The 127,499-nt window shown below is 43.9% G+C and overlaps 1 protein-coding gene and 1 long non-coding RNA gene across 3 annotated transcripts; one reads left to right on the top strand and one right to left on the bottom strand.

Annotated features, from left to right (window-relative positions):
* Nucleotides 1-9,808: 9,808 nt before the first annotated feature.
* On the bottom strand, nucleotides 9,809-78,519 carry LOC114017739 (uncharacterized). Of its 2 annotated transcripts, none has more exons than XR_003562978.2 (4): nucleotides 78,254-78,519; nucleotides 62,029-62,085; nucleotides 51,936-52,267; nucleotides 9,809-12,395 (listed from the first exon to the last, which is right to left on the bottom strand). It is a non-coding gene; the product is annotated as an uncharacterized LOC114017739 (long non-coding RNA). The 2 variants fall into 2 exon arrangements; XR_003562985.2 differs by lacking the exon at nucleotides 9,809-12,395 and adding an exon at nucleotides 48,660-49,037 and having other exon boundaries at nucleotides 78,254-78,518.
* A 24,662-nt stretch (nucleotides 78,520-103,181) lies between these two features.
* Nucleotides 103,182-115,961, top strand: ATP6AP2 (ATPase H+ transporting accessory protein 2). Its single transcript, XM_055702316.1, has 9 exons — nucleotides 103,182-103,407; nucleotides 106,053-106,183; nucleotides 108,479-108,607; nucleotides 110,425-110,520; nucleotides 110,715-110,852; nucleotides 111,178-111,231; nucleotides 112,620-112,769; nucleotides 113,844-113,960; nucleotides 114,838-115,961. The coding sequence occupies exons 1-9, from the start codon at nucleotides 103,338-103,340 to the stop codon at nucleotides 115,030-115,032; spliced, it is 1,080 nt and encodes a 359-aa protein (XP_055558291.1). The 5' UTR covers nucleotides 103,182-103,337; the 3' UTR covers nucleotides 115,033-115,961.
* The last annotated feature ends 11,538 nt before the right edge of the window (nucleotides 115,962-127,499 follow it).

Below are 127,499 nucleotides of genomic sequence, written 5' to 3'. Positions count from 1 at the left end.
CCTCGAGGTTACGAGCGTTTGCTGCCGGAGAATGTCACCAGACTGTTTGGTCCCGCCGCCCCGGCTCACCGGGACGCGCCGCGGGAGCCGGGGAGCGTTGCTGAGGGCGAGGGGGGGATGTGCTTTGGGGCGCCGAAGGGAAAAGACCTCTTTTCAGCCAGAGAACCGCGGTACTTCACGCCCACTTCGTGGTTTATTACTACAGGAGGAATCTGTTTGTAGTCAAACCGTATTACATTGGGCCGTATCGATTTTCCAGCAGTACTCCCCACCGATTTAATTGTTTTTAGGAATGTCAATTGCAGCTCTCACGTTCCCTGAATTCATCAGCGCTCAAATGATAAACCTCATCATCTCATACGGCAATCTCCTCGTTCCTTTCTGCCTGCCCCTCTCGCCCCCCCCCCCCCCCCCAGCCCCACACACTGACCGCGCCGTGTGTGTCTCAGGGTATATTAAACTTCATGCAGCGCCCCAGCAGCGTGCTCCCACCTCTCTCCGATTCATAGCCCCTCCACTCCATCTTTGAAGTTTTAATGTCTTGAAATTAATGCACTGAAGAAATACACCCCTAAATTAGCCACGGTTCCTGGTTTCGGGTTCTACGGCTCAAAATCCCCATTGCAGCGCTGAGCAGAAAATACAGAAAAAAACCCCAACCAACCACCAAAAAGAAAAAAAAAAACAACCAACCAAACAAAAAAACCCCAACCCACACAGAGAAGTCATCGAGTCTTTAAAAAATAATTAGGAAGAAAAACAAGCTGAAACTGCGGACAAGGCGCTGGAAACTCCACGCTGCTGCTGCTCGTGGTTGCGCTAATCCCTGCAGGCGGGAGCAAGCCAGTGCCTCGCCCGCCGCTCCGGCCTCCGACTCCGCGCTCGGCCGCCCCCCCGCGACGGTGGGGACACGCGTGGGCAGCCGCGGGGAATCCTGCCAGCTCCTGGCCAAGGTCACCAGGCTCCCAGAGGTGTTGCCGGAGGGTGTGTGTGGGGCTACGCGGTGCGACCCTCCCGCGGCGGGGACGGACTCCCGAGGGCCAGTGTGGGGACCGTCCCGGGACGGCGAGCGCAGCCCGCAGTGCCCGTAGGAGGACAGCGTCGCGGCCGGTCCCCGCGGGAGGGGACGGCTGTCGCCGAGAGCCGCTTAGCACAGTTTTTCCGGCAGCTTTTCCTGTTGCTGCTGCTGCGGCTGCCCGGGAACCACTTCTCCCCCCTCACAATGCGCTCCGCGGGCAGGCTCAGTCCCCGCGGCGGATTCCCGCCGTGGCAGCCGTTAAGCGGGATCCTTCCCAGGCGCACTCGGCGCGTTAGTCCCCAGAAATACAGTAAAGAGCCTTGATGGGGAGCAGTTTCGTTTGTGCTACAAAGTTAGCTGCTATCGCTTGGGGTGGCTGCGGGGGGTGGGGGTGTCACTGCATGGGTGGGAGATCAAAGGCTTGATGCGAGCTTCCCCCCGGCGCCCCTATTTAGAGGGATCGGGACTTAGCGGGCGACCCGCAGGCAGGAGCTTCTCCCCGTGGTGAGTTTGGGATCCTCTAGAACGTTTAAGGCGACGGCAGCGACCGCCCTGAAAGCAAGAATTACCTTGCAGACTCAGGTAGGACCACCCTCCCCCCCAGACTAATAAGATGTGCGGGCAGCGCTGCCCGTTACCCCCTCCCCCCCGAAATTTCCGCTCAGCGAGGGGACCCAAGCACCCTAAAACATCACTCGCACGTAGCGCCGGGGGGGGGGAAGCCCAGGCTCTGACCCTTCGCTCCGTTCAGGAACCCCGGGACTTGACTTGATCCCGCTTTTGCTTTCTGCCATCTCCTTCGCACGGCATCCTCCTGCTCCTCCTCAGGGGGAAGGGCAGGGAAAACCTTGCTGCTGGCTCCGTTACCGGGAGGGCTGCGAAGCCGTGCGGAGCGAGGAGCAAGTTGCGCGCCCGCGGTGTGCCAGGCGCGGGGAAGCGGGGTACCGGGGTGCGCGCGGGGGCATTTCGCACCCCGCTCCCCCCGCCGGGGGCCGGAGGGTGGTGACGGGGGAAAGTGGCGACGGGCGGCACCACCGGGCATCCATCACCTTGCGCTGCTGTCTCCCGCGGGCAGCCCTCGGCTGCTGTTTATTTTGTTATCAAATCAATTAAGCTGCCGCTGTCGTATAAAACGGGGGCGGGAGGGGAGGGAGGAGGGGGTTTGGAGTAGGGCTGTGGCCACGCCTTTGATACCGTCTCACCAAAGCAAAGAGCTCCTCCTGTTGGAGAAATGTTTTCCAGCTGGATGGGAAACCCAGCACGCAAGCGATTTATTATTTTATTTTGTGTTATGTGGGTTTATGTTATTATTTTCTTTTACCTTCTTTCAGTTTTACTTTATTTCATTTTTACTTTATTTCACTTCATCTGTCGGTGGTCCCTGCACCAGCAATCACGCCAGGCACCTGGTTCATATGCTGTCGTGTAATCTACTTCTCTATCGCCGTCATGGCTGGCCACTGACGCAGGTGGGAGGCCTGGTCAAACACTGACCCCCAAACGCTGGACCCTTCCTGTGCCGTGCACAGGGACCCAGCCCCGGAAACACCAACAGTGCCCCAACAATACCTGGCACTTTGTAAGTAATGTGTAACAGATGTGGGATTTCTAGGTATGGCCCGAAGTCTCCCATAATCTGCAGTAATCAGTGGTCACTGGAAAGATTTATGCTGGCTCCTGGGGCTATCAAATCAGCTCTTATGCAGGGTAATAACTGACCTGTGCACTACTAAGTTCATGTCCAGGATTACCTTGAAGTTCTTTTAACCTTATGGTTTCTGTGGAATGAACTAAGCTGAACTGGGTAGCCATTATAATCACAACCGTTATCTTTTGGGGAAACATCAGAAAAAGCCAGGTATTTGAGGAGCAAGGAGATTCTCTCAGAGCCTTGGGATTTGCTGGGAAGAGCTTCTCTTGAAGGTGGCATCTGGCTGGAAGCCTTGGTCTGGCTGCCTGAGGAGAGCACCTGGCCAGCCTGCCTGCGAAGAGCAGGGCTGCCAGATTTCAAGCAGGGACTTTTGCTCCCTCTGTTTAGATGAGCTCTGCTCTTTACCTCTCTAGTTGCTGCCAATGATTTAAGACTGTACCCTACTAAATAGTGGCATGTTCTTATCTGATTCTTTTATAGTAGTGCAAAGAGGATCATGATCTCTTCAGTGACAGAATGCTATGGTGGAAGAGGTACTTACCCATTGCATTCTCTCCTGGCTGATGTGATCTAACCAGGGGGCCTGAACCCTGTAACTGGGCTACTTTAATCCCAAGGTATAATGCAAGATGGACCCTGGCTTCTCTTCCTACCCTGCCTTTCCCCAAGGTACAGGACTACTTACTCCATCAACCTCCTCTTCTTCTTTCACTCATTTGCTTCCTGGGAGCCACAGACGCCGAGTCTTTTGGAGATCCCTTGCACTTTGGCATGCCACTGGGGGAAGGAAGAGTTGTTCGGAGGGTGCAGAGCTCCTGCAGCTCCCTGCTACTCAGATGTGGACAGCATCCTGCAGCTGCGAGGAAAAGAGTGCGATAGTGGTGGTGGGAGTTCAGGGAAGGTGGAGGAGAGGTGGAGTTACAGCAAGGCTGGGCATTGCAGAGCAAGGCGAGGCGATGGGGCACCTCCAGGCAAGTGTCAGACAGGTATTGGTCATACCTGTATCGCACCAACTGGCATCTGGTCAGCAGAGGTCATGGACATTTTGAACTGTGATACTACTGGGATAGCAATGCTCATTACAGATACTGTCATCAGGACAAAAATGGTGCTTATGCTCCCTCCCCATGTTGTAAGTACTCTGAAGGCAGAGTCCAGTGTGCTGGGTAGGTATCCCATGGGAGATGCTTTCAAAAATAGCCACTGAGTATGAAGGCCTTAACTTCTGGGCATTCAGCTACACCCCATATGCAAAAGCAGGTGCACTTGGAATCGGCAGCTATTACAAAAAAATATCCTAGCTTAATTCTGGTTGGCCAAAAATGGATAAAAATGCTAAGACATGTAGTAGTGTTGGAGGACGGTGGAAACTGGCAGCAGAGGTGCACTTTAAGATATTTTCTACTGCTTTTGCACTATGAGTTTACCCATTTTAGAATCATTTGTTTTGTCACCTTTGCTAAGTACAGTTTATTTCTGTTGTTTAACCAACAGCTGCACTCTCCCAGGCCACCTGCTCCTCCTACCCCACCCTGCAGCAGCCCCGAGCTTTGTGAGGTACTAGGGCCATGTCCTAGCCAGTGCACAGCGTAATGGCAAAAAGGCAGTCTTATGTATTCACACCAACATGGGGAGAGAAGTGGGAGGGGGAAAACTTAGTGAAGTCAACAGTTGTGACCTTAAGGTGTCAACAAAACAATCTGGAAAGAATGACAACAAAGTATTGTTTTGTTATGTTTTGTGGTTACTCCTTACTGCCACTCTTGTCTTCTCTCAAAATTTACTGAAAAGAGAGAAAAAAAAAGTGTCTCACCTATACCAGGCACTACCAGAGGCATAGAAATAATGAAGTTGCCAGTGAAGTCCTCAGCCAGCTCTCGCAATCTGCAAGCGTCATTTCACCTTCTCCACATTACGTCAGCCACATCCACCACCCACAACCCACACACCTCCTCCCTCTCTCCCCACACAAGGTGCCTAACCATTAAGCTCAAACTGTGTGGCGTGGTTTGCAAAAGGAGCAATTGTGTGGATCGGCGGTGTCCTGTGAAGCAGCTGGGGTTCAGGGTATGTGGTCTTAGCAGCTGGTGGAAGGGTGCTATGTGAGAGGATTGTGGTTGATGCAAATCTTTTGTTGCTTGTAAACGGGAATTGATTGTAGGAGGGTTCATGATTTTGAGAAGTTCTGACCTGCTCCCTGTGATAGTGTGTGAGTTAGGTGGTGCACTGAGGAAGTATGGTGCTGCATTTTGTTTTCTTGACAGGCGAGTCTTGCATGTGGGCTTCAGGTTAAAGGTTTTGAGTGGGAAGGGAAGGAGGAAGCCTGTGCGTTCTAGAAGTCGGTGGGGTGACATGCCGAAGGTGAAACTGTGGTTAAGGGCTTCAAAACCTGAGTGAAGGCTTGGCTAGGAACTTCATGGCTTTCTAATGTTTTTGTTGGTGGGATGTGCCATGAGCAACTCTTAACGGATTTTTAACAATATTTTTGGTTTGGTGGGATTTCTGTGCAAACATTGACAGATGGCATGGGTAGCTCATGTATTTTCATCTCTGTTCCTCCTGTAGTGTCTTGCAAAGCCCTAAATATTCACGTATCACCTCACTTTCTGACTGACCTCTTTACTTGACTCCTCTTCTCTGTCTCCTTTTCCAGATCATGTCCTGTATTCATTCTATATTCTGTTGTTCCTAGAGCCCAGGCTAACCCTTTTCTCCTGTCTTCTGACTCTTCAGTCAGCTCTTTCACTGCTCTTTTTTTACAGAATCACTGGAGATAGCCATATAAGTTGATATATTACGGGCACTGAGAAAAAAAAAAGGTGGCAAAGGAGGGAGAAAGGGGATGGAATAGTATGGAATAGTAAGGAGGGCAGCAGGAGGAGGGGTGGTGAAGGTACTGAAGTATAGGTGGGGGCGGGCTTGTCTGTAATGTGCTCTGTGGGTTTTCAGGACTGACAAGCTCCAAGGGGGAGGGAGATGTGAGAAAACGGGTCTGTAGCCAAGCTGGACCTGAGCAGAAAGAAACAGAGGAACTGCATGCTGACAAAGCCTAGGCAGCCCCTCTACCCTGAGCATCTCTGATGTAAGCTCTCCCTCCCCTTCCATGCTGCCCCCCACAACCTTACTGCTGCAGCTGTGCTGCATCTCCTCTGCCCCTGCCAGCTGAGCTGACCGTGGCACAGCTAACCAATATGCTGGGGGAAGAGACTGAGGGAACAGAAACAGGGTTGGGTTCCCGGGGGATTAAAAGCCCAGGAGCCTGTACCCCTGCGGGGGTAGCCCTCAGAGGGAGCCCCTCACTCTTGCCTCAGCTTTGTGGTGCAGTCAGGGCTGGTATGCACTGGCACAGAGGTGCAGCTCCTTTGGCACAAACTGAGTGCAGAAGAGTGGAAGGTGACATGGGCGAGACATCTGCAAGGAGCGCTGCTCAAATACTACTGATCTGATGTGGTACCACAGGGCCTGGGGCCAGGCTTAGTCCTTTGCCCCTCTACTGCAGAGATGCTGGAGCATTTGGGGCTTAGCAGGGCTTAATCACTTACACACATCCAATGCTCAGCCGCTTGCTGATCCCATCATGTGCGCACGCATGCATGCATATCCCACTCATCTCACTCCCCTGTTACCTTGAAAACCCACCTCTGTAATTTCTATTATCAGGTGAGCAGTGCAAGAGAAAGAAGGCTTTTAAATTCACACTGCTGGCAAACCTGACCTAGTCCTGTTGGCTAAACTCAGTATAACTTGGATCTGCCACCTGAGGTGGGAAGAATGATTTGTGGTGCCTGAAATTTCCCAGGTACAAAGCAACAGAATCCTTGAGGTGACGTCAGATCTTCCATCTGTAATATCTGACATTTACAATTATTTAGAAATAAATGTGAAAGAAAATGAGCATCATTTAGAAGTGAGTAGATACGTCAGAAAACAATGTGTTAACCCCTCTCTGCCTTATGGAAGAGCTAGCCTCTAAAATCTGGAGATTGAACTCAATCAGGAAAGTTTGATACAGAGGGATTTGATTCCTGTTTTGGCTGCAAATTCCAAGCCAGCTTTAATGATGGCCCCAATACTGATATCCTCCCTCTTATTTAATTGAGCACAGTTTACTTTAGCTAATATGCACACCAGAGTCCCCTAATATGAATCCCTACCATAAGAAATCACTGACACGCCTTCAAAATGCCACGGGAAGTGTTCAGTCATCACTTGAGAAAAGAGAAGATATTCCAAATGACTGAAAATGGGGTGTATAAAAGGAAGGAGTTAATATTTAAACAGGCTCTGAATTCCCCCCATTAGAGAAGCACCAGGAGTGAATTTGTCCCTTGCCTTTGCACTCATACACACCTCTGCAACAGTCACCTTGCCTTTTTTTGTGGTGCAAGCCAGACGAGGAACTGATCCGAGCTTTCGAGCAACAGGCTGTAGGTTATCAGCATCACAGGGTGGCTGGTTTGTTTATACAGCTCCTAAAGGAGGTGATGGATTAGCCACTCTTTTTGCACCCTACTGAAACTAAAAATGTTTCTGGCCTCACCTTAAAGGAAGAAACTGGGTATTTGCCTCTATGTTCAGTGTTTTGAACCAGATGGCCAGAGCCAGACAAAAGACAGGTGTGAGCCAAATTACAAGAATATAAACATTTGTGACAAATCACTCCAGTAACCTTTCTTCCTCTTTCTTGACAGCTTAATGCTGCTATAGATGTTAGCTTGTGTGGGACAGGTAAGAAGGCTGGCAGGGCTTAGTTAAACATAGTTTTAAATGCTAGATTAGAAAAACCATGAAATTTTACTAGGTTGTGGAAGATTGGGCTCTCCTTTGTTAGCGATTCTTACCGAAGACAAACTTTACTGGTATTCGTGTCTAAAAATACTTTAAAAACTGCTTCTTGGGGAAGAATATAGACTCCAGGTGCCTGACCACAACAGTAAATTGCTGTCAGTGACACAGCCTATGCATATTTAGGGGACCTAGCTTTGCCCTCTCCTTGACAGGATAGTGGGTTGCCTTGGGGTTCATCTGCTCATATCACTTTCATCTGTCATGACATATTCATATGCAACCCAGCTGCTGAAGCTTACACTAAGAAAGGAAACTTAAAAGTAATTGGTTGATGTTTATGTTGTTCCTTAGGCTACACCTGCATAGTCCTTTTCAAGGCTTGCTATTTGAAGAATCATTGACCTTACATATATATACTGTCCTATATCTTAAGTAATACACCTTTCTACTGTTAACCTTTAAATAATGCAAGTGCAGAAAAAGCCTTGTCACTGCTGAGCATCACCCAGTAAAATCTGACTGCAGTTTAATGCCAATACTAAATACATCATAACATTTTAGTAAACTCATTTCTGAGGTGAGACTGATTCTCTTAGATTTACTGGGAGATTAGACACCTTTTCAACTTGAGAGTTTTAGAAATGCTCATTGTTGGAGCCAGCAATCTGAAGATGATGAAAGCTTTTGTGCTGGGGCTGAGCTTGGTTTGCTGCAAACTACCCAAGACAAAATTGTGTCCCACCACAGGCATCTGCCTCAGACTCAGTCCCTGCAACAGAGACATTTGGGGTCTCCTGGCAAAGCAGCCATTGTCACAGCGGGCCCTGCCTCCTCCAGTGCTGGGTGAGGAGATGACACCCTGGTCCTGCCCTAGCTCTCCATGAAATGGCAGTCTATGGGCTCAGATCTCAACAAGGAGCAGTGAGTATGTTGGTACTGTGCTGTGTATAGGAGTTATCCTGGTGAAGAGGGGAGCACAGACTAGGTGAAGAATATGGCAGTGGCCACTTCTCTCTGAAGTGATTCCGAAAGGGATTCAGGCTGAATGATGCTGAATCGTCACAGTAATAAAGTGATAATCATTGATTTGAGTATCCCCAGCACAGCATTGAGTCTTAAATTTTATCATTAACCTGGCTGATACAGTTATAGGGAAAATGAAGTGTGTAGCCACCATCTTTCATTTAAAAGACCAGTTAAGCTGAAATAGGTAGCTATGGAAATAGGTAGAAGAGGATGTCTGTAGGTATGATAGGTAGGAGAAGCCATATGGACAGCTTCCGGAAAGTCAGCCAGCAAGCAGTAAGCATAGCATCACTTGTAGCATGACTGAGAAAATGCTCAGAGAAAGGGCTCTGGGGTTAAAGTGCTTCCAGAAAAAAGCTGAATCTATAAGCCAAGAAATTGTCTCCTTTTGCTTAATTCCTCCTGCATTCTAGGAATCAAGCATTTGCAAATAAACAGGGCTGCACTAAAGAAATAACTCACTGTTCCCAATTTCTAATAGAAGTGAATGCTAAACTTTAGCCATGCTGCCCACCAAAAAGAGCAACTATGCATTGAAGAAGATGCAAAAATATAAATTCATTTTCAAGAAATTAAAATTGTCCATGTTTCTTTCTGGTAACTCCCAAGCTGTGTTTTCTATGATACCTTGCCTCTGGTTCTGCATGGAAAAAGCAGTAAAAAAACTTGCAGGTTAACAATACGGCAAAATGCCCTTATTTATGGTCTTTGAGGCTTGCAAATGCTGAGCCCTTGTCTATTCTAGAGAAATGGCCGTAGAGTACTGTGACCGCCAGGTCACTCTGAGCCAGCATAAGCTCCCGTGCACGCAGGGCTATGGCTGCTGCTGGCTGTGCGTAGCACTGCCTTGGCTCCCTTTGCTCCCAGTGGAGTTAGCACTGTCAGCAGTGTTGGCACAGCCTCAGCTTGGGTTGTGTGCTTAGGCGATATGCTCTGTATATAGCAATATGCTATATATATATGTGTATGGTATTTCCTTAGGCAGTACGTTACTAGTATTGGGAAAGGTTTAAGGGGGGTGAGGGAAAAAGCACCTTAACATAGAGACTCACACAGTAAAGGCTCTGTGAAGGAAAGCCCCATATCCCCAAAACACAATTTCAGATCTATTGTTAGAGAATAAAAAGACAGTAATTACAATTGGAGACCAATTGCGTGCTATTGCCAGGGAAGATAATTCTCACCACAGATACACAGCTAGCTCTATTTTTATTCTATAATTTCTTTTTTCAGCATGCTGAAAAACTCAGAGAAGAACAAGTGACAAACAGAATTCAGAGGTATCCAAGTAAAGTTACTTTTGAGCAAAACATAATCTATCAGGATAACATTTACAGTGTCTATTTTAATAAAAGTCCTCAAACTACAGTTCTTTGGAATTAAAATAAATATTGTTATAATGCATAATATAGGCAGCTGGTTTCTGGATTGTGCTGTGCTATCATCTATCACTGTAAGTAGTTTTTAATGTAAAAATGAAATATACATTCTGCTGCAGCTACTTGTGTTTTGTGCTGGGTTGGTTGTTTGGTTTTAACCATATTGTCTTAGATGGGGAACATGAATTGACTATCAAAGGGTGATGTTGAATATATGTCTTTTACAGCCGCTAGCCTGAGTGATTCCTTGGGTGAAATTATATTAGATCAGACTGTATTGTGCTTGGTGCATGTTATCAGTGCCTACAAAACCAAGGCAGGCCATGGCTGGGCACCAGGACTTGCTGAAGTGCAGTGCCACAGCCCACAGGGGGGACATAGCCATTTGGGTGTCCTGACATATTTATTGCTGCACATTGACCCGGCAGCTCCAATCCAGCGCCTGCTTGCCTGCCACACGGATTCAGTCACAGGCTTAAGTTTTGTTGCACTCATTACTCCAGCTCATGCATTAGCAGGCTCTTTGGACTTGCCTCAGCATACCTAGATGTGCTATCCTTGAAACAAAATGCAGAATAGGGTCACCCTAAACACACTCAAACATTAATTTTGGCCTGAATGAAAATGCTTAGTGTACAAAAAAAAAAAAAGCATCATAATGCAGAAGAGCTCAGGAAAAGTGATGAACTAGAAATATACTTGTTAGGTGAGCTGAAACTTGTGTTTGTGTCATCTGAGCTATCATTTGTTTTAGAATACAATAGCCCATGATCCCAGACCTGAAATAAAGAACATCAAAGTTTATGCACTCCACAAGTCTGTTTCTGTATATCTTGGCTGCTAACTGTAGGATCGTGCAGTGAAGCAGAGAAGACAAAAAGTCTGTTCAGAGGGAGCCCTGGTTTCCTCCAGCGTCAGCATCTGGAAGGTACAGTGAGAGCAAGCCACATCAGGAACAGCATTGGTGAGGCTCAATGACATCTTCAGAGAGATGGGGGAGCAGCTTCAGAGAGCTGCACTATCAGCAGGACACCTACAGAAAACTTTCCAAAACTGCAGATGAGAGACACTGGAGGCATGTTTAGGTGGCTGGAGATACCCAAGAACTGACAAGCATCTTGAAGGAGTCATCTGTGCCACCCTTCACATTTGGGAAACAAGCTTTCTTCAGTGTTTAGGACAATAACTGCAAGGGCACCTTCACAAACCTTCACAGACCCCTGAAGACTGCTTTGCTTCTCTAAGTCAGAGAAATAATATCCCTTTTGTTTCACTGGACTTTTTTTTTTTTTTTTTTTTTTTTGGAGAGAGAAGTGGAACATGTTTCTTCCTTTCCTGACAGGTACAGAAAGATCGTTTTCTCTTCTCAGCACCATTCAACAAAAAAATGGAATAGCAGACAACCTATGTTTTTCCACTGTGATGTTCTTTGCTTCCTTTTATACCTTTCTCTCTGAAAAGTATCCACATCCCCCTGCCCCCTATTTCCCAAGGTTTTCCTGGTGATTGTGTGTTATTGTGGGGATTAATGCAGGGGAAACTTGAAAGCAGCAAGAGAAGCCTGCAGGCTCTGTCGAGTGTGAGAGATGGGCTGTTATCCCTCATACCTCCTTGTTGCGAATCCCACGTGGTAGTGTGCTAGTGAAAAGAAAACCTGCTCTGTGCAAGTGTTTGAATCAGTCAGGGCAAAAAGCACCTGTGTCCGGGTTGGTTTTAGCAATAGAAGGGACTGACTTTGCTCCCACACTGGGCAGCCCCCTCCTCCAGCTGGTGAGAGCCTTCCTGAGAGCACTTGCAGCTTTGTCCTGCTCTGGGCTTGGCTTACCTATCCACAGCGTCTTCCGTGCCAGGGACAGGGCCTGGGCTGGGCACCCTGCTCCCACCCCTCAGTCCCACTGCCTGGGGAGGCTGGAGCTCTGGGAGCCAAGGTTCCAACTGAGGCAGCTGGACCTGGGTTGAAAACTGGAGTGCTGGAGAGGAGGAAATGGGCAGCTGTCCTCTACAGTGGAAAATCTGCCTGTTGGGTCCCATCCTGCCTCTGCCAACTTCAGCAGGAGCTTTGCCTCTGGATAAGCCTACTATTTTCTGAGCTCTTCCTATTAAGTTCATACTAGCTAGTAATAGTCTGATCCACTGTAATAGTCTGTCCCTGTTCACAGACTGCAGGAGCAGGTTTCCCTTTGTGATTTACAACTCTTCAAGGCGACTTAATACCAATGCTCTTTAGCAAATTAATTTTTTTCCACAAGCCAGTCGCTAAGGGCATTTGCTACTTGCTATTCATGCTGTATGGTTGGGTGCTGTATCCCAAGGTATTGTCCCTGTTCCAGGACTGGTCTCACCTCAGCACTATAATCTGGAACCGCCTCTCTGCTTGCAGATTGTTCACAAATATACTGAATTGTTCCTTGGATCTACTGTGCTCACCAGGAAAAAAAAAAAAAGGGATATTTCCAAGACAGCTGCAGAGGTGCTTCTGATACACACGCTCTCATTGGGCATAGGGTCGTGCATTTTATTTCTTCCAAGCACTCTAGGGAAAAAAACACAGATATATCTGGGCATTGGTGAGTAATATATATAAACCACTAATAAACAGAAATTTTTTTTAAAAAAAGATGGCAAATAGCAGCAAAACTAATGAGGAGTCTGATTCCTGGGACTGAAGTGAAAGCTTTTCAGTAGCATTCACCTTGCTGACATAGATAGGACCGGAGAGTAACGCCAGAAACCAAACCTCCTTCCCAGCCAGTACAAATGGTTTAATAGTACGTTACGTAGACTTCCTGAAATAGCTGCCCCCTGATTCCTCAGCTGTGCTTGGGGAGGAGGTGGGAGGGAGTATATATGAATGCTAAATGCCACTGCAGGCTCCCCTACGCAGGCACCCCCATCGATGCCAATTTTTGATCCAGCAGCACAGGGCGGATTAGCAGCGGAAGATTAATTCCTTCCTGTCATCTCCCCGGGGAGGTTAAATGATCTCAGGAGCAATTTCTCTTGCTAGGAACACTGTAATCCCGAAGCAGACTGCTAACTGCTACAGTTTATGTGGGGCTCTAATGATGGCAAGGAGGTTCCAAGTTTGGAGAAGGGTCATCGGCCAAAGAGATGTTTATTTAATTAAATGGTGATTTCTTGCAACCCTTCTCTCGTGTGAAACCTGTAGCTTGGAGGAACCGTTTGGGTAATTTTTAAATGTCTGAAGGAGAAAAACCTTAATTAATTAAAAAAGGGGTCCTGCTGAGTATAAGCAGTTGAACATGACCCATGGACTTGACCTTAGCCATGCATGCTCCGCATCTGCGTCCTCGCCCCACTTACCCAGCACAGCTACTTGAAAATGAAACTCTGGTTTAAACTTTTTGGCTCGGTTGTGCAGTCTCTGCACCCACAGCTTCCTGTCAGTATGCTCCTCTGTAGCCTGCCACACCAAACTGCTCTGAGCCTGGTCCCCAACCTATGCTAGAAGGTGGCCCCATAGATCAGCAGAGACACAGGCAGCTGTGTGACACCCCTGCTCCTGTTCTCCTCTCCTCCCTGAGGAGGCTGTCTCACCAGTGGGAAGAAGACATGGGAGTATTCCTGACTGCAGAATCAGGGATAATAAAAACTTGTCACGGTGCTGTCCTGCCTGTCTTCAGATGACAAGGTTCCCTTTTCTCCAGGCCACTTCTGTGTGGTGAGGAGTGTGCTGTCACATCACTTCTGCAATGCAGTGAGCACATATGGGGCTTCCCTGCCCCACAGCATGCACTCGCAGGCAAAAATAAAATGTGGACCAAGAAGCGAATAGTAAGGAAGAGCTGAAGGGAGATGAGATGAGAGGAAGGCTTCTGGTAATCATGGGTTTGAAAGGGAGTCTCAAATAGAGATGGTTCTTGGCAGCAGGAAACAGAAGACGGCTCTAAGTGGGGAGAGCCGCGTGAGTGACATACAAATGGGAGCGTGGGAGCAGCCAGCCCCTGCGGCTGGAGCAGCAGTGGGAAGGGGAGGGGGGCCGCAGGAAGGGTGAGCAGAGCCATCCGTGGACTTCAGATATGCCTGGCACTGGATGAAAGGAAGAAGGTGAACGGGGGTCTGTGGGCGCTTTTATCACAAGATGTACTGGCGGGTGGATCTACAGGACATCAGCCAGTCTAATACAATGCCTGCATGCCTGCTGTCACCCTGGAGATGTGAGAAGCAGGGCTGGCAGACGCAGGGGGTGCATCGTAGTCACTGCAGGTACCACTGGCTAAGGGCATTTGCAACCAGCAAATTATCCTGATGCAGCTGACACGTGGTAACTCATTACTCTCCTCAGCAACCTGTTCCTCTGTCAGGGTTCTTACTCAAGGGTCCAGCTTCGATTTAAACCTGGCTTGTAGGGGTTTAATGTGTACCTGCAGATTCCTGGCTATTTCAGACTTGTCTCTACACAGAATTTAAAGTAATTAATTTAATTTAAATAATTTAAATGGAATTAAAAAAAAACAAAACAGTGGAGACCTCTCTGTAGGTACAGCGTTCAATTAGATCCCAGCGGTTTATTTTTCCCTGTATGTTTTCAGGTGTAGTGTAAACTTGTATGCATACTTCAATCTGTATATGCCTGTTTGTGGAAATGGAGCGTTTGAGCTGAACCGCTTCGCCATCCTGCCTTTGGAGAAATCATGGCAGGGAACATCAGAACAATAAAGATAGAGGAGGGGGAGGCAGGTGAGGAAATTTTGAAGTGAAAAGCAGAGTGAGAGATGGGATGGGGGTTACAAAGATGAAAAGCAGACCATTAAAACCGGGGGTCTGATCCTGTCCCCTGCTAGGAATTAGTAACAGTAGTTCTGTGTGTCTTATGTGAGGGCACAGAACTGCAGCTGCATTGCAAAAGATGAATCTGGGGAAGATTACCAGCAGCAAAGGCAATAGCTTGGAGGGCTTCTTTGCTGACCATGTCTTCAGTTCCAGTCACTTTATGCACTAATCCAGTCAAATATATGCTTAGCTGTAAGCATGTGGGCAGTTTCACTGATTACAAAGGCACTACTCAGTTGCTGTGAAGGGAAGCATGAGCTTGAGAGCTTTGCTTGCTTCATCAGGCTTTCTAAGGTACACAGCCTGTAAATCAGCACCTTAAACGATACCCTGACACTGAAATACAGTCACTGAGAATTAGAATAGAGGGAAATCAGAGACATGCAGGCTGGATGCTTTTTAAATAAATTGAAGAGGTTGAGGGTGAACTTCTTGTGTATTAATAGTTTATTGCAATGGTTTACATGTGAATTGCTCCCCTGAAGTTGCAAGATTGCTGCTATTCTGTTATCCTAACAAATCACTAGTGGCACCCAGTGGCTAGAAAGGTTAATCAAAAATTTACCTTTGTCCCTTATGATTCCCCTTGCACAAAAGTTAGCGTTTAAATGCAAATACCACTGTCTTGGTATTACGCGTATTAAATTCAGACATAGCTATTCTTGGGTGAGGTTTCAGCTGGAAAGTATCTCCTGAGTAACGATTGCAATTTCTGTTCACGGAGGCATTTAGCCTACAAGGTAAAATGCTTAGCCTTCTAGCACAACACACGGCAGGCTACAAACCCACTGCATTTTGGCGCAGTTGTGGGATAGTTAATGCTTATTTATTCTGTGAGAGCACTAAACCTGCACAAATGAAAATTATGCCTGTTGTAAGAGTTCCAGGACTTTCCTCCAGAGAACACTTTCCAAAATTTGCTGACTTTCAGTACTTACGGAATTTCAAGAGCCAAGTGATCCATAGGAAAGTTAAAGCCCAGCTAGTAAATGAAATGAGCAATTAACCAAACTGATGAGAGGGAACGCCAAAACTCCATAGCCGTAGTTTCTGGATCTTTAGCCTCTACTTGGTGCATATATAATGAAAAAATGTGTCTTCTAAAAGACAAGTAAAAATTACCTAATTTGTTACTGAATGATACATTAAATGGGCTTAAAGTACGTGCCTGATACTGCAGGCTGCGGAAGTGATTTCAGTAGGATCAGCCACATGACACGGGTTTGTAGGGGTTTATGTGTTACAATGTTGGGGTGCAGGCAGAGGCAGAGGTTTGTTATCCCCATTTGCTCTGCGGGCTGTGCTGAGCTAAAGCCCCTTTGCACTGTGTTGTGCTCCTCTGCCACCCCCTCCTCCAGCCAGTGGCTCGCAGCAGGTCACAGCCACCTTGTCCCCACCCGACGCTTCTGCTATCAGGCTGATGACAATTTCTATCAAAACTTACAGCTCTACCTGCACACCATTTTCTGCTCCCCCATCTCCCTGTTTGTCAAAAGCTGGCATAGCAAGGGAGGGAGAAGATGCTAATCTCATCCCTGCTCCATTTTAGAGACAGGAATCCTGTGTGTGGTAGGAGGATAACGCCAGGGGCCTCGGTTATTGGTTTGCTGTGGCTCCCTGCAGCGCTGCAGGAGCAGAGAGCAGCAGTGAAGCCTTTTCACCAGGCAGGTGACAACGGAGCGGCTGTGCAGGAATCACATGCTTATACTCTCCCAAGCCCCCTGTGGCGTCCCAACAAGGGCCATGGCAGGGAATAACGGCCACGGCCAGGACATTGCTGCAGCCTTGTTGTTCCCAGCTGCCAGAGCAGCCTTTTGGGGCTGAGGGACGGTTGCACCCAAGCTCAAGCAGTCCTGTAGCAACTACCAAACATGAGGTGGAGAGCAATGCTCCCTTTTTTCTGACACTGGCCCAGGCCAGGAACAGCTGGTTTTGCCTGTGGTGTGTTGTGTGGGCTGCTATAGCTTTGGGGAAGCACGGATTTAATTCCCCATGCTCTCCATGCAGGACACCTCTGGAAAGCTTTACTTGCAGTACTCAGACCTCACTGGACCAGGCACTATGCTGGTAGCAGTCTTCATTTCTGTTTCAGCCATTTTGTACATTCCTTGCCACCACAAGGACCCAGACCACCAGTCATGCCCTTTCCAGCTTCTTTTTATGGAATATAACACTTACGGCTGCAGATCATTTACTACAGTTTGTAATGGGTTGCAGGGAGCTGCTGGTGAACCTGGTGTGTGGGGTGGATGTTTTGCAGATCCTTTGTTGGTCTATTCTTGTCTTTTCCAACACTGCAATAATAAGTAGAAATGTAAGTCTTAGGGCAAGAGCCTCCTGACCATCAAGGTCAAATCTCTGCAATTACAGGTGTTATCTATCTTTCTCTAATGTAAGTTAATTTCTCCTTGCAAAAACTGGATAACCTCTCTGTGCCTCAGTGTCCCTGTAAAATGGGCACATCATCAGACAGGAGTTTGGTAATGGCAGGGCAGCGCTGCAGGTTTACATCGCTTGCCAAGCACTTCACGATCCTCCACTGGGATGTACCGGGAAAGTGCAAGTTTACTTTTAAAACTTACATACCCCTCCAAATGGTTTCCTTGAAGAGTTTTTACGTTACTGTCATTGCTCTTGTCTCCCAGCACATTCCTTAACTGAGGTGTGTGTCATTGCCTTCATTCATCCCCTCATCCCCCCCGCCTTTCCCTGCCTTCTCCCAAGGCAGGTGTGAAGTGTGTGTGCAGCAGAGTGCTCTGCCATGGTTCATTGATTTCTCTTGTTTGTTGCTTTCTTTTCTTTCCTTGCTTTCTTTTCTTTCTCCCCAAAGAAAGCAGTGAGTGGAAATGCAATAGGTGATGTAAAATTTGCAAGCCAAATAGAGCATACATTTATTCCCATGTGCACAGCTTAACAGGAGGCTGAAAACTGTTCACTGACTCTTCTTGTCCGTGCAAGAAGAGCTTCTTGCCTGACTGGTGAGTATAGACTTTAACCCATGTGGACATACTGGTATAACAGGGTTCAAATGTCCATTCTGGCATGTCAGCATGTTCTACCTCATTCTCAATTATATACTTTGCAGCTTTTCATTAAGAAGTCATAGTTCTGTGTGACGTCTCATGTTTGGAGGTGGCTACAAAAACCTGTTGGGTCCTGGCTTCTTTCTTAATACAGTAATCAAATGCAGAAGTGCTAAACCATTAATTCTAGAGAGTTTGGGGTTTTGTTTGTTTGTTTGTTTTTGTTTGTTTGTTTGTTTGTTTTAAATCCCAAGAGTATGAAATCCGAAGAAGACTTAATACAAGTATTCCTAGGGGATGGTGATCATAAGTGTTGTGACCATCTGGGTATACAGCTGGCTAAACATAGCGTCTACTTCATCTCCTCCAGGAGGGATCCTTAGAAGGGGCAGAAAAGGGCTAAACCAGTACAAAAGCCGACCTTTTTTTCAGTAAGAGCATCCTCCCTGTTTTGGAAGTGTTAATCGTTTGGCCTCCCTCAGCCACGGAGGCTGCTTTATTGTGTATTTATTACTGAGATGAAGGCTGGAGCCAGAGTTCCTTGGCCCATTTATAAAGCAATTTAAATGAGACGGCTGCTCTGGGCGGCAGTGCTTGGGACCAGGCTGAGCCGCCGCAGCAGGCGTGCCAGCGGGAACTGCCCTCAGCCTTAGGAGCGGGGATTTACGGTTCACATGCAGTTCAAGCGCGGCTCTTGCCTTGGGATTATGTACGTGGCCAGCACCAAGGCATGCAAGACGGGCTGCTGGGCAGTCCTGAATCCTGCAGCCAGGGAGGGGGGCTGCTGGTACCAGGCTCCTGCATGCTCAGGGACCTTGCTGCCTGTGCAGCAGGGAGCCCCAGAACCGGGAGGTGCTGCTTTGTCTCCCCAGCTCCTGCCTCTCCCTGCTCCATCCCTGGTGGCTGTTGCCCCTCGGGAGCTGCTGCTGCGTGGTGCCTGGGCTGGCAGGGCTGGCAGGGCTGACCACCCCCCCGCAGCCCCGGCGGGGAGGGAGTGCCGTTTCAGAAGAGGGCTGTGGTTCAGTAGCCAAGTGGCGTGAAGAGACTTGCACTCTCCTCGATGCCGCTGCTGTTGTGGCAGAGACAACCAGGTGATGCCAGCTTTTGGGGCAGCTGCCTCTAACCCTGGAGTGTCATGGCTACAGCACGCAGCATCACAGGTGGGACCAGTTCTGGCCCTCCTTCCCACTATCCCAGCCCATTCCAGCCCCAGGACCAGACTCCATCCCATCCACCCATGCTAAACTGTGTGATCATCACACCTCGGCTATGGTGTTTCGGCACAGGGCCTTCAGCCTCTGGCTGTGGCTGCCTGAGAAATGGCTGTATTCCAGCAAATCCCACAGCCTGCCAGGCCTCATCGGGAGCTCTGGGGGAAAATATAACTCAAGCCATAAACAAGTTAGTAAGGAACAAAAGGATATGTGAATGGACCATCAGTGGGTCTAAATCATCAGCTGAGACTAATTTACACCTCAGAAAGATGGACATATACCTTACCCAGGAAAGTCCAATTATAAAAAAAAATTGAAAAAATATCCAAGCTGTTCCTGCTTACAGGAACACCTTTCTTATCAGGACAATCCTTCAAAATCTAGCAATCGCCAGCAAAGCCTGAATTCACTACCAATCCACCTTCACCTCTCACATAGCTTCTGCACCAATATCACACTGCCTTCAAAGCCCCCAGACCTCTTCTTCCCCACCCTTGCTCCCAGCACCTGCAGCCTGGCATGAAGTCCAGCCTCCTGGTCACTGATCTCCACCAACACAGCCATGCAGGCAGCTTCCTGGCACATGGGGCTGCAGTGGTACGTACCATCGCTGTGTTTTTCCCAGGTAAGCGTTTAGGAAATTTCACAGCTTTCAAATGGAATTAAAAAACAATGGGCAGGCACCTTCTGTGCCATAATATGCCTAAACAGAGAGTGACTTAGAAGAAAACAAGACCCATTGTGTCAGGACAGATCAAAGATCCATCTGAATTGGTCAGGCATTAAATGATCATTGTAGGTCCATTCCAACTGAAATATTCCAGTCTAGTCTAGTCTATTCTGCCATGCCGTCTTGTCTCCACCAGCAGCTGGCCACAGCTGCAGAGGGAGGAGTACAAGTGCAAGACATGCATGCAGTGATCCCACTCAGAAATATCTGCTCAGCCTCAGCGAACTTCGGCTCAACAGCTCCTGCCTTACAGGTATTGCCTTGGCTTATCTGGCTTTTGGCTACAGGAGAGGGGTGTTGTGGCAAATGGAGGATGAGGGTCAGGGTCTGTTACAGAACAAAAAAAGTCAGATTTGTCTTCAACAAAAGAGCCCCATGGTAGCTAACCTCACCTCCACTGCAGAGGCCACTGCTAAGGGTGCCAGCCCCGTGCTGCTGCCAGAGCACAGTGGGCTGTGGTTACACATCAGAGTTCTGCTTTCCTGGGTGTGCTGCCACCCACAGGGTTTTGGGGTGTTTAGGCCAAGACTGGTTTCAGAAGCACTCCATACCTTGGCTCCATGTGCAGGTGGCTTTCATATCCTTTTGTAATAAAGCCTATTTACTCTTACCATTCATTGAGCCCTCTTTCCTGCTTCCTTTACTTTTCTTCATTTTCCTTTCCTTCCCTTCTCTTCCTTGCCCTGCCCTGCCAAACACTATGATAATAGGGTTGTTAGGTCCATGCTATTAACTTGCAAGCTTTAAGCCAGAAAGCGCAAGAGTTAAGGCTCTAGGACAACGTTATCTTGGCCATGGGCACACCTGTAGTGCTTTCAGGTGTGTTCATTTACACCTTTTGTATCTGAAGCTCTTCAGCCAGACTGCCTGAGCATCCCTCTGAGCTCCTGCACAAGGTAGGGCAGAGAGCAGCACCCCACAGGTGCTGTATGCCTTTAAAAGCTTCCCTACCTCCACACATTTCATTGATAACAGAAGCAAAATACAATGCAATAGTGTTTCTTTCATTTTATATATAGCCTAACTTTTTAAAACTATGTGACCTCAAATTTTGAGTTTAGGGCCTTTATTTTGTTGCTTGTTTGTGCCAGAGGGAGAGAATGGGGTCAAAAATCCTGTTTATTTCTTGAGGAGAGTTATTGAGGGAGCAGCTGAATGCTGTTGTGTGGGTCATGCCTTGGGTAAGTGTCATCATACCCTCACAGCTCTCCTGTTTGTCTGGAAATGCTGCTCTGCAGTGCTGGATTAGCAGAGCAATGGCATCCTTGTCTGCAATGAAGCAGCTCACTTCTTATAAAGGAACAAGACAAAACCCCTCCCCACATTTTTTCTTATTAAGAAGAAAGAAGGAAAAAGCTTCAGTCATGGCAAATATTCACAAATAATGCTGAGAGACCCACATATAAAGGTAGGGTTTTTTTCTTCTGCATACTTTCCCCCTTCCCCCACCTTCCCTGGGAAGGAGATAATTCTTATTTGCTTTTTTTCCCCCTTCCCTTCCCCTGAGGCAGTGAGGACCAAGGAGAGTTACCGAAGTTTCTTGCTTTGTTTTGCTGAGAGAATTGCAATGCCTCCCAGGTAAATTGTCTCATCATCAGTCAGGCTGAGTAGAGGAGTTTGTTATTAACACAAAAATGTGGGGAAAGTAATTTTTCATTTTTACTGAACCTAAAAGTGGTTGAACAAGATCTCTTCATATTTTTCCTTTCAAACTTTGCTGAAACACAATGTTTAAATGCCAGAATAAAAGTGCCACACTGAAGAAAGGCACGCTGGAAAAGAATAGCTATAATGGCAGCCTTAACAGTCGTGACAAGTAGGATAAATCTTCCAGTCTGTGGATGATTTGTTAAGTGTTTTGCAAATATATATACATATTGCAGATATATGTTATGTGTGTGTGTGTGTGTGCAATCAATACAGTGTGTGTACAACAGATGGATGGATTAGATAGATAATTATGTGATTGCGAGTCTCCCGTTATATTTATGTTCACCCATTAAAGCCACTTGTGAGTTATCCCTCCTCTCCTCTCCTGGAGATAAAGGTCATTAATGCCATCAGCCCTCAGGTATGCTTCACACCCTGCGCAGCCACAGAGGCAGAAAGCCAGAGATCCTGATGCCTGCTTTGGCAGCATGGTGCAGCTCAGCCTCCTTCATTTTTGAGGAAAATGTAAGCTGGAAAAAAAGTTAAAAAGTTCAGGTGTTTTTTTTTTTTTTTACTGCCAGATGCAGCAGCTGAGGTGGGATAGTTGTTAGTTTTGCTACTTGAGGAAGCAGAAAGGTGTCTGCATCAACCGGAGGGTGACCTTGTGTAGAGGGGCAGGATGCATGCCTGCTCAGGGTGGGCTGAGGGCACGCTGGGCTGTGAGCGTGTCCCCAGGTGAGGCCAGCAGCTGCTCTGCTTCTGCCGATGGCCCCAGCCCAGCAGATGCTGGGGTGTCCTGGCTGGACTCGGCTGGAAAGCCCGACCTCTGCATGCTGTGGGGTGACAGAGCGAGCAGGGACGGAGCAGGCACAAGAGACACCCCACGATGTGTCAGTCGGCTGCCCGGCTGCCTTACCCTGTCACGGCTGCACGCCAGCCTCCTTGGAGCCTGGCCGACTACTGGGAAGAGGATTTCAGTCCACACCCATTTAGTCACCGGCGTCTGACTTGGAAATATCTGACTAATTAGGGGTTGTATGTAATGTAACCTAGGCAGGTTGCGTTCCTGCTACCCCAGCCTTCCCTGCACAAATACCTCGAGTCCATGCAGCGGGCTGCAGGTCCAGCAGCGATGGGGACAACCCACTGATGGGTCTAGGCCAGGTTTGCAGACAATATCCTGGCCCCTACCTACACCAGCCAGCCACGTTGCTCCTGCTGGCTTCTCCTACAGGGCTCACGTGGAACAGTGGGGATGTAGGGGAAGCCTTCTCTGTCCCTAGCGCCAGTGTCCCCAGCAGGGAGCTGCCCCTGGCAGCGCAGGCTTTTCTGGACAGGCACAGGGCAGCAAGGAAGAGTGGAGATGGTCCAGCAGGCTTCAGCACTGATTCTTTAGGGTCACTCTTAAGGACATGGACCTGTTGGAGCAAGTCCAGAGGAGGGCCAGGAAGGTGATCAGAGGGCTGCAGCAACTCTCCTATGAAGACAGGCTGAGAGAGGTGGGGTTGTTCAGCCTGGAGAAGAGAGGGCTCCGGGGACACCTCACAGCAGCCTCCCAGTGCCTGAAGGGGCTACAGGAAAGCTGGGGAGGGACTTTGTACAAGGGCATGTAGTGACAGGACAAGGGGAGGTGGCTTTAAACTGGAAGAGGGTAGATTTAGATTAGGTATAGGGAAAATATTCTTCACTGTGAGGGTGGTGAGACACTGGCACAGGCTGCCCAGAGCAGCTGTGGGTGCCCCATCCCTGGCAGCGCTCAAGGCCAGGCTGGATGGGGCTGTCAGCAACCTGTTCTGGTGGAAGGTGTCCCTGCCCCTGGCAGCGGGGTGGAACTAGATGGTTTTTAAGGTCACTTCCAACCCAAACCGTTCTATGATAAACAGCCCTAACTAACACTTCATTTTGATCCTTTTAAGCCATTTCTAGATCTAGCTTAGTCTCTGCTTGACCTCAGGGAAGCAGAAATGGGGCACAGAGCAATGTTTTCTGAATTCTAGAGAGGATCTTCTGGAGGGAAAAAAAACCCTAAGAAAAATCAAAGACTGCCTTGTTTCCTGTTTTGCTAACAGAGAGAGGAGGATAACTCCAGTACTCAGCACTGTGGTAAATAAACTGGTGAGGTGGGTCCTGCCCCCCACCTCCAACCCAAAATCTCCAGTGAATTTGCTTTGCTGGAATGGAATTCTACATTTTAGATGTAGACTAGACTTTCGATTTCAAATTACTGGGTTTTGAGTTAAAATACTGAAAAAAAAAAAAGTGACCTTGGGCTCACATCCTGATACACCACCAGTGGGAAGAGGAGTATTTGTGAACCGGCAGTTGCTTTTCTAGCTGTGGTCTTATGAATCCATGTGCAACAGATGAAACAACATCAGCCAAAGTCATTTTACCTCCTGCCTCTCTGCGAACTGCAGCTCAGCTAGGTCCATGGGTATACGCGGCTGCATCCTGCCCACCAAAGAAAATACAAAGACTAGTGATCTCTGTGCTCCTCGTCTATTGATGGACACAAATGACCAGTTTAGCGCTTTCATTTCCACACCGGGAATAGAGGGATTAAAATGCCACTATCTCCTGATTGTAATGCTTTTTATGCAGGCCCTAGGTAAACATTACAAGAGTCAACAAACCACTGTTAATAAAAATTGCTAATTAAATGAGGGCCAGTGGCTTGCTTTATTGACATAAGTATTTATAGGCTTTTTCTGCTCTCTTGTATTTTCCAAGGCTCTGTATGTTTTGCGTTTACTTGTGCTCTCTGTTCCTGCTTGTCCTTCTAATTATTGCTTTATAGGGGTTTTTTGTTGTTGTTTTAACCACCCTGAGTCAGACATAAGGATTTGTCTTATGTCAAGTCCATTCTTTTCTTGGAAGAACTTCTCTAACACAACACAATATTTTGGAGTTTGTAAATAATACCATACATTTCCTAAATCTGTCTTTTGCAGTGTGATACTAGCCAAGATAGCTTATACTTTGGGATAAGACTTGGATTTTTGGTACACATTTGTCTAGCTCCTCAAGAAATGGGGCTTTAAACCCTGTGTGAAAGGAATTATAATTCAGCTGAGCTTATCTGTGTTAATTCAGGATATGCAGTTGACTATCAGAAAAGCATCCAAACTGCAGCTCAATAAGAGACTCCAATGTGTTCAGTCATCCTTCTGCAGAACATGCAGACCATCATCATTTAACTATTAGCATGTACTATTAATTCTGTGGAAACCCACACTGGACACAGCACACAGGACTGAAATGGCACACAAAACAGAAGGGTGACAATGTCAACTGGAGTGCCACACTGCTTTAACTCTCAGAAGACTCCTGTGTGATAGTAAGGTCTGAGCATCACATCAGCAGAAGATTCCTTGGGATAATATACCCCAAGGATGTGACACTGCTGCTGGTTGCTGTGGAAGCTAGACTTGCACTAAATCAACATCTCCAGGTTTCCCATATGCCGTGTGCTATCCAGCCTGACTTTCTGTTCAGATATGGTGAGGCTGGCATGTCCTGTGGCTTCTGCTTGTGCAAGGTTTTATTCTAGAAGACATCAAAGCCGGTTACCACCTTCTCATCATGGCCCTTTGTGGGATACAAATGGGAAACCCAACTTGTCATCAGATGTGCTTTGGAGACTGATCTTGAGTAAGCACTGGACAGGAATCAGGGATATTGTCGAGCCAACACTGTTGAGAATGTAAACAAAATTGAATGGAAGTGAGTATGATGTAGAGCTTGTGTCCTTGAAAGCTAATTTAGGCTCTCTTGGTTCTGGTTTAGTTTTAAACATTTCTGGTGGGATGAGGGAGACAAGCATCTGCAATATAAAAGATAAGGGCTGGAGCCTGACTAATATTAGTGTTTTGAAGGAAGAATTTTCACAGCCCATCTGAAAGTGATTTATCCCTACTTGGAGATACTCCCAAGCACAGACCTGTTCCAGAAATGAGCAGCCCCAAAAACAATAGGCCTCAAACTGGAGTGAAGAGTGGGACAAGTGCTAAGGATATTCTGAAATAATCACTCCAATCAGCAGGTGAATAACAAAAATTGCCAGTTAATAAAAGGCATCAGGAACTGCAATTCTGACCATACTCTTAAAAATAAATAACAATAAAAGGGAGTTAAAAAGAGGTAAACAGCATTTGAGTGCTAGGCAGAAGGCCTGGCACACTCCAAAACATTGTAAAGCACCTTTCAGTCCCAAGGGAGATTGCAGGTTTGAACACATGAAGAACTTAACTGCTCGGTAAGAAATTATCAGGTGCCTGCTGATCCATGGCAACTGTCCCTGCTAATTTACATGGTGGCATATGTGGGATAATTTGAGATCTCTGCAGCCTCTGTGGAAGACAAGAGAGAGGTCTACACCAACATGAATGACCTCACGTTTGTTGCAGCCTAAGAGTGGTTGTGAAGACAATTGTCTTCTGCAAGTTGACTGGTGGCAACTGGTTCTCCTGTGGTTTCTTCTTGCTGTGGCTGAGCATGGATGAGTGTGTCGTTGCCTGTATGTTGGCCATATAGGCTTTTCTTACTGTGATGTAATTCTTTCCTCCCTCCTCAGGTAACCAAGTTAGGGAGCCCAGTGTTGCTCCCCAATAACAGGACTGTTTCTGTACAGACGGTGAAGGGATAAGCAGATTGTCCTGTGGTGAAAAGTGATTTGGGGACCTTCTAATAAATAACCACCATGGTTTTGACACTACTATGGCATCCTTCTAAAATGTAGGTCTCATGTGGCCACATTTATCTTCTAAGGCCCTGTACCCTAAGGTCTGTAGGCCCTGAACACATTTTTTTATTGAAAATAAGGCAGTGAAGAACATTTGTTATAAAAATGCGATCTGCACAAAACTAACATGAATTTAGATTTCATTACAAACATGGAACCTGGCAAAGGTTAATTGAAACATTTGCTGAGGGCCAATCTAAAGTTTGATGAAATCAAAGGGGGACTTTAAACTGACTTTAATGGTCTTGAGGTCAGGTTGTAAGGCAAATTGGACAAGTTTCAAGGTCCCTAGGTCAATGGATTTATTTTTTTTTTTTAAATCAAAACCATGCCATGCTATTAGTTTAGAAAGACATTTCAGCCATCAGCCATAGAAATCATTTGGTACCAGTTCAACAGGAACCAGATCAGGTCATGCTGTCCACAACGCCTGGCTCCTTGGGTGTTAAATCACCCTGGTGGAAAATGCCTGCCTCGCTGGCAAGGGGTAAGGGAGAAGCCAGGCATCAGGCACTGCTGGGTCTGAGAGTCCCAGGCCTTACCTGGGGTGACCCATGGCATGGCACTCTTAGGACACAGTCCTCACCAATGGACCTCTCCTCAGCAGAAGGCAGCAGCCTGAAGACCTACAGGGCACAATGCAAAGCCAGTCATCTCTTCCCCTGCGTATTTGCTTGCGGGAATGGGTGGGTGGGTTGTTTATCTTGTGGGGAGGAGACTTTTCCTTTTGACCCTTGGGAAAAAAGGAATTGCACTGTGTATGTTTACTGAAAGTCCGCTGTGTTCCCTGAGACATGGAGATAGGGCACATCCTTATAAATCAGGATGGAGAAAAAATAGAAACAGAAAAGAAATGGGCTGGGAGAGCTGCATGACAGTGTGCATGCATGTGTGCACCCAGCCAGCAAGGGGAATGACACTGACACTGTTTCAAAGGAAGGTCATCGTGTAGACCATAAATCTCCAACAGTTAGAATTTGCTTCAATCGTCATCATTAACTCTTTTTTACAAGAAGTTCAGCAACTATCAGAAAAATTTGAAATTATTATTGATTTATGTGGCCCTGCAGCTGTTCACAGCTAGTGATTTAAAGTTTGATGCGGCTAAACACAGCACGACCAGCCTGAGCCTGCCTGTGGGCGTCCTGTCCTTAGGAGGGTTGCCAGTGCCTGCAGCGATCGCGTGAGTAAGGGCCGGGGTGCGCAGGAGAATGGTACAGGCACATGCAATATGGGTGCCCAGGGGCAGCACCGCTGTGAGTGTTCTCACAGCCAGGCACCAGCAGCAGGCAGAGGAGGAGGAGGAGGACAGCCTTCTGGGACGGAGCAGACCTTTGCCATGGACTTGCACCCTGGCCTTTACTTTTGGGTGCTCTGGGGGAAACAGACTGCTGCTTTGAGGTGGTGGAGCCATTCTTACATCTGCAGCTGGTCTAGTTTTGCTACTTGGTTTCTTCCAGTTAGCTTCGGGCCCATGAGGTTTCGCTGAGCACCAGGCACGGTTCATGAGTCAAGTTCTCCAAGACTCTTTCGCTCAGAGAAGAGGGGGAGGGGAAAGTTTTCTCTAATTGATCACAACTAATGTAATTAGTACTTTGCAGGTTTTCTATCCATGTACTTTTGAGACCTTCATTAGTCTTAACACCCATTGTCATTCTAATTACTTTCAGTGAGCCTACAGCAAAGAACAGATGTCATTCTCTTCTGTGACTGCTGCATGAAAATATTAGAAAGACACAAACTGACCAGATGAATGTTTAGTTAAATTCCAGTTCTGCCATTAACTTGCATGGCGGCCATGGCAAGTCATTTCATTTTGCTCTGGGCTGTTTTTTTATTCATATAGAAAATGGAAATAGCAAACTGATCCATATTAAAGGTCTACTCCAGCCCCAACTAAGATAATAGAAACTTGGCTTTGCTTAGCTTTGCTTGGCTTGGTAAATCTTTTTGGAAACGTAAGCCTTACTGTTTTGAAAAAAACCCCACCATTAATCACTGGGAAAATCTATTGTGTTGTTTAAATAAGCAAAATCAACTGAGGAAAATAACTGCAGCCTTCTCAACAATTGAGAAGCAAATTCTGTAGGCCCATGTTTATAACACGCGGAGCATCCTGATCTCAACACGCTTTCCACCACTGCCTCTGTTTCCACTGGAGCACTAGGCTGCTTCCTTTAGAAAGTCCAAGTCCACCAGAGGTCAGAGAGGACCTTTATTTATAAGGAGTTTAGTTTGCGGTCCAAGAGCTCCTTCCCAAGCAGTTGGACACTTTTTATCAGCCCTTGCTTGCTAACTAGAAGGATTAACGACCACTTTCCAATTCCATCTTCTGCTACCAACGACCAGCTGTCATGCTTGACTGCCTCCGTTTCCAAGACCAAGGGGCTAGGGACATCTAATGGCAACTGCATGCATAGCAGATCATCATCTCCCCCTGGAGCCGGCTGTCCTGTAAGGTAGGGCTTCCAATATTTAACTCTTACAGTACCTCAGAAGCGTATCTGTGCAAGACCAGCGAAATGACAACGGCCGTGTTGGCATATGACATCCCGGCATCCTACTAGAAGAAAAAATAAGTGACGTAGATGACTCTGAGGCAGAAAATGGACAGTGGTCAGTGTATGCATTCAAAATTTGTTCAGGTGCCTGAATGTTGCTGAGCCATCTTGGCTCTGTTCTCTTCTTCCTTGATGAGTGGAAGAAGGATTTAGGACAGGAGAGTTGCATGAATGAGTTACTACAGTATTCTTGACAGCATCCTCACACTGGAAAAACATCACGCTGAAAAAACCATATGATCTTCCATGGAAGAGGAGGGGAATAAAAGAACAAATCCCTGGAGATTAAGGAAGGGAAAATAGACTGGATCGAATGGACAAATGCCCTTTGTTCTGCCTCCAGGGTGCCCTGTGCCCTAAGCAAAATGGGGCCATGACATGAAAACTGCAAACTCCTGAGTGTATGCTCAGAATATGTAGTATTTCCTAACTGTCTCTGCTGAATGGAGAGAAATAGGTGCTGTTGAGCAATTCATGTGAAATGCACAATAACAAATATACCTTCAAGAAGGTGCTCAGCAGCTGGGTGGTTTACTGCCTTGCCTGGGAAGATCCCTCAGGGGTGACACAGCTGATGACTCAGGCAGCATGAGAGATTCAGCACGGGATTTAGGGGAGAGTCTTTGCTTAGCAAAGCCAGTGACTTATATACTGGCATAATCTATATGTCCAGAAACCTCCTTTTTGTGCAGCCCCCACCCCCCCTTCAAAACAGGCTAGATAAATAAGCAGAGATCAGACAGGGACACAATTCTGCAGTGCTGAAGGCCCCTACCTTTTACAAAGGAGTCCCTGTTATTTCTATAGACCTAAGTCCTGACGTGCAGTGGGCATGTAAAACGCCTGGGGATTCCAGGCATGCTCCAAGTGCTCATGTCTTCTCTGGAGATGGCCCCTTGCTAGCAGAGGTGGGACAGGAGCTGGAACAAGGCACTGCAGAGTCTGGGCCTGATCGTGATACCGGTCCCTTTTGCTGCAACATTCTTTTCCGTTAAGACCAGAACAGCAATGCTCCATGTATTCTCCAAGGGTGGTGTGAGACTCACTGTTGACAGGCGAGTCATGGGGTACCTCAGTCAGCACTAGAAATTATCCCCATCTGTCCCTTCCCCTCCCACGGTCATTCATCTCAGACTTCAATGTGGACAGAGACAACTCAACTCCTTCCATGAAACAGCCAAAGACTTAAACTGACTGCCACAGTGGAAAGCTGTGGGCAGTTACTTCATAACTGCTGTAGCAGGAGTCACTGAGGATGGCCTGTCAGCCTCCCAAGGGATTAGTGTCCTGTATGATATGCAACTGAAAGGTGGAGAAGCAAAGTGCAGGAGCAGCTGCAGAGTACACTACAATTAAAAAACCCCAAAGCAATGAAAAAAACACCCCAAATCCTGAAGCTTCTTAACTACAACTAAGGCCTCCATAATCCCTGTCTGGCAGAAGCATCCAGCCACGCCTTCCACCAAGGGTGGCTAAGGGGGTGCCCAGGGAGCAGAGCAGGAGGGCAGTCTCTCTGCTTGGTGGAAGGTTGCCCTCAGCCCTTCCTTACCAGCTGTGCTCCTCTGACTGTTGTGAGGTACTGTCCTTTCCCTCCCTGTGTGGTGGCATCTTTGCTTGCTGAGAAGTACTGCATGCGCAGTTTCCTCCACAGAAGGTATTTAAGAAAGTTGTAACTGTCGCAACTAGCCATGACAGTTAAATAACTACTGCCTAGCACATCTGTATCAGCAGTGGAGTTACAGCCCAGCTCTTCCTGACACCTAACACAGAGTCTGTTCCTCTAAGGCTGGTCAGAAGATAAGTGACAAAACAGTAGTGTGACAAAACACAAGAACATATTTGGTTTTAATTTTATTTGCCATGATAAAACATTGGCTATATTCTGTTTCTGATATCCAGTTGTATGCTATCTGCAGGGAGTTTCATGGCTTGTCCAAGGCCCATTTAATTCAGTGGCTTTGTGTCAACTTCATTGAGTGCTGGATCCTACTTGGGCTGTAAATGAGTCCTTTAATAGGTACAGCTGTAAAAACATACCTAGCTACTTCTCTGTAGGCCTGTTTTTTTCTGTAAAAAAAAAGTGTATTTGCAGAACAATGGAGTTTCAGATCAAAGGAAGCCATTTTCCATTTCAAGTTGAATTTGAGAAATAGTTATGACCTAATTAAAAAGAATGAAGAGGGAATGTTGAAATTTTGGTATATTCAAGCCATCTTGTTATTTTTTTGGGAGTAGCCTTTGATCCATGGTGGTTCAAGGGATAAAGCACAATCCAAGAGGTGGGACACTTAGGTATACAAGCCTTATCTGCATATTTTGGAATAAAAATTATAACCAGGCTCTTCTCCATGCCAGGTGCAGCTCCTAACCACCAAGCAGTCCAGAGGGATGTGCTCTCCATGTCCTGACAGAGCTATTGCTCTCAGCAGAGCCACTTGAATATCCATTTTAACTGAAGAAAGAAAAGGACGTTATAAGTCAGTAATTAGGACGCTCACTTGTTGGTCCAAGTGCTGGAGAGCTCTAACATGGACTCAGTACTCTGTAGGCTGATATGGATAGTGCTCATGGGGTTTGAATCAGAAACAGTCAGATGAATGGCTTTCTGCAGTGCGGATGATCAGACTAAGCTGAAGAGAGAAGGACAGCTTTTCCTCTATAGTTTTATGAGCAGTACTTAAGCTAATGTCTAAGACTTGTGATCTAGTCTTTTGTTTTTAATCTCCATTCTTATTTAAAACACCCCAAAGAAATCTTTTGTTTGCTCAAAAAATGACTAGGTCAATCCTGAGTATTTTTCCTTCGATTTTTGAGCTCTGACGCTGCACTGAAAAAGTGACTTTTATTGCAAGCTAAGTCCCACATTTTTCTGCTCGAAGAGGTTTTCACTGTGCTTCAATGCTAAGCTGTCAAATTCCACGGGACCCTACCACCCTCTGCTTACCTCCTGTTGATTCTGAAGCTGGGAAGTGCTGTATGAAACTGATAGCCTGACTGGGTGTTAGCTTGGGTCTTGAGGCAATTCAAGGGTAAAATAATCTAATGCAACAATATGTCAGAACTCAGCATTCAAGGTATCATCATTCTTGACTAATTGCCAGTGCCATGGAACTAGGCTTCTGTTGATCACAGCCAAGGAGAAGGCTGACATGGTGTATCTCAATACACACAACTACCTAATCTGTAGCTTGCAGTAGACTTATTGACCATAAAGAAGATTTCAGAAAGGAAAAACAAGGCAGCATCCATGAAAAAGGATAGATAATAGCTGATTCAACCAGGCTTCATTAGTGGAGAAAGATGGCTAGCTGTGGGATGAAAAGCAACTCTGATATTTTCTTGAGCCAGAGTCCTTTTGATCTTAAGCATGTCTTGAAATTTTGGGTTGCTTTCTTAATCATAAAATTATTTTTAAAAAATCCTTTTTAGAAAAGGCTGTCCCAGTCTGTTCTGTACTTCCTGCACCTGGACACCGGGTGACAAAGGTGTTACAGCTTTCAGGAAACAGCGCATTTGTCAGCGTGGAGCCCCCAGCTGAACAAAGGGCTGGATTCATGAATGCAATATCAACCATGGAAATGTTCCACCCCTGCCCCTCCCCGGCTTCTGACTCAATCTGTTGAAACAAAAAATGAATTGTCATTGGATTTTGCAGCCTTTGAGGTTCTGCAGCAGATCAATACATCTTGGACATGCTGACGGACCCTCATTTGAATGAAGCTGTGCAAGAAGTGCAAGAATTTGAGCTTAGATTGTGTGCTACTCTTTTGGGTTTTGTTTCTAGTAAGGAGAAGTAATACAAAGCTGCTACCAAAGAAGAGATGAGAGGCAGTCTCTACAGCAAGGAAAAGTAAATGTGCAGTGAATTACAGTCAGATCTGACTTCACTCCCACACAGCAGCACCACTTCAAAATTTCCCTCACCCTGGAGGAGCAGGGTACCCTTTTGACAGGAACCTGGTGTTCGTTAATGGTGTTTGCTCTGCCTGACATGACATTTAAAAGCTCTAGACCAGTACCACATTTATTCAGTGTTGTCATATTCAGCAAAACCTTTAAGCAGTTATTCAGCTTGAAGCACCTAAGTAGTCCCACTGTCAACAACAGGACTTCTCAAATGCTTAAATTTCTGCATGTGTTGAAGTACCTTGCTGAATCAGCGCTTCAAAGCCTAATAGTCTGCTGAACCAGAGTGATCATTCCAGTCTTTATCCCCAAAACCTTACAAACACCCCTGGCATGCAATGTACAAAACTAGTTTTAGTTAATTGGACAAAACTGTATATGTACACTCCATGACCTCCGAGAGTTTTGAAAACTAATTATGCCGGTGTCACCCTGCATACCTAGTTCTATGATTCATCACATCTGCCTATAAGGAATGTGGCACTGGCATCAGATATGCTCTGTGATTTGTCCTAAAGGCTGGCACATCCCTAGCTCTGGGTGGTTTCCTCCACAGCTGTCACAGAGCGCGGTGTTAGCTACCTGTGATAACCGATGAGCAGACAGATGCCTTTTGTGCTGCCATTTTTAATGTGTTTCTCTACATACCCCTTTCAAAGACTAATAATTTCCGCCAGGCAGGAATACTGTCAGCCTGCCATCAGATAAGTTCTCAGGCAGAGAACTGTACCCCGCATTGCCTATTTTATCTAATAAAGATTTTTCCATCTCTGGTCTACTGCTTATAATTTAGCCTTCATAAATTGACTTGCCAACACAGTTGGCTGGACAGAAAAAAAGTAAGATGCTGACGTATCTTCAGACTCCTTTCAGCTGACATAATCCACCCATTGTCAAAACAGGTAAGTAGAAGGGAAAACATTTAGTAATCAGAAACTGATTTTCACTTTACCATCCTCCCGCCTTTCTGGTACTGTGACAAGAAGTAAAGCTTTGGTCATTCACATGCTGCCATAGGACAACATTTTGAGGCTAGAGCTGAAATGAAGTTTGAGATTAACCTTTTTGTTTTTTTTCAGGAGGGGAATAGCTACTCAACTTACCTAGCCAAAAACTTCAAACAAAACCAAGGCTGTGAATAGCACAGGTAGCGTCAGAAGTATTACATCTGTTTCCTCACAGGTAAGAACAGCTTTTTAAGGGTGTTTATTCCCCTTTCCCTTTGCTCCTTTTTTCAGCTAAGTTTGGTGACACACGGCTTGGTCCCTACTCTCAACGGAGACACCAGTGCCCTGCCAAGCAGGCTGCAGCAGCTTCTGCGCATGCTACGTCCACGGACATGCATGGAGGCCTCCCACTGCACAGCTGGCAGGATAAAACAGTCCCTAGATATCTGAAGAGTAGACAGTGAACATCCCTTGCAGATGATATCAGCAGCAAGTATCAGGAGGTAACTGGGCATTTCTGAAACTCCCAGGGGCCCCAGTCCACTGGGTGCAGGCAGGGAGGGCAGGAGCAGAGCTTTTATCTGTGTGTTTGGCAGCCTGGTGCCCACATGAAGTTTGTGTTTTCCACGTTGCCTTAGTTCAAAGGAGCATTAATGTGTGTGTTACTAATGAGATAAAGTGGCTGACTGCCTGCTATGCTGGTTTAGGGAACAAGCACAACTTTTACTGCTCTGGCTCCCCTAGTGCTGAGCTAAGAGGACATCTGCCTCGACCCACACAGCCCCACGGAGAGGTTTGCTTCTCTTCTGCCTGTTGTCCTCACCTGCCAGTGCACCTGAGGCAAGTCGTGCTTTCCCTCTGTCACACCATTATGTACCATAGCCCAAATTCTGCAGACACTTAGGCATACACAAGAGACCCCACAGAGGAAAGCCAGCAGGTTCCTGGGAATGAAGGTGTTCAGGAACACATCTGCATGACTGAGACCCAGAGTCCTTGTAATCTGGGAAAAACAAGCAATGGCTTCTAGCTGTCCAATAAAAGCACACTAGACCCTCACCCTGCTATATGTGTTAATCACGCTTTGATAATTGTCTCTAAAATTAAGTTTAATAACAACTGAAATGTTTTAAGAGTTTCCTTGGCAGCTGAGTTTACAGAAGGTGCTACCTAGGCATGCTGGAAAATAAAATAAAATTATACTATCTAACCTCTGGGAGAAATAACAGCTTGGATTTGTTAATTTTGGACAACATCTAAATTCTTCTGCTGGCACATTTTTAAACTACAGTCCTTAAATGCATCTCCTCATACTTTTACAGCAGCGATAAGAAAATTGGCTAAAGAATGGTAATGCCCCTTTTGGATCCTAGTATATCTTTTGGGTCTCATTTGTTTAGTTTAATGAAAAACTAAAGTTAGCATAGCCATATTCCAGTCCCAATAAGAATAGCCTGTGTTGGGATAATAAACTAATCATGGCAGGGGCAGGCAGAGTGCCTCCACTGCAGGGCAGAACCAGCAGCCACTCAACAGCCCTCAGCAATGTGCAACTCTTCCCAGCTTCTCCACATTTAGGATAAAACAAACATGCAAACAAGGCAGAGCCCAGTCCTGAGGACCTCCCCAGGTGGCCTGAGGGGTGCCAGATCACAGAACTGGTGTGCAGACTGGTACCTGAGAGACCAGCACAGGCACAGATAGCTGTTCCCACTTCATAACTCTTGCCACGCTGGGAAGCCAAAGGCTGAATAAATACCATTTTACAGAAATTTGTAGCCACTGAAAAAACAGCTTTTAACACTAAAATTTGAGGGGTTAAATTGATAACTGAGTTGGAATTTCTTCAGCACGTAAAACAGGCAGCAGAGAAAGTAGAGGCGTTCAGATGGAAGTAAACAAATATTTTTTGTTTCTTAATCATAGCATGTTCACCAGGTGTTTGACAACTGGATCGAGCCTTTAAAGTCATAACATGTTACCTGAAGATGTGGCTTGATTACAGCCTAGACATGAATGTATAATATCAGTTTTCCAGAGGCCAATTACATTATTTCATGTAGCTGTTCCATGAAGAGTGAAATTATTCCAGTGTGTATTGATCATTTTGGTTTTCAAAAGCTGTGTCTTAGTCCGATGACAGTAGCTTTCAGAGGTACGAATGCTCTCTGCAGACAGTGCCCCTCAACTTGGGGTACAGCTAAAATCCTGAAAGCTGTGCTGATTTAATTACAACTATTCAAAGAGAATGAAAGATTTTATTTAGAATTCCCTGAGATGGAAAAGAAGGGGGTAATGGAAATTCTTTTATCATCCCAACTGCAGGGGTTGTGACTGAGAGTACACTCTCATTTGCTGTCTATACAGCTGTAATTAAATCACTCCAGCTTTCAGAGTTTTAGCCATACCCCTAAGCCGGGAAAAAAATTCACAGTGAAAGAGATGAGATAACACTACATGAAAACAGTCAAAACAAATAACTAGATGCAGTGGCAAGAGTTTACTTTCTTCCAGAGAATTCAAGAGCCAAGCAGGACACAAGGCATGCTGCACTGTGCCAGTACTGCTGGCAAGGATCCGGCTGCACCTTACAGTCACCCACAGCAACACTACCTAGAGGATCATGGTGCTACTGATGTGTCCCACTAGCCACATCTGCTGGCTAATATAACAGAAGCCCAATCCAATCCATGACCAAAATTTAAGAATAAGGGTTTGGAAAAGCTCCATCTTCCCAGGGATTCTAGAAATCTTTCTTGCTGAGTGCCCCAAAGAACATAAGCTCATTTTAATTGGAAAAAAAACCCAAACCCCCCCAAAACCCCCACTCCACAATGACAGGAAATCAGCACACTAGTTATGGAAATAAAAAAAAAATAAAATAGAGTGAAGCTCAACCTCAGAGCAGGGCTTTGTTATAAATGGATAAACTGATCAAGTCCTCTATGTGTTTGGAGACAGATACATTGCAGCTGTTACCTGCTGTGATCCTGGCCAAAAGCGCAGCCAGGCTGCAGGGGAATTGGGTGAGGTTTTGGGCAGGATGGCAATGATAGAGGGGGTATGAGAGGTGGCTGCCTCCTGATGCAGCAGCACCCAGCCAAGCAGGCTTTGTGCATCCCAGAGGGCAGTGACATACCCAGGTTAGGATGTCAGAACAGGCAAGTGCAGGGTTGTGGCCCCACTGCAATGAATCATCAGCCCAGCTCCTGCCCCACCAGGTAGGCTCAGCTTTGGGTGTGAGTACAGATTGTTTCTCAGCCTGTGAGCCTTGGGCACCCCCAGTTTCCCAGCCTTACACAGCGGCAGGCCGCTGCAGCTTTGGTCCTTAGTGGATGTTCAAGGCTTGAGGGCAGAAAACGCTGTTGTTGCTGCCACCATCCCATAAAAGCACCAAATATGATGTCTCAGCATGTGGCAAAGCAGAGTGAACAGATGATGTGGGTGTTCAGAGACAGGGGGAACATCCTTAGGGATACAGAGTATGGATAGCAGTGAAATTGGTTCCATGGGCCAAGGACAAGTGGAAGACAAGAGCAGTTAGCCTAGGAAAGGATCTGACTCAGGACGCTGAGACATTTTGCCTTGCTTGAGGCTAACCAGTGTTTGGTAAATAGGTCGAACCCTGCCGTCCCACCTCATCCTGTGCACCTCCATGATGGCAGGTACCATGCAACCCTGCACATGTCCTGTTACTGCTTTGCAGTAAATCCATCAATAGACTTAGGCAAGGAGAAAAGCACTCAAACACAATCTGTGATAATAACAGAGAGAGTAAATGGTCCCAGCATTATCGCATCCTTAAAGCTCCACTTGGGGAGCTCCTCCCTGGGCATTCATGTTTACAGTAAATTGTTAGGGGCTGACTCTTTCAACACAAGGAGAAATACCATATAAAGCTACTGCATCATGTATAAGATATAGGATATAGCAGGGTTATGAAGCATAGGTATATGATAATAAATATCCACAGCATGTGGCCTCAGGGGTAAAGGTAGCCCTACCTATCTCTCTTTACAGGGTAACATCTTAGCTGTAGTGTCTGGCCCCTGTTAGAACTGGACATACCTCTGAATCCTGGGTAGCATTGGCTTGCATCATTTCAGATGCTTGATCCTGCCATTCTTGAGCAAATCTCCCGTTCAACTGCATGGGCATTTTGCCCAATTCTCTGCTGCTTGGTTGGACCTTTTGGAGGTCAGGTTAAGAAACAGCGGGGAAGAAAGTGAGTGTAGCACTCTGTACCTGCTAACACACCAGACCATCTCAGTTCTACAGCCGAGCGGAGCTCAATATCTCCTTTTCAGGACAAATAACAGTCAAATCCCTGTGATAGATCATACAATTATTAATTCTGTTCTCAGGCGATACACATCAGAAGATGGAAGTCCTCTGAATGCAAGGTGGTAAGATAACACTTCAGGGAAAAAACCAACACCAACACACCTATACTCACAGCCCCACACCCCCCATTTAAGTTCCCAGTTCACTAAAATTTCAGAGGTAAACAATAAAAGTTATAGCAAAAAGATTCAGGTCACTGTAAAGACCAAAAGATGCCTCACTGTAGATGAGATGATGGCCTGTTGTACAGAAACCAAATACAAACTGACCTGGACAAAGACTAATTAAAAAGTGTTGCATCTGTTTGCATTCTCTGTAACTAGTTTGGCTTGTAACTGTTGGAGCTGAAACTGGAAATTGATTTCTCTCTGTACAAAAATCTCCCAGCTATTCAGAGGTTCAGCTTGCTGGCTGAGATTACCCATTCTCAGAAGATAAGTGATTTTTAAGGAGTTCTCCAGAGACATGTCACTCGGGAGACTTTCTCCTGGTTAACTATTCTCCAGCTAAACCAAAAAGCACAACACTTTTCTCACCATCATGAAAGTGGTCTAATGACCTGTTTCCAACTTGGTTTCTGAAGTCTCAGTGAACTTTAACAGAAACTTGTCATGAAGGCGTAGGACTAGTCATATGCTGCAGTCTGGGAGGTGGTGAGAATTCAGAGATATGTGATAGGAAGAAATTCCCTGCCGAGTGTGTTTGCTGAGGATCAATTTCTAACCGTGCTATGGCAAAACCAGCCAAAGATATTAGGGGAAGGAAGAAAACTCCTCCGTGAACTTGTGTGCAGACACTTTCACAAAAGCCCTTGCAGAGCTTGTGTTTTCCACCAATGTTCTGGCAAATGCAGTGGTATCACTTGTGCAAATGCTGGTGAAAAACAACTATAGGCATATCTTAAGGTTTTCTCTGAATGAATGTTCACAAATAATGCTTTGGAGAGCTCTTGGCTGGAACAAAACCTATCTAGTCAGAATTTCCAGCACAGCTAGGGACACTAGACTAAAACAGCAGATGAGTTGGAAAAAATACACCCTATGTACAGAAATGTCATGGGGACCTTCCATGACCCTCCCAGTGATAACACAGCAGAAATGACTAAGCACATAAAACCGTAAACTTCCGCACTGGGAACTGTGTCTCCTCGAGCTCTTAAAAGTCTGTGCGTAGGATATTGCTGTAAACTGGGCAGCACCAGTGCCTTCATTGATCAGGCAGGATGTATCCACTTCATACTGCACTGCGGGCTTTCCATTTGTGTACTCTTTCCTACGTTTCAGCGGAATTTTCATTTTAAGCAAATTTCAGCATAATCACTGTATTTGCTTAAACCTGCACATGTGCGACAAAGCTGTTCCTAGCCCATCTGCTCTGGCAGCCTCTGTCCTGTAAAACGGACACTCGTCTGAGGTGTTGGAAGCAGAAGGAGGGATCCCCTGTCACATGTGCAACTGAGGGCAGAGGCACTAGGGAACTGTTATCACCAGACACTAAGAGGCACGTGATTCAGGGCCAAAGTTTTACACTCCTCACACATGCATATGTATTTTACCTCATTATTGGCTTCAGCTGTACTTATTATTACCAATTTGTGTCCTGATGCTATTTTTCTAGGCAGCCTCAGTGGGAGACACTTGTGTGCAGAGCAATATTTGCATTTCTGCAAGCCTTTACGGGTATACATATTGTTAATACGCACATAAACAGGATGCCATTCATATTTAAACAGTGCTTTTGGAGTCGGATGGCATCACAGCTGAGGGAATGGAAATGCTCTGATTTGTATCACTTATTTCAGTGGAGGCTGCTTCCTTCACATATTCTGACTTCTGCAGAGCTGCTGTAATAAGGTAGTTATATTCACATAGGATGAGACACTAGGCGTTTAATAACCCCCGCTTCCTCCCCCAGAAGCCTAATAAGCTTGCTTTGCCAGTTGATCTTTACAGTCACTCGCCCCTCCGTTTTTTCCAGACTACTGTGCTTCCTTTATACTTCAGCTCTTTTCTTCAATGTCATTTGCATATATTCAAGGCCCTAAAGAAAAACAGCTCTGCATTAAAAGACTATTACAGAAATATATGCTATTTAAGTAACAATAGAACGTGTTTTTCATTGGGAGGGAAAAAAAAAAAAAAAGGATATTTTAGTTCCAAATAAGATTTAAAAGGATGTCACATGATGTTCAGTGTACTTTGGCTCACAGAATTTGTCCTGCAGTTTGTTGCAGCTTCTGCTTTAGTCAGTTCATCTCTTTTGCAGAAATAGGTTTGTAACAAGACTCTGTGTGTTCAGTCATGCCACCTCCCTCTTTGTCCGAGGCTTTTCCCAAGTGCAGATGACCAGATGCTTCGCTGCACTGCACCCTCTACTGCGATTTGCTAAGGGGGTGTAAAGCAGTGCCGCTTGTGCTGGGCAGCATTTCACACAGCCTTCAGCAGGCTGCAGGGAGCCCAGCTCAGCAGGGCTCATCCAGGCATCACTTCCAAAAGCTTTTCATTCCTAGGAGTCACGGCTGTGTCAGGCGGGAAGCTTTTCCACTGCCTTTATGAGATAAAGTGCCAAAAGGGGATGCATTTGCAAAAACATCAGGTGAAAAAATTCATGTTAGACAAATCCCCACCAACTTCGTGGGTGTTTACGTTGTGTGCCTGGGGGTCTGTCTCATCACCCCCGACAGGTTTAATGGCCAGGGCTGAAGCAGTTCTTGTCCCAGCTGTCTGCCATGGCCTTTGGCTGGCAGTCACCGTCACTCAGGAGAACTTGGTGACTGGGCTGGGTGTCCTCTCCACAACTTTCTCAAGGCACAGTCCTGCAAGTGGATTAAACTGACCTAAAACCACATTGCTTCCCAAAGGGATGGTCCTGCCTTCCTCCAACCTGGCTGCATGCTCCTGGTGCCCCCATGCTGGTGCTGCTGATCCTGCAGCCACACAGGGAGTGGGAGCCAGGCGCGACAGGGCTGAAAGCTCACCCAGCAAAAGGAGAAAAAGATCCTTTTTCACCAGGTCAACAAGATGAGCTGTCCCACCCTGCAATGAGGTGGCAGGAGCACATGGCTGGGAGAAGTGGGATCTCTCCCTTTCAGTAGTCCATTCCTCATAGTTCAGCTAAGCTGATGGCAAAGTCACATTTTGAGTTTACTGCTTGAGCGGTAATTTAAGCTGCTGTCAGCTTTTGGTTCTCCTTGGCATCTGGGGCTGGCTGGCAGTGCTGCAGCCACAGAGACTCACCAGTGCCTCTGCTAGGGGACAAGACACTCCACCAGAGAGAGAGAAGGGCAGAGGATGGCAGCAGTACCTGCACCTGCTGCAAATCCATCTTCTTGCTTCCTTCTTTGGGAGGGCTGTTTTTAACTGGATCATCTCAGTGACCCAACATGTCGAAGTGCAGCTTCACAAACAGTTGCATCAGTGCAAACAAGGTGGAAGCAAGCTGGAAGAACATGGGGACAGGGGAGTCCCTTGGGCCAGCCTTGCCACGGAGCCACCGTGCTGTGAGGGCCACCACCACCAACATAGGGCTCTGGAAAGGTTCAGGAGGGAAGAGGCTTCCCTCTTGCATTTGAGTGTATAAATGTGTTACCCATTCCCTTCAAGGAGCTTTGCCCTTGCCTAGGCTTTGTGAAGGACTAAGCAGAATGCATGAAACATCCTAATGTCTTCCCCGGTGGCAGAAGAACTAATGCTCTAAGAGGAAGGACAGTTTGGCTGTATTTTCAGCATATATTTTTTTGCCAGTGAGTGAGGAGGTGGCCGCTTTATAAGTGTGAAAACAAGAGGCAAATGACAACAGACTATTGCTTCCATCCCTGTGTTTCAGAAAGCAGCAGACAAACCAGACGGTTTTTGAAGGCAGGACAAAAGGTCCTCCAAACAGAAATCCGCAGGGTCATGACTCTTCAGTGCTATTCTCATGAGAGAACAGAGAGGATTAAAAAAAGAAATCCTAAAACCCCAGTGACATATTTACCAATTTTAGATGTGAAATAAAAACAACTAATTTCTCCACCTTTATCCAAGGATTTCCATCGCCTATTTTTACTGGGCATCCAGGGCAGACTCACAGATAACTGCACTTCATCATTCCACCAGGAAGCTCATTCAGACTGCAACTTGGACTATTGGTTTTTAATTTTAATGCAGTTTTTCATTGTGATAGCTCTTCCATCTGACACAGAATTGCCACGTTGCAAATTGAATACAATAAAATTGCTAATCAGCCCATTAGAATATGTTGATGGTATAACATCTATTAGTTATTGAATAATGTCTTCCTCCAATGTATTTTGAATTAAGTCTGCATGATAACAAAATTAATCCAGATAAGTATACCTACCCATAAATGCAACATGTACATGCACGTGCAGACAATCCCATACAAATACCAGGGAAAGAAAGTGTGTCTTCAAGTAGTGAAATAAAGAATTAAAACAAAGAAATTATCCATGAAGTAAGACAGGCTAGAGCAGTTTGCTCTGATCATGTGTCTTTCATGGGAACACAAGACCTATTACAGTCTCCAATCTCATATCACACAGAATTTCTTTGACTTCAGGGGCTTCTTATCCTGGGAATACTTCCCACATTTTACTTTCCCAACAGTTAAACCAAACCACTCTCCTGCACTGACATCTTCTTACCCCATTTTCTCCTGCTTTTTCTAAGCTCTTGCCTGACAGTTTCTTAGGTCCTTAATTCTGATATGCAGAGGCTACAATTTTTCTTAGCACCCCAAGAAGAAAAGCCCTTAGTTCTTTTAAGGTCTCACTCAATTTCTCTACCCCAGTGCAAGTCTTCCCTTGCTTTACTATTGCAAAGACGCAAAACATGAACTTCTTTTCTTGGCTTCCCTTCCTTGGGGAAAGATAATTTCCTACACCGGCAATTTCCCCTGTCAGCATCCTCTGGTGCTACATCCTGCGTGGCTGAGAGCTGCCACACCAAGAATGCCTTTGTGTGAAGCTGAAAATAGATAGAAAGTAGCAGTGAATCCAAAATTTATCTTCCTTGTTTAGTATGCTCTGTTAAAAGCTCCTAATCATTATAAAGGAAGAATTGTTGAAGCTGTTAAGGGGAAATTTGTCCCTGTCCCCAAACATATGTTCTTTATATTCAGCAGAATCAACCTTTATGGTAATCTTCTAAAAGAAACACAGCAGTCCTATTGTAAAGCCCTATAATTTGGAGGAGTTTATTTTCTGATAGGAATCTTGGGATTTTAAATGGGTCAAAATCCAGAATTAGCCAGTAATGCATAATAAGAATATAATATTATAGAAACTTTCTCGTAAAATAGTACAGCCTGCTGTAAGAGCAACTGTGGTCAGAATCTTACTGACAGTTTGATTTTCATATATTTGAAATGATAGTCCAGGTGGATTTGTAACCTTGGGCATTTGAGAAAAATGTCACTAGGCATCTCTGCATCTTTATGTACCTAAATACCTTCAAGGATCAGGTTCTCAATGTGCCTAAAGCCCATACAAACCAGCATCTGTGTCACTTAAGGCACATGTCTGAGAGTAATCTACTTGCAAGAATCATTAGGACTCTTACCATACGCAGATAAGAAAAGGAACAATACACTTGAAATGTGCAAAGATGATTCAGTTCAATCTGAGGAGAGTTGCTTTGTATTCCCCGTCAGTTTAACAATCGTTTCATCTTTCAAGGAAATTATAACTGTGATTCATTTGGACAAAGTTACCAACTTCTCTTTTTATCTAAGTCCTATTATTGGTGCTTGTCACAGCCATTCAAGGACCTCCTGGGAACCAAAATGGACAATTGCATCCTCCTCTCTCTGCCAGCAAGAGACTAGGTATCATTAACAATGCTTACATTAATAGCAAATTTTGGAGGGACTAAATGCGCCCCTGCAGGACACCATGGATGAAGAGACAGGATACACATTTCAGTTCAAAGTCCTGTCTGTGAGTGGAGGTCTGTGACATTTTCCCATTCAAAATTAGACATTCATAAGTTCACTGCAGCAAGGTGCACATTATTGTTTTGGTCTATGGAATCAATAGCTGTGAGAGAAGGAGTGCAAGGTGGCTTTTTGAAAAAGGGAGTGTTTTTCACAATGGAAAGATCCATAATGTGTAATAAGTGGCTGTAGGTGGTTCCCTGCCCTTGCTCTTTTTTGTGCCGTATAGGTCTCAGGGCTCTGAAAGGAACTGGAACACAAGGTGAGGTCTTTTATCAAACTTTGTGTTACTGTGGATAATGTGGCATCCATATTTTGCCATATTATGTGAGCAGAGGAGACTTGTAGAAGCGAAATAGCTTGAGCTTTGTCTAGGTGAGGTCAAAGTGGGGCTGGAAAGCAGAGGGGAAGCCTGGCTTGTGGCCAGCTGCAGCCCACCAAACCTTTGTGTGCTGCCAGGCAAAGGGATTTCACATCTACAGCCGAAAGCCAGCTGATCTTGGAGGCTGTAGTGATTTTGCCTGGCAGCAGCAGGCAAGGGGCTACACTGGGATGAGTGTCCTGGCACTCCAGGGTTGGAGCAATAAGCTGGTTTGAGCAGAATGCAGCCTGCACCCCTGGAGTTACCACAGCTCAGGACACCCTGCAGCAGCGTGTTCCTGCTCCTCGCTGCTCCTCCATCATTCTGGGTGCATTTTACCTGGCAATGAGAAACCATTGCAGGCCCTGCTTCATGGGTGCCATGCCACTGAGGCTTAGAGGACACTGCTCTCAGGGGATGGAGGGTGGGAGATGTACAGCTTGACACTCCCTTCTCAGGGGGGGTACGAGGGGGCTGAATTTTCTAGTGGCCAGGGCTTTTCCTGCAAGTTGCAGCCCATGTCAGACTGAGGCAGTGCTCACCCCCAGGCTGAACTCTGATCCAGAATAAACAGAAAAATTCTGCATTTATGCTGTTGCCAGCTGTGTCAGATGGAAGTACTTACTGCACTGCAAATAACTTTTGTTACATGATGCCCCACTGCAATGCTTCATCCACTAAAGAAACAAAGCTCTGAGAACCACTGGACTTCGGGCAAACGCCAGGGTTATCCCTGCACCTCTTATAAAAGATTTACGTCCAGTCTGGAGTAAGATGGTGGCATCAAAAAACCCCACCATTGCTATGAGACTGAAGGTAGCAGTGGCAGTATTTAATGCCTTATCTCACTTAGGTATGGTCAAAGTTGCTATATTCATTCCTTTCTAAAGTGGACCAGACTGGTATAAGTACATCTATGTAATCTGGAGGCTATGTAACTATAAGACAGTCTGCCTAGTCTCAAGATCATAAACTGAGATAAAAGAGAGCATTAGGTAATCTACTCCATCTTCCATCCCTTGCAGAATCTTTCCCTGTTAAGTCATAGAATCATAGAACGGTTTGGGTTGGAAGGGACCTTAAAAACCATCTAGTTCCACCCCCTCTGCCACAAGCAGGGACACCTTCCACCGGACCAGGTTGCTGACAGCCCCATCCAGCCTGGCCTTGAGCGCTGCCAGGGATGGGGCACCCACAGCTGCTCTGGGCAGCCTGTGCCAGTGTCTCACCACCCTCACAGTGAAGAATATTTTCCCTATACCTAATCTACATCTACCCTCTTCCAGTTTAAAGCCACCTCCCCTTGTCCTGTCACTACATGCCCTTGTACAAAGTCCCTCCCCAGCTTTCCTGTAGCCCCTTCAGGCACTGGGAGGCTGCTGTGAGGTGTCCCCGGAGCCCTCTCTTCTCCAGGCTGAACAACCCCACCTCTCTCAGCCTGTCTTCATAGGAGAGTTGCTGCAGCCCTCTGATCACCTTCCTGGCCCTCCTCTGGACTTGCTCCAACAGGTCCATGTCCTTGTTACACTGGGGGCCCTGGAGCTGAATGCCGTACTCCAGGTGGGGTCTCATGAGATGAGAGCAGAGTAGAAGGGAAGAATCCTCTCCCTCGACCTGCTGGCCATGTTTCTTTTGATGCAGACTAGGATACGGTTGCCTTTCTGGGTTGCAAACACACATTGCTGGATCATGCTGAGCTTCTCATCAAGGAACACCTCCAAGTCCTTCTCCTCAGGGCCGCCCTCCATCTATTCTCAATCCCTGCCCAGACCGTATTTGTACTTGGGATTGCCCCAGTCCAGGTGCAGGACCTTACACTTGTCCTTGCTGAACTTCATGAAGTTTGCATGGGCCCACCTCTCAAGCCTGTCAAGGTCCCTCTGGATGGCGTCCCTTCCATCCAGCATGTCAACCACACCACATGGCTTGGTGTTGCTGGCAAACCTCCTGAGGGTGCACTCAGTCCCATTGTCCATGTCCCTGACAAAGTTGCTAAGCAGCGCCAGTCCCAATACTGACCTCTGAGGAACACCACTCCTCACTGGTCTCCACTTGGACATCGAGCTGTTGACCTCAACTCTTTGAGTACGACCATCCAACCAATTCCTTATCCATCCAGTGGTCCATCCATCAAATCCATGTCTTTTCCATTTAGATACAAGGATGTAATGCAGGACAGTGTCAAATGCTTTGCACAAGTCCAGGCAGATTATGTCAGTTGCTCTTCTTATCCACCAGCGCTCTAACCCCACTGTAGAAGGCCACCAAATTTGTCAGGCATGATTTGCCTTAGTGAAGCCATGTTGACTGTCACCAATCACCTCCTTATTTTCCATGTGCCCTAGACGTAGTTTCCAGGAGGATCTGCTCCATGATCTTGCAGGACACAGAGGTGAGACTGACTGGCCTGTAGTTCCCTGGTTTTTCCTTTTTTCCCATTTGAAAAATGGGTGTTACGTTTCCTCTTTTCCAGTCGGCGGGAACGTCACTGGACTGCCACGACTTCTTAAATATGATGGATAGTGGCTTAGCAAGTCCCACTAGTGCTTTGTTGTATATATTTTAAGTGTCCAGAATGACTGAACTTCTACTCTTCAGAGATTATCTTGAAACTTAGCAGGACTCTCCAGAGGGAATTTTTTTGTTGTTGTTGCTAGTTAGTCTTACATTTTGCCTCCTTAGAATTAACTCCACAGTTCCTGTTTCACCCTGTTGTGGTTTAACCCCAGCCAGAAACTAAGTACCATGTTGCCTCTTGCTCACTCCCCGCCAACCCCACCCTGAGGGATGGGGAGGAGAACTGGAAAGGAATGTAAAACTCGATGGTTGAGATAAGAACATTGTAATAAATAAAATAAAAGTAGGAGACACGCACCCCAAACCAATATTGATAATAACAACAATAATAACAATTATAATGAAAAGGAGGGAGAAGGGGAGAGGACTAAAATCCAAAGGAAAGGGAGAAAAAGACAAGTGATGCACAATACGGTTGCTCACCACCTGTTGACTCATGACCAGGCAGTCCTGGAGCAGTGGTCAGCAGACCCTGGACAACCCCCCCCCAGTTTATATACTGAGCATGACTTTCTATAGTATGGAATGCCCTTTTGGCTAGCTCAGGTCAGCTGTCCTGGCTCTGCTCTCTCCCAGTTTCTTGTTCCCCTCCAGCCTTCTTGCTGGCAAGGCCTGAGGAACTGAAAAGTCCTTGACTTAGTATAAACATTACCTAGCAACAGCTAACATCTGTTATCGACATTATTCTCACACCAAATCCAAAACACAGCGCTGCACCAGCTACTAAGAAAAAAATTAACTCTATCCCAGCTGAAACAAGGACACATCCTAAAATATGTTATATTTTGATCTTGGTTCCTTTCACAAGAACCAATGAATTCTTATTAGCATCTTCAGAAGAAGCTGAGAGTGATCTCAGCCAAGATAAGTCTAAGGAGGGAGTGCAGGAATGTACACTGCTGTAAGGAACAGCCCCATCCCTTCTTGCTCCATCCAGCTTCTAGATGCTAGAAAGCATCTAGCACAGCCTGCTCCTGCTGCAAGCAAGCAAGCTGGCTGGACATTAGAAATACTGGTGAAATCCTGGCAAATTATGTCAGGCTCTCTTTTTAAGTAAACTCATAATGAATGCTTTGAGCACGTACCTGAAAAAACCTGATTGCCAGGCTTCAGAATCTGGAATAGCAATGATACATCTAGTTTGTGACTAGCTGAGCAGCAGCAAACCCCTGCCCGCACGTCCCACTTGTTTGTCACCTCAGTGGTACCAGCAGGAAGCACCTACTAGTAAACCAGTGCTTTTCTAGTGCCTCTGTTATCCTTCCCTACAGCATCTTGCCCCACGCCGCATTCACCTCTTTCCAGTGGTATTCACATATGTCAGAAGTGTGTTGTTGGTTATTTTGTCACCTTTCTAGCTGTCACTTTGTTGAAATTTACATTTCTCTCTTGTCTCCTAAGTCAGAGCTCAGTCTCACTGACCTTCAGCAGATACCACTGCAATTATAGCCTTTTTCTCCTGACCTTCTTTACGCACATTTTATTGCAGACTAGCAATGTTTACCCTTTCTTTAGCAGCTGAACAAGCTGATGAGCTCCAAGTGTAAAAACAGGGGGTCTTCTCAGTGTACCTCAGTGAGTGGGGGTCTTGGAGGTAATAAGAAGAATGTAGCGTAAGGCTTTGGCCCCTCTGAAGAAAAAGCTAATTTAAAACCAGTGCTTTTCATGTTGTCAAAGAAAATCAGTAACAGGCAAGAAATAATCCTCTTATATAACAGGTCAAATAATAGTATGTCATCAAGGTGCTTTTAACTTCATTAAAATTTGTCCCTTGATAGGTGACACTTTAATTATGTGACCAGGTAATAAAATAATACATGCCTGAAAACTTATGTCCAGCCCACACATAATTAATGGTCCTAAATTAACCCTGGATGATAGGGTAGAACTTAATCTTAGATAGAAAATAATCTACTGGACATTTTTCACATGCCTGTTTTGGAGTTTTGAACTGACAGTTCAATTTGGCAAAGTAAGTGACATAGTGACATTAATCTAGCCCATAAGATAAACAATAAAGGTAACAAATGCTTTTTAATCTACACCGTAATGGTGCCATGATCCAACAAAATGTCAGGAATGTGAGGATTAGACTTTTACATTGCTTTAGCATAAGTGTTTCCCCAAGGGTCTTGGCAAGATCTTGAGCTGGGAGGTGGGTTCCCAAATGGTGTATGGAGAGAAGCCTGGGTGATGGCTGGAGAGGGCTTTGTTTCACTTCCACCAAGCCTGTTGCAGCACTGACTGGACAGCTTTCCAGCCCCATGGGAGAAAAGGTGCAAGATTTCCTCAAGGAGGTAGCAAACACCATTTTAATCTCGGGTACTTGGATGAAAGTTGGCCGGAAGAGCATGTTTCAAAGGTCTGGATTTCAGTATAAGCTTGCTGCTGATCTGTGAAAAAACAAATCTGGAGTGTTTTTTTCAAGCATTGCTATGAAACAGAGATGTAGTTTGTATAGGTTTAGGCATGAAAAGGGTGATTGATCTAAAGGCAGTGTACTTTGACTTATGTATCAAATATTTGAATATGCCTGTCTGATAGGAAAGTGATCTTAGATAACATGAATTTTTATATACTGACCTTTAGAAATAAATGATTTAAGAAATAAAACCAATCTGTGCCAGAAAATCTTAATCTGTGAACCTTAAGTCTGCTTGCCTTTAGTGCTATTTGTTGGACTAAAATCCCTGAAAAAAAGAATAAACTATGTTGGTCAGAAAACTTGGTGCAAGTCATAAACTCCAAAGGCATAGCTCCAGGATTCAACCACTGTGTCCTAAACAACACAAGTCTCATCTAATGTATAAATGTCTCCAAAGCATTTATCGCTGTAGTGTCTGGGCCGATCACATAGATTTTGGGATACAGTGGGATCTGTCCAGAAGAGATGATCAATTTCCCATGCAGCTGCTGTGCTGCCCTTTGGCTTCACCATTACATTTAAAAGAATGGAAGTAACTCTGACCACAAGCATGTGGTGTCCTGATGTGACTTTAATGCTGACATTCAGGTAGGATTATTGGGGTTTAGATTTTCTTTGCTGCAGTTCCCCAAACATTTTCCGAGAGTAGAACCTCTGGCTATGCTGCTCCATTCATGTCCTGCTGCTCCCAAATATCAATTTTGGGTATCAGCAACTCCAGCAGTAAAAATGAACTGGAAAGACAAAGGTATGCTGTTTCAAAGATGCCCACGTGTATCTATCACTTCTACCCTGGAGAATGGGAAGCTATTGGGGAGCTTTGATGGTCTACGGGGAGACAGACCAGACAGGGATGGGACTGACCTAGCCCGGCCTGGAGGTTGTTCTATTTTATGCCTGAAGGGAGTATAAAAATCCCCATGCCACCAGGAACCAGCAGAATCTGCACCTTCCACCTTCCCCAACCCCTGGTATTTCCACTAATGGCCTGTCTCTGATGCTGGGTGTAAGCAAATGCAATGTCCAAATGCTGAAAGTTATGGAAGTTACCCTCAAAATGTACTGTTCACCCCTAACTGGCAATCTGCAGGTAGAAGAAGACAAGGGTAAGTTTACATGTTAGAGTGTGCCCAAGTGCCCAAATGCCACTCTTGTGGTGGTGTTCCTTCAAAAATAAAGCAAGCAAGCAGTGACCATCAGAATGTTTCTGAAGTGCAAAGCATGTAAGAGAAATTGTTATTTATTGATAGTGCGCTGGAAACTCCCTGGGAAGCATATCTGCCAGCAGTGATATCTGCATGTCAATCTAACTCCCTTTCTCTATTCTGTAGCAAAAAAAGAGCTGCATTATTGCTCTTGCTGCTGTGATCTCCTCTCAGGCTGCTCTAATACATCTCTCCTTTTGGGATAAACCCCCTAGCATGCCATCTGTCTTAAGTTCCAGTTCCTCCTCAGCGCCCACCACTGCTTCCCACACACAGCCTGAACCAGAGGCTCCTTAGTACCCTGCCCAAGCCTGCACTGATAAACCATGGGCCGAGGGAGGTTTTGGAGGTCACTGACACTTCTGTTGGCCCAGAGGACCTAAGTGAAGCGGCTGAGATAGCAAGGGACACTGATGCAGCATGTCCACATCATCCCTGTGGGCTCAAGCTTTGCAAGTGTGTTTCCTCTTCCCTGTGCAGAGCTTGCCCGGCCAGGACAGTGTGCTCATGAACGCTGGCACGGGATGCATCAGGAGAGCATCAGGCAATGGCAGGACCTGGTGTTTACTTCCCACCATTTGCCCTCTGCTGGGCTTGAGGCTGCTGCCCAGCGGTGAGCTAATGAGACCACTCTGACCTCAGAGGACTGGCAGAAAAAGTTTTCATTACAGAGAGTGGCTGTGGAGCACTGGCATGCTTGGCAGGACAAAGGAACGTGGTACTGTCTCCAGAACCATTTGGATGCCCAACAGCTGAAGCAACCAAGGTTATGGGGTAGCATCTTGTCAAAACCCTTACAGGAGGGCAGGTAGAGTAGGATTTTCTGTGTTTCCAAACAGCATCATTTAGGTGGTGGGAGGCCGACTTGGTGTCCAGCTTATTCCCTGGGCCTGAAGTTTTTTACTAGACAGCCTCTTCCAGGTGCTCTGATCCAGACACTGGTTTTGGATGCATTTTCCCAAATCAGGTTTCACACTTGGCTCTCGCCAGATATTAACTAGCAATCTGTTGTGCTCCTGCGGCCAATGGACAGTGCAGGGGAAAAGGAGTTTTTATCTGAGTCTGTGTGATGAGAGCTGGATGCTGTGGAAAAGGAGCAGCCTTCATGGAAAACACGCTCAGGGAACCTCCAATGTACAAAAGCCAGAAGGTAGCTCCCAGCGCACTGGATGCAGGTAAGGAATGGAATGGAGCGGGAAGTATGAGCCTGGGCCAGTGCGATACGACATCAGAGAACAGTGATAACTGGAAATGCTGCCCAGGTTTGGGTAGCAGGATCCTGTGGGTGAGGAGCACAATGCAAATGAAAGTGTGTTCGATCTGGTTTCCTTTCAGGCTGCAGCTCTTTGTAAAAATCTGCCTATACTGGGGCTGTTTGGCAGGGTGTCCTGCAGGGAGCCAGCACCGCATCACACACTCTGCATTGGCAGGACGTAGCCAGGCAGACAGCACAGTTACCAATTAATAGCAGACAGCAATATTTAAACTAATAATTAAGGGGATCAGCATAAAACAAAACTCTTATTAAAATTAACAACACAGTCACTAAAACTGATGCTGTTTCAAGCTATTCATTATAGCTAACAACCAAATCTAGCCAACAGCACTTGATCAGGGCTGGTGCTGTTTTTAGTTTTATGTCTTCTGGAGACAGGGCTTACCTGATTTCAATGCTCTGTGGACACATCGACGTAACCAACTGGAGTTGACGCCAAGTGGGAAGGACTCTAGTTCATTTTGCTGCCTCCCATTATGGTTCCAAAACCACACATGCACACCACATCTTTACCAGCCATGAGGTTTGTGCCAGTGCAGTCTCTGGTGCAACGCACCACACAAATTCAGAGCGCTAACAGCTGGCAGATCTCCTGTCTACTCTGCAAGTGGAGCGTCCTGGGTGGCACGGCACTGCATGACTCCAGCCTTGGGTCCAATAGGTGGGAAATGGCCCTGAGCTATTCACTGCTGTGATCAGGTGAATGCCTTAGTGCAACTGCAAGAGACAAAGTAAAGACACAAAGAGTATTTATAGCAAGAACCCTTCCAGCACACTAAATTGCTAAGGTAGATGCCTGTTGCAAATAACTTTTGAACATTTTGACAAGGTATGAAAGTCTTTAAAGTTAATCAGCCTCCAAACTGTGCTTGCAAAGGGGCAGGCAGACAGGGCTGTATTAATGTTCCCACTGAAGGGAAGGCTGCAGTATGAATTTGCACCTCCTCTGAGAGAAGTGAATCCACACATGACAGGATCCTCCAAACGAAGCTGCCCTGAGTGATCAAATTATCACAGCATAAGAAATATTTGACCCCTAAAATAGGGGGTTCCTGCCCCTCAGCTGATGTGATACAAATCTGTGATGCATCCTCTCCTGGTCCACTGCAAATACACAGTAAAACATTTGCTTGAAATGCTTTTATACTTCACCCTGCATTTGAAATGGTCTAGAAGTGCATGCAGCATTGTTTACCATGTCTCTTAAGGGGAAAACCTGCTCAAATGTGATTTCCAAGAGACTGAGTTGGTACAACAGCAGATGCTAAACTGGCAAAGAAAACTGCCATCAGATTTTTCCTTCAGCTTTTTATCTGTCTGCCTATATCCTTCATTAGACCTCCCACTCTCCCTCCTGTATCCCTTTGAACTCTCCACTTTTTAATCCTAACAAGGTCGCACTTTTGCTTCGTGGCTTCAGATCCAGCACTCTTCCTGCCAAACTCCAGCCAGCTAATTGTTCAACTCCTTAATGCTTTCAAGGTCGAAGGACGTGGCACCTCCCCCTGACCTCCAGGGCACTTTCAATCTCTTATGAGCTGAAGCGAGCAGCCACCTCGGTCTAAAACCTCCTCATCAGCTGCACTGCAGTAGCATCAGAAGGACCCAGGGAGGATCAAGGCCCCCTTGCGCTCCGATCTGCATAAACAGCCAGTGAGAGACAGGTCCCGTCCTCCTGAGGTTATGGGCTGAAAGGGAAAGCAGGCAGAGTGAAGGCGAGTGGGATACACGTAAGCGGAGTAATCATGATGATGCTAGTCACATTGCTTGTTAGTCTCTCTTTTTTTTTTTCCCTCCCCCCTGATATGAAAATAAAATAAGTTGGCTTGTTTCTGGGAGTGTTGTAAATTAGTATTTGCAAAAGTGATCATCTGTTTCCATCCAGCTTGGTTCTGTGCCAGTGCTGCTCCAGGCTGCGCTTCCTGAGGAGGTCCTGTGGCTCTTCAGGAATAGCACAGCACGGAAGCACCAGAAGATGAAGGAAAAACACTTGTTTGCCCACCCACCCCATCAGAGACGGCTGCAGTCTAGTAATAAGCCTGCCACCAGCAAGCTGAATGCAATGTAGCCCAATGTGTCCTGTCAGCCACCAGCTTAGGGCTGGAGAGACGGGAGGGACTGTCCCCTCGCTTACCCTCATTACAACGCAAAAGGGAGGGAACATCCCAGCTGGTTCACAGAGCGTACACCTGCCAGGGGAGAAGGAAAGTTTTGAGAACTGGAAAAATTGCCCTGAAGTAGGGTACAATATCACTTCAGACTAACCCTAAGGAGAATAATTTATTCTGCTCTTCCTTGGGCAGCGGAAGCGCACCAGCATCACAGAACTGCAAGGACAAAGGACAGCCTGTCCTGTCCCGATGCGAAAAAGTCCTACCTTAAAAGTGAGGCTTCAGAACAATGTGTGAGAGTTTGATTTGCATCCAGAGTGGAATCGTGCTTGCCAGCCATCAGGCTGATGTGATTTGAAGCAGCTGAGATATTAAATGCACTAAACCAGAATGTATAATAGCCATGCTGGCAGACCTTTAATTATTGTCGTGCTTGTGGGCACTGATATCATTCAAATTAAAAGCTTTCCCCACTACTTGCATTTTTTTAATACGTTGATGTACTCTGCACTGATGGATTGTCCTCTCTTGTCCTTCTCTCACAAAATGCTTGGCACAATTTGTTCCAGTGCAGAAATAAAAATTACTGGCACTCACCTGCTGTATTTCTGGTGCTCTTTTTGTTTTGTTTTAAAGCATCGACCCCCTAACTAGAAGAAAAGTTTGGTGAGTTTGGAGGGGTAGTGTTAATTCCTCAGTCACCAATCCTTTCTCAGAAAAAGCAGGAATGCTCATTATTAATAGCAAGACTGAAGTGCTGGTGCAAGCTTCCCTAGAGCAGTGCCTTTGACAGTGCTGGCTGGTGACACGGAGAAGTTTCCTTGCTGTGTGCTGCACAGATGCCCTGATTTTCCTCTCTCAGCTGGTCCAAACAGAGGTATTTTCAGCTAGTGCAGTGCTCAGATACAGCAGCAGAAAGCTTAAGCAGCTCCTCCGAAACTGAAGCAGCTTCTCTGTTTGCACCATTGTCACTGATACCAGAATGTAGTTCCTTGTCTACTGCCGTGATAAGGCTGCTCACTTGCTCAGTGTAATTCTGGAACAAGTGGAACTGTTTTAAGCAGAATAAGCACAGTAGCAGCACAAAATACGTATCAGAAAAGTTGTCCATGCCCTCTCCTGAGATGGAGAACTGATAAACTAGGCAGATTAATATTCTCATTTATTACCCTGGATGACAGGCATGGCACATCCTATCTCCATCATATGGAGACTCATTTGTAGGACATGCAGCACTCATGTCTTCCACACAGCTTCCAAATTACAGTCCCTGATTTGACACAGCTGGTGCAAAATTTCTTTCAACTCTTGCTACATTCTGTGGTTCTGCTTGCTGTACTTGTTACGCAGCTCGTTTTACCTGTGGGGCAGTGATGGAGCACAGTTAGAAAGGGGCTGAGGCTCAAACCAGGACAGTGCTTACCCCTACCTCATCTCTCCCTAGCCCTGAGCCTCGGCCTCTCTGCAGACCCCAGAGCAATGCTACTGCTTCACAGGGAAGGTCACGCCTTGTAGCCTGCTTTGGCCATTGGAGACTTGGTCTAATTGCCTGCATGCAGAACCAGAAGGCAGAAAACTCCTGTGTTTATAAACTTGACTGCAGCACTAAATCTTTCACTAGCTTTGAGCAATTCACCTTTCTGCCTTAGTTTCCCCATGTGTAAAAGTGAGATAACGTTTACTTTCCTCCCAGGGATATTGCAAGGATTAATTAGTTAACTGAATTTGCTTGAAAGGTGAAAAGCGTTTTACACATGTTAAGTATTGTTGTTTCTCTGGGGCAAAACCCCCTCCCTCCGCTTTATACAAGTGATTTTAAAAGCTTAAAACCAGAGAAAAGAAAAGCTGAGGATACTGTCTAACTCAAAACCAGCAGGATGTGGGAATGCTGATGAAGGGAGATCATCCTAATATGGAAAGGGCTGCAAACATGAAACCTTTCAGACCTTTGGAAGCCAGATGAGGTGAAAATGAGCAGCATTTTAGTGGACAAGTGGACAAGATCTCTTCCTTGGCTCTTGGCTCAAGCCCAATGGAGTCAGCAGCCAGCTGTCCTGACTGTCTGGTGGCCTCTGAATCCAGTCAATCTGGCAGCAGGCATGGCATGGGCCTTACTGGAAAAGATACTATCCCAGTTGGGCTTCCAGAAGAGCGAACAAGTTCACACTGCAAGTTCACCATGGCAAGGTGAGGAAATCTGCACTTTCCCTGCCCAGGCTAGGTCCAGCCTTTGGAATTAAATGCTGGATCACACAGCTATTCCTCCTGCTTCTCACCAGCATTAAATTAAATGAATTCAAAAGTAAAAGTCCAGGACACAAAAGGAGCTACTGTCACTGAGAAGACAAGAATCTGCCTAGGAGTTTAGGATGAACAGCAGCACTAGCTCACAAAAAGAAAAAAGGAAGGAAGTAAATGAAAAGCAACAGCTCTCCTAAGGTGCCATTTAAAGTGGTAAACAGGACGAACCCAATTACACTAGTTACCCTTGGAAGTGCTGTTCTGCAGCTTCTCAAGACGCTATAGCTTAGGCATAAAGGCAGCATTAACAGGGTGTCCACAGTGACAACAGCCAGTCTCTTCTGCATGTATTAAAGTCCCTGGGAGGCATCATTACCCTCAGGTTCGCCTCCTCACCAGAGTGTGGTCTTTCCAGATGTGCTGAAGGAGTACCCCATGTGTATACTTTCTATCACACAGCAGGAAAGGTCAGGCATAATTAGGCTGAGCTGCCTACCTATTTTGCCTACAGTAAAATGGGGGGGAGTTTACGCAAGCTGTTTTCTTACCAGACCTGTCAGTCAAGAAGAGATTTAAAGTTTATCAGCGAGATGCTGAAGAGTACTTGCTCACTGACACAACTGGGTCCAAAAGATGATGTCTGCTTATAGCCTGAGTGATGTGAGAGCTAGCAAAGGCGAGGCTATATAATCAACAACTGGCAAAAGAGGAGGTGTGGGTGTTGCAGTACCGTTCTGTAAATGGCACGGCCCCTTGCATAGCTGTCACTCAGCTTGCTCGTGTCTGCCCCATCTCCCTTCTCTCCTTTCCTGTATTTGTACCCAATGTGCCGAGATGTATTTGCACCTAAATTGATACACACATTTTGGCTGTAAATGCACTTAGTGGTCCTGTATCTTCTCATTCTTATACCAGTATAAGACAGGAGAAATCCTAAAGGAAATTCATAAGGGCAAAACCAGTGAAAAACAAGTGGAATCGAAAGGAGGTCCAATTTATAGAGGCTAAAAGCTGATTTTCTTTTGAATGGAGGCTAACCTAATCAAAACTAAGAAGCTTCCAGATTTCAGGACTTCTACGAAAGAAATTTTTTAGACATAAAGAACTGATCATTCCTGGCTGTCACAGGCAGTGCAGACGATGAAAGCAATGGATGTATCGATTGGCTCCAGCTGAGGATATGGCCAGGTGGAATTAACATTGTTCTAAAGAGCAGCACTGCATGAGTTTACACGCAGAGAAAATTCCACTTGACAGGTCTTGGTGTAACCTTCCAAGGTAAGCGTGGGCCTGAGATACGTTCTGTATTCACAGATAAGAAAGGCAGACTGTGAGGCATCTGCACAACGTTCTCTCCAGTCCGGATTAGCCTAACAAATGTGTTTGTGGACTCCTGTTTCACTGGTATTAGCGAACAGTTCTTACTATTGCTTAGCATGAGAGAAGGGGGAGAAGTTAAGAAAAAACCCCAAAACATAGTATTAAGACACTGCTGGAGCCTGAGGTCAGTATTGCCTGCTGTTCAGAGTTGCTGCTTCTGTTTGAAGGACCCTTTGCCTCTCTTCCTTTATCACATTTTCAATTAGCTTTCCATACACATCTGCTCCTGACCTTAAAATAATCTCCTCTCCACCCCCAAAGGAAAATGATTTTGTAAAGAAATTGCTTCCAGAATCACAGTTCTTTCCTCAACCTTCAGTGGCTTTGGTAGGCAGTCTCGTACATTCCAGCTTACTCCAGAAAGAATCTGTGCCTTGCTGAGCATCACATTTTGTGGCCAAGATTTTGAAGAAAGCAAATGGGACCAAAACTTCAAGCACCAAGCCCATATTTAGGTATGTGTGTTGAGCGCCCTTTTTTTTCAGCAGTGCATAGCGTGTTGTAGCTCTAGCTGACTTCTTTTCCTTCTGCTACTCTTTTTCACACAAAGTCCCAACATGACCATGGTGTTTTGATACAATGGCAGGAGTATTTACTGCCTGGTAGACTCAGATCTGTATTTCTGAATCCTGTGATGGTACTTTCTGGAAAGGCTGAAGGGTAGAAAAGTGAATATCCCTGGATCTCATGGCCATTTAGCACAAACAGAAAGCCACAGCTGAACCAGAATATTTCCATGGCATTGAAAAATTTGCTTTGCTCCCTCCAGAGACATTTTCATTCACTCCTATTTTTGGCCTATGTGCTAATTACATTCACTGAAATTCTCAAAAATGGGCTGTACAGGGGACTCACGTAACGCAAAGGGCTCTTGCTTGTGTAGAGGAGTATTTCACCAAGTAACAGTTGGGTCTTGGTTAGTCCTAGTGTAGATAGTTGAGGGTTTAGTCTTGTTTACTGGATTTTTGTCACTTCGGTTTGTTCAGCACCTACTCTGGTGCCTGGGTGTCCTTGGTGGCCGCTGGGGAACACCTTCTGCCCCTGCAGTGTCCCACCAAGAAAGCCAGAGCTGCTGGAGGCAGCAAGGAACATGCAGCCAAGAGGGAGCTCCTCAATATGGGCACAGAGGGAGACAACTCAGAAAGAAAGGCTGGGAAGATGGAAAATATGGATTTAGGTTATCTAAAGGAAAGAGGTACCACAAAACACTGACAGCAGAAGACACACTGGGCTACAGAAATTCATCCCTGCCATAACTTTTATTTCAGTTGGTTACCCAAGAGCTGGATTTGGTGTGCCTGGCAGAAATTGTTTGGCTTAGCCAGTAATGTTAATTGGGAAAAGTGAGCAGTATTACTTTAATTGCACAAAAGAGAGGGAGGACAGATCCCATTTCAAATTTCAGAGTAAAGCTTTTTTTAAGGGGGGGATAAATATTAATACCAAGGCTGTGCTGATGAGCTTTAGGGGGGTTGCTAAGCAACACAGCCCTTTGTCTATAGCCCAGGCAATGCCTGGGAAGGGACCGTGTAGGAATAACATTCATATGGCTTCTATAGAAATGTATTTTTGTAGCTTTTCAAAAATAAACAGAAACCCAAATCTGTCTCCTTGACTTTTTTCTTTTTTTCACATGAAAGACTATCTGCTGAAAATGTAGTTAGAGCTGCAATCTGCGAGCACCTATTTTGAAGATATTGTGAGCCTGATAGCAAAGTCGGGGCAACATGCACGTGTTTTTAACACATCAATATTCACTTAATGTATCTCTAAAGAGCGTAGTTTATTTTAAACTCTCCAATTCAGATCTGTGTACTAATTTGCTGTTTATGGCACCAATCATTACATTTTCGTCCATTATATTTTGTTTTTTCCAGGTCACCTTTAGGAATTTCATAAATACATCCCAGTCTAGCATATAAATGAAATAGCTAATAACATGCCATTACATAACTGGTAGAATAAATCCACACATTCCAGATATTAAAATCATGTATGTGTTGGTCTAAGCCTTGTAGTAAAATTCAGCTTTACAATCGTTCAAATTCAATATGTTCATTTTTATTTAAATCTTAGAGCCTAGGAGTACAGGGCAAAGGAACAGCTTTTGATTTGAGACTCACAGAGAGAAAATTATATTTTATTAAGTTAGTGAAAATGCTGACTGCAGAGAAATTTTAAATAATTTATTTTTGAAAAAATGAAAGTACTCTTGTGTTCTGATATGACAGAAAAGCTAAAGCTTTGCTGTTTATATAAGGGAGCAGAGGTGAAAAGTGGTAAACTCAGTGAACTGCTAACAGTCGGTGCCTTTCTTCTATCATTTGTCCTGGAATTGCCTCCTCAAAGTGCATACAAAACACATTTTAAACTACTAAAGCCATACTATTGCAGAAAAATAGAAGGTGGACCAGAAAAACCCACTGTGCTGGCAGACAGGCTGTGGATTTGATATTTACTCCATATAGTACATGTCATCCCGAGATCCTCTACACATGCACAGAGGGTCTGGAGCAAGATGTTCCTACCCAGAGCAATCAGCTTGGGAAAACAATGCTGCTCTACTTTTACCTGCACTTTGTGAAGAAATGATGACCTTGAAAGAAAGGGAGCTCATGCCATTAGTTACAATTGCCTGTCCCAAGGAGCCAGCAGGGGAGCTTACCAAAAGCCCAACTGGAGCCAGTGACAGATCCCAGCTTCTTCCCTTACATCCTGGGTCCCCAAGCTCCCAGGCATCCATGCTGCCTTGAAGGAGACAGGGACCAAAGAGACAACCGGGAGCTGTTACTTTGCTGGCCATTGAGTGCTCCAGCTCCTTCCTTATCTACAGGTCAAGTTCTGGTCTATATCACAGCTGTACACTTGCCCCTAAGGATTCTCCTGTGGTGTAGGCAAAGCAAGCAGCTCCTCCAGGCTTATTAGGGTGGCATGCAAAGAATACTCCTCCTTTCCAAAACCACAGAGGCTTGTAAGATCCTGGTGCATTTACAAGTGAAAGATGACAGCAACAGAGCAAGAGGTGAAAACCTCAAAAAAAAAAAAGGTAAAGAGAAGTTGTTACTTCTTAGTTACTAAAACACACAGTGAAATACTGGAAAAGAAACCATTTCTCTGTTGATGTGGAATCTACATGAGATCCAAAGGCAACCATAAGGAGGTTCTTCAGAGGATCATTGCCCATGTTGTCAGCACAACAGCTAATTTCACTAAACTCAAGGTGAGTCCACCATCAAACATGTGGAAACTGCTGGGCATATTAGCGCTGATTGTTTTGGGTCTTGTTTTTGAATGAAAAGTTTTTCTTTACAACAAGATTATCTCCTCTGCATATGGGTCCACAGTGCAAGTGTGATATCCAAAAATTAAACAAGATACTACTGGACTCCCAACAGGGTGATGGATAGCATATACCTGTGCTTGCAGAAAATTTGGACTGCAGACCAGTACCAAACTTCTGATTTCTCAGAGTCCACCAGACACTGTTTTTTACGAACACTCTATGTAAAAACATGGTAACATGGATGTAGTTGTGCATGGCCTCATAAACAGCAACAGTCTGTCTACCTCAGTTTGGGGGACCATGGACATATATCAAAGCTGCTGGTATCTGAGACAGATTCTCTTAAGATGTACGTCCACTATCTGTCTTATGTGAATTCAGCAGCTTCCTTCCTGTATATGTAACTTTTTTGGCTTCACTTTCCTCCTTTCCCAGCTCCCTCATCTGCTGTAGACTGCAGAAGTATCAGAGAAGTCATATGAACTTTTGAAACCCACAAGAGTGTTTTTAAATGCATTGGGCGGGTAGATGTGGGAGACTGGATCACAATGCAGGTAATAATGTGCAGGCTGCTCCTGAAGAATAGCATTCCCAGAGGCCTGATGGCCTGCAGCCTCTCCACAGAAGCAGCACAAGGCACTGGACAGGGAACACTTTGTCTGTCTGCAACACAGAGCACCCAACAGCGAGCCAGACCCAGGCTGTCTGAGCCTGGCTTGGAACCTCTGCCGAAAAAGACAGCAAGCCATGCTGTTTTCCTATATCAGCCTACAAATAGAAAAAAAAATGATTATTTGATCTGAGGATTGTCTGCTCAGACAGGCAAGCAATCGGCTTGGACATTGCAACACTGGGCAACCATTCCCAGTGCGCTGGGAACAAGAACAAATTTTCCAATTCCTTGTCAGAAAGAGGTAGACCTGGCATCTGTCTTTTGCTTTTACTTGCAGGTATCTGCGTCACTCAGTCTTCTACCCCAGCGTGGGACTTTGGAGATGGTTTAGAGCATGTCTGTGAATACTTTTTCCAGCACCCGTCTGTGTGTAACTAGCCTCCTCTGAATGCTTTTTGACATGCATTCAGATCAATCCAGTCAGTCTCTGGTCTGGGAGTGAGTCATCTCCACTGTTTTGTTCTTCTGAGGTGTACTGCTGCTTAGCTCAGGGACAAGGGGCATGCCTGCAAATACCACATTGGAGATGAAATAAATAGGCTCTGAGCAAACCCACAGAACTTACTAGGACCCATTCATACAAGGATGGGTACAGGTCCAGCTAGAGCCTACCTCCTTATATATGAGTGATGGAGAAATTTTTTTTTATTTTTGCAGTGTGTGTGGCTACTATAAAATTAGAGCTCTTCCATAGCAACGCTATGGAATTTCATATAATGGTAAGTTATATGCAGAATCTGTGCATGACAAAATTAGACTATGCATGTATAAGGTTTTGAATTCAGCTTACCTAAGGCAGAAGGGACTGCATTTTACAGTGGAGCTCAGGATGTGTTGTGTCCATCACCTGCAATGCACAACTCAAAATTGTAATAAATAAATGATAGGTGAAGAGCCAAAACATAGTGGTTTTTTTCCCAACAAAGATGTATCATGTCCTTTTCTTCTACCTATGTATTACCTGCTCTACAAACAACTCAGTCTTGATCATATCTATTCATTCCCTGTCTTGCAGCAAAGACACTTGTTAAGTGTCTTCCTTTTGACTTGTCTCAAAGGAGTTTTCTGCTAATGTAATGCTTCCAAGCCTGTCCAAAATCAAAGCAGATGGATGGTGTAAGTGGGACTCCTGCTCAGCAACCCCTGTCTAGAACATAATACTCAGCTACCCCTGCTAAGTGAGTTCCTACTAGTTAACATGAAGAACTGTCCATGTTCTAAAATCCACTCAGGCAAAAGTATAAAACAACCTGCAAATGGGCTGCTGGGGGTGAAAAAGCTAAAGCGAATAGATCTTGGAGTGAAGAGGTGAGCCATTTTGTCTGTATCCTGCTAGCCTCTGACATCACTTAACTGATGAGGAATCCTTTTCCAGTACATTTGATCAATGTTAAGAGGGAGAACTAAAGGTTTTTGGATGCAAATACAGCAGATTTTCACAATAAAAGCACATTTATTACCTTCCATTCTTGTCTAAAATACCTAGAGCAGATGCAGAATATTGTTGATTCATACTACCCGCTTAAGCAATAACAACTGAGTCACAGGGCATTTCCTAGGGATTAATGAGTAGCTGGGAGAGTTGATGGCCCAAAGCAAACTGGAGGGCCATTAACCCCAGCCAGCCATTAATTCCCTGGGAAATGCCCTATGCCTCAACTGTTATTTGCTGCTGTGACCTCCATCCTCTTCTTTATACTGTTATACAGAGGAAAAAAAGATGTTGAGCAGGGATGATGCTAGATGCTGCTCCTGCCAGAGATGAGTATTTCTCAGCCCAGGGAATTCCTGGCCAGGCCAGGAGACACTAGCAGCACATTGTGCTCAGCTGTGCTCATGTGCTCAGCTGTCAATCAAGAAATAGTTTTCTAGAATTTTGCTGGAAAAGTGCTTGTCTGTCCAAAATGCACAGATAGCAATGAAGTAAATTCTGTTTTGAAAGATAAGGTATGAGCCACCAGGAGTGCAATGGTCAGTGCTCTAAGAGCTGGGCAAGGACCACAGAGCCCGCCACATTGAAGTGCAACAAGCTTTACAGAAGAACACCCTTAGAATTAGTTCTTTCTCCTGTGCATGTCCCCTATGTCTAGAGTCTCAGAAAGAGCAAGGAGATGGGGACATCTTCCTGCTCTAAAGCCAAATGCAGCAGCAATGGTAGTAGAAGAGATGCATAGCATCTTACTTGCTGCATGATACAGAATACGTGCCACGCCAGGTAATACTAGCTGGAAGACAATTGCTCCTATAGGGCATGTAATGCCATGGGTCACATGCTAACCTGCTGCACGTGTTCATTCACAACAGAGCAGTTTCTGCCCTCCCCTTTAAGCCCCACCATTCTCCTGGGACACCACCCTGGCACAGCAAAATCCTTAGGTTGGAAACCTCTTAGAGCAGCTGTGGCTGGTTCCCTTCCCCTCTAAGTGCTTGAGCTCAAAATACCCTCCTCCATCTGGAAAATGAGGTTTCCAGGTCATTTTAATGCAGTTTGCTGTTTTTGAGAGCACAAACTTTGTGCCAATTCACAACCTGCATAACTTGAATTAAATTAGTAGGGCTACGCAGAACACAAGCCACTGCCTTCCCTACCCTCCTTGGTAGTGGACATAGCTGACAAAAAAACCCAAGCACTTAAAAACTAAACAACATTACATGAAATAAAGACTTCAAAGATAAACATATTTAAATGAAATGTGAAATTAAAACAAATCATATCAAGGCTTAAAATTATATCATTTGTTTAAATAACATTCAGCAACATATTGTTACTGCTGAAGTTCTAGACAGGTGAACTAGGTGGGTTGCCTGGGACAAGCATTTGCTGAAGCAGAAAACCAGATTTGGAAGCAGTAGGCTTTTGCACATACAGAATATTTAAGTACTTTATTTTATTCAGTCAATTCTATTCAACAAGTGCATTTCAAGTTGAGAAACCCTAGAGAAGTTTAAAAAAAAAATAAAAAAAGGGACGACTTTTTTTTTCCTTCTCCAATTTATGAATAAAAATGAGTTCTGCAATAGCTTGGCTATGACTTACTTCAGTGACTGATAACTTACTTCCAGTTATTTACTTGTAAACTTAGAAAAAAATGTCTGTTTTTTAAATTTTCTCATGAGATATCACTTAAGGTAGTTTATTTAAGTAACAAAAAGAGTATTAGGCCATTCTGGGAAATTTTGATTGAATTCTAGTTTTCATGCAAACATAGGTTCATAAAACCAAGAAAACAAATCTGGAAATAAATGAACCATCTTTCATTTTCCAATTAAAAATATGACAAAACTAAGAATCTGATAAAGTGATTCTTAATTTATCATCATAATGCATTGCAACAGGCTGCCCAGGGAAGTCGTTGAGTCACCATCCCCGGAGGTATTTAAAAGACATGTAGATGTGGCACTTAGGGACATGGTTTAGTTGTAGAATTGGCAATGTTAGGTTAATGGTTGGACTCAATGATATTAAGGGTCTTTTCCAACCTAAATGGCTCTATGATTCTATGATTCTATTATAAATGTGCATAGATAAATACCTTTTGTTAACAAGAAGAAAGACCTCACTCACTGAGTACTTCCTCTTTTTATAAATCAAGGTGTTCTAATGGTTACCAACCCATGAAAACTAACTTTTCTTTTAAAAAATAACTAGCATAACTGACAACTGCAAAAAGAGATAAAATCTATTATTTAAACCAAGATTTCCTGCTTGGAGATTTAAATCTCGATTTAAACCAGTTTGCTGTGGGTGTTGGAGTTGGCTTACAGCCTTCAAATAATTGTAGGGAAGAAAGAAAACTGCTGAGACACACGCTATAAATATTTGCTGGTATCTGAAACTGCAGCGATGTCTTTACATTCCGAACCTCTGGGTTATCAGCATTAAAATACTGGGTAATGCCCCTGAATTGCACTGAAGTAAGTGACTGAAGGCTAAGGAAAGCCACAGCAATTGGTACTTGACTATTTTAACTTTGACCTAAAATGGTGATCATAGCTTTAGAACACTGTTTAACAATCGATCTATTGCTCAGTTACTTTCCAAATTAATCTTTTAGTATAGGACAGATCCTGTGATCCCAAAGTTTCATGGGCAGCAGGTAACCTCCAAATCATGGCACCAGCATACATTAGAATTGCTTCAGGACAGCAAATAGAAAAGAAGAGAAGCAGAACCGTACACCATAAAAGAAAAGTATGGTTACAGGCACAGGCAGCTAGAGAAACCTGCAAAATGACAGTTCATAAAGCATACCTATATAAAGACTGAAAACCGGCACTGGTAAAGTAAGGTGGTGTAATCTGTGCCTTTCCATTTTCTTCAGCTCCTGGTGAGCTGACTCCAAAGAACAGTATTTTCTTCTCTCTTGGCTATGCCAGCAGTCTCTAAATCCACACAGACAGAAACACACCTACAGCTGGTGTACATGCTCAGAAAGAGCTTCTCAGTTTATCCAGTTGCTTGAGAGCTCAGCCTGAATGCTTTGGATGGTTGGTGCTACACCCTACATCTGTATTTGTCGGCTTTTTAAAAAGCATCACGTCTTACTGTGGTTCCCAAACAAATCTTTGTCAGTGGTCTAAAAAAGTCAAATGTTGACTTTTCTATCTGCTACAGGCACTTTCAAATCCAATTCAAGAATGGCTGGTATCCATTTAACTTAAGACAGCAATCATGTAGATTAAAAAAATTATTACTATGAGTTGTTTCAAAAACAATTTAAGGGTTCATCTGCACTTACTTTCAAGTGGTGTAAGACCAGATGGAATTTACCAGCTGCATGGGTTTAAAAGAGATACAACATCAGTGCTACCTGGTGTAATGCTTAATCTCAGTCTTGTGATGGTGAAAGTCTTCACGATGCTTTCCCTTGCTTCCCAGTTTCCCCCCGTTAATGTAAGAGACCTGCAAAGCAGTACATTCTCCTAACTGGAGACATAGTTGTGCTGGTATTCAGATGTGGTTTGTTCTGGTAGAAATGCTCCCTTGCGGGACAAGGGAACACTCTGCCACTTCATTATTTACATGTAACTACATATATAATGGTATTTTTTACAGATATGACAACACTGGTGAGAAGTCACCCTCACAACTGACATCGTTACTTGTGTGCAACTTTTAAGCTCTGACAAGGGCAAAGAATGACCACATCCAGTCAAATACTAATTTAAACTAAAAAGTCAAATCAGTAATTTCAGTGGGAGAGAAAGATTTAGGTACTTCTGAGCAAAGCCCTTCCAATGAAGCAGCCCTTTCCTCCTCTTCCTCCTCCAGGTCTCCTGATCACTTACAAAAAGAAACTAGTTGTGTATGATGCTCAAAGTGCCGTTTGTGAGCAAGCAGTCAGTAACAGTTAAGGAATATGGTATCTGCCAGAGAGCACTCCATCTCACAACACTAAATCTGCTTTTCTCAAAATTAGATGGCAATCTGACTGTGGCTGGACCGAATGTTAGGTATATAGTAACATTTGTATTACTCCATTCACCGTGGAAGGAGAGATAAACTCTTTCATCCTTGCCTTTACATTGAAGCTTTGACAACTGTGGTACAGAAGCGATAGCTTTTTTGTGTGTGTAAAGAAATGGAATAATTGTTGATACACAGCTTAATCAAGAAAAGAGCAATCTTTCTTTTTAAAGATTCTGCACTGCTTGCAGACATTTTATCAGTCCTACAAAACCATTCTCTGCTGTAACTAAATATTATCCATTTTACAAATGGGCATGCTGTGATATAGGAAGAGACTCCGTCACACAGCCACTGGTAACAGATGACACTTCAGTTTTGACACATGGGTATTATCATAACCATTAGACAAGGCTACCATCTTAGGAATGCAGAGGTACATTTGCAAAGGGTTTTGAAAATACAGCACTCATCTGACGTCACAGCTGAAGTCAATTGGATTTCCTTAAGGTCAATAAACCCCAGAGCATCTCATAGGCTGCAGCCCATATTCATTGCTCTGGAGCTCCTCAGAAAGGCAGGTGGACTGTGCGTGAGAAATGGATCTTCCCACTTTTCAGGTTTGCAGGAGGACTCAGTGGAATGGACAAACATGTTACTATTTGATGGGATCCACTTGGCTGGAAAAACTTCTTTCCCCAAGGCTTCTCTTTACAGCAATCTGCCTTGGCTGTGAAAGTCTGGAGGAAGCTTTGGAGCTTATCTATGCTGCTGCTTGACTGCAGCACAGTGAAGTAGGCTTTCCAAGCCTTAGAGAAACATGCTGATCAGAAGTCCTTTACCAGGCACTCAGAGCCCAGGTGACAGTGCTAACCCTCTGGGCCACCTCTACACTTTACCTGTTACGAAATTTCAATCCTTCATCACTTGTGATGAAATAGAAACCAGAGGGTGGAGACACAATGAGCATTTTTGAGAGCCCTCCTTATGTGATAGTTTACCCTGTGATGGCTTAAATACAGACCAGAATGAATGCTCAAATCAAAGCACAAACTTCTTTGGCCTCAGGGTAAGAAAGGCATTTCAAACATTGCTGGCCTCAAGGTACAAACCCAAATATTTGCTAAAAAACAGAGAGTTGGCTTTTCTAAGGCAATGCCTTATTGCTGCTTCTCTGGAAGGCTTTCTCTGCTTCCCACCCTTCAGGAAGAACATAGGCAAGGACTAGGACCACAGCCTCTATCTCCTGTTCTCTCTGCTCCTGTAGAACGGTCACCTCAGCTCCACAGCTGTCAGCCAACACTGAGAAGCAAAAGGAATGCAAGATGAGAGAAAAACTATCCTAGGTAGCTTACATTGCTCTCATGCACTTGGGTCACTACACAGACCTCAAGGAAACACTGATTTCATCACACCTATCACAGGATCAGGAAGCTTGCTGATACTATAGCTTCTCTGTGCCTGGCACAGCACCCCCTCTTACTTGGTGAGAGGAAATGTGGCTTGCAAGGTGTTAAGAATGTAAGAATGTGATTAAACAATCACCACCACCCCTCTAGCTCCTAGTCCAGTTAAGACAAGGGATGGACAGGATTAGGCAAGACACAGATTCGGGAGTGGTTTGTTGGTTTTTTTGTGTCATCTTTTAAAACTTACTCTAGCCTTTGCTCAAGTTAACCTCTCCCTATCCCCCTACATATTGTACAATCTACCTGCTGGGAACTTACCCTACCAGTGCAGTGTCAAGTCTTCTCCTTGGCACCTTGGGATGGTTTTAGGCTCAAGCTTAGCAGCAGACTGCCCGTTAACTCATGATTTAACGCTGTTCCCTCATGGTTGGCAGCAAAGTCGGGGAGTCAGGGAGCAAAGGAAACCCTTGCCACAGTTTGTTGACCATTTCCTTCAGCCTCAGTGCCAATGCAAGCAGCCCCTGCACCTTGCTGCATGCCCCTATACCATGCTACATCTTGACTGTGCTAGAACAGCTACTCACGGGGCCATGCTAGGAACCAGACTGAAGAATGGTTATGAGTTAAAAATAACCAATGCAACAAAAAAAATAGCGATTTTTGACTTAGAATGGTTCCCTGACCCAGCCGAGCCACCACACATCAAACTGTTACAGGTTGGTCAGGCTACACCTTTCACATGGTAACCTGAGATGTGATGTGGATTTTGTATTCCATCAGAGACCGAGGCACTGCAAGGAGGTGCAGATGGTCCTGCCAAAAGCCAAGCAGTTAACAGAATCTGAGCATCTGATACCTAAGACGTGTCCCATGGGCGCCACAGCTTGCCAGACAGACTGAAATTAATGTCACAGTGAACTAAGTGGCAACGGGTCCTCCTCCTTCACCAAGTGCAAACCAAGCATTTCAGATCAGGAATATCCAAACTTTTTGAGAGGAATTTTTGAAATTAAACATTACAAATTGAAATATTTTAGGACATTCCATCTCATAGAGAAATCAATTTCAGTTCAGTTTTCAACCTGAGTCCAAATGAAAAGATTTTAAACATCTGAATAAAACTGAGCAAAAAGTCTTATTTTCAGTGAAGTAAGGATTATATTTATACCATGTATAAATGATATCAAAGACAAGTAGGGTTTGCACAATATACAATGCACAAAGAGGACAAAAATACAAGGATCAAACAGGTATCATTTTTACACAAATCTCCTGTAAATGAAATAAAATACCATAGCAACATATAATAACTTTAACAATTGCTATACAATATATCATCATGCCATATTGTCATACAATGTACACATAACAATTTAAAAATTGCACATATGCATATAAAATATTCACGACCTGCTCCTCTGATACTTAAGTATAATCCTAGTATTATTTTAATCGTAAACATTATGAAGTAGCTTTAGGGGAAGACTCCAGAATATGAGAAATGTTGAAGCAATAACTTAATTTCAAGAAAAGTGTATGTAAAGGGATTGGTTGTCAGTGGAAGGTAAAAAAGGCTTTTGTTAATTTGGCCTTTTAAAAATGCTTTTTAAACAAACAAATACATTTGACTGTTGTTGCCAGTGACAGAAAGTCTCAAATATATTATAAAAAACCAGAAATATCTCCACCAAAAGACTTTCTTCTTTCTATAACATATCTTGCCATTGTCTTGATCAAAAGTCTACTACTCACAGATATAAATGGTTTGTATCGCAATTATTAATGCTATATAAGGATTTCTAATAATAAATCCATATGACTATATAGATACAGTTGCTACGCCATGAACATACACTGAACAGTCAACAGAGTATTGGGGGAGAAGCCACCAAAAAAAGAAGTTACAGCAGGTGAGAAGAAGTTGAGAAGAATTTCTGGATGAATTATGGATTTACAGAAAATAGGACTGAGGAAAAGTCCAGGAGGCAAAACTACAAACATCTCTGACTTTTTTTTTTTTTATTCTCTCTTTTAAGACCTACCTCCCTAAGTAATCTACCATTAACGCTTCCTTACCATGAGGCTGGGAGGAAGTCTCTGCTGCGGTTTCAAACCCTTACATCCTGTCTGCCCCAGCCCAGAGCTGGTGAACAAACTGTTCTTTTTTCCTCTTTGCAACAGACTTTACCACGAGATTCAGGGAGCAATTTAAAGCTGAAAAGGAGGAAGTTATCACGGAGCCATAAAAGGTTACATGGGACAAAGCTTTGGGAGCAGAATAGCTGAATGTTATTTATCCAAAATAAACAAAATTACCTTGGATGAAAAGCACTGTGAGTTACTGAAGGAATGAGTTGGGGAAATAGCAAAGAATCAGAAAGAAGTAAGATCCAAGATTTCATGAAACAACTTAAAAACGGATTATGTGAGGCAGGTGAAGCAAGTATTTCCTGAGCAAGAACAGGGACACGATGGCATGCTGAAGCCTTTGCTAGAAGTGAGCTGTCCTTTTTAATATTAATGATTTCTTTTTTTCTCTTTGGTGTGCTTGGAATAAAATGACCTGGGATACATGCACAGCATCTGCTTCCCCGCGTTGTGCTCAGGTGCAATGGGAGAGTAAACAATTAACCAAACTCGATGCAAAGGAGAAGCAAACATTTACCTTTACAAAAACCCTGTCTGCAGGCCTGGGCTTGGAAATCTCTGCACTTACTAGATCTATGGAAATGACTCATTTTTATGGTAACTACTCAGTGATGTTCACTGGACAGTTTCTTACCTAAAACACATGTGCCCAGAAAAATGCTTTTTTATCAAAAAAACTGCTTTAGCAGAGCCTGCAATAGGTAGGACTGCAATAAATAAATTAATGGTATACAGTCCTAGTAATAAACACTGGCTTATGAAAAAGATGCCACACATCTTATCTCTCAAGCTCTCTGAATTATGTATTTCTTTGTAACATTCAGGGAACTCCTGGGAACTGATCCTTACATGGGGAGGGCAATGTGAGGAACCCACGTGGCACAGCTTTTTCACTTAGGGTCTTTTGGACTGGGAGGATAATCCTTGCAAACTCTCGAGCTCAGAGTCTATAACCAATTGCTTGCCACTGTTATTACTACCTTTTTGTGATCTGCTCTGAGAAAACACTGATTCCTGCAGCACAACTCCAGTGGTGCCCAAGTTCACCTATATACAGGACCACGGAGTCAAATGCAGAGACCAAATCCTGTCCAGGGCTCAGGACTGAGATTTTGAGCTGTCCGTTCTTCCCCTCCCAGCAACATTTAATTCTCACAGAAGCTGCATAAACTGAACTTGAGGAAACTACACCTCCACATTTGCCTGGATTTCCTCCTCTCTTCCTCCCTGTGGGTGTCACAAAAAGCTTAAAATAGCTTGTGACTTGCGGCACTTTTCCTGTATCTATTGCAGATATTTGAAAAGGGTAGAGGGAGGGAGGTTAAGATCTGAGGTAGTATTTATAAGCCTAGGGAAATCATTATAACGGTGCTAATCTAGCTCAGGACCAGCCACCTCTTGGACCCAGAGGTCAGAATTTTAATTCCACAGCGTCTCCTGATTTTGCTGTTTCAGAAATGCATATCATGTTAAGAAATTAGGAAGCTGTGTCTCCTTTTGTCTCAAGGGATTTGGCTTTGTTCACCATTCTGGCAGCCCTCTCTGTCCTTCAAATTAAAAAACCCTCTCATACCTGTCACTATTTTTAGTGTGTGTTTTTGAAGGAAGAACTCTGTCTACATTGAACAGATCCCCAAAGACAATCTCCAGTGCAGACACATAGTGACATATGAAAATGAATGTAATGCTCTGAACGCTGTGCCTCTGCTTCATAGGCCAATTCTGCCAATCTACTACAATTTGTGATTCACAAAAGTAGACCTTGTCCTTAGACACAGAACTCTAATTCCTCTCTTCCCTGTGCCAACCGACTGAAACACTAATTCTTAAGGAACATATTATTGCCCATTTGCTGACATAAAAGGCTCCTGGTATGAAAAAAGCAGCTTTTCCTCTACTGCCCTGTGGTGGGAAGCAGACTTGCACAGCAAGGTGATGTATTATTAGAACCAGAGAAATTCACGAAATTCCTTCATGAGATTGAAATAAATTCTGTTTCGTTTGTAACTGTGTTTGCTATTTTTGTTAAACTGCCCCCTCTCAGGTCCTATCCCAAGAAGAAATCCTGTCAAGAAGGATTAATTTTGGCCAATTCTCCTTCAAAGAGTCACAATCAATAATCTCTCTTGTAGAAGGCAACCTTCGGGAACACAGTAAAGGATGTTAATGGTAGTTCCTATGGACATCTCACTTTCTCTAAAGGCAACAAATGAAATATTAAAAACTAAGTAGCATTTAAACGAGTCACTCACCATGAAGTCTGTCTCAAAGCACACAGGCTAATCAAAACCAGAGCAACACAAGGGACCCTAGCTTTATGAAAATAATCTTTTCTCCTGTATCATCAATTTCATAAAAGGCCTTCAAAATCCATAAGACTAACACTGTTTCTCACTCACAGAGAGAGAGAAAAAAAAAAGTGTGTGAGCATTTCAGGCTTTTTAAAGGCAGTAATGTAGCAAATTGTAGCCTTGTATAACTCCATTTAAGTAACCCAAGTTAAATACATATGGCCTACAAGGTTGCGGTAAGGGAATTTCGTAGGCTCTAGAAAGTCAGAAACATTACAATCTCCTTACTATCACCTGTAAGTGGGATATCACACCACATTTTTTCAGCACTAAGTGGCTTATCAATAGACTCTCAAAGAAGAGCTTCAGATTTTGTTACACACCCTGAGAACCTTTACTTTGAAACAATGCATGCTGTTTATCAGTCAGCACCATAAGCATGTATACAAATATATATCTGTGTTTTTGTTGAGAAAGCATAAACTGAAACATCCCATAATACCTTTCCTGCCAATATCCGCCTATGACATTATTATGCACTTTGTGCAAAATTGGGTAGGTCTGTGATCTGTCAGGTATTAGAAGTAATAGTTGGGGTTGTCTGCCTCTGCAGCTGTGAACAATGACAGAAGGAGGTGCTGGTGATGCTGGCTCTCAGTAATTAGGCCATACATAAGACACGCTGCAGCAAACTGCCTTTTGCTCTCCTTGTTCCCTCCTCACCCCAGAGAGAAAACACTGAGCTTCACTGCATCAGTAGCAGGCCTGTCTCCTCATTTCAGGAGTGAAGGCAAGATCTTACCTGTCACAGTTGGTGCAGCATTGGCAGCCACACAACGAAGATCAACCAGAGCCAAATCGTGTCTTTTACTAGACCGTGAGGCACCACAGATCCTCCTCCCTTTTACCTCAAACAGATGGTAATGACTTTTCCTTCTCTCTGTTACCCTTTGCTCCTGGTTGCCCTGCACGAGTTTCTCTGCATATGACCTCTGTATTGTCCACGCTGCGTTCAGCTCACTAAAACTGCAGGCAGAAAAGCAAAGAACTACCCAAACAACCAAAAGGGATAGCAGCCTCCAGCAAGAGTCCCTCCCATGCAGCACATCAAGTGCATCAGGCGCTGGAGAGCCAGTGTTGCACTGCGTTTGTCAGCCAGAACAGGACTTTAAATACTCCAGATAGCTTCACTGAGACTACAGCTAGCTACAATTTCATTATAATGAGTAATATATATATAAAAATAAATATATATATCTCCTGCAGTCCCATAGTTGTGAAAATCGTTCCTATGCAACTATACTCTGGCATCTCCATTTAGCTGGGCTCCTAGCCTTTTCATTGTGAGGAGAACTGAAAACCTGTAAGCTGAATGCAAACTGAGACAGCATCACTGCCAGAACCTGCAGGAAACCATCAGCCTGCAAGGCCTGACCTGTCCTTCTCCCCTTCCCGGAGTCTACAGGACCACAGCTGTTGGTGGCTGCCCCCAAGCGTGGCCGCGAGCATGGTGTGCTCTCCCAGCCTCTGCTTGCCCCGTGTGGGTCTGTGTCACAGGCAAACCATGGGAGATGTGCAGAGCACTGCAGGCAGCCCAGAGGCAGCCTGCCTGGGATATGTCCACCAGGGTAACAGGCCTCCAACACCTGGGGATACAGTGCTGCAGGGCATCCTCCCACCCCTCCAGAGGCTATATTTCCAGCTTAACCCTCCGCACTGATAGGTAGATCTGACCAGATGAGCTTGCACAGGGTCCCTTTCAAGAGGCAGAAAAGATATACACAGTGAGTCCAGAGGCCATGCAGTATGCACCTTGCCCAGTTTGGCACCGAGCTCACCACCCTGACAGAGCTCGCTGCTGGGAGGCACTGGGGCCTGCCAGGTCCTTCCCATAGCTCCCCCCTCGTATCTACTTGTGGGCACTAATTGCTTTGCAGCGTGTGCACTGCAAGGCTGTGTAGCCTCAAGCAAGAAAGCCGGAGTCCACTTTGTCACAAATATCAAGAGCAACCAAAAGCTTGGGATAGCAAATTTCCTTGCCTTGAGGTTAGCGCAGCAGCTCCGTACCACCTGGAGAGCAGGGTTGTCCTAAAGACAGCTATGAGCTTCCCACTTCCCCAGCATATATGAGGAACATGTGGAGAACATTGACAAGCCCAAACCTGAAAGTCAGGGACATGCATTGCTGAGAACAGGTACACATTCTCCCTTCTCAAGGCATGGGGCTCTTCAGATGGGCACAGAGAATGAATCCTCGTGTTCTCCACTGTTTCTGAAGGAGCGAAAGGGAAGCTTCGCCCTGTTCCAGCAAGCAAATTAATTTACTGGACTCCTATGTCACCTGTTGGAATTGGGAAATAATTATTTTCCTAGGACACCTGACTGCAGAACTTACATTCCTTTTAAGCCTAAGCATGAAAATGTCTACTAATGTTCAAAGCAGAACTAACCAGAAACAAATTCTTTGACGTCAGCTTCTCACTGACAAACTGTGGACCAAAAATTATTCACAGGAATCCTTCTGTTGGGACATTTTCAACAGAAACACTTCATATTTGACTGGAATGGAAGCAGACCTCATCCTTTCCATCCAACTAATTAAACAGGCCAAGAACATATCAACCATTTCAAGAGCATGGGCACAAGGTTGCTTTTTTAAAAATAATTTTAAATAAACTCATCGCTAGTAAGGATATGGAAACAAAACGTTCTATTATCACAAACATCAGAAGGAAATGCAAAATCAACACACAGCAAATACTCTAGTATAGCTTTCCAGGTCCAGTCTGAATGAGGTTGGAGACGATACCAAATGGGCTGTGTCCCTCAAGTATTTGTACATGCATTCAAACAGTAAAGCAAGCAAGGAATCTGACTATATATTCTTTGCTGATACTAGACAAGCTGATCAATCGCGGTGAAAACTCATTCATAATCAGATGTTTGAGATTGCTGCAAAGATGCGCAGGGCTCTTTAAGCATGTGCTGACCTTACCTGCATACCTAGCATTACGCACATTCTTAATTTTAAGCATGGGAATAATTAATTTAATATGAAATATTTCTGTGAGTATTTGCAGGACTGGATCCTAACTCTGAGCTGGTCTTCACAAAGATATTCAGGAAAATTAATCCAAATTAACTAAAGGCTTAATTTAAAGCAGATTAGTTAAAGCATATTTAACCCTGTAAAGACTTTTCAAAATTAAAGTAGTCTTAATTCAGCTTTGTATAAAGCTTAATCCATTTTCAATTTACACTTTAAGTGAATTTGGACTAATTAAGTTGAATCTCCTATGTAAATGAGCCTGAGGTCCTAATTCAGAACTGTGTCCAAGCACAGGTATAAAACTATCCCTATTCATAAAAACATACCCTTGAAATCAGCTGTTTTCAATAAGATGCACAAAGGTTCTTAAATATTTTCTCTTAACTATTTTGTATTCTTAAACTATTTGAGAATTATAGTTTGATGCTAAGAAAAAATCATAGCCCAAAGGGCTAAAAGGCAGATAACTGTGTTTTATTTACTGTTCTCTAGATGATACCAGTTTCTCCAGTGTGTGTACAAGAAATCTTCAATCATTGTTTTCTGTTAGGAAATCTCTGATTGACACAGAATTAAAAACTGGTTCTTCAGGCTGGAATTATTTTTTCCTTAGAAGGTGAAAAGAAGATTAACCCTTCATTTTCTGGGAAGACTTCTTAATGGAGTGTTGTTTTCTCAACTCAAACTGGTAAAGCACCCTACCTGTTAATTTCAGCAATTGCATTTATCTAGGATTTTACATCTCAGATTTTGCAACTCTTCTTTTAAATCTCACCTCCATGGAAGCGTACTCAAAGTGTTTGAATCTGTATTATTTTCTTGCTGTATATGCAGCAAGAAACTGAGAAAAAACCAAGCTTTATAACAAGGTTTGAATAAGTATTTCTGAATAAGTTTGAAGAGAGGTAAAACTAGCAGTGTAGCATCAAAGGTGTGTTAAGTGACAAGTTTTCTGCTGGCTACATAAGGTGAACTAAGAAAAAAACTACCTCCAGAATAAAATTTGCCAACTAAATTAGACATGGAGCCGTAAGAGCTATTTACAGAGTCATGGAGTCTCAGCAGACATCCCACATCTGCTTACTTTAAGTGGGTTGGAGAAGTCAGCTCACACGTGTTACAGCTCAGCTCCTGATCCATTCAACTTACTGTCCAAATACAAATTCCTTCAGCTCTCCCTGGTACTTCAATAGTCTTACTCACCCAGTGCAACAAAGCACAGGACAGCAATCTCCAAGATGCTAAGGACCAGAGAAGTTACAATGTGCTGTATCCTAACACAGAGAACCAATACAATATTTCCTTCCTCTCTCACTGAGACAGTACAGCTTCTGGAAACAAGCTGGCACAGATAGGGCTGACTCACGTATCTTCACCTGATCTTCCTCTACTAGAATGGGTATGGGTGGAAGCAGATTATGTCTGCACCACCACGTACCCACAGTCCACCCAATGCAGTGATGCAGTTATGAGTGATGCCCACCTGATGACCACAACAAAACTGAGATTTGACAGCTCTCTACATCAAATTCACCAAGTGCCTGTATTTTGGTTAGTCTTCCCCAGAAAGAAGAGTCCAAACAGATGATTTCGTCATCTTTTTCTAACTCATGAAAGAGAGAGAATTTTATCCTATGTAGGTTCCTCAAACATGTTTATCACTGTTAGCTGAGCACCATCCAGAAAAAAGGAAGAGGAGCTATTGCAAAGAAATCCAAGGTTGATTACTACCATCCTGCTCACTGACTGACTAATTCCTGCTGCCAGGAACAGCAACTTGTTTGGCCCTCCTTTCTTTTACCATCTTTCCTTCCATTGTTCTTCTACTGTCTGGTGAAGTTACAACTTCCACCCTTCCCACTTCGATAAAAAAGGCAAATAGAAAAGATATTCACCAGAATATACACATGGTTGCCTTCAATAGTGCTTTGTGGAATGGCTGTGCTCGTGAACGTGGCAGTCAGCAGCGTAATGTGGAGGGAGCACTGCTTGTAAATGGAACTTCTTTCTGATTTCACTATTGTTTCCAGAATTTCCATGGCTCACTTTTAGTTGAAGAGATGTTTCTGCCACATGGAGCTAAAAGAGCTTTTTAGATGTGTTTGAAGGCTGTTAGCCACCATCATGTGCCAGCCCTTCTCTCCTTGTGTTCTGTAGCTACTTCACATCAAGCACCAGCGGTCTCTGCACTTGCTGCTCTCCTCTTGATCCAAAAGCTTTTCCTATTCTTCAGTTTGCAGATGTGGTCTGGATGAGGACCAGTATCTAGCTGAGGTGTGTACAGTAAAATAATCACTCCAGACACAGAAAGGCAACTTACGCCATGCACACATTAAGCTGGCAGTGTTTAACTGGCACCCAGATAATAAGCACATCTACTTCACTGCAAAACATGGTCAGGATTTGTAGCCATGAAATGGACTTGATAGCCTTTAAATTCTGTTTTACTGTGCTGGCTTACAGAGATGGCTTGGAGCCGATGTGGCAGCTCATTAACACTCAGTTAACACTTCTCTATATAGCACAGCATTGACTTTTACATTTTCTTATTTTCAGGGGAGCAATGCATGTGGAATTAAAGGGAGGGGTAATAGCTTAAGACACAAAATATTATGAACAAATCAGTTTTAAAAACATAGAAATAAAAAAAGCTACAATATACTGAAAGTACCATTTGTGAGTATAGAGTCCAGGAGAAGCATTACTTTTACCTTGCCAAGTTTCCGATGCATATGATTCATTCTGAGAGTCCCAGCTTCAGGTACCAGAGACAGACATCTACAGAGGAGCAGTTTGTTATCTGAGGAAGCATGCATCTAAATCAGCTTCTGTTTTCAACCTTATAGTGGCATCTGTTTTATTTAAAAAACCTATAACTCAGTTTTAACTGTTAGGCTGCAAAACTGGGGAGAGTGCAACTCTCTTTCATGGTGTAGCCTTCAGCCAGAATGATCTTTTCTCACACTAAAGCAGTAAAAGAGGAAGTGAAAATGTCAGGCTGTGTTTGATTGCCAGAAAACTGCCTGTTTCCCATAAGAAAAGAGTAATTCCCATGTGAAATGCGGGTCTTGTCTACTAGTTGTCTCAGACCTCAGACAGCACAGTGAGAGTGTGCAGGAGGTTAACAGGCAGATTATCTTCCAGCCTTCCCCACTGCAACATCTGTCTGTGTTAAAGAGCAGCCTTGCACAGCACGTGCTGAAATCCCACTGAGGTTGCTCTCCATCCACATGAACCCCAGCCTAGCAGCCACCAGGGATCTAACAAAGGATCGGCAAGCAACAACCTGCAAAGTGACCAAAGCTAACCAGGGAGGAGGCGGGCATGCTGAAGGTGGCCAGCAGATACAATGACAGCCTACAGCTCCCCAGGGTAACCCCCCCTCCCTGCCTCAATGACTTTTATCAGACAGCCTCTCCTGGAGTGCTCAGCAGAAACAAAAGCTGCTTCTCTCCACACAGGGCTTTGCCAGGCAACATTTCCACTCTTCCCCCATCCAGGTTGAGCCTGCCAGGAGAGAGCTGAACTTTTCTGGCAGAAGGAGGTACCCTCACACTCCCCAACACCTGCAGGAGGTCATGAGTCTTTTAAAGGTCTGTTTCTTGCTAATCCAGGCACCCTGTGGACACCAGGGGCCTGAGTGAGCTGCACAACAGGATGCCCCGCAGAGCTACCGAACTAGTTTTAAGAGAGCCAGCGCGGTAGCAGGGGAAGCGTAGCTACATTACTACACGGCTCCACCTGGCCCAATTAGCCCCACTGGAAACCACTTTGGGTGTCTTTGTGTGGCCTTGCATTGTGCCAAGTAAACAAATACATACCACACATTTGCAAAGACAGCCTTTACAACTACACCAGAAATGTTCATGCACAGATTGAATCATTAAGCAGATTTCAGCTGGATGGCTGTGCATGAACTCTGGCATTTCGCACATGGAGGATGGCAGGCAGCAACTGAAGAAGCAGCTCCTGGCCTCTGAAGGGGGCTCATCTCACAATGAACCAGTCCCACCTGCGGAAGCTAAAGGGCGCTGATCTTTCTTTTGGAAATGTGATTGACAATGGAGATGGAAAGCAGTAGAAAAAGCAGTGAAAGATGATAAATTCAGACAGAATTATCTTTTTGGTTAGTGACCAAGAGGAATGCCTCCATGTAATGCAATGAATTCCTCTTTGGTGGAGGGGCAGATGGGACAAAGCCCAGCCTGATGCAACCTGGGGTTTTGCTTGTATTTGCAAATGAAGTAACTATAAAGAGGACTTTTAATGACCTCTACTCTTCTCTTTTCCTTTCTCCCTGGATAGCCCTAAAAACATTCAGCTGCAGGCATCTTTCTAGTTGATCAGTCAGTGCTGGGTATCTTGAGCACTTTCTTCCCAGGTATTTGATAAACTGTAATTCATCATAATACCACCTTTGGTTTTATTTTTTTCAGATCTACCACTAATCCAGTGGGGTATATTCCATCCTCGAAAAGCAGTAAAATCCTTCATATTTTTAACCAATAAATATTAAATGACACCTTATTTTTTAATATTACATCACTTATATATTCAAAAACTGATTTCAAGTATTGATCCAGATGTAAGTTAGAAATTTAACATCTCCATATTCTACATTCTCCTCTAATTCTCACCTTATCAGCTGGACGTTGGAGGCTCAGAGTTTCCAGCAGGAAGAAAAAACATTTTACTTCCCCCAACCATAGAAAAAGCAAAGTAATTTCACAGAACATTTTACATGAAAAATCCAGCTTTGCATCTCCTTTCACACTCCAGAACATCCCAGATCAGAAACAGAAAATACTTAGGGCCTCATAAGTTGGCAAAATATGACTCTGTTACAGCAAAATAAAAAAGTGCACCTTGCCACAGGAAGGATCTCCCCCATTTAATACTGTGTCCCTGGCCAGACTCCTTTTCATAAATGGCTGAATTATCTTATATGATACCTCATCATCCCTGTCTCCCTCTCACAAAGAAGTTATAAGCAACTTAGGCTATGTAGAATGGAAAATTGCAACCCCAACCATTAAAGTTTGGTTAAAAGGTCTGAAAAATGTTACAGTGGGAGGTGTCAAGTGAGCTTAAGTCAAAGAGTTACTACCTGCTTCACCTGTAATGTCTTCATTATTGGAGCCTTGGAAATTACAGTGATAGCTGCTACTAAAACACCTCAGACTAATATCCCTACATTAATCTCTTTTTGTGATATTGGAAAAATGCCTGTAAGCTAATAAGTGCTCAGCACATGGGAGGATCAGATTTGATATAAGTGAACTATTTTTTCTGGGGCTTTGGCAATTAGCTACATACATAAGAAGCAGAAAATAGGACAAAACCAGCAAAGTAATATGAAAGCATGTGATTTATTAAAAGACTTACAGCTGAAGAATATGAATGCCCCCTTTTTGTCTCTATATGTGATCTACCAGCCCCTCTTGCATAGCTCTTTGAAGGCAGAGAATCCAGAAGTAACAGCTGAATTCTCAAATCAAAAGGCCAATGAGCTGGAATATTCCCCTCAAAAGAGATGATGGTGGCTTTATTGAAATTACTTTCCAAGAAGTGGCTGGCTCCCAGAGCATGGTGGGGGAGCCAGCCATCTCTTGGAACAGATTTGACATAAATGAGGAATAATCCAAGGCTGTGTCCATGCCAGACAGGCCTCTTGTCATCAGCCTATGCACTGCTGGGATGTTTAGCCTCAGGACCCCTGACTCCAGGAACATGGGCTTCCCCCTTGGCCAGTGGCTTCACTTTGGCTCATTCAGAATAAGTAATCAACAGTAGCACAACCAGGATTTTCAAGAAGGTATGTGGTGGGGCATAATGAAAGGGAGCCTGAGCCTTAGGGAAGAGACTACAAGACAGCATTGCTAACTAATGCTGCTAGCAACAAAGCTCTTCCACAGCATCTCCTCTGCTGGGAATGAGCATGATTACCAGCCAAGCTTACATTCCAGTAGGCTGCAGGGGTATTTGAGCAAAAAAGCCATCAGATACCCTGAATGGAAGATCACCTTGCTCTTGCCAGTCTGCCCAATGTAGGTGAGCTGCTATATTTACAGATGCCTTGGTATACAGAAAAATGAAATAACTACAAGTAACTGCAAAAGCACCCCACATTTACCCAGTATAAATAAACTTGTAACACATCTTGCACACAAACTGTTTGGGTTCTTTAGCATTCAGTACTGTGGTTCAAGACCTCATAGAACAAAAGAAAACAGCACTTAAAGAACCTTCTGTTTGTTTCACTATACAGTACATACAATACAAACTTTGCATCCAAATCTAGCAGTAAGTCTTTGTTGCTTTCCATTGTGCAAACTGCCAAGTTGCACGTCAACAGTTACCGTAGCATCAGAGAAAGTTGCACATAAGAGGTGGAATTATTTGCAAACTAAGATGAAGTGTTGATGATTGTGTCCTCTCATACAATAAAAGCATATTTCACTGAGCTCCAGGATGCAGAGTAACAGCATGATCCCTCCTGTGATCTTGCTCAGGGAAAGGTCACTTAGCTAGAGAAATTATATTTACTTTTGGAGCATTCAGCTACATAAGCTACCAGCTGGGAAAAAAGTGTCGCTTCTACACCCCCAACGTGAATTGAAGTTATGAAGGGTTAAAAATGAGAAATGGTGGAAGATGGTTCAATCAACTGATCTGTGCCCACTGCTCCAAAAAGAAAGCCCAAATGTTCCCAAAGTAGGGAGGATTCTCCAAAGCATTTAAAGCCATTCTCTATTTCATAGATGAAAAGGTGCGTACACATCCACGTTACCATGGAGAAAACTACATCTTTTTTCTCCCCTACTTGCACATTTCAGGCTTTGAACTTTAGATTAATACAGGTCATTTTTTACCTTCACCTACCCTTCACCACAACACAGATGTTCCTGAAACAGAAAAGTAAAACCATTTACTAGTGGACCCATAGGGTTAGATTAAAACGCCAAACATTACACTAAAACTCTCAAACCTTTGGCATATTTAAGCCAGCACTGCATTTTTCATGGTACCTATTTTTCTAGCACATTTGGACCAAATTCTGAAGCTGAGCACTCCGGCCAGATTCTGATACTTTTCACAATGAGTAGTGATTTTCCCTTGAAGAGCCCCAAACTCATAGAATTTGTATGAAGAGAGACAGGAATGTGACACTTTCTAGCATTCAAAATCTGGATTAAAGTTCTTATTTTAGAGGTTTGGTCTAGCCCATAATCCAACTCATTTGGCAGCACTTTTTCTTCTAATTGAGATATATAGTTCAGCACAAATGAAACACACAGTTAAAGAAGACACTAAAAAGCCTTTTTCCAACAGTTAATTGAAATTAATTTTAAATTAGTAGAAGTCTGATTATAGAATGATGTCATTTGCATGGACTAACTTCATTCTAACATTAGGCTAAGTCAAACGAACAAAGCTAACGAAGGTGAGAAAAGTAGCAGTGTTTTTAGCTGAAATTAATACTTTCAGCACTGTATGTTAAAATAGGTAATAATCTCCAAATCTTTACTTTGATACGTGCTTTATTTCCATATACACACTAGTGGCAGGACATCAATTAATTAGTAAAATGAAAAGAAAGATCTCTAAGGCAATATTAGCATTTAAAAATTCAAACATCATTGTTCCTTACGCTGTCGTCTTTAATCTTAAGTTTTGCTTTTGGAAACCGAACCTAACTTCTCCAACTCATATATTGCTCAGAGCTCCCTGATGCTAATCTGACTGCTATTCTATAAGGGTTTCAAAAAAGTGAGAACACTTCAAGTATAAAAACAGTACAGAAAGGAGACTATGCAAAACGGTATTTTCTCATTCCTTATGCACCAAAACAGCAAGGGATCTTCATGGCTGCAGTGCACACTGTGATTCCCCAGCTGCTCCCGAGGGAGCTCTCGGAGAACACCACGAATGCATCCCTGCCCCACTGCCCACAGGAGCCAGAGCTTATGTAGGGCTCCGGGAGGGAGCTTCTCTATCTCCCCTTCACACATAGTCAAGGCATCACCAGGGTGCTCATTCAGAGCCAGAATTTAACACTTGCCCTTGGATCCCATGGTTTAGATGTAGTCTCTCTCTATCCACTTTATAGACAAGAGCAGCTGCTCACCACTGCACCCCCAATCCACTTGAGAAAACTCTGATCTGAGAAAATGAGCTGACTTCTGTCCCAAGTCCTGCTTTATCAGTAAAATTTTCTGTTAATTACATTGGAGCAGAAAAGATCTCATGAATTGTTGAATTTGAGGTCCTTTATTATAGAAACTACATCACAAAATCTCTTTCATAAAATTACCAAGCACAGTCTAATAATACGCTGCTTGCCACCACCACTCTTTCTGGGACATTTTTCTGAAACCTCACTATTTGGATGACTGGAAACCTACTTCTCTTTTTTAGCTTTAATTTATATACCCTTGGGGATTTTTACTACAAGCAACGATAAGCATGCCAAAAAGAGCTTACTTTAATTCTTGAAACCAGCATGAGCGAAGAAGGAAAGTCATTAGGAGAAGGTAGCTCTTGGGAAGTAAGCAAGTTAGGATTTGAACGTATAAGAGAAAATAAGCATCCGCTATTTCCATATTCACCAATGAATGGTCTTAACTGAATTTTCTGGACCTGCATAAACTTTCATCTGGTTTGGTTTTATTACCAGGAACAGGGTTCTATTATTTAGAACTGAGGGAAGCTGTACCTCCACCTCCCCTCTCAGCACCTAGCCAAACACACACACTTCAGATTTATGGATACCAAAGAACTGAATGATGTTTATGAGGACCATTATAGAAAAATTTAGATATAATCCAGCCTAGAAAATGTTCTGCTTAAAAATGTTGATTATTTATTTACAATAGAAAGGGCCATGTGCTTTCACAGATTAAACCCACCATTTTCTACCCAATTCTAGCTGCAAGCAGGAAAGGATATAGAATCTTGAATTTAAGTTCAATTTCTGAGTTGACAAATGACTCGGTCTGCATGCTCACACCAGTCCCTTACTCTCTTTCTGTCTCCATTTCCTCAACTTTAAAATATGGGTAATAATAAATAGTTCTGTATCCCTTGAGTGTATCTTAAGCTTAATTAATTCAATGCTTTACGAAGTGCTTTCTGATGCAGAGATGGGAGTGCTACACATATCCAAAGGATTCTATTTTAGACCATTTGTAAATAAATAAAACTGTACTTTTTAGATCTTATTTTTAATACAGAATAGGAATGACCTGGCCTCAAGTAATCTTCTCTCATGGAAAAGGCATTGGAAGCCAGGTCTGTAGCCAGCATTTTCTCCCAGGTCAGTAGTTCTCCCTTGCCTGGGGAATGTGAGAACGTGGCTGCAGGCCAGGCCTCTCGTGCACAGAGGGAGGGAATTGGAGCACCAGGACTCTGGCCAGCACTTGCCAACCAAAGCTGCACTTTTCTCATAGAAAGCTAATGGGAAAATGCATGTGCACGCCAACAGGTCTTGCTCAACTGAGAGCTCTGCAGCTGTCCTGCTAGGAAACAAACGTGACACAGGGGCAGCAAATTATATGAGAGCTCAGGGGCCCCTTGTACCTTCAAGGGAGGGGAAGCAGAGGTCAGAAACTTTGGCCGGTCTGGTACTTCACTAGGACTACAGCTCCGCAAATCAGATTGCTTAAGGTAGAACACGATTTCTGGAGCTGATGCTCCACTGCAAAGCCAAAGATGAGAAGCCCAAGATGGGACCAAGTTTTTCAACCAGGGTTAAAGTGGTTATATTTATTTAGCTGCAAATGTGTGTGGAGTAGGGAAGGAACAAGAATTATCGGTCTACTAATTCTTAGTCAGGAAGGGTCTATCACTCTCTAAACCTAAAGTAACCAGGGCAACTAGTATGCTTGCTGGTTTTGCTCCTACACGTTACAGTGAAAATTAATCAGAAGGTGGCTTCTGGCTAGCCATGATGTTTCTTTAAAATGAAAGAATGATTTCTCATGGACAAAGCATGGCCAAGCAGTTAAGCAGCACGTTTAGACTCAGGAAGCCCAGGGTCCACTCCTCCTACTGGAGGCATAAGATCGGTACTTGTATTTTCTGCCAAGCTCATCACTGGGAATGGAAAGTGCCTCACACTATTTTAAGTCACCCCATCTCTATGTCTCAGTCCCCCATGTATAAAATGGGAGACAATAGCAAAGAAGTCTCTCAGGGACTGTGAGATGCTCGGATGCTAAAGAAAGAGAGGCCATATGTGTTCCTAAAATAAGTAACAGCATGGATAGGGCTATTTTGGGACGACAGAGCTGTGCTAGCTTTGCATGCAACTGCCTCCACCGCAGCAGAAATAAAAGCTATAGGAGTTTAAAAAAACATGTATACACATATACATATGCCTGTATGTTACGTTTCTAAGGTAAATGATTTTGGGTTTTCCACGGCTCAGGTGATAGTATTCAGAAATTCTGGCAGCTACTGAGCTCCACTTTAAGCGGCATAGATAAAGCTATGAGCTAGTGTCAGGTAGCGCAAGAGTTATGGCGTTACCGGTTGGTATAGTTTTAAGGGTGATGGCCAGGGAAAGGGACAGTGGTTTGGTGGTTGCCTGGGGCACCTGGTGTACCCTGGCCACCCACACAGGCGGGGAGAGTAAGGTGAACACCAGTGCCATGTGCCGCACCAGAGTGGTGCAGTGAAGAGCCAGTGATGGTGGTAATGCTGTCTCATTTCAGCAGGCTTCTGGCTGAGGCTCTAAATACCAGAGTTAATCACCTAACGTGCCTAGTGGTGGCTCATGCCCTTCTGCAGGTCTAACTTTTTATACCTACCTCTGAATGATAAAAGATAAAAGCTTTGAAATATATAGGTATAAAATGAAGAGCATGTGGGGCACACATACAGCTTATGGCTGTTTGCCATCATGAAGGTTTCACAAACTTGGTTTTCCTTGTCAAGTACAGCAATGCCCCAGACTGTGCCATAATCCAAGTAGCAGGGAGAAAAGACAACAGACAGGATCACTTGAACTTGTAAACAGACTTTCAGCAACTGGAGATGAGAGCAGGTCACAACAGTTGCTGAATGCATGTCTGGCACCTAGGTACCTCATCACCCAGAAATAGTTTAGGTATTTATTTAGATATGGACTTAGAAATTTGGCTTGTGTTCAACATAGAGATTTAAGTCTGATTTGATCAAGTATCTCAGAGTTTCACCTCACAAACTGGTCTTTTGTATGTGTGTATTAACACATACAGTCATATGATACATTTCTTGTTGTTTAAATTAGAAATGTTACAGTGATGTTCACCGACTTTTAAATCCCTGAACAGATGCAAAAACCAGAGGACTGTGAAAATTTCATGTTGAAAATTAGCCATGTTTCCCCAAATCTCAAAAACACTCACATTTGTGTTAAATCGGTTTACATATAATAATTTATTTGCTCTTATTTATGGGTAGTTCTAAGGCTTCTTTACCAGCAAATAAAGCGTATAGGTACGTGTACATGCAAGATAAATCATTAGACCAAATTGCTACAATCAACATAATTTTGACTCAGGGCTCAGCTCTGAAAGGTGCTGAGCACCACAGCCAGATGCACTTGAAGTGAAGAGAATGAACGTGTTCACAGAGATCAGTGTAATATAACATTAAAGACAGAGACAATTGGAATGACTCGCTATATTGGGCATAATTGCAAGGTTTTGGTAGCAGAAGAGGCTGCAGGGGTGACCTGTGTAGAAGAAGAAGAGGGACTGCCCTGTGCTGGTCACAGCTGTTTCCAGCTGGCTCTGCAATGGGCAACACTAACCCACCTGTACATCAAGATTGAACCAAAGAGAAGAGCATATGGTGCCTCAGCAAAAACAGATTTGAGAAAGGTGGTAGCCACCAAACAAGAAGAGATGCCAGAGGAGGAGGGATGCCAGAGTAGGCACAGAACAGGAAGAGATGGCCAAGCAGGGGCAAGAGAGACACCAGAGCAGGAGAGACGCTGGAGAAAAAGGAGGCCAAGAGGAGCCCGATCCAGGGCAAAGTAGGGGCACAGCAAGAAGAAAGGCCTGAGCAGGGGTGCAGAGTCTCTGGAGCAGGTATGCCTCTGAGGGGACTGTGACCTGTGGAGGAACCTCATCAGAGCTTTTGATTAAGAAACAAGGAGCACTAAAAGAAAAGGAAAAATCGTGCACTGACTGCCTTCTCCTGTGACAACCATCGTCTTATCAAAGGGATGAAGCATGTGGGGTGAGCAGTGAGGGGACTGTGGATAGGGAAGGGGAGGAAAGCTTTTGTGCAGGGAAGTGGTATTTTCCCTAAGTGTTTGTATTTCTCAATACTGGAATCAGTACTTTAAAGTTTAACTGCAATCAACTAAATTCTGTGAAATTCCCCAACTCAAGACTGCCTTTTTGTCTGCAACACTTGCATAACAAAAGAATCAACCAAAACCTTTATTCCAAACCTGAAATAACTACCTACAGTTTAGAAAAACCGAGAACCTTTGCCCTCAGCTGTCTGTCTCCATGTTTTCACCATACTTACCCCAGATCCAAACAGGCCTGCGTTTTATGAATTGGACAATGCCCAATAACTATGGGAATTAAAAGATAATAATGTGCTAAAACACTGACTGCCAGAGTTAGACAGACACAAGGGACAAAAAGAAATGTTTTTTCCTGATTATCCAGCTGCTTTGAATTCAGCTGAAACACAGTCTCTCTCTGAGAAACTAAGTGAAAATGGCTCTCACCGTGCAAAGCCGACCCGCCTGCTCACTCGGGAGGGACTCAGCCAACCCAGGACATGGAAGAAGTGACATGAGCTTTCTGAGGAGGGGGCCAGATTGCTCCCTGTGCCAAGATATGTTGAGCCCAGGAGAAGGGATGGGATGCTAGGGAGCCCATGCTGATTCTCAGATGATGCTGGCCCTCACCCAGGCTTTTTCATCACAGGGTGCTTGAACTTATGAGAACTGGACAGGGTCCCTGCAGGGCTGGAACTAGATCAGCACCAAGAGACTGGAGTTTCTTTCTCCAGTTTCATTTCCCTTGGCATGTTGAGGATCCCCCATTGCCAGACTGACCAGCTCAAAAGCGATAAGGAGTTTGAGAATAAGCCCTGATGGTTGTTTAGCACTCACAACAGCTAGATAGACCTTGGAGTTTCCCCACTTTTTCCACCCTAAACACAGGAGTACTGCAAATGCTAAAGTTAAGGTAAATTCATATTTTCACCACAGCCCCTGAAATTCTTCCCCACATATCCCATTTCTACCAAACAGGTTCAAACATAAGTATTTTGTGGACAGAAGCTAGAAAAGGCCAGGAACTTTGCAGAAAGCTCTTATGGATGATTTATGGGCAGACCATTGCTAATTCACAAAGGGTGTCCAATTTTTAAGTATGATTGCCTTTTCAGTCACTCCACAGAGCTCCAGATAAAACAAGGCTGGGATTAGCACTTTAGGGGATGTATAACCAACAATCAGTAAAGCTGAGGTATGCAGACACTATTTATCTCAATGAAACTCTTTCTACATTATGATGACCTGAATTTAATTACATCGCCTTCATTCATCAGCTGACATGCAGTCTCTCCAGTTAGATTGCCTCTCAGAGCATTGAACTTGCAGTATAACCAAGAAGACATCAGCCCTTAAATCATCTTTTCTAAAACATGGAAACACACAAGCTCTTTTAGGTAACAAGATTTTTTTTTCTTTAATAGGGCCTCTTGGTTTGGCATGTTGAGTCTAGTATACCCACGTCCTGTAAAACTTTACTGGCTTATTTGTTTTGCGCAAAGTAGCACAACACAGCTGCTCTTTATGGACTGAAACTTTTACCTGGCACTGAAGTGATCCTTGGCTTCATTTTATAAAGCTGTGGAAAACCTCAATCTATGATTATTTTGTTAGCTTTAAAAAATACTTCTGTTTTCACATGCCTTTAGTACTCTAATTGTGCTGGGGAGTTAGCTGCATAATTTCCCTGTGTTGATTTGGAAACTATTCTTTCTGCCATAAGATCCATGTGTGTGTTTGTAGCATGGAAAGTTCCAGTTTGTGATTCAAAAGCTGCCATTCAATTAGATATGGACATTTCAACTTCAGTTTGGCAAAAACACTATACAGTGATTTCCCAACATCACAGATGCTTTATCTGCAAACAAACCCTCCAGATGCTCATGCTGTCACATACATACTGTTGAAGACTGTCCAACAATGCTCCAAGATCCTAAAAGCATTTACAAAATCAAGCTCAACTGCATGCACCAACAGAGAAGTCACACTGAAATACGATGAGAGTGAGGACACTGCAATGAAAGCAATGACCACAATGGGCAGGCACCAGCAGGAGCTGAACACCTCTGGACAATAAGCTCAGGGTGCAAACGGACCTCCAAAAGTCCCAGTTGTTTTGTTCTTCATTTTGACAACCAATCCATCATTTGATTTTAAAGACAGGCAAGAACAGGTTCAAAGCATTTAGGGCCTGACTCAAAGCCCCCCTGTAATCAGAAAGAAAATGCCATTGCTGTAGGGGTTGGTGGTATAAGTCTGTGACGTGTATCTGAGAAAACATCAATTAAAAGGTTATAAAACAAAAATTGTCAAATTTCATGTGGAAAACTTTTTTCTAAAGCTTTATTTTTCATATTAGCTTTAATTTTGCTTGTAGCCCTTTCTGTTTGAAATTTTGCTGCTTGTATCCATGACCTAGACCTTACAGAAGAGAGCATCATTACAGTCAGCTGCAAGGAACATCCATCACAGACAAGCCCCCAGCCTTGCCCAAATACAACTCTGTTTCTTAGGCTCCTCAGAGAAAGACTGCAGCCTCACCCTCATAAGTAAAGAGGAAAAAGGTCCTTGTCATCATGATGACAGTTCACAGCAAGATACAAGGAACAAAAAAAAAATATCGTTGCCTGAACCCATCCATAAGGGAACAGGCAGTTTCTGGGGGCTTCTCTGCAAGGAAAACCACCACCACCACGGGGTTTTCCCCTACAGCAAGAGAAATCACCCCCAAACTCTCCCCATTGAGACTGCACTTCTGCAAAAGTCATCTCCCAGCGGAGAAATGGAGCAGCCCATTACCCTGCTCAATACCAGCTAGAGGGAGAGAAGATTTTTCACTCATTATTTTCTAAGTTCTGTTTCTGTCAGGGGAAAGGGCTCTGGAACACTGTCTGGGCCATCAGTAGAGGAGGGTGGGGGTTGCTGTGAAAAGGAAGAGATGAACAATCAAAAGCAATCAAATCATGTAACAGCAGTGTTTGGAAGAATGTGGGGAATGAAGAGGGGTTTGTCTCAAAATTGCTTTCAATGCAATGTGTTGAGAGATACATAATACCGGATGGAAACACCAGTTCAGTAAAACATTAAGCAGGTACTTAATGTAAAATTAAAGATAAAATAAAAATTAACTGAAGGCAAGTGTAATCCACAAACTTCTCATGAGTCTTTTCAGCTAATTCTTTGCCTGGATTTATTGCTTACTTGACCCAAGAAACCACCATTCCCATTTTTCTCTTCTAGGAATGAGCCAAAATCGCTTTTTTCCACCCTTCCCCAGAAAACTACTTTAGTAAAAAAAGAAATATTCTCCACTTTCCTTCTTATGGAGAAGACGTGGGGTTATACCATGGACTTCAACAGATGCTCATAATTACACAAGTGTTTTCCTGAATCAGAGTTTGGAAGAGAAAATGATATATAGCAGTGGAATGCTAATTATAACCCACTGAAGTCACTGGAGAAGGCCTAGCAGTACTATGGCTGAATTTGGCAGGGCATGAGTATATGCCAAAGGTTTGTTTTAAAGGACAAAGTTACCAAATGTCAAAAGGACAGAATTAGTATACTTGTATATATTCTTATCTCAGAATGCTGTGTGCAGATTCTGCAATAATGACTGATAAGATCTCTCAGGTTCATCTGTGCCATCAGTACTCTTTAAAGGCACAGGGTAAACTATCTTCCAAAGCAAGCGTAATAGATTTTGGATCTGAAAAATATTTAGCTCCCAGGACAGTAGCTATATGTGCAGACACAAAGCAGAACTGGGAAGCATGTTAATCTGACCAACTTGATGTTATCCCAAGGGTGGGAAATCTTTTCCTTGTCAAGGGTCAGAGACCCGTCTAGCCCCATTACCACTCACCTTACCTAAAAATGAAAAGAATCCCACAACATGAAATTAAGAAACAGGTCACAGCCAGCCCACAGCCAGTATTTCCCATCCCTGCCCTAAATGAAGCTTTGTGGAGCATGAACCTTATCTTCTTGTCTCTAACTGTAAAGCCTAATGCACATAAATATCACACTGTAAAAAATGCAGTTTACATAGTGGAACAGTACAGGTTCTGAAATGGCCCACACTTCTGTAAGTACTGTTCTGTTCATAGCCTTGTTTATGGAACATAATGTGTAAAGACTTTCTGCAGACTTAGAAAACAAAGAAAAAGAAAGGTTTAAAGATTTAACTACCATATGGATTTCAAAATGAGGCAAGGTTTTTTCCCAGTCTTCCTGATGTAATTCCTGATACATTTGCCTGATTTACAAAATAAGAAAAATAATGCTCACTCTTCCTTTCTGCTTCACTAGGCTGCTATGAAGACCATACATATACTACACTGAATATGCAAAATAGTATTTAACTGTGATATTTGATCCCACATTCAGTAATCAGAAAAACATGTTCCTTTAAATTCCATCTAGTTTTACTGAAAAATTATTTGCTTCAGAAAATTTCTTTCTGGCACTTTCAAGAACTGTATTGTGTGATAACTTTGTTTTATTCTCATCATTTATTGGCTTGTTAAGCCATTTCATTTAGTGTTAATGATGCAAACCATCTTGTTTAATGCTTTGATGCTTCCCAACATATTATTGCTTTGGTCTGCAGAATAGGGCACTTTTAATATCTCTATTTTAAAAAACATAATCATTATTTAATTTTTATTACATAAGTTTTACAAAAATGCCGTCTCATAACAAGTAATTTGTATATTAACTAATACCACAACAGCTTTTAAAAATCATTGCAGTGTTCCAGAGCATTGGCCTAAGACATCATAGCAAGAATTTTATGAGCTCTTGTGTCTGGGACAAGTACTGTGATTTATCCACACTACAATGTCCCTTTTTAGCAGCCAAACACAGTACAGAGCAATGCAGTGTCACTGCAGCATCACTACACTGGAATGCCTTGTTTATTGTCATGGGAATGTTCTAGGCAGAAGTTTTCCAATGAACGAGACAGTGTAGCATTGGGGGCAACCTTCACTTGAACAAAGTTCTTTGTTCAATGTCAAGAGAAAGTGACTTTTCTGATTCTAAGAGACTGTTGACAGCAAAAACACAGGCTGGAGCAAGCAGCAGTGGCAAGCTGAGCTGCTTCAGGGGAATACTGCAAAGCTCTTTTATGACAACTACAAACCTGCTGGTGGGGCATCAGAGGGACTACACTGAGATCTCAGCAACAGAACTGCCAATGAATACAGCCCTCTCTTTGTTACTAGAGGTAAGACCAAGCCCTTGCAACCTTACATGGGAGAAAGAAATGGGGATAGGTTGAAAATCCAGAATTCTTGCATGGCGGCACAGAAACATAGCAGGGGTACTTTGCTTTACTCTATGTACTCAGGCTGCAATCTCCCAGCCACTCTTCACAACACCACCACGACCTATATGTTAACTTGAACCAGAAATTTCTTGTTACTTGAGTAGTTCTTCAACTTTACCAGGTAATTATAAAACCTCTTTGGCACCAGAATTGCTTTGATGTGTGTCAGACCCATTGTTCTGACCTCACTTACTCCTTTCAGGCAGATGTCTCTGGCATCATAGACAGTCAGCCCTGGACTGGCCCTGCTGCTGACATTTCTACCTTGTTCCTAATGGATGTAGCAGTTCTTCGGGCTTCACTTATGTTTTGAATGGTTTATAAGAAGGTAAATGTTTTTAATGCGCTCCAAGAACAGACAGTATAGAGATTCAAGAAAAAAAAGACTGAATTCTGCAAATTTACAACAGACATTCTCTGTTACATGATTAGTATATGTAAGAATAGTGTACAGTGCCTGTGTAGTAGGGTCTCAAAAAAAGTAACTTTCTATCAGCAAGGTCCTTGTTTTTATAGGTCTTACTGTGTTTTATTTTTTTTTTTAAGAAATAGAATAAGCAAAATTTATATGACTTTTTGGTGGGGGGTTTTTTGTGGCTTTTTTTTTTTTTAAATCCTTGCCCCCACTATTCCAGGTTACAACTTTTCCTTTTCCATTCTAATAGTTCCAGTAATCAAATTGCTTACTTCAAGGCTCTATTTCTTCTTGCACAATTCTCAGCTTTGGTTGTGCCATTATATGAAAGACATTTTTGTCTGACATTTCATAGAGGCTTATGGGAATAATACACTTCATGCACCACCTTTGTATTTCATTTCAAGCCACTAAAAAGCAAACTTCATTCAGCCTCATTGAGGTTATCTGTCTTATCCCAAGTCCACACTGGCTAGGAGAGCTCTTTCACACAACTGCCTTGCATTTTCCATTGCTAAGGCTGCTTCCTTACTCACAGCTCAGCCCTTTTGACCAGTTTCTCTCTTTCACTTTTTGTCTTTTTTAAACACAGGGGACCTGCATAATAGTTATTTTAAATCTGACAGCAGCTCTCCAATAACCCAATGACTGACAGAAAACCACGAGATGGAAATCAGCTGAACAAGTCTATAATCAGTTTGGGAGACCGCTAGGGAAAGTACCCAAAGCAAGCACCAAAATTTAAAGAAACTGTTAAATGAGACACAGATATTGCAAGCGTGAAAAGCCTTTCTGTGGCTTACGGCTGAAATGCTGAATCCTTCTTTACCCTCCCAAAGGTGTATGTAGCTACACTGTGGTTTCAAATTCCATGAGGTAAGATGCAATGGAAAAAGGGTCGTTTTCTCAATAATACATATTGTGTATTAGCAAAAGCATTCTCATTATCTCCCTTAAGTTCACAATTTGGTCTTACAGATGTTCACTATTACACTGCCATCCCTTCAGCTCTCAAGCACGCTATCTCCTCCCACAACAAGGATCAGTAACAAATGAGACCCAGGACGCAGTGCAACTGAGTACAAGTAGAACTGGCCTGATTTTCCCAAACACTAAGTGACTACTAAAGAAAGCGTGATTAACAGGAGAACGGTCAGCGTGTTTGTATTCAGGTATCTCATTTGGAAGCCCGATTTGAAGGGCACAGAAAAGAAAAATGACTAGTGGATACATAGTCACTTAATTCAGGTATGAATCTGTGCTGGTGCCTAGACAGTCCGACGTTCAGCTAGTGGCTCCTGCCTCACTGCTTGCAGCAGTGTCGACGTTTGTATGGCCACACCACTTACAGAGCTGATCTCACCGAGGAGTGACCCACCCCAGAGGAAGAAAAGCTCCCTCAACTTGAGCTTCAGCACAAGGGAGAGAGCACAAACAAGGGGAGGGAACCAGGAATTTTTCTGGCAACAGCAGCAACCAGATTAAAATGACTGTTTAATCATGGCTCCTGACCTTAGAGGTAAGGCCAAGAGGTGCAACGCAGCCTGTGCTAATCAAATGCTATCAGGGCACCGAAACAGGGAGGACTGCACTTCCCCTACTCCCCTCCACGAACTCCTGCCCCCTCCCTTGCCCTAGCTTTGATAATCATCTCACCTTTCAACAAGTCAGTTCAGCTTCCTGAAGTTTAAGAAAACCAACTCCCCACAAGAGCTGGGTCAGAATAACCATGCAGTAAACTGAGAGGAGGCCCACAGCCAATGTGATACAGAGGGGGAGATAACCAGACTTGGGGGAGAACAGAAACATTGCCACACCTTTCAAAAGCAAAAAGCTATAAGCTTAGATCAGCAATCTTCACACTAATGGTTGCAATGATTACCTTCAAATTATAGGACACGTCTAAAGCACGTGGACTCTTCAACAGGAGCTTCTATTGAGCTCAAGATGGAGATAACATAAAAGCTTAATGACAACAAATTATATTTTAAGTCTTAACTACTCCATTGTTAACCATTTTAGTAGAAATAGCAAGCTAAGGTGTTTATCTGCTGGTAGTGACTTTTCCCCTGGGTGAACTTCAATTAAATCTCTTCAAGCATAGAATGTCAAATTTAACTCTCTCCCTCTCACCACATCCTAAATCTTCTCAAACTGGAAGAAGAGGTGCATTTCCAGAAAGGCTGAGTAGTCACAACAGGATATTAGGTTTGTGGGGCTGCAAAACACGATAGGTCAGAGCAGAGAGGCCTCATTAACCAAAAGTATAAAAGATCACATTTGTCCTTCTCAGTTGGTGAAGTGATAGCGACAGATTACAGAAGCCAACTCTTATACCTGCTGGCTGTGGAGAAAGTGTAAATTAGCTTTACCCTTCACTGAAATGGAGCCAAAGAACCCTGCCCTCCTGTTACAGCTGTGTATGACATGCAGGTAGTTACTGCCGAGTTGCTTACCTGCTGGCAAGTCACTCCCCAACTTACTGTGTGACAAGTGGCTGACATGCCTACACCTACAAGCTCAGCCTACATTTTGATGTTAATATTAGGCAGCTGTGCCAGAGAAAGGATAATGCTCTTGGAACACTTGTGTATATTCTGTATTTAGGACAGGATGGAGGAATGCCATTTCACAGTACCTAACCTAGTCGCCCAATGGCCCAGTGTCTCCTCTGTAGCTGGTTAGCCTCTAGGGTTTCTTGGAAACTGGGGGAAATTGTAGAAACAAAACTGAATATCAAAGTTGCAGGTGGGAGACCAGGTAGAGAAAGAATTGGAATAGGACAGAAGCTTCTGGGGAGAAGATGATTGGCTGTTTCCCTATTGCACATGACCAAGGCCTGTCTCCTGCTTTACCACTTTTCCACTCCAGAGCTCAGAGCCATGATTGAAAGGATGTAGGAAGGATTTAAGGCTTTTCTAGAAGGTGCTCAGAAACTCTAAGAATGGCTGTATATCAAATAAAAACACAGTCTAACTTACTGTTTTAGGTTTTGGATGGCAAAGGTACCAGCTTTGGTCTTTAAGAAGAATTAGGAACAGAGATGCTTTAAGTGTTGTCAGCTAACATGTGTGACCAGCAGGTCGAGGGAGGTGATTCTCCTCCTCTGCTCTGCTCTCATGAGACCCCACCTGAGTACTGCATCCAGTTCCAGGGCCCCCAACATCAGAAGGACATGGACCTGTTGCAGTGAGTCCAGAGGAGGGCCAGGAAGATGCTCAGAGGGCTGCAGCACCTCTCCTATGAAGACAGGCTGAGAGAGGTGGGGTTGTTCAGCCTGGAGAAGAGAGGGCTCCAGGGACACCTCACAGCAGCCTCCCAGTGCCTGAAGGGGCTACAGGAAAGCTGGGGAGGGACTTTGTACAAGGGCATGTAGTGACAGGACAAGGGGAGGTGGCTTTAAACTGGAAGAGGGTAGATTTAGATTAGGTATAAGGAAGAGATCCTTCACTGTGAGCGTGGTGAGACACTGGCACAGGCTGCCCAGAGCAGCTGTGGGTGCCCCATCCCTGGCAGTGCCCAAGGCCAGGCTGGATGGGGCTGTCAGCAACCTGGTCTGGTGGAAGATGTCCCTGCCCCTGGCAGCGGGGTGGAACTAGATGGTTTTTAAGGTCCCTTCCAAACCATTCTACAATTCTAAGCTTCCATGGTGCAGTTTATGAGACTTTGCAGATTGTAAAATTTAGCCTGGCACTACTGAAGGCAAGTTCTCCCTAATAAGCTAATAAATTGTTGTGGATGACCTCTTGCCTTTTATGAAACCATGTAAGCTCAAACAAGTGGGATAGAATAACTTAAATTCTCCACTGACCTGGAAGGAAACAGTGCATGCCGGTTTCACTGCAGTTCCCACCTAGTTCATTTCCTAGTTCTGACTCAATTTCTGTCATCCACTTCAGTGATGCTCTTAGCCACTGTTTACTAGAAAGGCTGGGTAGTAGGACAGAAGGGACACCAAATGAAGTGCCCCAGACAGGCTGCATTTCAATTAACTTTTGGTTTGAAGATGAAAACACAAACCCGGCGAGGCTGCAACCGCATTTTTGACCAGCAGATGGTGCCAAAAGTGCCCACGATCCCGGGACGCTCATTCAAAATACCTTCCAAAGGCCGCTGGCAAATCTTCACTTTGCTGAAGTCCTTACTGCTGGGATTATCAAGACAAATTGAAGGAAAATGTAATGAACAGATCAACTACAATTCATATGCATCACACACACATATATCTTAATTTCTCTCCATAATTCCAGGGAAATATTTGGTTTCTTTCTCCCAGGCTTTCTTCCTCATTAGTGCTACAACATCAACATTGGGAAGCTGTGTACCTTTAATTATATCAAATACCCTTAAAACCATACTCTCCCCCTACCTTCAATGCCATTAAAAATAGCACATTAATTTTTTTTTATTAAGCTGGCTTAATTAAAAGATAGTGATTAATGTGACTTTGAAACTACTAACATTAAGCAGACTACAGATGACCATCTTCCTCAGAACTGTTACATCAAAATTACATTCTTAGCAGAGTGCAGTGCTGTGTACCAGAACAAAATGTTTGTAAAATACATTTCTAAAAATCCGCTGTGATCACTGAAGGCAGAGAAATCCCTCAGGGGCTGAGAGGGCAGCATAGGCTGAAGTACAGGCAAGAGAGGCAAGGTCCTCCTCCTCTTTCCACTAACTTGCTGTAAGAGCTCAGGCAAGTCAGTCACTTCATCAACACTCTGTTCCAGCCACTACCACTATTCAGACTGCAAACCTTGCAGGCCGGGGACCGCCTTCAGCAAAACTTGTGTACAGTGGCACTCTCACCTCCAGTGAGCCCATAGGTGCTGCCAAAAGTCATAAACAAAGGCACGGAGAAAACTGCTAGAAAACGTCAAGAGATTACAGGAGCTGCATTGCAGGATCTCAGTTTTAACATTGTAACATTTGTTCTGACACATAAAAAAGAAGCATAGTTCTCTTTATATGATGTGCATATAGAACGCAGCAAAAAGAACCCTAAAATGGGCTTCTCATGCATATTTGCAGGCTTTAACTGTAGCTCCGTCCCACTGATAAGAAAGCTAGCAATCTCCTTTTAAGATCACAAAGTCAGCTATTGACTGATAGAAGTATAAGAGAAAGGCACTTTTCCTTCCTTTCACAAAGTAGTACAGAAGACATCTCCACCTTGTAGAGAGGGAAGTACTTCCATTTTTCTTATGATCTGAGTCTTCACGAAATCGGCTCTGACACAGCCTAAGATTTAGCTTATTAACAAGGGGTTTGGGGTTTCTTACTGTTTTCGGATTTTTTTCTGAGCCCTTTAGAAATTGCTTGAGCTGCCTTTGGTTTATTTAGCCTTGATGTTCACATCTGCAGGAACAACTGTTTCTGCTCACACAGACGAAGTCTGTAAATGGGGACAGGAGAGAGGAGACCACAAAGCAATTCAGTGGCAAAGACTAACAACTTTTCACGTGAGACCTGCCTGACAACTGTAACCGGTATAAATCACCAAGCCAGGCACAATCATCTTGTCTCTCATCTCCCAGCCTCCCCATATGTCAGCAGCCCCAAATTAACTGCCGAACAGAGAGTGTCTTTCAAACTTGTCACATGCCCCCACCACACCAGGACAGGGGGTATCCAACAAACCCATACTGTGTTAGGCACATGTTCCATTAGCATGTCAAAGTCAGAAAGCATCACAGGAGCTTCTGTGCATAAATCTTCTGTGAGACTGTAAAGCCTAGGACCAAAAGGGATATTGTTCGCCCCACCGCGCTTCTGAACTTGGTAACACTGAATGGCACCTGGCACTGGGAATCATTCTTTGCCATAGGATACGGCTGGCCTGGTGGCTGCAGCAGCTAGGCGAATATTCTCCAGGTAAAGCACTGTTTTGGAAATGATGGTTGAGACAATTACTTCTGCTAGCAACTACACCTGGTTTAGTAGTGACACAATAAAACCAAATGATAACACAGTAGTCCAGTACAGACAAAGGGCTTTTGACTTAGCCTTTTCCTTGCATTTCCTCTTCTACCATCATCCACAACACTGTTAGCACAGACAAGGCTCTAGGCAAAGGCAGCATCCACACAGCACATGAGCAATTCCTGCTGAGGACATTTTTGCACAGCACACTACTAAAAGAACCAGTGAATACTGGTATTTTGCCTACAGCTGGCACTTTGATTTTGTGACTGCTACTAGCAGTATGTGGCTTTATAAAAATTATTTCTGACCTAATGTGCATGTTGTCTCATTTTTTTACTTGCCCTGAGCAGAAGCTCTGAATGAAATAAGTTTTATTAGAATAATTCTACTGCATGTAGATTTTGTCACAAGTATTGCTTAAAGGATTGCAAAACGCAGTCTCTTCAAAGGACAGCTGGGATCTAAATTAAGCCTAGAGAAAATAGCTAGAACTCTGTCAGCCTGTAAAGTGATGGTATTACTCTCTTATACTGGGCTTCACTGACATACAGATATACCCAGTGGGCACTGAAAACCAGTGTACAGAGTTAGTGAGACTTGACTGTTTCATAATAAAATTTATTGCTTCTACTTACTATTTTCCCAAAGAAGAAACCAAGATGAAAACAGGAAAACACAAGATAGAAGAGAGAATTCTTCACAAACTGTGTTTCTATCATGATTTCAAGAAGAAAAGCAATACAAGTAGCAGAGAAGGAATATAGGAATATCCAAATGCAGAATTCTGATTTATCTTCTATTTCTAAAATTCATTTATAGTATTGCCAGTACTGAGAGTTCAGAAAAAAAAGGGGAATGTGAACCCTAAAGTCTCAAAGATACAATTCTTACTGCAAATATGAAAAAATAAGATGACACTGTGGTTCTAGCATGACTTCTAGAGTGACTGTTTTATGGAAAACAGTATCAGCATAATCATAACGAAATTTTAAATGATTGCTAACAGGCATAGATATGAAACACAGAGATAGTAACAAATATAAGAGAAACAACTTATTTAAAACAGTGTTACTCACTTTGCCCCCTTCTTTTACACATCATGTTTGTAAGAAGTCCTTGATTTAGAAGAAGGGACAACCTCTTCCCTCACGTGCTCCTTCCCCTGCTCTGCACTTTCTGCTACATCCCCATCCAAAATACCATCACATCCACCTAATGCTCTCTAGCAGTTTCACAAACACTGCTTTGAGCCACCCTTCTTGCCTTATTTCTACACATTTTTTGGGTGTAGACCCAATCTGAAGGGAGGGGAGGATAAGGGGGAAAATGCAGTTCTACAGCTGCTGCTGTGACAAGGCAATCCAGTGTATATGCATATTTCACGTCCTATGATCACTTATTTCAAACTACAAGCATCTTAGTGCAGGAACTGTATTTTTCCCAGATAGGTTAAACTTTGTGAAACAATGCTAAATTATACACAGTAAACAGCACACTTGCAAAATCAAGCACCCAAGAGCCAGTAAAAGCCAAGAATAAAGTAACCCACATAACCTTAATCCAGAATCCATGGGCATACACATTGTGGTATCATTTCAGCTTACAAGATAGGATACTATTTTTTTAATATCATCTTACCTTGCTCAGTGCACAAACAGGCTGGGCTTATTGAAAAAGCAATCATTCAATGTTTTTGTTCAGTGATCCAGGCCTTGTCTTCTGTATGTTCTTTAATCCTTTTCTGAAGGCAGAAAAAACCAAAATGAAGCAACTATTTTGATCATGCTCTTTGCTACAGTATCCAGGTAATCTCACAAACATCTATTTGCATTTATTTTACAAAAGCTGTTATGCAGTGCTGGTTTTGTGATGCACAATACAAAGTAAAGAATATATGAGTATTAATTTGAAGTGCTTGTAACTTGCCTGGCTGCTGAATTTCAGAGTACTCTACATGTTTGGCATGGTTTTCATATTCAAAGTATAGTTTCCACCTGACAACAGTGGGAGCAGCAGCTCCTCTTCATTTATGCAAATCATCTTACAGACAAGGAATAGACTATTCTTGCCACCTACGAAAAGCTGGGTTTAAATGATTTGCCCATTGTTACACACCATCGTGTGGGAGATGCAGGGATATAACTTTAGCCTTTTAAATACCGTTCAATTGTTGTACACACACTTTCATTTTACTACTTGGCATTCCCCAACTCATTCACTGCTTCTCCTAGACACAGCCCCATTTTTGGTGCAGAAATGTTGCTCAGGCAGATTTTCAAAGTCTTTCTGTAGTTGGCTGGAATTTCTAAATACACAGCAGAACAGCTCTGGTCAGACAGCTGTGTGGCTAGTAATCTCTGTCATGCTTAACACATAAATACAGTCTTATCATGTAGATGTGACACAGTTGCCATGTTCCAGCAAAGCAGACAAAATACTTCCTGGCACTGCTGGATTTCCTGTGAATTTACACACGTTGCTTTCTGAGGAATGCAGGACAGAAATAAGACAGTTTTACTTACAGGATGCTCTCCACAATGAAATGGAGGTCTTCACCTCATATGCTACACGGCAATTCACCCTAAAAGCCCAGTTTTCTCTGCCTTAACTTACAGATAGTCTCATCAAGATCCCCAAGCCTAGAAATGTACAAAGATGCCAAGAAACACTCACAACTTGATTGTTCATGTTGCAGGAACACTACACATACAATGAACAGCACGCGCCCAGCTGCCTGTTTCTATTACAATCAAGAACAGCTGAGGTGAGATGAGCATGGATACATTACTGTAACCATTCCCAACCACCACCCTTCAGGGAAGCAGCCAGGGATTTCCCAGACAAACACTCCATCTCTATCCCTCTCCTTCCCCAGCTCAATAACCCTCTCCAGCTTGATGGATCCCATAAATGTCCAAACCACAAACTACGCCAAGGTGCCCACCTCAGATTCAGCTCCCTTTGCTTGCCTGTCAGAGGTGGCGCGCTGAGGCAGGTATCAGGCATAAACACAAACTCAAAAATTATTTATTATTTCAAACTCCATTGAAGAAATAGAAAAGAAAACAAAAAACAGTCCCCCCCCTCCCCTCTGAAACAAGTTCCCTCACTAGGCGGACCAGCTCACTCTTAATATGTATTCTTGCCCTCCCCTCTGCCCCTCCCAAGGTACACCAGATGCACTGCCAGAGGGGCGCAGAGGAAGGGACGCCACGGCCGCACAGCCAGAGATGCCCGCGCTACACAGGTGCGAGGACGGAGGAGCAGGCGGCCTTGCTTTCTGAATGGTGCATTTAACTGCCAATCAGAGCGCTTTCCCGCCCCCCGCGCCGAGGCTGCCCGATCCAACCTCGTCTCCGTCTAACGCCATCCCGGTGATGCTGATGAGTGGTGGGAGGGGCAAGGCCCCGATCCCGTGCACTCCGATTGGTCCAATCAGCCGTCAACTCACTCCGGCGAGGCGCCGCCTCCTCACCGCTCCCCTCTGAATTTACGGTGCAGAGAGGAAAATGGTGCAGAGATCTCTCACGATCTGATTGGCCAAGTGGAAACGCCACTCAATTTAAGACTCCGCCCCCTGGCGGGACCGCATCTCAGCTGACCGGTCAGCCCCGTGACAGGGTAGGGGTGTGCTTCCCTGGCGAATGGTCAGTTCCGTCAGTCACTCCTGCAGAGTCCCGCCTAACCGCCCTGAATCTCACCTGCAGATTGGCTGTGGCGGGTGTCCGTCAGCGCTCCCTAGTGGGAGGTGCGCTCGGGGTTCTCTGTCCGACGGTGCGGCCCAGCGACTTCCCGGCGGCGTCTTGCAGCGCGGCGGCCGGCACGGCGGCGGACATGGGGCGGCGCGGCGGGGGTCCCTGGGCCCTGGAGGTGGCGGTGCTGGTGACATCGGCCTGTCTCGCCGGTGAGCGAGCGGGGTCGAGCCGGCGTGGGGGAGCGCCGGCCTGGTCAGCTACCGCGGGGGGCTGCGTCGCCGCTGCGGGGGAAGGGACGACCGCGCGCCTCAGCCAGCTCGGGCCGCGGCGGGGGGAAGGGGGCGCGCGAGCGACTGGGGAGGGGGGAGTGAGCGCGCGAGCCGGGGGGTGCGGGAGGAGGGAGGGGCGGGGCCCCAAGCGGGCGCGGGGGCGCTTGGGGCGGCCTGGGCGGGAAGGCCCCGCAGGCCCCGCACGGCGCCAGGGCTTCACCAGCCCGTGGGCAGCGTTGGGGGCGGGCGGCCGGGCGGGCGTGTGTGTGTGTGCGCCGGTCGGCCTGGCAGCCTCGGGACCGAGGGGTGGGAGTGGGGGGCTGGCCTCTTGCTGCAGTTCCCTGCCCCCCCCACCTCCCTCCCCCCCAGCTCCTCCTGGCACTTCCCCCTCTAGCAAAGGCAGCGCGGAGCATTTTGCGGGTACACGCCGTTTTGCATGTACGAATTCTGGCGTTTTGCGGAGCTGCTGTTGTGGTGGCTGGAGGGTTTCTGTTACTCCTCGTCAGTCAGGCATGTCATCTGCACTGAAGGCTTCCAGGCGCTGTACATAGTTTTCACTCGGTATACCATAGTTCTTGAGTCCAGCTTCACAAAGGCTTTTGAGAGCTGGAGTTCTCCTGAGGTGCAGCTTTGGCAAGGTGCAAGTTTGGTTAAGTATTCTGTAGGTGGGTGCATAACCATATGTAGTATTAATTGCATCTCAGAATTTACTCACTAGACTTCAGTGCTCATGTGGCCTAGTGAGGTGCTGTGGTCAAGCAGTTACAGTGTGTCTGAGGAAGAGGCTTGTGTTCCCAAGTTCTAATTCAGGTTTAATCATTGAGGTCTTGATCAAGTCTGGCTAGGCAAATTTGACTGAAAAGGGTAATGCTCTAATTTTATCCACCTAAGCGATCTTAAGTAAGCCAACTTGTCTGACATAACGTGTGACTGTCTTACACCCTTGTAGAGAGAGACCTGTGAAGGCCTACATGCTGAGCAAAAATACTTGTACCAGTTCTGTAAATTCCCTCGTAAACAAATTGGTCTGGAAACATTTCTGACCTTCAGAATGTGGGTTGATACACCACTAAACCTGATAGCAGGCCATCCAATGAACACATACCTATTTAAAACAAAAAATGCTTGAATCTACTCCATATACACCTACTGGTTTGGCCTGTTTCCTTCCTTTTTGCCACCTTTCCCTGACCTGTGTCACAGTGCTTTATTCCTTTAGTATGTTTATCATAACATAGCTCAGATTTACTGTCAACGTTTATATGAGCTATCATGATCCAGGCTTTAAAACAGCATCTTCAAGGTCACATTGGTTAATGTTAGGGAAAATGATAACTGCACAACACATCAGTTTACTATTTTTGTAAATGGCCTTCGTGTTTGCAGATGCCCTGGAAAACTATTGTATATAGCTGCTTGGATTGGTAACTAATTTTCAGTGATCATATGAGTAAATACTTCTATTTTCTTTCGACGGTTATCTTTATTCATGCCCTTTTGAAGTATGCAGTCGGACTAATTGTATGATTAGAACTTCAGGTTAGATGGCCTGCAGATATTTATTGCTCTCATACGTTATTTTCTTGAATCTTGTGTTAGATTAGTTTTCTGTTAGAAACCTACAGAGATTGCTCATTGGGGGAATACACCTGAAATTTTGTGTTGTGCATGTTGCTGCCTCTATGCACCAAATATGTTTTAAAATTTATTTAGATAAATGTGTACACGGTATTGCAGTTACGCTTAAGTGACTTCAAAATAGGAAGCTAGGTTGAAATAAGCCCATCTCTTATATTTATGAAGTCCTTTCTGACTTTATTACACAGTTAATTACTGTCATCATAATACAGTTTAGAAATAGGCTTTTAGTCAACTTTGCTATTCAGGGTAATAGGGAAGAGAGTGAAGGGGGATCTCAAATAAGTGAAAACCCCACATGAGGTGTATTGCAGATTGCGGCTTCACACAATCAGCTTAGGTCCAGTACGGCATCCAAGGAAGAAAAACATCTCACAACGTCATTTGATTGAGAAGGCAGAGCAGAGAGCGCTGGAACTGTTCTGCAGGAGCCAGGCTGTCGGTGCCGGCTTAAACAGAGCACTGCCAGGAACAAACTCTGCGGATCCTCCTGGCGCTGGGTTCAGTGGCTCAGGCTGTTGTCTGCATGAAAAGAGGTGCTATGCCAAGCACTCCTGGAAGCAAACAGAGCTGTGTTGCTGCATAGCTGCTTTTGAGCTAACAGGATTTTTGGAGTCTGCCTGGCTCTGCTGAGAGTTAGCTTTTCCAGAGTTCAACTCTTAACACCACTCACAACCTGCTAGTGAGTATGAGAAATGTACTGTGCTGTTGCTTGAATAATTGTCTGGCTTCTGTTAATGTGGATTTGTCTGCCCTTAGTTATTGCTGTATAGAAGTGTTATTTTGTATTCCAGAGCATTAAAATGATTAGTTCTTAGTAGTTATGTTACATAAACTGATAGGCATGAGAAGGAGGAAGAAGGACTATAAGCTCTAATGTGCTGTTTTCCTATTATATAAGGGAAAGACTGCAAGAACTCTGACAGCTTTTTATGTTTGTTTTTTAGGTGTATGCGGTGATGAATTTAGTATCTTACGATCACCTCAGTCAGTTGTTTTTCGAGATGGAAGTTGGCCCATTCCTGGCGAGCGGATCCCAGATGTAGCTGCGTTATCCATGGGCTTTTCTGTTGAAGATGTATGTTTCAGGTCTTGATTTTGAAACACCTCTGAAACTACAGACCTGCTCACTTAACATGCAAATCTTTCTGTCATGTGCTGGAATATATAAAATACCATCCTGTTTGTTTTGAGGAATTCATGACTGACTTGTCAGAGTGTGGTTTCCAGGCATAGAGCTGTATTGGTCATGTGAGCAGCAAAAGGCTGGGCTAGCTGGCTCATTTGAATCATCAGCTATAGAAGGAAGCAAGCAAGCCTGTGGAGTCTTTACAGTGCTGTTCTTAAGTTCCTCTGAGACCCAACTACATGCTATCCCCCCCATCCGTGGTCACGTACTGAGAATCTCTGGAAACCAGTGTCATTTCTTGCCTATGAGCTATCCATAGAGCTCTGTTCTTGAGTACTCTGAAGATTGCAAGAAATGGCTTGGCTAAGCAGGCATTTTGTCAGGTCAGCAAGCTTGCCTGCTGAGCATAGTTAATAAGAATGAGTAGACTGGATACTTAGGAAGTAATCCAAAGACTTGAAAACCTGATTTGTGGTAGTGTTTTCCCAAATTAGGGTTTTGAATATTGCTTTAGAGATGTTTAAAGTGGGGCACATGAGTAGGAGCCCTTGGATTGATTCCATCTTACCTACTTACTTTTCTGCTGGGCTTCAGCAGGGATGAGTGGCTGTTGAAGCAGTATGTGAAAGCATAATAGCCAGACATCTCTAGCAGCGTCTGAGTGCAGCCAGATACTCAAAGCTACATGCTGGGATGTTCTCACAGTGCTAGTGAGGGAGGCCGGTTCCCATTTCTCCCATACTGCAGTAGGGAAGAGGTCTGATAAATCTGGTTTGAATGCAGGTCTGTTTAGCCTGTGTTTTGGAATTTGTCTGAAAATATCTTGCTGTCAATTAATTACGCTTTTTTGTCATTAAACTAGTAACAAACTCTTATGAGTAGTATTCCTAAGAAGTATATGTTGATTATTTATCAAGAAAAAGCAATACATGAGGTGGTATTGTGTGCATTGCATGTGAAGACACTCAGCAAAACAGTGGGGTTTGGCCCATTTTGAACACTGGACTTTTGGCGTACTGGTCATCCAGAGGTGTGACATGGTTATCATGAAAAAAAAGTGTTTCAGTACTTGCTCTGTGCCTTTGCCAGTTTGGAATTCATTTGCTGTGATGGGTCCATAGCATCCTTCAGAAATAGCTCTTATTTCAAATCCTAGAAGCAGGCAGGGAAGGAAGTGTTTAGATTACTCAGTTAAGCCCCGACACTGGAAGTTTTCTGCAGTAAGGCAGAGATCACCATATGGGTAGCTTCCAACCCTGGTTTGGAGAATACTGCAGGGCTCAAACATTCGTTTTGCTGTTTACATCAAGGCTGTAGTCTAGGAACATAAACTGACAGTGCAGTAGGTGCACTGTAGAGAATTTGGCATTCTTGCTGCATTACATTGGGGATTATCAACCTCAATATTCCTCTCTTAATAAGGCAAGATAAAACTGAACCCCTTTTTTGTCCCTGATGATGCTTTACAAGGTTTTTCTTTTGTTTCTTTGAGGTGAGACAGAGTATAATGTCAATGGCATTTAATTCTAAAATCCAAATAAATCTGTTCCATAAAAGTTAAACAAGCAGTTATGTCTTTTAAACAAATGGAGAAATCTGTTTGAATTAATTCCAAATAGATGGATTTGTATGTTATTCCCGAATAAACCTTCACTGTGCTCTTACTGATACATAACTGTAGGAAGCTACTAAGGAATCTTTTTACGTTTTGAAGTTTTAGATTAGTAGGCTGTTAGTATGATTGACACTCCCACCCACCCCACTGACCCCCAGTTTCTTTCTGGTACTGAAAATACCAAGATGTTAGTGTTTTAGTGTGCCTAAACCTGTTTCTATGGTGTTTTGGGAAGGACTTTGGTTTTGTTTGGGTTTTTTTGTTGGGTCGTTTGTTTTATTAAATTCAGCCTACAATTTAAATTCAGCCTTATTAAATACAAACTGTGATGTTACTAATTTAATTATGGGAAATAACTCTTGATACATACAATACGTATAATGCTTTCTCAGCGTAACTTTGTTAGAAAGTTACTGGCAGCTTTTAAACTAACAGTTTCTTCATGGTTAACTTGAGACAGTATTATTCAAGATGAAAGCATTCTAGTATTAAGTTACTTCCCCATGAAATTTCCAGTAGGCTGTCCTGGAGATATCAACAACATAGGAAGTTACTTTGCTGTAACAGCAGGGGAGGACTCCTCTCTTTCTTCCTGTGAAATATAAGGTATTTTTACTGTTTTGTAATAGGACCTTCCCTGGCCTGGACTTGCAGTGGGTGATCTGTTTCACAGACCACGAGCTACTGTGCTGGTAACAGTGAAGGGAGTAGACAAGCTGGTGTTGCCCGTGAAAGGGATTTCTTACCCTATTGAGAATGTGAGTATCCACATTTGGAATTATCGCGTGATTTCTGTGAGTCTTGTGATCTAATGAGAAGTACGTGACTCCCTATTGTAGTCCTTGACGTTTATTTATTCTTACTTCACTTGAAGTTCACATGTCCCCTTGAATGATAAAATCAGGCTGTATGGATAAATAATTCAGTCAGGCTCCTGTACAAGGTGAGAGGCCTTTAAGATCACCCAAGGCCTCCTGTGTTGAATTCAGTAACTTGTTTGACTGCAGCATGTTCTCCTTGAAAGGCATCTAGTTTTAATATATTTGTACCAAAAGGCAGAAAATCCACTGCTTTCCATGTTAACTTACTGATTCATAGGCAGAATTACTAACTTTTTTCGCTTAGGCTGAGTATGTGTGATAGCATTTTGTGTGGTGTTGATTCTTTGACATACTGTATCACCCTCTAAGCTGTCTTTTGAGTTTTCCTCAAGTACTTGACTGTGAAATATAGCACTTGGAGACACCATTTGATTATACTGTATCAAAAAAGAAAACAAACAACATTATGTTTACTTATCACTGTCTGTCTTTGCTGAGACTTTTCTTACACTTGTCACAGTGTCACAGAACCATTTAGGTTGGAAGGGACTTCTTGAACTCATCTAGTCCAAAACCCTGATCAGGCGGGGTCTGCTAAAGCAAGCTGCCCAGGACCGTGTTGCGTTGGGTTTTGAGTATCTCCACAGATGGAGATGAAAATATCAGTGTCTAACTGGAATGTTATGTGGCTTTACGTTGAATTTAGGTCAAATTGTGGTTAACACAGATCTGCTTTCACATTAGCTTTTGAGCACAGTTCAGTAGTTCAGGCACAGTTACATGTTGGCATTGCTGAAATGGTTTCTAGACCAAAACTGATTTAGAATTGTCTGCACCTGACCATGTAGGCATTGCTAACTTGTGGAAGCCTTAAATATACTTGAAGTCTTCAGTCATATTTGCACTTGTAACTTTGATAAGGTTCTGATATGTACATAATGCGTATTTTCTTTATTTCCCATTGATAGGAATTATTATTCTTAAGCTTTAATTGTTTCAGTTAACCAGTGCCATGGCTTCAGATGAGCTGCCCCAGATGTATGCTGGCAAAGTACTGGTTCTCTGATACTCAAGAATGAGTTTCAAATGATCATCACTGAGTCCATGTTCAGGGCCACTGGGTACAAATTGACCTAGCTTACAGACTTACTAAAATTTATTAGCAAGGATGTTTTTTATGCTTTTTAACTAGAATTTTTAACAGAATGTGCCATTCTGATGCTTTTTACATGAAACCCAGAAGTAAGTGTTTAGAAAAACTTAACAATGTAATTAGCTTGCTGGTAACGGCACTATACTGTGGTAGGTTTTCTTATTGTTGGTAATTTTTTATATGGCTCTTCTCTTCGGTGTTTCAGCAGTTAGCCTTTCTACTGGTATATTTTCATTCATCAGTTTTCTGGGGTTCATAACTTTCCATTTGCACTAAGGTTGGTTTCCCCTTTTGTATTGCTTCTATATTTGTTGACAAATAAGGCTATACTCTTAGCAGAAGCCTCTTAATTACACAGTCATGGTCCCTTGGAGTTCTCATTTTTGTGTCTGCCATATATACAAATAAATAGTCTGTAGCAGTTCATGGGGGTTTTTTTGCACATTGATTCCTATTACTTGTCATTATTACTTTGGCAATATTCATACTCTTTGCTCAAAAAGAGCCCGTTATTCCAGACTTCTGTAGGTAACCAAATTATCTCCTTTTATATCATTAGGCCCCATTTTACTCAAAAATCTAACTACACTTTGTCTTCCAGGCTGTTCCGTTCAGTCTTGACAGTGTTGCAAATGCTATTCATACCTTGTTCTCTGAGGAAACTCCTGTGGTCTTGCAGCTGGCCCCCAGTGAGGAAGTGAGTATTGCTTCACTTCTAATTCTGGATGTTCTAAATAGTAAACCTCTTTCCACTTGTGTGGCTGGAGGAAAACCAATGGATTATATGAAATATTTTGTGGTGGAGAGAGATTGCAAGTATGATTATTAATGTGTCACTGGAAAAACTAAAAACTAACCCCTGTTGTTATTAAATAATGGCTGTTCCTGCAGAGAGTGTACATGGTGGGCAAGGCAAACTCCGTATTTGAAGATCTTTCTGTTACACTGCGCCAACTGCGAAACCGTTTATTCCAGGACAACTCTATTCTCAGCTCCCTTCCTCTTAACTCCCTCAGTAGAAACAATGAGGTAAAAAAAAACTTTAATCAGTGGGAACTTTAATATTAGGGTTTTTTTCTAATATTCTTAGTTAGCTTGTGCTTTTACTTTCTTTTTTTTCTTCTTTTTCGCCTTGCTTTGCCTAGGAGAGCTCTATTTTTTCCAGTAGAACTCTAGGAACTAAGTTTTAAGGTTTTTGTAAGTAACTTTATTGAAAGAGTAATTTCCTTCCAGCATGTTCTGATGCTGTAACAGACACAACCTGTTGTAAAATACTGAGACTTACAACAAAATAAGACTCCCTAACTTTGGTTTCATCAGAGGAAATTCCTTTTCCTTCTGCCTCTTTCCCCAGGTTGACTTGCTTTTCCTGTCAGAACTACAAGTCCTACATGATATCGCAAGCCTGGTAAGGTTTTTTGAAATACTTTCCCCATCTTGTATCACAAACTTCAGACATCTCCTTTGAAGGTAGAGAAGCCGTAGCCAGGCTATTTGACAACCAGTGATATATATTCAAATGTGTCATCAATTGGTTGCATCAGTTACAAATAGCTTGAGAATGCATTATTTAATCAGCCCTGTCACTGGTGGAAGAAAATGAGAATCTTATTCATTTGTGGTTTCTTTTGCATTGCATTTGGTGAGAACAAGGAATTCTGAGCTGCTGTTTCTCCATACCCAATGATACAGGAAGTGCTCAATGAAGAGTTTGCCAGGGCTTTCCTTGTTTTCTTACTGGAGAGGGATAATGGTAGTTGAGAACATGTTCTTTCCCTGTCCACCATTTTACTTCAAAATATCACTGTAACACTGTATCTGAGAAGACGGGAGTGACTTTTGTAGTGTGAATAGTGGTGGTGATAGAAATTCTTTTAATTCTTATGATCTTTTTACTAAGAAACTACTGTCTTGTTGCTGTCATTCGGGGTTTGTTCTGGTTTTTGGTTTTGGTGTTTTTGGGGGTGGGGGGATGTTCTTTTTTTGTGTCTTTTAACCTGCAGCCCTCAGCTACTCAGAGTTGAAAGAGTGAGTCATGAAAAACTCGGAAGCTCACATTAGGTGAAGGGCCAGTGGAGAGAAATGGGGCTTTTGACAAATTGAGGTAGAACAACTTGTTTTTGTCTTGCGGACTAGAAATGCTGTAGTTAAAGTAGACAGGAAGATAGAAACAGATCAAACTCCTTGCTTTCAGAGAGTATTCTTTTATGCAGGCAAATATCATTGCTGCAGCTTCATACCTGTAGAAGTGCAAGAATATCACTGCTCTTGTTTTAGATAATTTGGATTATATTGGTTGGATTTAATGACAATGGAATGATACCCCTTAAGTAAAATTTTGTGCATGAGTAACAGCAAGGTAGAAATTGCAACCTACTCAGTTTTGCAAGGGCCAGCTTCAGTGGAGGGAATAGTATCCAAGTACTGTAGTTCCGTGGGTGGTTTTTTTCCCTCTAAGCTTTATTTTTATGGCAATTATAGAACAAGGATTCTGATGTGAATAAGTATAATGCTTCTTTATAGTAGAGCTCTGTATTACATGTATATAACCTTGGGTTAGGAATAGATGCTACATGATGAGCATCTGCTTTCTTCTGTAGAATAAGAAAAGAAACAATTGTGGACATCTTCTAGTTAAGAGATAAGTTGGCAAGAAATTCCACTTCCTAATCAATATGGAATATGACTGTGGAAAGTGAGGCTGGATTAGTCCCAGCAAACCGATTTTGTGAAATGTGTTTTTAAAATAACCTTTGTATGAATTAATTTCTTTCTGCCATCAATCGTGTGACATAGCTATCTCGACACAAGCACTTAGCCAAAGATCACTCTCCAGACCTGTATTCTCTGGAACTGGCTGGTTTGGAAGAGGTTGGAAAACGATATGGGGAAGACTCTCAGCAGTTCAAGGATGCTTCTCAAATTCTTGTAGACTCTTTGCAAAAGGTATACTTTCTACCTAATGAACAAAACTCACAGAACTACTAAGGAAATAATGTTTTGTGTTACCTACAAGGGAGTTAGTTTATTGACTGTCTTCTGCTTTGAATTGCCACTTCATTAATGATAGCTTGCCTGATGCTTGGTTTTTGTTATTTGAGGTTTTTTTAATGCAGTTGTTTAGTTATAAAATGGAATATTTCAATTTGTCACTCTGGAAAGTGTTGACATGGTTCTACCATGTGTTGAATATTTTGTGTAATGAGCAGGAATACATTGAAACCATATATCAACATGACCTGATGTGTGTTTTTCCTAAATAAATACCTTGCATTTAAAACCCACCACTATGTCTCAGAAAAACTGGCTCTCAGAAATGTGGAAGTATCTTTATCCCAGGGTACAGTGGTTAGTTTCCCCTTGCCCACAAAGCCATATAAATTAAATTTCCAAGCCTCTAAATTAACTGCTGTTCATCTGCCAGTGTGTTCAAGAAAATAATTCTTCAGCAGGTCTTATGTAATCTTTAGATAAAAATATTAGGAAGTCACTTCTGAGAATTTCAAAAACATGATGGAAAAGTGTAAAAGCATGAATTTGCTAAGTCAAATAACTGCTTTCTTTAAACATTGTTCTTCGGCCTCTTTGCAGTTAAGCAAATATATTTTAAATACTAGACATATTAGTCCTTGGACCAGATTAAAATATTCAAGTTCATAATTTCCCAGTGGAAGATTGAGAACCTAAATATTTTGTTGAAACTGTCAGTCATACAATTGGGAAACTGTACAGTGATGGGCTTTTTGTAAAAGGGATGAAAGGATGAGTTTCAGCCCAGAAGGCAGTCATAAGCTACAGTCTGCTGAACAGTGGTTGAGGGGCTTTAAAGAAGTTTTGTAAACCACATGAAAGTTGGCAGTTTCTTAGTGGAATTCTAAATTAGTATAGATTTTTACAACTTTTCATAATTATTCCTGAAGCTGACATCTTATGGTTTAGTACATCTTGCTAACAAAAACTACTTAATTCCTGGCTACAGTGTAAGTTTTAAATTAAATCAAATCACTTTTGCTTTTCTAGTTTGCAGATGAGATGTTTAATCTGTATAGCGGAAATGCAGTAGTAGAAGTAGTAGCTGTAAAGGCATTTAATTCTCCCCTCACAAGGAAGACTCGCTCCATTCTTCAGTCTTCACAGGTAGTAGATGCACATTTTTCTATATCTCATTTATTAAAAGTGATCCAAACTGCATCAATTCTTCACTTCAACATAACTTTTTTTTTTTAATAACTAGGACACTGACTATGATTTAGGCATGAGTGTGAAGAGATCAGCTTACCTGTCTTGATCTTGACTTAATCATATAGTAATTTAGGTTGAAGAGGGCCTCTGCGGGTCATCTACTCTAACCTACTGCTCAAAGCAGGATTAATTCACGAGTTAGATCAGGCTGCTCAGGTCCTTGTCCAGCCAAGTTCTTGAAAGCCTGTGGTGGAAGTCCCACAGCCTCTCTGGACAGCTTGTTCCAAAGTCTTAACCACTTTTACTGTGAAAACTTTTTCCCTTATGTCTTGTTAGAATTTGCATTACTGTTGTTTTCTCCCCAGTATAGTAGTGCACGTGAGTCCTGCTTCCCAAGTGGGGAAAGGATTGCTTTCCTTGCCTTGCTGCCTACATTCCAGATGCAGTCCAGGATGCAGGTGCCCTGCGTCATTGCAGGGGCACACTGCTGTCTCCTGTTCGCCTTGTGCACCAGGACCTCTGGGTCCTTCTCTGCAGAGCTGCTGCCCAGCTGGTCAGTTCCCCAGACTGTGCTGTCATGTGGAGTTATTCTGTCCTGGGTGCAGGGCTTTATATTTGTCCTAACTGAATTTCATGAGGCTCCTGTAAGCCCATGCGTTTGGATTCCGTTAATGTCAGTCACATAATCACTTTTGCATTTTGTGCCCTAGTATCAGAATTGTCTAGACAAAAACACATCTCCTCTATTCAGATTGCTTAGATTTTCAATGTAGTCAGAATGTGTTTTGTATGCAAGCTACCTTTAAAATAATGCACATTTTCTTTATTACAGAGTGAAACAGAAAATCCATATAACCTCGCCTATCCATATAACTACAACTACGCTGTAATCTTCAACATTATTCTGTGGATGATGATAGGTCTTGCTTTAGCTGTGATAGTTATCTCCTACAACCTCTGGAACATGGATCCTGGATATGACAGCATTATTTATAGGATGACAAATCAGAAGATAAGAATGGATTGAACTGCACTGCATTTCAACACAAGGAATGATGAAGAGTAAGGTCTCCTTTAAACTGTATGGAAAACAAATATTCTGACATGGTTAATTGTGGAATTTTTTAAAGGTGTATTTATTTCTAAGTATTTTTTTTCCCCTCTCAAGCCTATTTTAAATGTTAGTGGTAGCACCAGATGGGATTTAGAAATTGAAATCTGCTTGTTTAAAAAAAAAACAAAAAACCAAAAAAACAACAAAAAACACCACCAAACAGAAAAACCTAAAAATCCCCAAAGTAATTGTTATGAAAGTAACATCATTCCATTTTTCTATTATGTAACATGAGTTTTTGAAATACCCTGTACTGCCTGTGACTGTGTGCAAAACAGATAATTTGAAATTATAATAGCAACATGTTGTTTGAAACTTTTACACTGGAAGATTAGAAATTATAGCTAAATTGTTGTGTTGCATATTATGAACCATTTGTAGATGTTTGATGTAAATATAATGGCTATATGTAACTTCAGAGAGGATAGTAATTATTCTTTAGTAAAATACTAAATATAGAAATATTTCTACAAGACCACAATTCTAGTGGCACAAATGGCATTTTGATCTCGTGTTGATGGCTCAGATGTGAGCTGTAGACAGAAGGATCCTTCGCCTAGAACATCAGTGATTTGAAGGTAAATGACACTAGTGTGGCTGGTCTATACAGTGGAGAGTCTATAAATATTGAAGTAGCACCAGTCTGATCATAGTTTAATGTCACATACAGTTGGAAGTTCCTATTATGATGCTTCATATTCCTTCCATTTGTGTTTTTTGTTATTATTTAAAAAAAATTCTTTTTGATTATAAGAGTGGACCAACACTTGATTTAAATATACCTGGATTATAGTCCTGCTTCAACCATTCAATAAAACAAAGAACAGTTGTTCTTGAATGCATTTCTTCTTTGTGGCTTCATAGGTGTGTATACTTCTGTTTAGTATCTGCTTAGCTGAATAGAGTAGGTGCTGGCAGCCTCCCGCATGTGACAGCGGGCCTAAGTCTGTAACAGCTTAGTTTTTACTGTCTTTCAAAAGCAAAGGGTGGAAGATCACCTTGTATGGATTAATTTTCCTAAACCAAGTAGTGACTTTAGGAAAACAAGCAGTTAATCTCTGGCTTGAATCTTTTTTAGAACTACCTACTTTTTAGAAACTCATTTGCTCTTGTGGTAAAAGGAATTCTTCCAGACTACAACAACATGAATGGAAACTTTTTATTTCATCATCTTGTCCTCCAATGTGCTTACCTTTGAGGTATTTGTTCCAGTTCCAGAAAAGATCTGCTCGTTGAATTGGTCTTGTTTACTGGGAATGTCTGATTTGGAGGTGTTGAAGTTGTTCGTGTCTTGGAGATCCTGAATGGCGCTTCATGTGGAATTGAGTAATGTGCTGCAGCTTTGCCCAAGTCCAGGAAAACCAGTTTATATATGTTATAATAATTTGAAATTACTTTTAATGGCACTTAAAATTAATCTGGCTGATTAAGACCAATAGTGATTTAAGATCAATAGATAGAAAGGAAGAGTTGCACTGCCGGTTTCTCTGACAAGAATGTGTAGTCTAATTATTGAACATTCTGTAACAGACTTGCAGATTTGTAATAAGAATCAAATCCATCCAATGAAGCTGTACAATTTTATTATAAAAACAATCAAAATACTGCTCTATCATCCCATTTGATAGGCATGAAACCTAATGTTCTAAGCAAACTGTTACAAGATGGTCTTTTAAAGACATTTAAATGTCTTTGTCTGTTTTGAGATCAATTAATATGGAAGACAATACCACAGAACTTCAGCAGGAAGCATGGTCTAGGGTAAGAAAGGGGGTAGTATATGTTAACAGTAGAATCTTGCCAAATAAACTATACCCTAAAATAAATTAGGTATGTGGCAGGAGGAAGAATGACCACAGTCAGGTTACTGTCAGAGTGCAGGGACTAGTTTGCAGTGAAAGGTTAACAAACAAAAAGGTAAGGTAAAGGTAAATGCTCTGGAAATATTTAGAAGCTTGCATTGTTTTCAGCTGTCTTTGACACAAAGCAGTTGAAATACAGTAAGCTGCTTTATGGGATTCTGCTTGTCCTAAACTATGCTAAGAGGTTTAAAATGTTAAAGTACTTTTTCAAAAACAATGCCTCAGTACGTTTCCTGATATTTCAAATCACTCCTTGAAATTTCTAATTACCAACTTACAGTTGTTAAGTCTTTTTATATTAATTCCCGTATTTCTTAAGGAGATGCTTAAGCTCCAATTTCTGAGACTTGTTGCATGAACTTTCTGGTCAGTTGCAACATCTTTGCTACATCCTACATCGATCAGAAACTGTGCTAAAGTGACCCTGTGTACAATCAGAAATGAGCAGCTCAGCTCTCCCACAAGAGTAAAGCTGTTGTAATTCATTTGAAGTAAATGGGAAGCACGATTGTGATAGACTTTTCCTGAAGACTCTCTTAACGGAAGAACAGTATCTCTGGGGTAAAAATAAACTACATCGTGATTCTGTTAGGCTGAGCACTGTAGTACCATAAAGTTTGAGAGTGTTCACCTGCTTTTATAAGCAATAAGTAACTCAAATTGCAGCTTTGTAGAGAGTGTATTCCGCAAGGCCTTTTAAGGAGGGTGGAAAAAAAAAAAAGCAAGGGGGATAACACTTGTTGCACGTTTACTGTATAGTACTAGGAGTCTGTTTTTGCAAGATTAGGCTGTCTGGGCTGTGGGCTTTGGTGAAGATTTACTTCAGCTTGAGCTTCTTGTCTATATTGAATTAATGCCTTCCTAGTTAATTCAGAGGTTTAATCAGATTAATAGTGCACTTCAGATACTGGTGCAGAGTTTTACAGGAGCTGGCTGTTTAAAGTGACTGTATAATTAATTGTAAGTCTTTAATGTCTGCATGTCACGTATACTTAAGTAGCTATATTGTAATCAGTCTGAAGTTTGCAGTATAGAGTTTGTTTAAATGCAGGACCTGCCATTGAGATGGTCATCCTGTCAGCTCTGTTCCAGCTGCTTGCTGCTGCTGCAGGCTCTAATTTTACTTTTTCAAGTTAGTCTTAGATTACTTTGAAGGGCACATTTGAATTCCCACTTCTCATGTTCGTATTGCATTTGTTCATTCTGATGTCTGTGGGCCCCCGGCTGTTAGTAAAGTTGCTTTTGGGCACTCTAATGTGTGTGATTTCTGAAATACTAGTTGCTTTGTGCACCTTGGGCTAAAGCCGCTGCCCTTTGGTTTGAGCTAGGTAAGCAAGACACATTATACTGTACAACAGTACTGGTCCTTAACTGCTAGTCAGACAGGCAATTACAATACTGATCCCTGAGCCAGGAATAGCATTTTCCTACTTAGAATTCAGTTAATTAGGATGAAAAGTGCTGTCAACACTATTAGACCTGCTCTTGATCGTTCTCTTTAAATTTAATCATCCCAAGAATACACACTGTAAAAAAGATTTATGTGATAATGGCAGAAATCATATGGTTTTTGTGCAGCGCTACCAGGAAAGCAATGAAACCGTCACGTGAAGCTCTGTGAAGGAAGACCACAGAGAGCCACAGTTTTGGCTCCCAAAGGGAAGTTATCACTGTTCTTCTGAGGCCCTCCTGTGAGGCTACAGGGGGGAGCAGGGTGCAAGGAAAATATTGCCTGTATTGGGATCCTGTGTGCTTGAAGTGAGAAGGGCAGGAGCGTCAGGAAGCAATATTCAGCAGCAGGGAACTTCCAGCCAGGCTGGGAAACCATACAGTGCTGTCTGTAGGATTTAGGATGTAACAGCTGCAGGGAGTGGTGGTCCAGTCACCACGGGGTTTTTCCATGGGGAGCTTGGCCTCTGGCAAAAAGAGCAAGATGCATTTGGTTGGGTCTGCTTCAGACCTTAGTTGTGTATTGCCCGGTATTCGGACTGGGGAGTACCTGGAGTCTGGGTAGCTGTTCTCCTGAAGTGCTGATGTTTCTGAAAAAGGAGAGAATTTCAAGTCAGAATTGAAGCCTGAGAATTGCTTTTGATAGTTAGAGTGAAGAGAGAAAATAAGCCATAAAATAAAGGCTTCTTTTAAGAGTCAGGATGCTGCTTTCTCTAGATAATCCCCCCAAGTCTACACTTGGCAGAAGGGAGGTATAATCTACATTTTGTGTATGCCCCAACGTTCCAGACTTCTCTGTGGCAGGCATAGCAGCTTTCAGAGTTCTTCCAGCCAGTGCACTGCTGTTGCAGCACACGGGCAAGGGAAGCCTGAAGCAGATCTGAAATGTGTTACATTCAAGTCTTAAAAGGAAGTGGAAATGAAGAAACCACGTCAAAACACAAATGTTGAGCAACCTTGCAAGTCATTGCTGGGATTTATGGGTCAGCCTCAGCGGAGGAGACAAGGACGCTGCCAGAGTCTAGTGTAAGGACATGAGCATCTGTCTCAGAACAAAAAAACCTGCAAGAACAATGACAGTTTGAATCCTATACTGACACAATTCTTGGCTATGGTGAAGTGGCTACTTTGTGCTAAAATTCACAGGTGTTCTCCAGGAAAAAAAAAATAAAAAATCATGCTCAAGTAAGGGTTGGGGACTGTCCTGCTTTTTAAATTTTTTTCTTTGCAGGCCCTAAACCATATTCTTAAAAATTTTCATCTTTGTAGAAGGTGGAGAGGGGATCCACACAAGTATTACAGAACAGAACAGAAGGCAGATCAAGGAAGACAAAAGTGGAACTACAGGATTTCAAATCCAGCAGAACAGAAGAAACTGGAATAAACGGGGAACCCTGAAGTTTTATTTCCTGTCCTGTTCTGCCACTAATGCAGGGTGTTGCTGTGGAGGAACTACACTTGCTTGCAGGCACTAAACCTTAAAGGGCTTATGCAGCTCACGGCGTGAAGGATGGAAAAGAAATGAGTGAGAGCTAGCCAGCATACACAGATGCCCTGTCCCTGCAGGAGCAGGGCCGGTATGTGGTGTGTTCACTGGATTGGAGAGCAGAGACTCCAGCAGCTCCCTTTGTGCAGAGCTCGCGCAGACACTGGCACCACTGCCGCCAGATCCTCTCCAGGCACTCTTTGTAACCACAGACTGCAGCAGGTCTCTGAACTGGGACAGCTCCTGGGCAAGCCTTTGATCTTGCTTTAATGACTGCAGTCTCCTGGTCCAGTGACAAATTCGGGTCCCCCAGCTTGTGTTCTTTTGTTTTTGGGAAACTTCTGGAGTCAGCGGAGCGCTAGCAGATACTATAACGCTTCACGTACTTCTGAGAGACATGCGCCCTGGTGCAATGTGACTGCTGTGACATCACCACGCTGCTCTTTCTCCTCAGTCTTGTGCAACTTCACACTAAAGGACTCTGGCAATCAAATTTAGTAACACCGTTAATGTCACCCAGCATCACCAAAAATACATAGCTAAGTTCTTGGCATGAGTACACATCATAAAATATTAAGAATGCTTCATAAGGGAAACAAAATTCATGGTTGCACCAAATGTTTTTATAAAGGCAGTCGAATTTCACTTTAATTACGCTCCAGTGTGTGAATTTATGATGACAAATTTACATGCCCTTAATCTAGTGAGCATATGCTTTTCATTAGGCAGCAGGGACAGAAGCAGTATGGCTAATCTAAATTCATAGTAATTTATCTGGTAGCTTATAGCCAATAGTTTAAGGTCACTGACTTGAAAGACTTCAGTGCTGTCTACCTACTTACCTGATCAATCCCCTTATTTAAAGTACTTCCTTAAAATGCCATGGTCAAAGTACCCAAGGAATTGATAAAAAAAAAAAAAAGTCTGTTGCAATACCTGTGTAATCAATTACTGCATTTGGAATACAGCAGAGCTAAATGGGAGCTCTAACTACATCCTACAGTAGGTCATCAATCAAAATCTTGACTAATGTACAGCATTGGCTTAGAAAGAAAAAACCCTTTAAAGTCATCAGACAGCTCTCAACTCCTATTTCTGTCACTCTTAGTCTCTGCTGCAGAAAAGAAAAAAAAGGAAAAATTACATAAACCAGCTGTGCCAATTATTTTCAATCGACCTGTCTCAAATGTTTCAGCTAGCTGGCAGAGCCAAGGGGAGACAGCTGCCCTCCAGTGCCAGTGCTCCCCATGGCTGAGCTGCTGCCTCCACGGCTGCTGGAGCACCCCACAAAGTCATCAGATTTGCAAGCAGTGAGTTAGCATAACCTCATCCCCGCTGGTGAATGTGCAGCTCTGCCCTCTGGAAATCTTTAGGGAGGCGTGCGTGCTCTAGGTTGTTGCGTGTATCCTTGGGAGCAGAGAGGCTGTTTCACCGCTGCATGTGGCCTGATTTCCAAGGGAAGCTGCTGGCACCCACGTGGTGGGAATGGCTGTGGGTAACCTGAAAGGAAAACGTGCTGGAAGGAGAAAGGTCGATCAGCTGTCAGTCATGCAGAGGAGCTGATGGGGTGAGGAGACATAAAAAAGCAAATCGCAAGACAAGCGCCCTCTCTGAATTGGTCTTGATCGCTTCTGTGCACGTGTGTGTGCACACACACTTGCATTGGTCTTTACAAATGAAACGAAAGAAGAGGTTTCCTCCCCCTGTTAAAAACATTACTTCTATTAAAAGGTGGAAATACTTTTACATTCTTTCCACATTTTAAAGGAGATTTTTTAAAAAAGTATACTCACATTTTGTAAAAATGAGGATTTATCAACTCAGAAAGCTAACAGGAATACCTCCACCTAAAAAGATGTCTACTAAAAACCTCTGCAGCAAAACCGTGCCCATACTGCTAACACCCCACAGGTGATACTGACTACCAGAAACTGGCTTTTATGTTTGTTACTTTTGCAGAAAAACAAAATAAGCGTACCAAAAAAAAGCAGAAGCGAATCAGGAAAAGAAGCATGCTGGGACACAAATAGCACCGTAGAAGCGTAACGGCCTTGGTGTCAACCTGCAGCACAGCGGTCACTTTAATTTTGCTTTTGTCCCCTAATTACTGGTTTTTACCCAAGGGAATGAAAGAGTCGGTATCAAAGGGAGTACAGAGGGAGTCACCAGGGGCCAGAGGCAAAACTGAAAGAAATGCTCCGCCGGACACACGCCGAGCCTGTGGTGCCCGGCCTCCTCCGGCTTTTTGCCTGGTTTTCAGGGAGCCCAGGGGCACAAGCTGCCTGCGCCCCGCAGGGCCCCCGCACGGCTGGGCACAGCAGCCCCCAGCCCACCGCCACCCCTCGCTCCCCCGCGGCCCCGCCGAGCCGCAGCTTGTCCGAAGGGCAGTGGGAAGCCTGACTTGAGAAAGGTGTTTCGTGGCAGTCTGGCCGCCCTGCCGTCCCAGGGCAGAGCTGGAGCCTCCCGTGCTCCTGGCGAGGAGCTAGCTGCCAGACAAACCGCTCCATCCCAGGAGCCTCGCTGGAGAAAGCAGCTCTGGCATGCCGCAACAGGAGTCACGATCATTGTCGTGAGATTGGCTTCCTTGTCTTGAACGGATAGTCTGGGTTTAAACCATTCTGCATTTCAGTTCCTCCTCTGCTCCCTTTCTCACCCCCGCCCCCTCTTTTTTTTTTTCCCCTTCTGTTATCCCAGGGGTTCCCAGGAGTTCATCCACACGGGAATCGCCTTTATTTCTTTTTTCCACCCCGTGTTTGGCCACTTGCGTGGCACAGACCCGATTCTTAACAAATTCCACAGCTGCTGAAATCGTCAGTTGTTGGCAGTGGTAAAACAAGTCCCGGTTGCTGTAATTTCCAGCACTGTGTAGGAGTCATTGCTTACTGTAGCCTAAATTAACTATTTGGCAGGGAGTGGGGGGGTGGAAATCTGAAAAGCTTAAGTTTTTAAATCCTATTGCCTGCCAGATTCCTTTATGGAATTCCCTGTAACATGCAACACGACCTTGGCTAGTAAATAAACACATTTACATTCTTACCTTCATTTTTTTCCTCCTCAAGCTCTTCTTCTCCAGTCTCTGTTAAAATTTGGTTTTGGTCATGTTTCTGTATTTCAAAGCATTGTAGCCTCTGCATTCCTGTCCTTCAAAAAGTTGTTTATAAACCACATCTCTTGCAAGCGTTGGAGTAGTACCAATAGACAAAAATATTCTGATGGAACAAAGTATTACTGCATGAGGTGCCTCATTTTCCTGGTATCTGATGTCTAATGTGAAACCATGTGTGCTTTAGCCAGGAATAAACATTTCTGATCTTGGGCTCTCCCATGAACTGCAAAAAAATAATGGTGGTTAAATTATTTTAAAAGCTGTGAATCAGAGTAGGGATCTAGAAAAGACCAGGATATGGGAAACACCTGGAACAAACAGGTTAAGGCAATGGCAGGTTGTTTACCACCTCCCAATGTTAAAAACTGCTCAGGCTGTGACCTGTCAGCTTCTGGGACTTTTCCATCTGAAGAGCCAGTGTTTTACCCCGTGCTGGTGTGGAAGGGGAGGCTAAGGTGCAGAATGGAGCGTGAAAGATCCAGTTGTTCCTCAGCCCACCCAAGTCAGACTGACTGCACACCTACATGGCTTTGCTGCAGCACAGACCCAGCCACCCGTGGCACAGGTCCTTCGTCCTCCCACTTTGTCATTCACACCCGTAACTGTAAGTAGGTGGGACGTGGAGCCCCCCTATCAGACCAGGAGGACAATCTCAGCTGATTTTTGGCTGTGTCCCCCACACCGGCCCCTGGACGGCCTGAGCCCTCCCCAGCAGCTCCCCCCCACCTGGATATGCTGGGAAGGTGGGTGCAAGGCTGCCGAGGTCACCCCAGCTTGCTGCTTCTGCCACGCTAGTGAGGATGGGCTAGAGTCAACGAACATGTAATAAGCTGCCATCCGATGTTCACCGTCAAGAGAAAATAATTGCCTGAGATTGCAAAGTTTTCTTTTATGCTACAGTGTTGAAAAAGAAAATCAGCCTTATAATCAAGTTGTCCTTGAAAGCAGCAAGGCTGCTGGGGACACCAGCTCTGAGGGACACCTGCTCGGACCTGGCAAACCTGAGGAACTCCCACTACCAGGGCAATTCCTGGGAGCAGGATAAGCTTATGATGTGTCTGTGCAGGGGGGCAGTGCTGGACCCCGTCCCCATGTCCCCATGCTCTGTGAGAGTTCAAACAGAGACACCCCAATATTTCTGTGTCCAACACTGAAACATCGGGAAATATTTTTGGTGTTAAGAGTACAGGGAAAACAACTATGTTGCTGTGTCGGAAACAAATTTATAATCTGTGAAAGGCAACAAATTTTCTCTAATCTTAAAGTCTGTAAAATGCTAGCTTTTGGCAACGGAGCACGGATGGTCAGGATAGGGAAGGATGATTGGAGGGGACCACACACAATTCCTCAAAGTGGGCACAGAGAACAGAAGCAGAAAACCCTTCCAACACAAAATCTTGGTTTTGAAATACTGAAAACATTCCATCTGAAGGGATATGTCTGTGCCCCTACCGAATATACAGCAGAGCCAGACAGCAAGTAACTGTGATGTGATGTGTTAAATAAAGGGAAAAATATTCCATTTCCTTACAGATCCAAGTATATTCCAAGTACCAATGAGGTTAAAAGTATTCATATAAATTGAAAACCTACCACAAATTTTAGGAGAATATGTGGAATGCAGAGGAAGCTAGCCCGGAGGGTATTTTTCCCCTGAAAAATCAACACTTCATGTAAAAGAACGTTTCCACTGTCATTATAAGAATTGCTGTTTAAAACAACAAAAAGAAGAAAAAAAAAAACCAACAAAAAACCCCCCACTTGCTAAAGGTAAAATTAGATTTGTTCTGTCAAATCATCTGTGACAATGGAAGAGTGGAGGGGGAGGAAATGCCACATTTGCTAAAAGCTTTGTGTTAACTCCTGCTCTGTGGAGGAAAACAGCCCGGGGCTGCAGGAGGAGGGGAGGAGGGCCCGGGGAAGCTGTTAGCCAGGCAGCTACAGAGACTGAAACCCGGAGTTATTTAGAGCTGGAAAACGGGGTTCTGACAGCACAGTTTTTGTAAGCGCTTCGCCGAAATTAAAGGTCAGAAATTACCTGCGTGGGCAAGCAGTTCACAGCCGAGCCCCAGCTGTTGTTTTCCTTTTGTTCCTAACGCTCCCACGTCAGCCTCTGCCCAAAGACTCCCAGGTACAAGAATGAAATAGAAGTGTTAGACGGGGGAAAAAAACCCCCCACGACTCAATTTCTCTTTGCAAAACATCAAACACTGCCAAATTCAGGAGAACACTGCGGGCTCCAGCCGGTGGGTTCACCTGAAGCAAAACCAGGGGGGGTGGGTGGGTGTCTTATGTTGTTACGCATCCTCCCACCGCTGGCAACGAAAGGGTTAACCACATCTTCCTTTCCACCTGGGTTCAAAACCACATTTTTATTTAAAACAACAATCTTCCCCACAGCCCCGGTGTGGAGCCCCGGGTGCAGACCTGCTCTTGCACAGACAGGCCTCCGCTGGCTCCGGTGCCAGGCTGAAGCGGCTCCTGGGACACCTCTGGCTCAGGAGCTCCCTGGGAATCAGTTCTCTGGGGCACAGTTTGCATCATCTTAATTTGTCAGCTTTACCCTGCTCCTTGCCAATCCCTGAACCGGGCTAATACTGCTTGTTTTAGCATCTGGGGCACCCTGGCAAAGGTTTGGGATGGGGTGGAGAGGGCTGCTTTTATTAATTTGTGTATTTAAATGCCTGTGCAACTCGAAGGGGGAGGAAAATTTGGAAAATCAAAGAGAAGCAGAGTAAGATTTTGACGTCTTTCCTTAAAAACAAAGATATGTAAAGCTAAAAACTAAGATATTGAAAAGCACTGATGTAAAACAATGATACAGGCTGGTCAGCCGCATTTTCTGTTTGTTGTTGTTGATTAGCACAGTGCTGCTATATTCAGATCTGCAAAAACACAGTGATGTTCACGTTGGAAAAAAAAAACCCCAAACAACAAAATCCAACCCCAAACCCCAGTACCCGGTCTCTCTCCACTGGAATTAGAATTTGCATAAAATATTAATTTTGTAATAATTCCATTTAATTTTTTTAAAATGTTTAAATGTCTTAAAATTTCCTCATAGTGTTGAACGCTGTAGATATAAATAGGTTTTCAAATAATTACATTTGCTCTAAAAGTCGATAACGACAGGTTGGCTTTCTTATTTTTTTAACCACTTCCTTGTGTAAGCTTTGCTAACTTGAGTCCTCCAGAGTCACAGCGTGATGCATGCAACATTTATAGGACAAAAAGCTCCAAGAAACTGTGGGATGAGGGAAAAGCAGAGAAAAATAAAATCCTTTTTAAATTCCTTTTTTTTTGGAATTTATTTTGGTTAGTTTGGTTAAGTGAGGAGCCCAGCTGCTGGCAGAGGCAGGTAAGTGTCTGAGAGCACTGCATAACTGCACCGAGGAGCAATACAGCAGCTCACGAATGCCAACAGTGGAGGCAAAGGCGAACGTGCAAGGCGTTCTCTGCAAAATTGCCAAGCTGGACTAGAACAAGAGACTTGTGAGAAGATGGAGAACATTTCTGATACCTTTTGAGGGGACTCCCAAGTTTGTCACATAGCAACCTAAAAATCTGCCTTTGCTTGTTCAGACCTTCATCAGCAAATACTTTGTTTAAGGCCAAACAAGGAATCCTACAGAGTTATCTGCCTGCTGCTTTCCTAAAACTAACGTCTCTAAAATTAATAATGGAGTTAGGTGGGGAGAGCTGAAGTACCTTCTCAGACACCTCTCCTGCTCTTCCAAATCTCTCGGAGTCTCTCCTTTATTCATTCCTGCTCTCTTTCACTTACTTATGTGGAGACAAAGCACCCTCCTGTCTCTTCTTCCAATCCACCCCATGGATCTGCCTTCTGCTCTGCATGGGACAACCCAACCTGCTGACCAAAGCTGTCCAAGGCACAAAAAGCAGAACAGAACAGGCAATGCCAGCCTGAGAGATGTTCCCGCTCCCTCCCAGTTGCAGGGTGGGTGTCCCGGCCATGGGGAAGGAGGGAAGCAGTTATGGACAGTCCCTCTACACAGTCTGTGGTGGGTCCTCCACAGGATGCTGAGCACCTCTGGGCCAGCCTGTGCTGCACTCCTCCCTCTGGCTCCCTCCGCTCCTCCCTAACTTTAAGACAGGTCTTCGAAAGAGAGCTGTGGCTGGGTGGGTTTTGTTGTTGTTCTTGCAGGAGAATGAATCAAGATGCTTCTAAAAGCACAGTTTAACAGCTGCTGCCTGACTGTGGTCCTAACTCTGCCCAAAGGGAATGGAGCACAGAAACAAGATGGAAAAAGGGCAGTTTTTTCCTTGGAAACTTACAAATATCACCTCAGGCTCACAGCTTTCTGTGGCTGACATAATCTCTGTAGCGCCACAAAGCTCAGAGCAGTGAAGATCTCCAAGAGCCTCACTCTCAGGGGATTCTGAGAGGACTTGTGAGTTCAGGCAAAAGCACGTAGCTTTAAGATGGAGCCTGCCAAGTTTATAAACAGCATTTTAC

This window comes from Falco cherrug, chromosome 2 (genome assembly GCF_023634085.1).
Source record: "Falco cherrug isolate bFalChe1 chromosome 2, bFalChe1.pri, whole genome shotgun sequence".
Lineage (NCBI taxonomy): Eukaryota > Metazoa > Chordata > Aves > Falconiformes > Falconidae > Falco > Falco cherrug.
This window is presented reverse-complemented; position numbering and strand designations above follow the sequence as displayed.

Bases quoted from the DNA above. Each gene is read 5' to 3' on its own strand.
- ATP6AP2 (XM_055702316.1), top strand. From the start codon at position 103,338: ATGGGGCGGCGCGGCGGGGGTCCCTGGGCCCTGGAGGTGGCGGTGCTG. The intron at 103,408-106,052 runs GTGAGCGAGCGG...TTTGTTTTTTAG, and splicing joins GACATCGGCCTGTCTCGCCG to GTGTATGCGGTGATGAATTT. The intron at 106,184-108,478 runs GTATGTTTCAGG...GTTTTGTAATAG, and splicing joins TGGGCTTTTCTGTTGAAGAT to GACCTTCCCTGGCCTGGACT.